The sequence below is a fragment of the Talpa europaea genome (genome assembly GCF_964194135.1).
Source record: "Talpa europaea genome assembly, chromosome: 1".
In the NCBI taxonomy this organism is placed as follows: domain Eukaryota; kingdom Metazoa; phylum Chordata; class Mammalia; order Eulipotyphla; family Talpidae; genus Talpa; species Talpa europaea.
The window spans coordinates 48,173,352-48,317,530 of NC_140073.1; the positions used below are offsets into that span (position 1 = coordinate 48,173,352).

Genomic DNA, 144,179 nt, shown 5'->3' on the forward strand with positions numbered 1-144,179 from the left:
AAGTTGCATCACCTCTACTGATTGAATTTTTAAATTCTTTTTCATTTCTAACTCAGGATTTCTCTCTGTATTTTTGATATTTGGCATTAAAAATAATCTTACAGTTCATCTAGCATCTCTACGTATCTATAGCAGAGGGTGGATGAGAAACCCATCTACATTAGTCTACTTTGTCATGTTTCTGGAAGTTGCCAGATGAGAAGCAATAATTCCTTTAGGAAGATATTCATTATCTCCATTTTATAGATAAGAAAACTGAAACTCAGAATGAGTCTCTAAATTGCCAAAGTCATAATCTTTCTTTCTTTCTTTTTGAGGTAACCTTGGTTTACAATACTATATAATTTAGAGGAATAGATTCATACCTCCTCAGATGTATGTCACCACTCCACAGCCACCACCAAAGCACTCATAGTCTTTTACCATAGACCATTGGGCCCCCACCCCATTTTGTTTCTACCCCCAACTCACCAACCCCTCAAGTAGCCTTAATTCTGCAGTCATATATCTAAACTTTGTTTAATTTAGCTTTGTTACGTCCATTGTTTATTTTCTCTATATGCCACATGAATTCCACATCTAACTTACTTCATTTAACATAATCTCCTCCAATTTCATCCATGTTGTTACAAGTGACAAGGTTCATTTTCTTTTATAGTTAAGTAGTATTCCATCATGTATATATACAACACGTCTTCTTAATTGGGCACTTAGGTTGTTTCCACACCTTGACTATTGTACATGCTGCTGCAATGAAATAGTAGTACGTATATCCCTATGAATTAGAGTTTTCACATTCTTTAGGTAGATACTGAGAGTCATAATGTTTTAAATGTGAAAATAGGTTTTGTGTTCAGTCTTTTTCTTTATAAATTGTCATGCAAGATTTCTAGGCACTTTAAAAGTAGCTCAGAGCCCCTGGTTTCTCTCCAGAAAAGCTAAATTCAGTTGGATGTCAGATATGTTGGGGCTTGGATTGTAGGGTGAATGGATCAACCTACCTGTGTTATAGAGCAAAGCAAAGAAGACTGAGGCTGGGTCTGAAACAACAAACAAACAAACCAAAAGCCAGGCTCAGAATTGGCATGGAAGGAAAGACGGAATGGAGAAAATGAAGAAGATTGGGTGGGAGGGTGCCTATATTAACATAAGAACATTCTGAAATACTTCCTACATATCCTTTTTCAAAGTCATCGGGATGAAAAGTTGCTGTGTTTGCAGAGTTAGAAGGATCAAATGACAAAATGGTAATGAAAATATCTTTTAGAAAATGCCAAATGATGCATAAATATTAGATAAAAATCTTAAATATCATCAGTTCTTTGGATGAAAGAATTATATGTGAATGTGAATGTAAATAAAAACCCTTTATTGAGCATCTATTATGTGTAGCCCTTCTTTATACATATGTATTAGAGTCTTTTTAGCTGCAAATAGTGATAATTAACTATGCGTTAAACAAATAGGTAGCTGTTTTCTGACATACTAAGAATTCCAGAGGTGTTCCTTTGGCCTTTTCACCTTGTTACTGAAAGGGAACTGCTAAGAAAAAGAAATCTTTCCCTGTTAAAGAGTCATAGACCTGGAAATGTAAAGTAAATAATAAGTTTGCTTCCTTAATAAGCATATCTAAATAAGGTCTGGCAGCCTGCTAGGCTGATTGATCTCCCAGGCCATCCTGGAAGATCTGTATCCTTTCCCTTTTCCTGTGTCAAGAATTTGTAAGCTAACTAACCAAGTTTATCAATGTAAAGTGGTTGTGTATAAAAGAAACTCTTTGTCTCTAGACCAGTGCTCAGAACTTATGGGACTACCCAGGTCTGAGACCTCATGCATGAGTAATAAAGCTTTCCTGACCTCACCATTCCTAAAGTACCGCTTGTTCTTCCCCTGCCTGGGTAAAAGGCTAGAATTTATTTCTGCAACATTACAAGATGATTGCAAAACCCAGCTTTCACCTTCAAGTTCAAGGCAGTGTGGGATAGGAGTGGGAGGACAGTTCAGATTCAGTAATCTTATTTCATCAGGAAAGCAAAAGCTCTTTCAGGAACTGCCAGCAGAGTTCTACCTAAATCTCCTTGGCCAGAATTGAGTCACAAGATTACTTCTAGTGACAAAGGAGCTGGGGTGGGAGATAGCAAGAGGAAATAGTTTCTTGGTGGCCAACTTATGGGGTCTGCCACATATATATAAAACACAGCACTTGGCACACAGTGAGTGCTTGATACACATTAGCTATTTTGTGTGTTTGTGTGTGTGTGTGTCTGGGTGTGTGTATGAAGGTACAGTTGAATGTATGCTCCACTTCTTTTAAGTCTTTGAAGTAGGATCTTTTATAGCCAAGACTTAATATACATTTAGTAAAAAGCACAGCCAGGACTCAGACCCAGTGCTTTCTGACTGTTGTAGAGTTCTCTTTCCCTTGCCATGCCATGTTCTACATTTTCCCTAAACTGATCCTGTAAGGTCTTGGTCTTGGAATCACAGCAGACCCAGTGGGGCTGATGAAGAGAGAAAGTAGAAAGGGATTCCCTCTGAAATAAGTTGACACCTGTCCCTGGGGATCTACATGGAGCAATGATGAAGTCAGAAGGAGAGGCTCTGAGGGCCTCCCTGGTGGCCAAGGGGTTAAGATGCTACCTATGAAGCTGTCCGCAGCCACTGCAGCACAAGTGTGATCCCCAGCCAGCCAGGGAGCTACCCACATGGTGCAGCAGACCTCTCCTGTCTCGCCTGCTGCTCCCCTCAGCAGTATATTCTAGTCAATCTGCCTGTTCTGTTCCCACTCTGTCTCTGATGAATCCTCTCACCACCACCCTTACACCTCTGGCCTGTACCCCAGTTCTTGTAATCATAAATAAATAAATCTTTAAAAAAAAAAGGAGAGGCTCTGAGTTCCCAGGGACTAGACTCTGCCTCCACTGAGCACAATCACTGTGGAGTGGTCAATTTGTTCTGATGATATACTCACTACTGCCCAGAACTCCTGGGGGACTCCCTTTTACAAGTCACAAAAAGACCTCACTTTCATTATTGTAAAATGACACCTGATTTTTGACCCCAAATCATCTGTAGCTTCTCATCTCATTTTCCATGAGTTCCAAATGGCTTTTGACTCTTGCTAAAAAATAAAATATCATTCCCCAAAGACAGAATTGCATTACAATTTAGATGCCTGCTCTGCAGGCAATTTTCAAATCAAAATAATAGAAGTGTTTAAAGCAGCAGAAGCACTGTTCACGTATATATACACTCCCAGGTTGATATCATGGAGGAAAATAAATCTGTGTTGGTTGTATCATTTTTGCTGTATTTAAGAAAAATGACTCACCTTGAGGGGCATTATGAAAAGAGCACTGACTTTGGTAATGATACCAGTGGGATAGCACATGATGCAAGGGAGGGCACTGTGGGATGGGCACAGACATGCACTGGTGGAATTTTAAATTAGTTATCACTTTCTCAGAGTAATTAAGCAGTGAGCATCAAGAACCTTGAAAGAGCTTAAGCCAGTTGACCTCAAAATTCCATTTCTAGGAATCTTTCTTAGGGAAATAGTCAAAGATACAAAGATTTATGAATATAGTTGTTTTATTTTTTTAAAGATTTATCTATTTATACAAGAGCTGGGGGTACAGGGCAGAGGCGCAGGAGGGTGAGAGGATTCACCAGAGACAGAACAGGGAGCAGCACAGGCAGATAGACCAAAAGCACTACTGAGGGGAGCAGCAGGCGAGATAGGAGAGGTCTGCCACACCATATGGGTATCTCCCCGGCGCCGGGAATTGAACCTGCGCTGCAGAGGCTGCAAACAGCTTCACAGCGCTGCACTCAACCTGCTGCGCCACCGGGGAGGCCCCTGAATATATCTATTTTATTTGTGAGAGGGTAAAAAAAGTAAATAACCTATATATAATATAATATAATATAATATGATATGATATGATATAATATAATATAATATAATATAATATAATATAATATAATATAATATAATATAATATAATATAATATAATATAATATAAATACATGTATATATTATAAAAGTTACTTTTTAAGAAAGAAAGAACAAAAAGGAAGGAAGGAAGGAAGGAAGGAAGGAAGGAAGGAAGGAAGGAAGGAAGGAAGGAAGGAAGGAAGGAAGGAAGGAAGGAAGGAAGGAAAAAAGTTTCCCTGGGAGAGAAGAGATATGCCCCAAGAAGCTGGTGATTTAATGGATGAAAGGATGAAAGGAGACATGTACACAAATTATTGCAAGGTACAGGATTATGATAGAGATTTTTAAAAGTTTGGAGAAAAGGATTATCTCTGCCTTGGACAGATGAAGGTTGTGAAAAGAGATTCACGTTTGTGCAGGGTCTTGAAGGATGATTAGGAGTTTGCCAGAGTTTTGTAAATTGTTAAGCATATGTAAGTTAGTTTTGTGACTTTAGTATTACTGTCAAAGCCTCCTTTACATAAAGCTCTCTTTCTTTTCTCCTTCCCATTTTCCCTGAAGTCCAGAATCCCTGGGAGAGGAAGCAGCAGCAGTTAAACAGTCACACATCAGTGCTCCAGCAAGTGAAGTGAGGTGCATCCAACTAAGGAGCAGATCCAGGACCAGAGGATATAAAATTATCTGGGAGCAGGGCCAGGAGGGTGCTGGTGGGTAAACAAGTTCCCCTTAATTTGCCACCCTGTGGAAAAGCTGGCTTTGCTTGGGGTCTCCACCCTGAGTTATAGGTCCATCCCCCCCGGGGGATGGTAAAAAAGGAGACCGAGCATCACACATCAGTCCATGATTTACATTGGCAGGAAATAGTGTGTCAGATGTCCTTACAGCCTCCAGACAGGGTGGAGTGGAAAGCAGTGGTGTGAATGAAGGGACCAGGAATGGTGGCAAGAGATGATTTGTTCAGAGAAATCCTTAGAAGCCCAAGGTTTGAAGGATATATTATCTGACTTCAAAAATTATCTGACTTACTCTTTTGATTCCCTCGTCAACATCCCCACCACATTGTCATTCTTCTGTCTTCAGGGTGCAGCTCTGAGTCCACCTCTTCTCTTACTCCCTCCTCAATTCCTCTGATCTATGCTTCAGGCATTCCTAATTGTTCAATGTTACGAGGAAGAAAAACTCAATGCCCGCTGTGCTCCAGGCAGTGTGCTCGGAGTTCCTGACTGCAGGATTCCCTTTCATGCCTCTGTTGTTTATCTATTCATGCAACAGACCCGTATTGAACACCTCACCTACAGTATTCTAGATGTTGTAATAGAGAAAAAGACTCCCAGATCTCGGATTCTCATGGACCCATCGTTCTAATGGAAGAGACACACAATAAACCAAAGAACAAATAAGAAAGACTTAGGTTATAAATGATAAGAAGGAGTCTGCTTTGTGAAAATCAAGGGGAGGAATTTTCCATTCATAGAGTGCAGCTGCTACCAAGACCCCAAGGGATAACCTTTGCTCGAGGAACAGAAAGAAGGAAATTGGCATTGTGCAAGGATATCTTTTCCTGCTTTATCTGAAAATGAACATCTTCTCATCTTTTATAACTTGGCTCAATCATTATCCTGATTTCCCAAGCAGAAGGCCTGTCTCCATCCTCCCCACAGGTTCAGTGGGCTTTGGCCGTCACACCTGTACCAGTTTGCCTTTCTTACCGTACTACCGATCACTTTGTTACTTCCAGTGGACCTCGGTGTCACCAAGGGCAGAGCTTCCTGTCTAAATGCCTCATGCCTGGCACAGAGCCTGGCACAGTCTGTGATGCAAACATTTGCTCCTTGAATATATAAACTCACAGAGTGCTCTACCAGAGTCTCCCCGGTGACTCTTTTCAGAATTAGCAACCATTTATTAACCAGTGTTGAGCCCTGGCTGGATATTTCCAATTCTGCTAATTCTCACAACCCTCATGACCAATATGTGCAGTAAGTGTTAACATCCCATTCTATAATGAAAACAGGGAATTGGAGAATGCAATTTCGAAGGAGCCTCAGTAATAAGAATCAGCTGAAATTTGAACCCAAGTCCTCTGATGCCAAATCCCTGTGATTCATCTTCTAGTTGAAACACCCACCATGGTTTAGTTCATCTGGGGACCTGCCCTCTTTTCCCCTAGGTAGCATCTCCCTGAGGTAAGTGTCTATACTTGACTCTCTCTGTATCTTCCTTGCTGTGGTGACAGTGCTTTGTATTTGGTAGGAATTTAATGTATGTGCCTTAAATCCCCACAGGGTGGAAAAGAAAGCATGAACGTGGAATGAGTCTCACCCAAAGTGATACCAGCTCATAGGCTGGTGAAGGGGAGAAGGGAGAGCTGTTTCTGAGGGGAGGGGTCTTCCCAGTTACCTCTGCTCATCTGGGGAAAGCTAAGAGTGTCGTCTATGTGCGAAAGCCCTGGTTTCTTAGAAATCACACCTTTTGCTCGGTTGTACATCTCAGCAGGCAGGCAGGGGCACCGAGGGGAATATGTATGGCTTCCAATGGGTTGGGAAAATGAGGTTAGGTTCTATTCAGATAGTTATTTGTGTTTTCTGGGTCTGCACAGTCGATAAATTTTCAACGAGCAGTGATTCTGTTCCTCATCTTTCATTGCTTTATGGGACTTCGGGGAATGAAAGCATAACATCCTGCTTTCCCATAAGTTCTCTGGCCGCTACCCTGGCACCAATTAAAGACATGTCTATGCAATTAATCAAAACCAATTTGGAAGCACTCTGGCGCTGCTCCTCTGATGTACTGCCTGCTCTACATACAGTAGTTCCTCAACTGCAGTGATGGAGCCAGGCACATAGGAGCTTTTGATGAACTGACTGTGCCGGCCCCAAGTGTTAACTATGTCATCTGACATGACTAATGAGGCCCCCAACTTGATCCGCGCGATCGGAGCAGCCCTGCCGTCTGGAGGAGGCTGGGTTTCCGCAGCCAGCCTGGGAAGAGGCTGCAACGTGCGGGGTACACACTCCATCATGTCAGCTGGAGTCCTGGAGGCCTCTAGTGTTGAAGCTGGGAGTTGTCCACAAGGGAGGGTGATGGAAACTGTGGACCAGGCTCTGTGCTGGGCGCTGGGGGGAATGTGACCCAATTTAAACCTCTAGCGCAGGCTCCTCATTTTACAGGCACAGAAACCAAAACCAGGCCAAAGCGTGGGGCTTGCCAAGACCCTAGCTTTGGGAGACAGATGAATGTGCAAAAGGCCAGACACTAGTTCACCTTGCAAGGGTTAACCAGGGTTTCTTTCTTTCATTCTCTAACCCTTTCTCAGTGGGCAAGAAATCCTGTGCTCATCACCTCAGCAGTTCCAAGAGCAAAGGATCTAGAGTCAACAGATTTGGATTTCAGTGCCAACTCTACTGTGAGTTGATATAATTTTGAGCAAAAAACTTGCATTTTTCTGAACCTTGGTTTCCTTAGCTGTAATATTGGGACAAGCTAACCTATTTGCTAGAGTTCTTGTGAGACCCAACAGAGTTCATGGGTGTGAAAGTATAAGTCTCAGACATGTTGGTTATCGCTCATATTACTACCCCTCTAAGGATTGCTGACTGAAATCTCTGGAATATGGATCCACAGATAGCTTTAGCTTTCTTCCTCTTCCTGCCCCTTTCAAAATGCATAGGAAAGGAAGATATAAAACTAGTTGGTCATCTGCCTACAATCTCTACAGTTTTCCCAGAGAGACTATGCTGCAGAAGAACAAAGAACTTAGTCATTGTAATTTAATGTCATTCCACACGTTGCTGGAACACCCACCATATGCCGGAGGTCGGCCATGCTGTGTGGGGAATCAGAAATGCGAAAGTCATGTCCCTTGGCCCCTTTGAGAGGCTTACCACTTAGTGGGAGGAACAGACGTGGATTAAATAACTATACTGTACTGCAGGAAAATACAAACTATATCAGAAAGACACAAATCAAGTGTTGCAGGACTCAGAGAAGGGAATGATTGATTTCCTAAAAGCAGATTGGGGAAGTTTCACAAAGGAAGTGGTATTAAGGATGGACAGGGTTTAGCTCTGTCAGGAAGCACCAAGACAGGATACTCCAGACTGAGGGAGCAGGACTAATGCATGGAATCCTGAAAAGAACGGTCATCTGGAGAGCAGAATAAAATTGAGTGAGGTATGAAGTGTGAGTATGACTGGAAGGAAAATCACTGGGCCCCAGCTCTGAACCCCAGTCATGGTTATTGTGGTTTTGTTGTTCTTTTTGCAGGCTGAGGTCACTTTGGCCTCTGTTGCTCCATACTGGCTCTTCCTCCAGCAAGGCCAACCCCCACTGTGACCGTTCCCTATCCTGCCAGCACCTCTCTCCACACACCAGGATTGCTAGCGCCAAATGAACAGGGACAATAGTCATCAGATGCAAGGCATCTGGGCTGGGAAGCGCTATCACACCCCCCCAGTCCACATGGACCTTCACATGGATGTAACAATGACACCAACATCTGGAGCATAATGGCAAACAACTGAAGCCTCTTGGTCGGGGTCACACTCCACATTTTTTTCTTTTCCTCCTTGTCCAGAAGAAGTCAGTTTTCCCTTAACGAGTATTGCCTTCAAAATGGTTTTGGAAGGTCCTAAGCTGCAGCTGGAATCAAAGCAGGACCATGGGCTACCCTGGGGGCTCATATTTACTCAGTTTTTCCATTTTTCATTGTAAATTTTTTTATTGTGCAAATAATACGGTGATAAGACAGGAAACCCCAAAAATAAGAGAAAGAGGAAAATGAGCACCCACTCACACATCATCTGTTTCCATTTCTCCTTACCTCTTCCTCTTGTTGTCTGTGTCCATGTTTTTGGTTTTTTTTTTTTTTTTTTTTTTTGGCTGCTTTCATCATGGATACTATTACATTTCTATTTTTATTCCTCAGCTTTATATTATAGCTTTCTCCATTCTGCTACTTACTGCCAGCCCCTAGTGTCCCACAGGCTTGGTCTTGTATCCCCAAGTCTGGAGAAAGATGCCAGGATCATCACCACCATGATCATCATTAACAGTGGGCACCACAGTGCTGAGGAAAAAGCACTGGCTGCTCTGTATTACCTAGACTGAGTTGGAATTTTAGCTCCTGCCCTTTGAAGGTAGAGGGCCCTGGACAGATCACTCCATCTCCTTGAGCCTCAGGTACTTGACTGTCAAACGGGGATGGTATGAGAACTACCCTCATGGGATTGCTGTGAGGATTAAATGAGGCACCAAAAGGGAAACACCCAATAAATGGTACTCTCGCTGGGCTGACCAAGGGTTCATGCTGCTTCGTCTTTTGTCCACAATGAACCTTCTCCCCTCCCCTGGGCCCAGCAGGCCTCCTGGGTGGGTCCAGCTGAATACATAGGCATACTAGTCCACAGTAATGTAAATGGATGTACCATCTTTTACTTACTATTTTCTCTGATGGAAAAGTTGTGCAATGTTTCACTCTTTTCAGTAATGCTACAATAAATATCTTGTTGTATATTGCTCACTCATCCTTTAAGAAATCAGTTTTTCTTAACAATTTCCTGGAATATTATCACTGGGACAGAGGTTAAAACTTTTTAATGGCATCTGATGTGTATTTCCAAGTGGTTATTCAGAAAGTTTCTTCCTGTTATTCTGCCACTAATTCAGAGAGGGGACCACTGGACTACATTGTAGGATCTTGGGCTCTCACCACAATCTCCTGTCGCTGCTTTGTTTCATACTGTTTTCTTCCCGCAACAGCCTCCCACACTGTAGTCACAGGGGACGGCCCAAAACAGAAACCATACTCCCATGCTTTTGTGCCTTTTCCTATTATTTTCCATGATCTTTGCCCGAGAAGCAACCCTTAACATATCTTTTCACTTTAGACTTGACCTTTTGTAGACCTCGGAACTTCTAGACTCTGTTCAAGACCCAGCTCGAATGTGCCTTTCTCTGTGAACTAGTTCCAACTCTCCTAACAAGGATTAGTTACTCTTGCTATCTGTGGTGGCTGGAGGGATCCTTGGCATCCAAGTGCTCACCAGGAATCAGCTAAACACCCAAATCTGTAATTCTCCTCCCTCTCCCCTTACTCACCGCACCAGGCAAAAAGCAAGTTAAGCCAATTCATATCCTAAATATTCTTGGACTCACTTATTCTTCATTTATTCCATCACTGACCATTGCCTCTCTGTAGGATTCCTACAGTGATCTCCTAAAAGAAAAGAAAGAGTGGGCCCCCCTGGTGGCACAGGGGTTAAAGACAGAGCACTGTCAAGCTATTGCCAGCCAGTATAGCACGAGTAGGACCCCTGGCCGGCCAGGGAGCTCTCCTGTCTCGCCCACTGCTCCCCTTAGCAGTGTATTTCAGTAGATCTGCCTGTTCTGCTCCCCACTCTGTCTCTGGTGAATCCTCTCACTCCATACCTCTGGCCTACACCCCACTTCTTGTATGTATAAATAAATAAATAAACCTTAAAAAAAAAAGAAAAGAAAGAGTGATGTATATGGTTCAAATGGCACACTTTTCACTTTCTCGCCTTTTGTCCACCATCTGATTGTGTGCACTTGACTCTGGTCCTCACCATGTCTTCTCATGAGACTCTTGGGATTAAAAGAGTCCCTGCCAAAAACAACAGCTCAAGGGTCCCATTCCCCACTGGACTTGGATGAAACCTGGTCATAAAAATCAGGCACAACTCCAAGAGGAGACACTGGAGAAGAACCAAGGCAGTCTCTAAGGAGAATCTCACACGAGCCGGCACACATCTTCCCGCTGCCTCAAATCTCTAGCTTCTTAGCATATCACACCAAAGACATCACAACTCAGACATGTTTAAGACATTATCTTTCTCTTTGTTTATATGCTTCCAAACCTAGCTTGTTGGCTCAGCAATAAATATGTGCGATCTTTGAGGGGAAAAAAGTCAATTTTTTCTCTAAGGCTTATAATAAAAAATAGTAGATTCCTGTCTCATCCCGTCTCACCCCAAACTTTGCATCTCAGAGACAACTAGCTGCTTTCAACTCATTCAGCAGGTACTTTGGTATCTGCTTTTGTTTTTGAAATAATATACCTCTACTGTTGCCTCTTGATTTTTAAATTCAGACATTATCTACTGACATTGAACAACAGAAGTTCTTTCTAACACCCTTTCCCTGCCCTACCCTCCAATATGATTATGTTGCAATTTCTGGTTAAATTATGATATGGTATTTACATATTGTGGCCAGAAGCCCCATGAAATATATTCGCCCTCTGAACTGCCGACCGACCGCGGGACTGCTGTCTCTCCTGGTGAGGTCTGAGGGCAGGGCTGATGGGGGTGGGGGGAGCAGGCCAGCCATTGGCTGGTAGCCTGGTGGGCACCAGAAAGTCTCTGGATACAGGTTCCCTGGATGCAGTAGGTGTTGCAAGCAGAGCTGAGGTAAGCCTTCTGGAGGAAACAAAGGCAGTGTCCAGGAGGGCTGGAGGCTGCTGATTGGCACAGGCACCAACTGATCGAAACAGATACTGGCTTTTCCAGTGGAGTTTCGGAGCCCCTGCTGTGTCAGGCATTGTCTCATTAGCTGCTGGATCTTGGGAAAGTTCCGGAAGTTCTAAGACTGAGGGTTGGCTGGTGGAGGCAGCTGGAGCAATGATAGTGGGGTATTCAGGAAGCTAGGGGTAGGTACTATTTACTAACCAGTATAGAAAACTTTCAATATTTTAACTACTATACAATTAATCTAATAAATACAGTCTTGTGGCCCTGATTATGACTCTGTAAATGTTATTCATGATCAAGCTGTATAGATCTTTGTGACCACATTTCCATTCTCTGGAAGAGATTTTGTTTTTCCCTAGAGTTGCAATTATCTGGTTGTTTCTTTTTTTTCTTTTTTAAAGATTATTTATTTATACAAGAGCTGGGGTACAGGTCAGAGGCACGGGAGGGTGAGAGGATTCACCAGAGACAGAGTGGGGTACAGAACAGGCAGACTGACTGAAATACACTGCTGAGGGGAGCAGCAGGCAAGTCAGGAGAGGTCTGCTGCGCCACTTGGGAAGCTCCCTGGAGGCCGGCCAGGATAGAACTCGTGCTGTGCTGTAGTGGCTAGCAGCAGCTTGATAGTGCAGTGTCTTTAACCCCTGCCCCACCAGGGAGGCCTAGTAATATTATTATTGAAAAAATCCCTACTTCGTGGTAACTTGTCTGTTTGTTGTATGATACATCCCCACTTTTTGCTCTCTTTGGTATTACAAGAATTGTGTAAACTTGCAAAAGTTTTTTTAAAATTACATTTTTAAGACCAGGTAGAAGCTGAAAGGCATTTGGAGGGAAGAAGACATTGTTTTGTCTTGCCTTTTGGTAATACCTTCAACAGCAGCAGTGGCACCGAGTGCAGACCCTGGGTTTCCTCAGCACAGCACCCCAAGAAGATGAGTACCTACTGTGGAATGACTTCACCCAGGGGGTCAGCACTTTCCTGAGCTACCACTTCTCTTCTAGCCTTCTGAGACCTTTCTTCTTGAGGCCACTCCCATGTACCCAACTCCTCTGTAAATAATTTCTTGCATTAAATCCTTTCCTGCTTGAAATGAGCTAGAGTAGTGTTATCCAACAGAGTGTTCTGTGATCATAGACATACCCCAACTGTGCTGACCGATACAGTATTTTTTAGCTGTATGTGACTTCTGAGCCCTTGAATTGAACTGAATTTTAAATTTAATTTAACAATTTAAGTGTAAATAGCCACATGTGTCTAGCGGCTACTAAATTGGACGGCACAGATCCAGAATGATTTATTCTTCAGACAGGACACTAGCTGATGTAGTAGTTGATAAAATGAAAGTGGGTGGGAGAAACTGACTCTCAAGGAAGGGAATCTGGGATTGTTATATAACCCGATTGGGCTTGAAATCAGTAATGACCTCATTGCCAGTGGAAAATGGGATATTGTGTCAGGGAAGAACTCTCACCCTCCTGGAAGATGGCAAGGAGAAACAGGACTCCAAGTAGATTTGCCACACTCCTTAAGTGCTGAAAGTATACAGGACTCAGGGGTACAGAAAATGATAGTTTCACAGCACAGCAACAGCAGGAGCAATGCATGGTGGAGCTGGTTTCTTTGCCTTCAAGTTCCAAGGGGAATGCAATGGACCCAGAGGATAGCTACATATGCAGTAGGTCATACATTGCTTAGGCACCCAGGGCCAAGGGCTCAGTACCTTTTACAGCAAGCAGCCAACAAGCCAGTCTCTTTTCCTTAAGGAGTAAAGAGTTGTACAGTAGTCACATGTGGTCACCATGACTTACTGATTGTCTCTATGACGAGTTACAGAAATGACTCAGAAAGGGTTAGAGTAGGGTTAGGCCTCAGCTGTTTTACACATTTGACAAAGATGCAGAGGAAGACTTGGGGTCCCTGGGGGACTGTCTGTTCCAATAGCTAGTTGTCCATGGCATGCAACAGCAAAAGACACTGAAACTATCACCTGGAATACCTGGAATGAAATGCCTATTAAAGACAAGTCTTTGGGAGACCAAATCTCTGCTAGAATGGACTGTTATGGTTAAGGATTGTGATTACTAAGATTTTTGAAATGGGTAGGCTGCTTCTGACTATACTAGAAGACTCATGAAGTTAATAAGCTCAGAGTTCTAAGTTCTCAGTTATAGGCACATGCACAGAGCCTTCTTCTATGGCTCAAAAATAATGATTTTTCCTATGATAGCTGCAGGACTAACAGCATTGAGAATCAGCCCCAAACTCTGACTGCAGAATTTAATGTTATTAGAATTCATAGGTTTCCCAGGCTTCTTAGATTAAAGTTAGGGCACAAATGGGAAGGAATAAAATAGACAGAGACTTGAATTAGAGACATTTTCTTTGGCTCAGACAAACAGGAGAACCTAGAATACCTAAATTCCCCTGAACCCCAGGAAAAAAAATTTTCTACATCTCTTCTGTATCTATCTAATTTCTTGGGGAAGCATGGGAATGCAGTCAAATTCTTGAAAAATCAATTCTTGCAAGCAGAGGTGATTGTGTGTGTGTGTGCTGAGATAGAGAAAGAATGAGAGAATATATGTGTGCATAAAGGTACCTGTACTCCCCTAAGGCCATTTAGGAACCCTTTGTTTGAAGGCAAAATATAAAAATTCAAAGCTCTTTCCAAGTCAAATGAATCTAGGTCACCTATCTCCTCCAAATCACATTGACTCTGAGTCCAGCCCTGTCTGTTAGTGTATTCGAGACAAGCCAGGTCCATGTGGAAACACAAAATTCCCTATCATAAATCCATCAGCTTTAAAGCATTCACAGCCTCTTGCCAAGTCCGATGCAATCCTCCTCTTGAGGGCCTACATTTCCCTCTCCCATTTGTTCCACACTTTTATTGTTTGTTTATTGAAATACTCCACTTGCTGGAAGTCTCCCAAGGCAGTAAGTCATCATGCTATTATATTGTGGTTGAGATTTTGTGGGTGAAGAGGGAAGGAAGGAGGGAGGGAGAATGATTCTGTGGTGCTGCTCAGCGCTCCACACAACAACCATGGCCCTTCTTTAGAAATCACAGCACTCCCTTCACCGCTAAGATTTCATGGTAGTAATGACACTTCAACAATCTACTCATCTGAGGGTGGGGCAATGGATAAGTTGGGGGACCCTCCCCTTGACTCATGGCTTTATAATCTAGTGGTAAAAACAGAAAAGAAAAATACAGTTACAATTCAGGGAGATCAATGCAATGATAGAAATAATTGCAAGGTGCTTTAGGATCACTTGAGCTGTAGGTATGAGGTGGAAAAAGAGGAGTTGTTTTATGAACCTCATCTTTCAGGATAAGGATGGGTTTTCCAGGGTTGGCAAACCAATAAGTTGTCATTGATCCTGGCAGAGGAAGTAGCAAAGGCTTGGAGGGGAGACATGGTGTGGGCTGTTCCAAATAACCAGCAACCAGAATTTGAGAGGTAGGTGACAGAAAACAGGCTGCCCAGCTGAGCAGGGCCACATGTTCTGAAAGAGTTTTAAATTCAGAGCAACGTGGTCAGCTTTCTTTGTCTAAAATGTCATTCTGGAGGATGAGGTGGAGGCAGAGAGCTCAGTTAAGAAGCTGCTGCATTACTCTGGGAAGAGATGTTGGAGGCCTGAAACAGGTTGATGATAATGGGAAGAGAAAAGAATGTAGTGATTTGAGGGTTATTTAAAAAGTATAAAGATGGTGTTGGGGGAAAAAGTGACAGGGTGGGGAGCAGAACAGGCAAATTGACCAAAATACACTGCTGAGGGGAGCAGCAGGCAAGACAGGAGAGGTCTGCTGCGCCATGTGGGTAGCTCCCTGGCTGGGGATTGTTCTGCAGTGGCTGTGGATAACTTCATAGATTGCGTCTTAACCCCTTGCACCACCAGGGAGGCCCCCTGATTTCTACCTTTACAGAGAAAACTTAATTTGTTAAAATCTAAGCATTGGATCCATATTAACTATCACTATCTTCAAGTCATATGTGCAGATTCACCTTCTATAATCAATCAGCAAATCATTATTGAGTGCTTCCAAGAATACAACCACTGTTCTTGAGCTTCACTCAGTTTGACAATCATTACATACAGCCATCACCTAATTTAGTCTTTACCCTAATTCTATGACAAGGATAGATCCATTTGGATATATATTATCACCCCCATTTTATAGGTGAGGGAAATAGCCAAAGACAGGCAGAGAGCTTCCCCCAACGCCACATTGCTACTTGTCACTCTAAGTGGTATTGTAGGGTGGGAACAGGGAGTTGACACAGGATAGTCATAGGGGCTGAGGAGAGCAAAGGAGACAGAAGATGGTTCCTGCCTTTAAGCTCCCATCCTGAGTTGATGGCTCAAGGGCCAAAAATAAGGTTTTCTTTTGCTGGTACATGGGCTGTTTGTCTCTGGCCATCAGGTCATGGAACTCTCCAGATCCCAGGTGGGATAGCCACCAGTGGTCTCTAGAGGCAAGAACACCAGGGCAATGGACCACCTAGTTGGAATTATTGTCTTGTTGGGAGTACTGATGCAAGGGAGACATATTGGGCATGGCACATATTCCTGAAGGATTTGGGTCCTGCAAATTAATATGCACTTTTGTAGCTAGAGAACATTAAGTGTTGTGGGTTCCTATGAGCTGGCCACTCATGGGCAACTGTGACCTATTTGCTATCTACACATCACAGCAGAACATTCCTTGACTCCCTACAGAGTATAGCTCCTATCACGAGGCAGCCCCAGGGACGGCTAGGCCACTGTTGACCTGACTACGTGACTATCTCCATGGCGGGCCCGGGATAACTCTGCCTGTGATAACATCAAATACTTTGCTGACGCAAATGTCTCTTGACACATGGCCATGATGTTCCCTTCCCTGTCCCTCGTAAAACTTTGTCCCCCATTCCTATCCCACCCTCTGGACCCTATTCCTCATACCATTGTAACATGATCAGCTTTTACTAGCCTGGATGTTTTCAATGAATGGCACAAGAACTTCTGCACAAGTAGCAGAGTCTTGCCTTGCAAACCTGCTCCACCACCATTGTGTCCCTAATTAAGTTCCTGTTGCCACAAGTATGAACTGTTTCTAGTGCTCATAGTTTTGTGCTTTTCAGACTGAGGTCAATCCCAGCACCCTTTGTTGGAGATCTCAGCCTGTTGCCCAAGTTCCCAGGCAATTTTTACATAACACTCTAATAGTTATTATTTACTAAGCACTAAAGACTATACATAAGTCATCTCATTTAATTGCATAACCGTCCAACAAATCAAATAATCCTATTCCCACTTTACAGATGAGAAAATGGGATGCTGGGAGAGATGTGATTTGAATAAGTCCAGGAAGATAGTGAAAGTTAATAAGAATAATAATTAACATATATTTAATGCTTACCATGTGCCACATTCCATGTTGTAACAGCCACTGTTAGTTGCCCACCTAACAACCATCCTACCCCTTCTCTGTTCACAGAATGTTCAGAGATCCATCCCTCAGGAAAAGGAACTTGATCTCCTGTTTGGCAGCCAAGCCAATCATGGTGAATCCAATCCCCTTTGTCAATGATTGTATTAAAGTGAGGGGCTGGGGTGTCAGAGAGGAAGTAGCATATGTGAGGACTTTGAGTGAAGAGGGTGTGTGTTCTGTGAGAATAGCAGGCAGAGGTTTTCTCACTCTTAAAAACAAATACAGAGGAAAGAGATGACCCTCTTTGGCTGTAGTGACTGAATGTGATTCCTGGAACTGTGGCAGCCATCTTATGATAAGCCAGCCTTGGAAAACCTCCAACCTGAGGTTGGAAGAGCATAAGATGGAAGGGATCTAGGTCCTTCATCAGGTAGCCAATCTTAAACTTCCCCATTTCTGGGCATCTTGTTATATGGGAAATTAATTTTCAGGTCTCCCTGGTGGTGCGGGGATTAAGTCTCGTGCTGTCAGGTTATTACCAGCAACTGAGGCATGAGTTCAATCCCCAGCCAGAAAGCTAACCCACATGCACAGCAGACCTCTCCTGTCTTGCCTGCTGCTCCCCTCAGCAGTACATTTCAGTCAATCCACCTGTTCTGCTCTCCACTCTGTCTCTGGTAAATCCTCTCACCCCCCACAGCTCTGGCCTTCACCCCAGTTCCTGTATGCATAAATACATAAAAATAAATCTTAAAAAGGCACAAAGTTTAAGAAAACAAAATAAAAATAAATTTTCCTTATTGCTTCAGCCATTATGGATTTTTGTTTCTTATTTGCAACTGAAGACATTTTAGTTGATACACATATGCTTTTTCATTTAATTATCACCAAAAATCAGTGTCACTATTTTACATATAAGAAAATGAAGGCTCAGAGAATTATATAATTTGCCCAAAGTCATGGACACAGGAAATGCAGAAAAGAATTAGAACTAAGTTGTGCCCAGTTACAGAGCCAGAATTCTCAAACACATCACACTGAGCATGCCAATGAAAACTGAATCTATTCTGACTGACTCCGAAGACCGTGCTCTTTCTTCCACATTCATTGCCTCCTATTCTCAGAAATGAATCCATGATGTGTGGTACTTAAGCAAAGACAGCCTCTGTTAGGATGAGGAAGGGCAAGATGGTTGCAGTTAAAAGGACCCCAGACACAAGAGTTGACTTGACCTGGGTACCCCACTACTGTGGCAGGATCTTTCCTGCTACAAGGGTTTGAGAATGTCTTCTGAAAGAGACAGCCTGGCTTCTAATGACACAGAAGGACTATCTCTGGTGCTTTGTATATAAATTTCCTCTCTTGCTCCAGGTATTTTTTCCTAACTGGAGGCACTGATCCGCTTGTTCAGCTGCCCAGTGAGAAATTACTTGGCATCATCCTCTGGCAGAGATGTCAAGAAGAAATTCCTATCTCAAATGCAAAATTGGACAAAATGACAGTTAAAATGCACTCCTTTGCTAAAGAGTCTAGGATTATAAAAGAGGTGCCAAGAGCGCTTCCTCCTTAACCCCAAAATCTACAGTATATAGGAGGAACTCAACTGATTCAAATAAATGTTTCTGAATAACTGCATTCATAACACTCTGTATAGGACATGGTGATAAAAACAAACACATATGATCCCTATCGTCTAAGCTCAGCCAAGCAAGAAGAGATGACATGGAGCCATTATGGATATTGAGATGAGGTTTGTGGCATGGGTGGGCTCTATACAGGTGGAAATGGGCCAGGAAGAAGGAAGAGAAGAACCAGTGCTGACAGAGATGTCTACAGAGAATGCTGTTCTCTGGTTGGAGTGTTTGGTGGGAGATAAGTCTAGAAAAAGCTTTGGGGCCATTCCAGGAAAGCTTCAACATACAATGGTAGATATCTTGAACTTGATAGGAGATGAGGAACTAAATAAAGGCTTCAATTGGAAAAATAAATTTAGCATTATATTTTAATGTATGTGAATTCAGCAGAATTGATGTGGAAAGAGATGGGGAGCCAAGAGATTAATTTGAAGACTTAGGGCATCACCTTTCCCTGACTACCAAGTGAAAGCACTGCTTTCCCACCAAGTGTTTGGCATTCCATGGCCTGGGAGGAAACACACACCTCACTCAGAGGTTTCCACCCGCTGGAGGCTCGCACATGTCATGGTGTACACAGCAGAGTGCTGACAGAGCCAAAGGACTGGGATCAGTTACACATGGGGAAGAGGTAAGACCGCCAGAGCAAGCTGCAGAGAATCATCACTGAAGACAGGAGGCCCCAGAGGAGCCCCAGGCAGCCTCTTCTCAGGCAGCTGTGAGCAGTCCAGAGTAGGAGTTCCCAGCTCTGGGAGCGGAGAGGTCTTGGATACCCAGAAGTGAGTGCAGTCCCCGGATATGAGGACCAGGAAGTTTCTGAAGCATCCAGTAACCCTCTTTCTGAGAAACTGGGCCAGTTCTGCATGACTACGGAAACAGCTGGGTCTTGTGGTACTAGATCTAGAGATGGGGATCACCACATTTCCCTCATGTAATTGCTATCTATAGAGAACCATCAGTAGCTGCCTTCGCGCCTCAGGCAAGCGCTTTTCCGAATCCTCTCAATTTCTTTCTACTTGATTCATCACTTATTTGCAACTTTGAGAATCAGTGTTCGGCCTCTTCGATAAGCTCTGGCCGAGCATGGACATGTCTCTTACTCCTTCCTTAGGACTAGCAGTCCTGGCACATTCCTTCCTGATGATCTGTGAACATTGTAGAGCTTCTGGAAAAGCAAGGTGCCCTGTGAAGTCATCCATCTTGATAGAGCAAACCCTGCCGGTTACCTAAATGAGTGAAGGTGACCGGTTTAAGAGAAAGTTGCAGTCCCCTGACAAATGCAACCGTTTTTTGTTGTTGTTGTTTTTTCACTTCCACCAAGAAACATGCTGTTCCCATTTTTTGGAACGCCTGGCTCTTGTGGTCCAACCTCCATGCCCCTACTTTCCACAGAGACATGGATTCCAAGAAATAGTTTCCTCTTAAAGAACAAGAGAACAAGTGTGATGACAAAAGCATGTGACAGAGATGAGTGAGTTACAAAACACATTGGCATCTAAGGACAAATAATGCTCCACTCTTGTGGAAGCAGGAAACTACTGTGGCCAGAGCTTCTGATATTTCAGGAGAAGGTGGAGTTCCAGATTTTATGTCCAGACTCCCAGTTTTAAAATGCTGGTTCATTTCCCTCCACTTCCCAACTATGCTTCCATTCTCTTCCACACCAACCCTCACCGCCCCCCAGGCCCTGATTCCCCTATTTTTATACCAGTGTCTGCAATATAAGACTCAGATCAAACTACACTTCCTTCTGACAGCTACTCCATAAGATAAGGTGCTTTTCTTTCTTTCTTTGTGCCCACAGTAGCCTGGACATGCTTCAATCACACCTCTTACCACACTGTTCTGGAATTGTTGGATTCCTAGTCTATTATTCACCTGCCCAAGCTCTCCCTAAGGGGACATTCATAGTTTCTGATCAGAGAATCCAGGCAGGAGGGTGAGATATATGCCAAGAAAGTAAAACAGCTGAATGAGAGGAGAGGGTGAATTAAAAAATTCAAGCCAGACAGAGCACCAAAGACCTGAACATTTTAAGTAATAGGTCCAAGAGGTGGTAGCTGGTGATCAATAAAAGACAGGACCAGCATTTGGGGATCGGGGTGATTAAAACAGGCTGGGAAATGAATGTTTTAAAGTAGATGCTATGGATGAGGTTAGGGTGTCTGAAGCCTATGTTTTCAGAGTGCTGAGAGGGTGTTAGGGATGGAGACTGGTCTCAGCACTTGAGCTCCATGGTGAGCTTGACAGTCTGATGAGTTTCTGTTCTTCTTTTCAAGGATTCATTTTCTCAGCAAGCATCTATTACACATCTATTCAGTAACAAGGCATCAGATATGCTCCCTGTGCTTGAGCTTGTGGTCTAGGAGGAAATGGATACATAAGTAGAAAATGACAAGAAAATGTAACAAATGCTATAAGGGGTAGGAGGTTGTGGGGGAATGGGTAGGAGCAGAAGAGCTCCTGATCCATTAAGGCCCAGGAATCTCCCTGATACCATGTAACTGAGCAGAACCTGGATTAGAACCAGGCCTGTCTGACTAAAAGTTCACTTTTTTTTTTTCCATTGTAGAAAATTGGGAGAAGACAGAAATGACTTTATGATGGAGATGGGGGATATTTCTGTGTGTCAGCTTGACTAAGTTGCAACTGTATGAGTTTAGATTAAAGTTGGTTAAAAAAGAGAGTTGTTTGCGATTTAGGAAGTGGAAATCAGCAGTTGATTCTCCAAAAAATTGTGCGGCTGCCAGCAGGATGCAGCTTGTCCACCTAACTCCAATGCCCCTGCACTTAATAGTTTGGTAAATATTTGTTGAACTGCATTGAATGTTTTAGGTTAATTCCAGTTCTTTGTTGGTATAGTTACTGGTGCAATGAATACTTCTGGGGAATGTCTCTGGGTTTGCGGGGGTTTACTTTTGTCTCTGTTTAATTCTTTTTCTAGGATCAGTGCAAGGTTATGACATCCTTTATAGCTCAGGCTTTGCAGTGCTGATATCTGTTGTGTTAGTTACATGTGTTCTTCATCTTCTGGGCTAGGATTTTCCTTTAGCTACAATTTCCTCTCTCTTCCTCACCTTCTGTCCCTTGTAAAAACAAGAGAAAACTCTCATGCCTATGTATTTTCTCCAAAGAAAGTATTTCACACTATAGTCAGATCAGCCAAAATATATATATATATATATGTATATATATGTATATACATACGTGCATCTCCTTATGGGAATGCTCCTCTGGCCAAGCTGCGTTGGAAGTGGGAGAATAAGCACATCTGGAAATGGAGGCTGTGCTTTATTTGGGCTGGACAGACAGCAATCAACCCCGAACCACTTAATTGCAGGGGAATTTCCTCCTTGCTACTTAGGCCATTCAGCACTTGTTGGGAGAAGACATGTTACATGCTCCCTTTGCCTCCTGGAAAGCTGGATTAAATGTTGTTTCAATTAGACAAGCATTTATGGAATGTTTGTCCTAAACCTGTTCCTTTGCTAGTTGCTGGAGATGCGAACCTTGAAACATTTTCAGTCAAAAGAGAAGGGAAACACAATGAATTACAGCCAAAGACAGCCTATAATAAGTGCTAGAAAAGAAGCATAAACATAGCATTTTTTTTATGCATACAAGAGCTGGGGTGCAGGCCAGAAATGCAGGGTGTGAGAGGATTCACCAGAGACAGAGTGATGAGCAGAACAGGCAGATGTACTGAAATACACTGCTGAGGGGAGCAGTGGGTGAGACAGGAGAGGTCTGCTGTGCCATGTGGGTCACTTCCCTGCCCGGGGATTGAACTTGTGTACAGTGGCTGCAGAGAGCTTCATAGTGTGTCTTAACCCCTTTGCGCCACCAGGGAGGCCCATAAACATAGCATTTTGGAGGAGAAGAAGGGGTAGCTACAGCTGATAAGGCAGTGATGGGGAGGGGGAAAGAAATCTAAGGGACACGTTAAAGAATGTTTAGGCAGAGGGACCTACCATCTGTGAAACTGGGATTCACAGAGGAAGGTGAACCGGGGAAAGAGCGAACAGTTACTTACTGATCATCCATCCTGCACAGGTCACTGAACTAAGTACTTTACGTTGTGTTATATTAACTCTTCCCAAAAACCCATTTGGAGGAAATAGGCACAGACACAAAGAGGTGAGGTAATTTGTTCAACAACTTGAAAATGGTAGAACTGGGATACAAACCTAGATCCCTGACTTCCAAAAACCTGTTCCCCTCTGTGCATGGTGAATTATTTTCAAGACAATTGAGAAAAACTGAAAAAGAACAAGGATTTTGACAGACTTCAAAAGGCTGGGGGGTGAAAGGAGGAATGAGTAAAAGGATTCCAGGCTGAGGAAAGATGGGAAAACTGCCCCAGGGCATAGAGTGAAGGTGCAAGGGCTGTCTAGAGAAACTTTAGACAGTCTGGTGACTGTGGGAAGACATTACCACATACTCTCACCAGTGTCTTCTTGGATTCAACACACCAGTTAGCAATTCACTCAACAGCGCTGGGATTCAGAGCTCAAAATGTCTCAGTCCTTGCTCTCAAGGAGTCTTAATCTAATTAGTCTGGTGAGAGAGTTGCTCTCATTACCGACTGTCCTGTATACTTGTGTGTGCAGCATGCACTTGGGAGCGCATATGTACACACGCACACACACATCCATGCACACATATGCATACTCAAATATTATTTGGGCCATTTACTTTCTACAATCATTTCTCAACACATGTATTCCCTGGGCTCACCATAAGTGTGTCTCTTTATTAGCTCTGCCTTTAGCAAGGCTTGGATTTGAACTGCTGGCCAAGTCATGGTAAGTTTAAAGCCCATCGCATCTCAACAAGTACCCTTTCAACCCAAGGGAGACCTGACCTGTTCTTGTACTAGCTTACTTAGAAAATGCCACTCCATCCTAGGATTGCAAGGAAAAGATCTTCTTTGGAACTGACAAGAAAGTGGACACCTTCTACCATTTCTCCGTAGACATCACAAATGCTCAACACTTCTTGAAAGAGAATATGGCTCCAAACTTTCATTCAGCTGGCTGGGGCTGAGTCTTAAAAATGCATTTCATCTCTGGCAAATCACAGCAAAACGTCATAAACAGCTGGAAACTCTCTGAGGTGAAGACAAGTTGGATATTATGTTTGGATTTATAACCCCCTCCCGTATGATAGCTGATTTCCATTTCTGACAGGGTTATTATTTCCATCTTTATGAAATATCTTGGATCTCACCTTGGATGATTACTGATTATCATCAGTTCCTCACCTGAGGCGTCTTAGCACTTGGATGAACCTAAATTTTTTTTTTCCAAACATAAACTAGGGATAATTCAGTATGTGAGAGTATGCCTTTATTTTTATTTTCTTTTGTAATTCCCTTTGGTTTTTCAATGATCAAGCCATTAATCAGTGTTAAATCACCATAAGAACACAGATAGTATTTCTGCCATTTGGATTCCAGTGTGGATTGAGTGGCAATAACTTGCATTATTGCTCTGGTGCTCTCTCACGAGGTACTGTGGCAGTCACAGAAACTTTTAGGATAGAGACAAGATCTCAGCAGCCTTTTAAGATTTTTAGCCAAGAGTGTACATTACAATCTTCTGAAATTTGACAGAACTCTCCAAGGCATTCTGAGAAGCACTCCCATTTGAGGACTACTAAGAAGCCAACAGCCCTCATCTTGCTTCATGAGGTTGCTATTCTGTGTCTTTTCATGCGTCCACACTTTTTCTCCTCCCTATTTCCCCTACTGTGGTAGGCTCGATGCCTTTGCCTCCCTTCCCTGCCTGGTAAAGTCCTATTCACACTTTGAGGCCCAGACCAAATGCCACCTCTGCAGTGAAGCTATGAGGGAAATGATCCTCTTCTTCTTGATCCAAAGGCATTTAAATTTTTTTGTCATTGAAGGCACATTTTTTTTTTTATTTAAAGATTTTTATTTATTTATGCATACAAGAGCTGGGGTACAGGCCAGAGAAGCAGGGGGTTAGAGGATTCACCAGAGACAGAGTGGGGAACAGAAAGGCAGATTGACAGAAGTACACTGCTGAGGGGAGCAGCAGGCAGGTCAGGAGAGGTCTGCTGCACCATGTGGGTTGCTCTCTGGCCTGCCGCGGATTGAGCAGTGCTGCAGAGGCTTCGGATTGCTTCATAGTGCGGTGCTTAACCCCTTGCACCACCAGGGAGGCCCTGAAGGCACTTCTTAAACACCTTTATGAATACCTGTGTTATCACCTTCTCTTACTGTATACAGAGCTATTTGGAGGTGTCTAACTTCCCTATTCAACTGTGAGCTCTAGGATGACTACAGCAGTGCCTTATTCATCTTACTATCTCTAGCTCCTGCCTTGGGGCTTGACACTCATTCATTCAATGAATGAAGCAGTTGATGCCCAAAGAAATAAAATACTTTGCATTGGTCTGTTTGGTCAGATAAGGGCTTTCTCTGCATTTATTCACTACACTGCTTACAAAGAAAGATGTGCAAAGATGTGAAAGGGAAGGACCTAAAAGATCACATTAGTTTTTGTCATTTTTAAAAACATCACTTTCCCAAGAAAAGCAATATTTGCATTAATCTGAACTAGTAATGGAGGACTGGATATCAACTTGAACTTGGAGGATGTCTTTTTCAGGAGAGCAGATAATCTTACAAAAATCCAATTCTTAATTGATTGGTCACAGTAGAGAATTTAGCCTGAAAATCAGACAACCTGACTTCTGGTTCCTGTGTAACTTTTTTTTTTTTCCAAAGATTTATTTAATTGTGCATACAAGATCTGGGGTGGAGGCCAGAGGTGTGGGGGGTGAGAGGACTCACCAGACACAGAGTGGGGAGCAGAACAGGCAGATTGCCTGAAATGCACTGCTGAGGGGAGCAGCAGGGAGACGGAGAGGTCTGCTGCACCATGTGGGTTGCTCCCTGGCTGATGGGGGAGGAACTCATGCAGCAGTGACTAGTGAGAGCTTCACAGTGCTGTCTTTAGCCCCTGCGCTGCCAGGGAGACCTTGGTTCCTGTGTGACTTTCTACAAATTATTTCACCTCACTGGGTCTCACACTTTCAAAGTGAGAAGAAGCCGAAGTTTCTTCTAACGCTTAAGTTCTATGACTTTAACTAGTTGACCTTTAAATGATGTGTCAAATTTGGCACCACTCCATACTTAGAATGAAGGATTCTTAATAAAATACTAAGGAGTTTTATAAAATACCTTATTAAATTATAACAATATCTGTGATTTTGCTGTGCAACATTCTTTCACCTTCTTCTGATAATAGTACTTTAATTTTCTCAAGGGAAAACAACTCCACCCTCATAGCCACTCACTTGCTCTGGGTGTTTTGGGAATAACTGACTTTATTCAAACCCCATCTTCCTTTTCCAGAGAGTTAACAAGTGGCTCAGGTCTGGCAAAACAGGAATGTGCATGTGACCCAAATGGAGCCAACAGCAACAGAGAAGGAAGACTTTTGATAAGACTGTTGGAAGAGATTACGTTTGCTCTTTCCTGCCGAGGCTATAAGCAGGGAGGATGACATAAGCTTGGAACTGCTGGGAGCCAATACTTGGAACCCAAGAATGAAACCAACACAGTATAAGACTGAGGATAGAGAGGGACAAAGACTGACTTTGTTAGAATCCTTGGATTCAGTGAAAGCCTAAAGCCAAAACTATCCCAGGACTTACTGTTAAGTAAAGTGATACCAAAATTTTCCATTGCTCTTTAAACCATGTCATTCATCTGCCATTTGTCACCACCAAAAACGCAGAAAACAAAAAACTTTAACTGGTACAATAAGGTTGTTTGTTTTAATCCTTTTTACTTGTTTTTTAATTAGTAAACCTTATTTTTTTAGATCAGTTTTAATTTCAGAATAAACACTCATAAAACACTGCAAGATTCAATTTATAGTCAATACATTTATCAAGCATCTACCATTTGCCTAACTATATATTAAGTGCTGGAGAAAAGTAATTTCTTCTTTCAAGGAGTTCATTCTTAATATAGGCAGTTACCATGTAAATATGTAGCTACAATCTACATTATTAAGGAAACAAATTAAGCTCTTTACACTGGGAAAGTGAAGGCATGGATATAAGAAATACAGTCATTTATCGATTTTTTTTTTAAGATTTATTTTATTTATGCATACAAGAGCTGTGATGTAGGCCAGAGGTGTGGGGGTGAGAGAATTCACCAGAGACAGGGTGGGGAGCAGAACAGGCAGATCTACTGAAATATACTGCTGAGGGGAGCAACGGGTGAGATAGGAGAGATCTATTGCACCCTTTGTGGGTTAGCTCTGTGGCTGGGGATCGAACTCGCGCTGCAGTGGCTGTGGACAGCTTCCTAGTGCTGAGACTTAACCCCATGCGCCACCAGGGAGGACCTATTGATACTTCTTTTGTCTGTTTAGGTGCTTGGCCTCTACCCTCAAGAAGCTCACCACCTATCAGTAGTAAAGATTATTTCGAGAGTCTGTGTGGCATGAAACAGATGTCTTAGGAACTGATATGAGGAAGACGTGGCTGTGGCCGGTGTGGGATGAGGGAAGACGTTTAAAAGGGTGAAATTTGGGTGAAGTCCCTTGAATGAAGAGCAGAGTGCTATGTGGGCTTTCCAAAGCTGAGTCCCCGCAACCCTACTCCTCTTTTACATAAACCTCTTCATTCTTACAGCTTCAAATACTGTATTTAAAATTTGAAAATGGTCTGGCCATTATCTCCTAAGTTAACATTCACATATCCTATGGCCTAACAGGGTGACTCCGTTCTTCCTTTTTGAACAAGAGGGCCTATAATGGTCATTCTATGCCTGTCCCACCATTGTTGTGTTGGTTGTAGAGGGAAAGGATAACTTGTTTCTTCAGTTGCCAAGTCTTCCCATTGGAAGAACTGCAGCTAAGGAAACTCACCCACAGATGGACCTGATTTGACAAGATCCTGTACCTCAAGCCCAAGTCTGCTGTCATAATGGGAAAAGACTCTGGGGATTTGGTAAGTAATGAATGTGTTTTGCATGTGAGAGGGATGTGGATTGTTGTAGACAGAAGAATGACTGTAGCAGATGTTTTTGAAAAAAGGCCACAGCAATACATCTGGTCCCAAACATTCTTTCAGAGCTCTGCTGCTCTTCTATCAAGAAATAGAATTTATTTCCCCTCCCCTTGAACTTGGGTGGGCTTACCTGTCCAACCAAGACTACAGCAGGATGCTGTCTTCCAGAGTCTGATAATGATAGTTTCCTCTTCTCTCTCTTTCTCTCATGATTTACCTGTAGGATCTGGCCACATAGAAGTCCTGGCCACATACAGATGTTCCAGCTGTCAACCCAGCAATGATTCCAGCAACAGTCAACATTGACTGCTGGTCATATGAACGAGCACTCAGATGATTCCAGATCTTAGCCTTTAAGTCGTCCCAGCTGATAACCAGAGAAATAGAGATGAGCTGTCTCCACTAAGTCCTCCACAAATTGGAGAACTGTGAATGAAATAAATCAAAGGTCTGTGGAGCAGAGTAGAAAGAGCATCAGCCTGTAAGTCAAAAGGGCTTGTTTCCAATCCCAGTCCTGCCATGAAATTCCCTTATGACTTTGGTTAAAAACTCATTTGATTTTCCTGGACTTGTTTTTGTTTTTTTCCCCATTTACAAAATGAATCTCTAAGGTCTTATCCATTTCAATCTGCCGACCTGTACAATAGCATAGAATCGTAAAAGATATTTCTATGATAATGGTAAAATTCATCTTCTCCAAATATAGCACAAAATCAGAATGGTGGATGATAGGCATCTTATAGTTTGTCTCAAGAAACTTGCTTAGTCAATAGATGAATAGTTTCAGACAGGTACTATATACCAAAACATTTTCCTGATCTACAGGTAGTTACATTCATGTCTAGTAGGATAAGAGTGTGTGTGTGTGTGTGTGTTTTTCTTTGAAAGTAAGTGGAATGTGGCTCTCATGTTATTTACCACACATTTCCTGGAGGCATAGTGCCTTCTTTTGAAACCAAGGCTATGCAACTTAGTAGCTTGTTACCTTGGGCAAATTACTAACCTTTCTGTGCCTTAGATTTTTCATCAGTAATACGGTGATAACTGTATTTTAAGGGCCATTTGTGGAGAATAAATAGGTTAATGTATATAATAGCATCTGAAACAGAGAAAGCCCTGGATAAGCATTAGCTATATATATATATATATATATATATATATATATATATATATATATATATATTTTTTTTAATGTGCAAGCCACTGGGCACATAGATCTGGTCCCTCTCCTTACAGAACTATCTTGTCAGGAATATTTTAAGCAAAAGACCATAATTCAATGTCCCGAGTTCTGTAACAAGATGCGTAGCAAGTAGTGTAGGAGCAGAAGTAGGAATGCCTGTCTTATCCTAGAGGGAAAGGTAGGGGCAGGATGAACTTCTGGAGGGTAGACTTTGATCCTTAAGGAAGAGAATTTAATGTCGGGGACACCTGAGAATATGGCAGCAGTCATAGGCAGCATGGGGAAGGCAGTTTCTGACTTCAAAAGACAAATATTGTTAGGAGGGAAGGAAGGATGTGTGGCAGATTATAGATTATGTGGCAAAGCTCTCACTTGAGAGCTTGTGGAAAACATATCTCAGGCCCTACCCAGACCTATCAATCAAAATGCACATTTTAACAAGATCCATTGTTCCTACTGAACATAAAAATTTGAGAACCACTAGTCTCGGAAAGACTCAGGATTCAAGCTGCTTAAGTTTAAATTTTGGCTTTCCTGTTTATTTATAAGTGTGACTCCAGACAAGCTATTTAACTGCCTTCCTATCCCTGTTTCCTCATTTGTGATTAAGGGGTAATATTTTCTGCCTCACAGGGTAATATTTTCTGCCTCACAGGGGTAATATTTTCTGCCTCACATAATGAATTAGTATGTGAAGTATTTAGAACAGTACTTGACACCCAGTAAGTACAAGGATATTATAATTTTTGACTCATACGCTACTATGGTCAGGGTTGTGCTATAAGCAGCCTGCCTTTTCATTTCTATTCAAGTGCATGTCATTTTGACATTTGTTCTAGATGAAAGGGCACCTGGAAATCAGAAGACTTGGCATTATAATGCCTCCAACTCCTAGTTTTGTGAAATTGGGTGAGTTCTTGAATATGTCTTTCTCACTCATAGTATGTGGGCATTTTAACTATACCTGTTTCACTGACGCAGTGAGGCTCAAATAAAGAATATACATTAAACGAAAAACATTCTATTAAAGTGGCATCTACCATCTTTCCAAGGGTAACTGACATTAAGTAACATTTGCAAACAGATGTTACCTCAATTTAGTGGGAAATAGATGGAAGAGAATATATTGGAAGATAAGGGAGATTATTTGTCCCACTTCACCACTTTCTGAAGGGGCAAGCTTGGTTTCAACAATGACTTCCTTGAACCTCGGAGAGTATTTATAACTAAAGGGAAAACTAAAGTTGGAAACTTTAATGCTGTTATTTATTTTCTCTTTCTAATCTAGAGCTTCATTCAACACGAACAATCTCCGTCTGTATAGTGGCTCACAATTTACAAACAACATTTTCCTACGCTGTCTAACACATCCCCCAAACTTTAATATCAGAAAGAATATTAAAACCCCCATATTTTGACTTGAGCAGTTTTATCAGATCCGATGTTTTCAAAAGTACAAAACTTGAATGAATCTTCAAGACCACCTGGCACTGGCTTCCTTCCATGGCTGCCAAAAGAACACTGGGCCCTTTCCTCATGTGTAACAGGAGCAACCCTCTATACCTCCTTCACAAAATTGTTCTGTGATTAAGCAAGAACAAAGGCTCAGGGGTGAACCTACCACGTCGTTGGACCTCAAATCAATCCTCTCTTCTTGCCTTTGACAACACAGCACGAGAAAGAGTTCATTCCCACTTCACACCAGGAGAAACCCAAAGTCGAAGGTTCGGGTCCCCCGTCTCTACTTGCAACTCCGCAAGCCCCAGACCATCAGGGCAACTGCAAAGTCCACGGGGTCGGTTCTCGGAGCGCGGATTCTCTCTCCTCCAGCTGACTTTGGGGTGCCGCAGGCCGCTGATAACCGCTCCCCTGACCCTCAGGAAGGCGCTCCTGAGCCTCCACCGCGCTGCAAGGACCAAGCGGCTTTCTCACCGCCCGTCACCTCGCCTACAGCAAATGCAGCATCAAAGCCTCGGCTCCATCTTGGCCGCTACGTGTGACGCCACACGCACGGCGGGCGCTGTCCATTGGCCGAGCTCGCCGCGGAGAGAGGCGCGCGAAGCCCGAGAGGAGGGTGTGCAGAGCGAGGGAACTACCGTCCCGGCCTGCCTCGCGCGCGCTGCCTCCCGAGGGCGAGCGAGGAGGGCGCTCGGTGGGGACCACAACTCCCAGCAAACCTCGCGATGCCGCTCCTGGCTTTTCAAAACGCGGAGGAAAAGGACGGAGAGCACGGAGGCCTTCTGGTGTCCGCTCTCCGAAAGGCGGGAAAGGCAAACTACACCTCCCGACGGCCCGCGCGCGCTCGCGCCTGCGCCCTGAAGCCTGTCGCCATCTTGCCCCTTCTGAGGCACAGCAAACAAACCCAATTCCTGGTGTCCCCTAGTCTTGGCGGAGGAGCCTTTTAGATGAGCCCCGAAAGGCCGGGCAGGTGGGTGACTCTCAGACAGGGTGCCGGAGCGGGCTGGCAGGTTAGCCAGGTTGGAGGGGGCGCTGCGCTAAGCATTCGGAGCCCGGCTCGGGGCGCCCAGCCCCATCCTCCGTTGTCTCCTAGCGGGATCACGGGGCTCCCCGGGTGGGCTGCGGGGGGACCCTGGCAGACCTGGTGCTGGATCCCTGGGATCCAGCCCCGGGGACCTCCCGGTGAGTCGGGGCCGCCTGCCTGGCTGTCCGCGCGCCTGCTCCCTCTCCGTTGTCCTCTCCGCCGGGCGCGGGGCGCTGCTGCCGGCCGGGGCCCCCGCCGCCGGCTCGGGGTCCCGCCGCGCCCGGGTCGCGGGCTTGACATTGGGCTCGGCGCCGGGCGGCCGGGGAGCGGGGCGGGCGCGCTGCTCCTGTTGTGGCGCTGCGAGCGAGTGCGTGTTTGGGGAGGGGGCGGGGCGGGTGAGCCTCCTGACACTTGAGGGGGGGGCAGGATTGTGCGAGGTCCCGGTCCCCGGAGCGGGCTCCCCGCGGCTGTGCCCGGGCTCCCGGCGCGCTGCGGCCCCGCGGCGGGTCGGCTGGCGGGGACGCGTGGGGATGCAGTGACGTGGTGCTGGATTCGGGCGGTCGCCGGCCGCCTCCAAGATCCTGTGGAGAGGCGGGGACTGGCTGGTGGAGGGAGAGGATTCCTTTGGCTCTGCCCCTTCTTCCTCCTCCCCACCCCTTTTCTTTATGTCATCCTGCCGGTTGGGGCGCGCAGTCCGGTTCTCCTTGCTCGGGGTTGGCTCCTAGCTGAGAGGACGATGGGAAGTAGGGGGAGGGGTCTCAACTCTGGCCGTAGAGTTGGAGTTCGAAGCTTCGGTGCCTGGAATGGGATGCAGCAGTTACAATGAGTCAGTGCCCGCCTCCTGGACTACACCGTGAGCTCGCTCCTTCACTCACGCACTCACTCCATGTTCATCCATCCATTCATTTTATTCTCTTCAGTCACACCTTTATGCATTTAACAAATATTTGCAGCAGATCTGCAGTGTGTAAGCAGGTAATGTGCAAGTGCCCAGTGCTATTGTCTTTTAATCCCTTAGTCCAGAGAATTTCCAGTACGAAGTAAGTTCCTGACATCTAGCCTTTAGATAAATGTTTGTTTAAAGACCACAGGTGTAAATTCATCTTCAATTGTTAAGACTTGAGCAGAATTTTTTTTTTTATTATGTCCCACTAACCCACATACTGTGCCAGGAGTGTTACATATTTTAATTTGCGTACATTCAGGGAGAAAGCGGATAGATATCAAATAACTTGCCCAAGGTTACACCGGTTATAGCAGCTATTTACCGAACAACATACCTGCCACAATGCTAATAACTTCACATTATCATGCTCATTAATCCTTATAACAAACTGGGTGATTATTACCTCTGTTTTACAGATGTGTAAAACTTATACTCAAATAGACCAATATACACAGACTCACACAGCCAGTAAGTTGAAAGCTGGAACTAGAACCTGGAGCATCTGATTCTAAAACCTGTGCTCTTTCTACTGTCATCGACTAGAATAATAACTTCCCAAATGGTGGTTTAATTCTTCATTTGTCAGAAGCTGAAAATGTGCTGGTGGAGTAAGATTGGAGTATCTAATTGTTTTTACTTACGTGGCTCTTCAAGTGAGTGGCCTTTTGAATGTACTTCGGTAATTTGGTTTTTTGTTTTGATAGGGAAGACAAGCTCTTTGGGGCTACCAAAAAGAAGCAGCAATGCCTGTTGTGTGGCCAACCCTTTTGGATCTCAGCAGGGATGAATGCAAAAGGATTCTTCGAAAATTGGGTATGAGTTTATTTGGATGTCTTAATGCCTCACTGTGATACTTTCCCTTTCTGTTAGAGGCATGGCTTTTTTCCATGGATGTCATATCTCATGTTGCATTATAGATTCTTTACAGGTATAGTCCCTTTAGCATCTTACTCATTGTTTTTTCCCCAGAGCCTAGCATCGTCCTTTTTGTGCACAGTAGATGCATGAATCACGATACTAATAGCAGCTAACTATTAGCTAACTTCATCTCATTTACTCCTCAAACTGAAAAAGTGGGTTTTTTTTTTTTTTTCTGGTGCCCGTTTTGCAGATGACAAAACTGAAACTTACAACTTGAGAGGTAATGCCAATAATAAGTTAGGATTTCAGCCTAGGGAATATGATTTCAGTCTCACTTTGGCATACTTTTAACCTTCATGAATGTGTATGTGAATTACTATTTCTTAACTCTAAGTTAAAGAAAATTATGCTTACTTTCCCAAATTTTATTTTTCTATCAGTAATAAAACACCCTGTATGCTTGTAATGAATTATTTAGTAGTTCTTTTCCTTTAGTAATTCTTTTCCTTTCTCAGCTAACATGTAGGGAGAGAATTAAGCCATAATGCCTGGGCATACATTGTATGTAATGAACTAACTTCTTGTGCATCTGGAATGGTATTAGTGTTCATATTCCTTGGGGAAATTGAGAAAAATGCTACTTTATACTGTAAATTCCAAGAAGAACCTTGTCTTATTTACCACTGTAGTCTCAGGCTAACACATAGTAAGTACTCGGTGAATGAAATTGAAAAAGAATACTAAATATTTTGGCAGTAGATAGGAATTACTAAGATACCTATGATTTTTAAGGGGAAAGTGTGGACCTTGAGTTCAGACAGACCTGGGATCCCAGGTTACCAATGACCTACATAATCAAGGACATGCAATTTAATCTTACTAAATTGCTTGACATTTTTATAAAAGAAGGATAATATCTGCATAGTAAGTTTGATGTAAGGATAATTGTATATAAAAAGGGCCTATCACAATGCTTGACATTTGAGTGTATAGTGTGTTAAAGCAAGCAGTTGCTTTTAAACGTAATTTATCTTTTTTTCCAAAGGAAGTCTGTGTTGGGAATTCCTGTGTAATTCAGAATCTTAGCTGTGTTGGCCCTGCCTACTAATAACCTTTGCCCCTTTAATTTCCCCTCAGGCTGCTTTGAAGATTTCTTTATTTTAAACTACTTAGTATTGTATCTTTGCATGTCCTGAGAGGTTTTTTTTTAAATTTTCAGTCATTCTCTTGTTATTTTTTAAAAATCCTTTAGCCTTTTACCCATGTTTTTAGTCCTAAATTACAAATGGTTTTCTATGTGTTTTGTACAATTGCTATCACTTGCTAGCTGCCAGTGATAAAGTTTGACTCATATTTCACAGCTGAAGTGGTTATGGAGCAACACATCACAACTACTGTAGATTGGTTTGGACTTCTGGGCATGGGGGCCTTGAATCAAGAGATTCTGTTTAATATAAAAATGGTAGCCTTTAAATTTAAACTAAGCCCTAATTTTAGTCCCAGCTCTATGTGTAATGCTCATGGAGAGCTGCATCTATACAAAAGAAAACAGCCTTTCTACAGGGTAATGTCATCTTCAGTGACTCTTCAGTTTGGGAGGTGAGCCTTGATAGTGATTTTGCAGAAATACTTCCTCCCCACCCATTGAATCATTATCATAACAATGGAAGCTTTGAATTGCCTTCAAACACTAGCTGTAGGTGTAAAGTTTAAAGAAGGTACTGTATTTAAGAATTAGCTTAAAATATTTTAAGAATTAGCATTGTCCTTTTGAAGATATACATCATTTTAATGTAAGATGCTAAATACTTAGATTTTACTAAAACTGGGATAATTTTTTTAACTGAACATATCAGTGTAAGAGTGCTGTAAAATATAAAAACTTTCCTATGTTTTTCCTGCCTTATTTTTCTTTTTTTTTAAATTGTTTATCTTTTTTTTTTTTTGTGTGTGTGTGGGACCCTCGCCCGTGGCCAGGGAACGAACCGGCGCTGCAGGGGCTGCAGGCAGCCTTGCAGTCCAGCGCTCAACCGCTGCGCCACCAGGGGAGGTCCCCTGCCTTATTTTTCTATCATCATCCTGAATTGAAACCCTAACGTGTAACTTTATGGACTGGTATATTTGAATGACTGATTTGTTTAAATGGAACAGATTGAGAACTTTATAAAATGATTCGGCAAATCTTTTGTTTTTCTGGGGTATTTGCTTGTGTTTGTTTCATTATACTTTTGTGTCATTAGAATTAATACTATAATAGAATGACGCCAGATGTAATACCAGAAATTCAAGTGTGATATTGTCAGGATATCTGAGGATACCCATCAAAATGGAAATCAACTAACATGAAGGAAGTTGGGAAACTAGTAAAGGCTCTTAACCCTGAGTTAATTTCTGGAGAAGGGGAGGAAGTATTTTGGATTGTATAGCTGTGATAACAATGTTCTGAGTCCCAGTTTTGTGTGAAATAGCGACTTCTTTTGTGCATGACTCTTTAGTTAAGACTTGGGATGGGAATTGAATGTCAAAAATTTTTATCACATTTCTTTAGTTAATTTTGCCCTTTTTAAAACAATAGTGTCCTAATCTCCATAAATTCCACAGGCCAAAACTTATCTTCCTTTTCTTTTTCCTCAAACCGCTTCTCACTGACCTCTCCATTTCTTTTTTATGGTATTGCCATGCTCTTAAACATCTTGTAAACTGCAAAACCTGATTCCTTCTGCCATTCCTTTTATGTTCAATTACTGAGTCCTATCAAATAAAAACTTTTTAGAATGGAATTAGAGATTTTTCTTAGGCTGTCCCCAAACCAATTTTCTGTTTTTATCTTTTGTTCCTTACAGGTTTCCCTTGTTGGATTTTAATCACCCAGAGGATAGAGACATTGTTTTGTTCATATAAATATTTTCCATGGCACCTTATAGAAGTAATATTCAATTAATAATTTGCTTTGAATGAGTGACTGTCCAAGAAAAAACATATTTTTACTTCTCCAAGGGTAAAATTCTTAAAACAGTCACTGACCTTTACTGAAAGTTTGATGTCTATATGAAACATCTGCTCTTTCTCTATGTTCCTTTTGCACATTTGTATCCCCCAGCCCCCTCTCCCCCCTCCCAGCATTGTTCTCTTTCTGTTAAAGCTTATGCTTCTACACTAAATGATGTGTTTTTCTCTGTCTTTGCACTGTATTGTAAACTGTATCATAATTGTCTGATGATTTGCTTCACTGTAGCCGTATTCTAGAGTTAACTTCTTAAGGACAGGATTTAGTATACTGAATATATATATACATTCAATATTTGTTGGTTAAAATATTCCATAAATGGGACACCGACATTAAGAATACAGTAAATTCTTAGTTGATCATCCCTTGTTCTTTCTGAACTTTACTTTAGGTCCTGTTAAAAGCTGAAATGTTTCTCTTAGAACTAAATATTTACTTCACTATTGCAGAGCAGCAGAACTTTCTCCTTCCAGAGAGACACCATAAGACATCTGTATAGAATCCAGCACAGATTGAACATGCATAATGTTTGCACATGGGATAATTCAGTTGAACCAGATATTTATATAATTTAGTCAGCTCACTCTTCTATATAAACATGTTTTGTTGACAGTCAGAAATGTAAATAATATGACCTGCATGAGGCTACTAGTTTTTTATTGGTATAGTACCTAATATGGAGGGGTACATGCCTTCATTATTTGGCTAACACTGATTGTTGTCTGTCAGGCCTTGGCAAATAGCAAATACTATTAGCAATTTAAATTGAGTAAGGAGATAACTAGTCTGGACAATTACTTCCTTTAATTTTGCTTAGATATACTTGTTTCATAGTGTTAATGGTTAAAAAAAAACTATTATTTCTCATGGCTCCTTGGTTTCTTGGTCTTGCCTGAACCCTTTCATGAGCCTATATTCAACTGCTAGCGTGGCTGGTAGACTGTTCTCTACCGAGAGAGCCGTTCATCCTGGCCTTACTCGCAGCTTGGTGATCTCTAGGTTCCAGGAGGACAAGAGCATACATGTATCATGTATGCTGACGTTCCACTGACTAAAGCAAATAATGCCAAGCCAAAGTCAGGTAGGAGGGGACTATACAAAGGTAGTACACAGGAGTACACTAGGAAGCTGTGTTTGTTGAGTGCCATTGAGGACTTTGTGGTTCTGTATTTTAACTAGACCTATGGTCTGACAGTTTCAGTAAGCAAATTTCATAATGGTTGTTGCTGTGGAAAGACAGTGACACGAGACTGTTTGGCATTAGGATTCAGGATTTTATGTCCTAGTTGCTGTAAGAGCATTTCATGTTCTTTAATTGATCTTAGTCATTTTGATGGTGGTTTTTGTAAGACGCAGATCTTGGATCTGGAAGGTACCTTCAAAGTCTCTTGTAGATAAAGAAATTGAAGCTCAGGGATGAAAAAGAATTTGCCCAAGGTCACACAACTAGTAAGTGGCAATCCAGAAACAGATTTGGAACTAGAATCTGGCCATTTGACTCTTGTTCCAGTAGTGTTCCATTTGCCCAGTTCTCATAGGACTCAAATTTACCTAGGATAGAGGTGAAATATAGTTTGAATTCTTTTTTTTAATTTAATTTAATTTATTTATTTAGATTTATTTATTTATTTATACAAGCACTGGGTACAGTCAGAAGCGCGGGAGGGTGAGAGAATTCACCAGAGCCAGAGCGGGGAGCAGAGCAGGCAGAAGGACCGAAGTACACTGCTGAGGGGAGCAGCGGGCCGCAGGAGAGGTCTGCGCACCATGTGGGCCCCTCCTGCGGTGGCCGGGGATCAGCCGGGGATTGAACCGGTGCTGCAGAGGCTGCAGGCAGCTTTGCAACCCAGCGCTCAACCGCTGTGCCACCGGGGAGGCCCTAGTTTGAATTCTTAAGCAAGCCTAAGGGAATTTTTTTATTTCAAGGATTGGTTAGTGAAGGTATCTTTCAGTGATGCTAAAAATGTCTCTTAACAGCCTTATTCTATCATTTTATTTTATTCTATGATACAGATTTAGCTTAAGCACTAAAGATTTCAATTTGAAGACTGGTATTCATTTTACTAAGTATTTATGACTGGGATGGGTGTAGTCTTATTTTGTTTGGTATGTTTAGTTGTTAGTGGTAGCAATTGAGTTAAATTTTCTTCAGTGATACTTTGTGAGATAAAATAAGGTATTTCTACCTAAGTATATGACTTCTGCAAAGCAATAAAAAGTAAAATTATAAAATCCATATTTTAATCTATGCTAGTAGATACAATATTTGAAAGGAACTAAAAAATATTTGCTTACTGATTTTTCTCCAAGTGATTTTTAGATTTGTTGCCCTGCACCTTCAATATATGTAGCTATTGTATTACTATATTAAAGATATATGTTGACAAAATAATTTTCTTCTTCTAGAATTGGAGGCGTATGCTGGAGTTATCAGTGCACTTCGGGCACAGGGAGATCTCACCAAGGAAAAGAAAGATCTTCTTGGAGAACTCTCGAAAGTTCTTAGGTAAATTATCATAAAGTTTGTGAGATACAACTCTAGAAATTAAATTTTGAGGAGTTTCAGTATATTTCACTTTGAAGTTGAAGGACAGAGGTTTTCAAGTGCTTGGTGCTCAGTGATCCCATCCCAGCTGTGTGTTTTGTTATAGAAAATCATGTAACTTACCACTTATACTATAATCTTACAAGAAAGGATTTAAGGCAGGTTATTTTAGATTTAGGCCATCTGGGAAAGGGAGGTATTTTTGACATTGGGAAAGGAAAGGAGAGCTGAGAGCATTTTGATGTGAAGATACAGAGTGACATTTATTGGGAGAAAGAAGGAATACTAGGAAATTGTCTTAATTTGTAGAAATAGGTAGTGTTTGTATAGTCAGAGCCTTAATTATAATTTACCCTTTAACTTCCCACTAGAGTGGCACTTGAGTCCATTAAGAAATTTTAGTGACCTAGGTTCTTTGATACTTTGTCTTAATCCATTCTAATATATTGAGCTTTCTCAGAAAATTTTCTGTTTAAACTGGTTTTCTTTAAATATTTAAAACCATTTTCCTATTTTTAAGTAAAGATAGGGAAGAGACTCTTCCTATATTTAATTAGCATTAATATAGGGTCATTGTTATTAAACCAAATCTTCAGTCTTATTGCCTTGATATTTAACAATTTCTCTTTTTTGTTTATTTTCTTATAAATTCTGCTTTCTAATCTTTTAAATATTTTATCGCACGGTATAGATATAGCTTAAGCATTAAAAATTATAATTTGAAGAGTGGTATTTATTTTATTAAGTATTCATGAATGGGAATGGGATGGGTGCAGTCTTTTTTCAGTTCAGTATTAACTTTACATGAATTGAATCAAGAACAGTATAAGTACATTTTTACCATAGCTGTAACATGATACAGTGTAGAAGACACACAGCTGAAGTGTTGAGTAACAAAGGAGTAATATCCTGGTGTCAAGTTTCATAGCTTATAGCCACAGGAAACAGATTATCTCCCCACTTTCATTTCTTACATTCACTAAACAATGTATCCTCTTAAGCTTTAGGAAGGACTTTAGAAGACTTTGTTCTGAGTGCCTAATTCCACTTCTCAGTAACCATGGTTGGAGGTCATTCAGTGGCTGATACACAGAGACCTCTTACAATCTTGAACATAGTCTGATGTTTCTGAGTTTTGGAAGTAATGGCTTTATATAAAGGTGAATTTGTCTTCCTGTGATTTCTAATTTGCAACTAGGTCTCCCTGCATTTACACAGAGTCAGTGTGATTCCTTTTCTATGCCCTTAATTAAAGCCTTTGAGGATATATATTAGGTCCCTGTCTATATCTTTACAAGTCAATCTTATTTTCATTCCCCCCATCAGAATGTTCACTTAAACATTAATGAAAGTATAGAAAAGAGCTGCCTGCTTGGCAGAGTTCTATAATGGCTATTTTTTTTCATAGCATCTCAACAGAACGCCACCGTGCTGAAGTTCGGAGAGCAGTAAACGATGAACGGTTAACAACAATTGCACATAAGTAAGCCATTAGTCATACCACCCCTGATTTTTTTTATGACTTAGTGTAATAAAGTTTTGAAAACAGTCTTACTATTGTGTAGCAGATTCCTGAGTTTTAATTTTAATAGTAATATCTCTATACTCAGGAATCCTGACCATAGAGATCTTAATTGTTAATTCAGTTGGTAATGTTTTTGCATTTGGTTAGGCAAGCTTTAAGGACTTAGGTCAAATCTTGTTACAATGTAATCTCTGTATAACTAAAGGCCATCACAGCTTAGCAGATGATTCACTTACTTGAAGCAAAGTTCAGTAAAAAAATAGTGTGCTCCTGGAATTTGCCAGCCCCTCAGAGGTTCTTTGTAATGTTATTTGACACGTGCATTGCTTTATAAATAGGCATTATTAATTTTTCGATAACTGACTCAAATATTTCGTGTATTTTGAGATTCAGGAAAAAGATTGTAAACTGTATATTTTGCTTTTAAGACATGGATAGGCAGCATTTTAATTCATTTTTAAAAAGCCAGTAGTAAATTATAGTGTATTCTTATCAAATTGTTTTCAAATCATTATAACTATTTCACAGATGAGGTGGAGGGTGGTGGAGGATTCAGGGCAGGGATCAAGCCTTAATAGAATGTGTATGGAGACAGTGCCTCCTAAAGAATAGACAGGCATTGAAATTACTCTTTAAATGTTAATGCAAAAATGGTAGGAATATTTCATAAAATAAGGTTTGTTATAGTATAATTCATTTGATATTTTTATATTTTAATGTGAAATAAAACTAAAGGAAAAATTCAGTGCATTTGTATAATATAATAAATAGTATATTTAAACCAGTTGGCAGTATTCGAATTGACCCCAAAGATCTATTCGCTTCATGTTTGATTCACTGTTCCTCATTTTACTTAACTTATAAAATGGGGAGCTATCGTTTTAACTATGTAGTTTAAAAGTTTAGCTATTTGAATTGTGAGATTTTTCAGGGGCAGGTATGTATGCATTATAAACATTTTTGCAATTTTCCATCAGAGACAGTATTTAGTTGTCAGGCCAGCAATGGTTGAAATATTCAAATATTGTGTTCCTGCTTTAATTTGCTCCAAACATTTGAAATGAGATGCTCTAAAAATAACAGTCTTATTTACTGGCGAACTGGTAATAGTCAACGTAAATGCCAGATAATAAAGTAGTAAAAGATAACTGACATTCAGAGGCACTTTAGGGACAAAATTAGTACTTTAAAAGCATTGGAACAATATTGTGGGGCAATTAGTTTTAAGTTGATGCATCAGTCATACTTAAAGGATAACATTTATTTAGTTTCCTTTTCCTTTTTTCCCCTTTAAAGAATGAATTTATCCTTATATTTGGGTGAAAGACCAAGTTACAGGTATGCAAATAGGTTATTATTATTTCAGGCTTTTTCTTGTATTTATTTCAAAATTGAAGCTCTCAATTATTCAAGGGCACATACTCCATTTACAAATAAATTGTGCCTCTGCTTTTCCTTTTCTTCCCCTCCTCCCCCTCCTAATACTGCCCACCCTTTAGTCATGTTGCTGCTTTGAGTACCTCTTGTCAGAGGGTGGGAAGGGAGAGGAGGTGAAAATTTTAATTAGTCGTTTTGCTGCTTAGTAGTTGTCTTGGAAGAGGTCTGGTGTCAGAATTTACAAGTATTTGCCAAAGTATATTTCGGTGATATGTGGGGTCTTTAATCTGTTTGACCTCTCCCTTGCCCTCCTCCCTCTATTAGCATGGATAATTGAGAGTTGGCTTTTATCTACCTGTGTTTCCTCTTTTTATCTCTTTCTGATTTCTTTAATACACGAATTTAATTTTTTGAAAAAACTTTACTTCAATATATAATTTTAAACTTATTAGATCTATTCATGCTCCTGTTTTAATATTTTATATTGTGGTTTTAATTTGACCAGATGTAGTTACTTATTGAGGCTTGGGGCCAGAAAGTGGGGAACGGTGAGGAAGGCTTAGATTCCGCATTTTCTCCATCTCCACCGCCCTCTTTCCCTCAAACTTAGCCACAGAACCTAGTTCCAAAGTGTATAGAAGGGTTTCACACTTTGAGCCTGTAAAATAACTCCAGAGGGAAGGAGGAATGCATAGGAACTGAATGCATTCCCCTTCTCCTCCTCCTTCCCTCCCCCACTCAAACCTGCCCCTTAGGCCTGAAGGAATGTGGTTGAAAGGTGAAGAGAAAGCCAAGAAGATTGAGCACAATGAGGTAGAAGAACAAAAGGAGTGTGGAGAGTCTGGGATCACAGAAAAGCCTTGCTTTTTGTGGCTTGAAGCATCACACATTTATTATTTGGCACCAGGCCATTTATTAAGTTTCATACTCCAGTTTTGAACCATGTCAGAATATTATAGTATTAAAGCCTAGAATGTCAATAGACTTCCAAGTTTTTATTGGGCCACTCTTGTCAATATTGTCACTAGAGTTTGAAAGTAACTATCTGGAATGACTGTTTTCTTAATCCCTTCCCCATCAGCCATACATTCATAGGATACTGTGTATTTCTTTGTGAGGCGAGAATTTTTTGCTGCTGCCTGAACACCAAAGGATGTGAGGGCTACAGTAGTTTTGTTATTGTCATGTTAGATTTCTCAGAAAAGAAATTGGATGGAGCAAGGTTTCTACCCTCCCTTGCCAAACTTCATATAAACAGAGAGGTGTTCTTACACTGAAATTTAGGTGTTCCAGGAAAGCCCTGGAGTAAGATCTTTACAAAATTTTGTAAAATTCACTTTAGATGATTTGGGTGACTAATGCATATCTATACTCTTAATACTAAGCAAATAGTAATTTTTGATCAAGTTCTAACATACAATCTTTCACTCGAAGAATCTGAGCGTGTTTCAATGAGTAGAAATTTGGAAGACTTAAAGATCTTCTGAAAAGTTGCAGCTATGTCTTTTTTCTGTTTTGTCAATAGCATATATTCATGTGTTTTAAGTATTACTCTTCCATAATTTCTGCCATTACTTAAACAATTAACCAGATAAGTGTAGGACTTTGTTTAGTAAACTCTCACCAAACATGTTTATTAGTGATATTCTAATAAATAATAGCAAAATAGGAGTAAGCCAAGAAAATACTAACCAGCTTTTACAGTTTTCCCTGACATTTAGCCCTTTTCTATCTCTCTCTCTCATTTATACCATTCTCTGTTTTAGAACAAGCATCAATGTGGAAATTATGTAGTAATAAATTTGTGACGGTTATTGGGGTCTCAGAAACTCATCTTTCCCTTGTTTTATGCAGGGATTTATTAAAGCTTGAAGAAAGATGCAGTATTTCCCCCAGTAACTCAGTTAAATTAATTAACCCCTACAAATTCTTTTCTGAACTGACTGTAAATCCTCTAGTTGTAATCTATTCATTCCATCTAGTAAAAGTGGGTAGCTATTAGATAGTAGTGTCCAGTTAGTACAAATCTAAAACTAAAGCTCAACATGGAATATTTTTATACTTTCCACTTATGATGTGGTGAGTAATTTCAGTATGTTGTTAAAGGAAGCATAAATTGTAGTAAGTGTGTGACCACAGGCAAGCCTTAGTTAACCTTTTAGTGACTCCAGTGACTTTCCCTAACTATGAAATGGCAATAATGATATTACCAATTTCATAGGATTATTGAGAGAATTATAAGAGTTAATACATGAACAATGTTTAAAACAATGCCTGGCATATAGTAAGTGCTTAACTGGTGTTAATTGTCGTTATCATCACCATCATCATCATTATTCCACTATTCACTGACAAGGGCTTTTATGTACTTTACCTAAATCTGAAAAATCAGTGGACATACAGAGTCTTAAATTCTAGGTTAGGTTGTAAATGTTTGATTTTAAAAAGGGTGCAGGAATATATCCATTTAGTGAAGAGATTGATGAGTTCTGGGTGAATTTTAAACCTCAACATTAATCATTAGAAGTGACACAATTACTTTTTCTGGAGCCAACTCAAGAGAAGTGATACAGCTGTCTTTTCATATTTCAACTTCTGTTTGGATTCCTGCAATAAAATTTGCTTAAGGAGTTTAGAGTATAGAGAGTGAAGAGAGTGAGAATAGTGTCTGTTTAGGAATAGAGTTTATTAGCAGAAATGCATTCTATTAGAGTGAAGGGTGGTATAAATAAAGTAGTGGCAGGTTTCTTCCAGTGTCCTCAGATGCAGTCTATTTATTTTATATTAATAGGAAGGATAACAATTTATAACACATTGTCAGTGAAAAATGAAGTTATTGTGAACACACACACACACACATATATCACACACACACAGCCTTTTTATCTCTCAGTACCTAGTTTCCCTCGTTTACTGCCTCATTTTCCCTTATTTGAAAGCCTTAGAACCTCTGGCCATGCAGGCAATTAGAAATTTTGGAAAGGATCAGTGATTTATCTCATCCTTAATTATTACAGAAAACCTGATTGTAAAGGTTATGAATACCTTTTGCATTTTTGATCTGATCGCAAAATTAACTTCTAAATGTTAGTAGAAAGATCAGTTTTCGTTAGCCATAACACTGGATTTAAACTAATAAGATGGATGTTGATTTTTATTTAGAAGGCATGAAAACATTTTTCAGAGTTTCAATTACATTTATTAAGATTCAGATTATAGAATAAAATGTGTAAGAACCTAAGTGTATGTGAAATTCCTTGAATTCTAATTATTCATAATTTTGATCTTGCTTGCTTATAATAAAGCTTCTCCTATTCACTCAGGGTGCTTTTAATGGTTTAAAAGTTGTATTTGAGAAAATGTATTGATTCATTTTCATGATTGAGAGCCTTTGTAGCAGCATTTTCTTTTTTGTTTAGTATGTCTGGACCTAATAGTTCTTCAGAATGGTCCATTGAAGGTCGTCGATTGGTACCACTGATGCCCCGGCTGGTTCCCCAGACCGCCTTCACTGTAACAGCTAATGCTGTTGCCAATGCAGCTATCCAGCACAATGCATCCCTTCCAGTGCCCGCGGAAACAGGAAGCAAGGAAGGTGAGTAGAAAAATATTTCTGTATGAAGAGATGACTTTTCTCATATTCTTCAAGAAAAGTCTTATTTTTCATGTTTTTATTCAAATGTGTGAAGGCTGCAAATTATAGTGAGCAGCTCTTATTCTGAAACTGGAGATTACCAAGTCTCAGCCAAATTTAAATCTCTGTTTTGTTCAAAGTATGAATTATATTAATCACAAAATTGCAAAAGCCCTTCTTGGAATGAATTTTTGACATCAGTGTATCTGATAGGAGTGCATAGAAGGCCTTAATAGGTGACATGGAAAATAAATAAGGTGACTGAAGTCATATAACAACTGGAAAAAGATGCTGAACTGGTACTTCAGAAAATAAAGCTCTTTTATTGTCTTCTGGTATCAGTGTTACATGCTGCCTCTGTGTTTTAATTAATGAGCTAAATCCATCAGGGATTAACTAGCAGATGGAGAGGCTTTCTTACTGTTACATAATTAGTAAAATTGACACAAGCTTTAAAAATCCTTAAATTCTCCTGAGGTTACCAACAGTAATATTAAATTAGAGCGCACGGATTTGGATTGACTTTAGTAGTAGTTTAGTTGGTGTTGGATGAAAATGACTGAAAATACAGCTGTCAGATTACTTTTATTTGTCCTAATATTCTTGCCTATTAGTGGGCGGTGGAGCAGAGTGAGACACACTTGTCATACATGTCAAACTCTTTTAATACGATCGAAGCTTATGTTTAGAGAGGGCCAATTATTAGTGTACAAACTTGGCCATTTTTGTTTGTTGTAGGAGATGTATCTTTCTTCGCTTCCACTTTTATCTTTTCAACCCACCAACTCTGGAGAGAGTGGAAAGAATAAAGAATTTTCAATAGTCAAATCTGTTTGAACCTTAGTTTGCCACTTCCTAGCTATGTGACCTTCAGCTAGTCTTTCAGCTTCTGTTAGACTTGAGTTCCTCATCTTTGAAATGAGGATGTGATGTGCTGAGAATTAGTGATACATGGAAAAGATTTAGCATAGACATGGTACTCAGTAAATGGTGCTTATGACCTATTATTGCTATTGCTTTTATTCAAGAAATTGGACTATAATGTTGTCGGTCTTTAATTGAGTTATTGTTACATTGTTTGGATGGCAAATGACTTAATAAGTTGATTTATACAGTAATTAAGGAACCTTGCCCCTAGTGGCCAACTTGGAAATTGCTATGGTTAGGGGAAAATGATCCATCACTTCATCACTGGTGCTGCTCTTAGTAGTAAAATGGAATCCAACTATGACTTTTATTTTCCTCACTATAGTTTTAATTGATTTCTTTGTAACTGTGCTCTTATCCATTGGCAATGCCACCTGTAGACAGCTGCTAACTACTTGGGGAGAACCCAGTTGATGATTTTCAGGGAAGTACTAGGTGTTAGGTCCACAGGTGTTAGGTATTAATAACCTTTAAACCTGTGACCCTAACACCTAGGACTGGTCTCTAACTTGATCACGTGAAAATGTTAAATTTGGCCTGCAATAAAAAATAATTTTTCTGTATGCGTGGACAGTTTTGGTGAAAGTTAACAGCACACTTTTTTATCGTTCCTTCAGTAGTGGTTTGCTATTCCTACACAAGTACCACGTCAACCCCAACCTCTACCCCTGTTCCAAGTGGCAGCATAGCAACGGTTAAGTCTCCAAGACCTGCCAGTCCTGCCTCCAATGTAGTTGTCTTGCCAAGTGGAAGTACTGTTTATGTCAAAAGTAAGTGATATTCTCAGTGTTATCAGGTCCATCATGGCTAAATGCTGCAGCATTGGCTCTGAGTAGATCTACCTTTCTGGATTAAATCACTGGTCCACTGGCTATTGGCAGTGGTTAGTTTTGAATTGAAGGTTCTAAAGAATTCGTTTCTTTCCATGTACGAGGTATATATTACCTTTTCATCAGTTCTGGGGGTTGAGAAATTACTTCTTTTTTGTTCTTTGTGAGGAATCTGCCTTGAGCAGTGTTATCCTTCTTTCCAAGTATTCACTTGTTTTGTCATGGAATAGAAATGTGAACAGAAACGGAAGGAATTATGCTTACATTGACTTATACAGTAATTATAATCTTGAGGTGTTTTCTTAAGTTCTAGATCATCCAACTGTTAGGTTCAGTGAGGCATTCTAGAGTCCATCTTTATTTTTTAGTTGACTGTAATTTTTTGAAGTTATATATGCAGTTTTTAATCCCTTAATTTTATCCTGTTGAAAGTTTGATGTCTAGTTCATTTTTTTGTTTTTAATGTCTGTTATGTCATTATTGTTTTACTTTTGATGTCAACTGGACATCATTAATGTTTGATTTTCATTTTTCTCGATGTACTTATAAACTTGATTTCTTTGAACTATAGCAGTGGACTTTGTTGTTTCAGACAGGAATGATTCAGGCCATCATCAACCTCGTTTTAAATTAGAAACTAAAAACTCAAGGTGTAAGGAGTTAATTTTATTATCAATTCCATGAGTCATGCTGTATACTTTTTAAATAGCTGCTCTGTAGGCATTTCCTATGTATGCTGCTAGGTTTTATGTTTTTCACTTTGTTTTTTAAAAGTCTACGAAAACATTTGAGACTTTGGTGCACAAGGAAAAAAGAATCTGGGATTGTTAATCTTATATCTGATTTCCTTGGATTTAGCAGCGTAGTCTTCTAAATTATTTGTGGAGATCCATTTTTGGATCTTTTTTTAAAAACATTGATAATTTTTTTAAGACATTGAAAGTGACCCCTAAATTTGAAGAAGCTGTTTCATATAATAGGTAGTTTGAAGTAACAGGTAGTTTATTACTTTGTTCCTAGAAGGTGCACAGGCAACATTACTTTGATCATTTATTCACCTAACTTCATAAATTAAGGTACTGTGCTAGTGAAGCAAACCAATATGACATAGTCACTGCCCTCTGGGAGCTCCTTAATGGGAGATGTGCAGACTGACAAGCACATTGTCAAGGGGTAAGTGATAATGAAGAGACTGTACAGAGTGTTTTATAAGCTCAGAGGAGATATAGATTAGCTTTGCTTAGAGGACTAAGGGAAAGCTTCATTGAAGAGATGTCTTGCGGGGTAATGATTTTGGATGATGAAGAGATCATTGATGAGAAGTGGTGTTCCTCAAAGAACAATAGTATATGGAGAGTCCAGATGGATAGGCTCCAGTAAGGTGGCTTTGGAAAATGGAGAGCATTTCAGTCTGTCAGGAGTATAGGGGTTTTGGTGGAACAGGGTATTGTGGTTTTGGAGAGATAAGGAACCTTGAGTGATAGAGTAATGATTTGTGCCTCATCTTGGAGTGAGATAAAAACTACTAAAGGGTTTGAGGTAGAGTATAGGCATGATTACATGTGAAATGTTTTAACTGGTAGTAGGTTGGAGGATAAAATAAAAGTGGAGGAATTGGAAGTATACCTTTTTAGAAGTTGTTAACAGAAATAACAGGCAGGAGGCCTGATATAGATATAGGGTCAAAGATAGGGGAGAAGACATTTCAAAGACTATTTCTTTGAAATAGTAGAAGGTAGATAGGACTTATTGTCTGATGGGTACCATGCAAAATGAGATGACACAAATTTTAAAATAAAGTATACAATGCACCGTTAGATTTGTGTAAACATTATGATATTGTCATTGCTTTCAGGTGTTAGTTGTTCAGATGAAGATGAAAAACCCAGAAAACGAAGGCGAACAAACTCTTCTAGCTCCTCCCCTGTTGTCCTGAAGGAAGTTCCAAAGGCTGTTGTTCCAGTCTCAAAGACCATCACTGTGCCTGTGAGTGGCAGTCCCAAGATGAGCAACATCATGCAGAGCATTGCCAACTCCTTACCACCTCATATGTCTCCTGTGAAAATAACATTTACCAAACCATCAACACAAACAACAAACACAACAACACAGAAGGTATGTGGTATAGAGGGACTCCTGCCTGCCAATTGCTGTTTCCATTTCTTTCAGTCAACATAATTCAGGTTTAACAAAAACTCACTGAGTGCTTACTATGTGCTTGGCATTATGCTGGGAATGTTCACATCTCTTTAATTCTGCACATGAAGCTTTGAAATAGGTATTCTTTCACTTTTGTAGGTGGGGCTTAGAGGTGTCAAATGATTTTACCCAAAAGGACAAAACTGCCAGATCTACTTTTCAGACTTCCATTCTATTTTATAGTTGTGGTGTTGTTTGGAAGAAAATTAAAATATAAATATTTTTATCCTGTATTTGAATAACTTTAGGAACTCCATTTTTACTTGGCCAGGTAACAAAGTTGTCATTTAGGTGTTTCATAGAAGAAAGGAAGTGTATGATGGAATAATTATTGTTACCATCTTTTGTTCTTCTTTGTATGCTATCATTAATTTATTCCTAAACTCTTTTCTCAGCATGTTCAAATCATTATTATTCTGTCAATTTTATGTTATTAGAATCCTGTAATTTCCCACACTAATCTGGATGCCTATGGCTCTCTATAAACTTGCTATATACCTGGGATGTCCCTTAGTTGTCATTCTGATCTTCCTCTTCCTTAGTTTATTTATTCTTTTGCTGCAGCAGTTTCTAGTAGTTTCTTGGTGAAAGGGTGGATGCAAAGTAAATATTTTGAGACCTTGCATGGTAGAGACTGAAAAGTTTTTTATTCTATTGTCTCACTTTTTTAATGGTTTAGTTAGATAAATTATTAGAGGTTGGAAGTTATTTTCTTTTAGAAGATATTGCTTCATTGGCTTCTGACTTCCAGTAGTTCTTTTGAGAAGCCCAGTGTCATTCTAACTTCTGATCCTGTTCTTCATTTTGAAAACTCTTAGTAGCTTTCAGAGTTCTGGAATTTCAAGTTAATTTTCTTTGGTGTGATTCTTGATTTGTACACTCAGGGGCCTTTCATTCTAGATACTCAAGTTCTTCAAATTTGGAAAATTTCCTGGATTATTTGATTTTTTTCTGTTCTCTCATTTTGAACCAAGCGATATTCAGGTTGTTGAACTTCCTGGATTGATCCTTTAATTTTCATATATTTTCTGCTATTTTCCATCTGTTCCCAATTTCTTTCTAGCAGATAATCGTGGTTAAAAGCCCTACATTTTTGCATTACAATTCAAATCCTACCTTTTGTCAATTACCAGTTATGTGACTATGGGAAAACTAAATGTTAGACCTAAGTTTTCTCATTTGTAAATAGGGGAAATAGTATATCTGTTTTGTTAGAGGTTTGGGGCTTAGAGAAACAAGATATAAATATAAAACTGTTAGACTAGAGCCTAGCACATAGTACATGTTATCAGAGTATTATTTCTTTATCCTTTAACTTTATTCTTTTAATTTCTACTAGCTCTTTTGTTCTCTGAAAGTTCCTTTTCTTAAAAAATAGCATCCTGCTCTTTCATAAATTCATGATATTCTCATGATAATCAGTTTTTAATGATTTCTTTCATGTTTTCTCCTTTACTTGTGATTTCCTTTAATCTATTTGTTTTGATCTCTGCCTTTCAATTTCATAGTTTCCTTAAATGCTGGCTGTCTGCTTATATACAAAAGTGGGCACTAAATGGCACTAAAAAGCTGACAGAAAAAGATCTTTCCGTTTAGTGAAACATGTTGGTTGGCACTAGCTGGATTTTCTGTTGAGAAAACAGCCACTACTCCTACAATTCTACCTGTTGTCATTCTCATGTAACTTTTTCGTGGGCTGGTCAGATTCCTCAAAGAATTGTATAGTCTCCTGTCTAGAGTAGTAAGTCTGTCTACTAGTATTTTTGGAGTAAATGGAGACAGAGGGCTAATTATACCATTCAGTGTATACGCTTTTCTTAACTTTTGTTTTCAGCATAGCACCCACACCCCTCATCCTGGTGTCACATCAGATTCCCTTGAATTCAGTCTTTTCCTCAGAAAACAAATTCCTGGTTTGTTTACATGGGAGAAAATAGTGGAGGATCTAAATATTTCTTAGATTTTTAACTAATTTTCCTCTCTATTTCTAATTTTCCTCTCTATACTTCAGAAATATATTACCTTTCAATTCCTAAGTCTTTCTGGGGTTCTCTGATGCAAGTTGTCTTGCTTGTCCTTCTGTATTGGCATCTTAGGTTTCCAACTTCTTGAGTATGCTTGGTCATTTACTACTAACTAGTCTGTCTGTTTTCTGATTTCCAAAATTTATGGCTTTCATCTTTCCATTTTGATCTTATGGGCTTATGTATTGCTTCCTTTAAAAAAAGAATTCCTTATACTGTTTAAGAGGGATTTGGGGGATGTTCCATGTATGGTCTTTTCTACCTTTGAATCCTCAGGTTCATTATAACTTTAAAAACCTGCTAGGGCCTCCCTGGTGGTGTAGGGGGTTGAGACGCAGCACTGTGGGGCTGTCCGCAGCCACTGCAGCGTGAGTTTGATCCCCGGCCAGGGAGCTGCCCATATGGCGCTGCGGACCTCTCCTGGCTCGCCCGCTGCTCCCCTCAGCAGTGTGTTTCAGTTGGTCTGCTTGTTCTATTCTCCACTCTGTCTCTGGTGAGTTCTCTCACCCCCCCCCCAACACTTCTGGCTTGTGCCCCAATTCTTATGTGCGTGAATAGATAAATCTTAAAAAACAAACAAACAAACAAACAAACAAACAAAAAAACCCTTCTAGATTTTCCTGGAAAGATATTATTATATAATATATAAAAAAATAACATTTTAATCAACAAACCAGTAATGGTAATGGGCTGATCTGTGGTATATATTTCTATTTTCAGTGTTATGGTGAGGGAGTATGGTTAGTGTTAAAATTGAGCAAGAATTTTTGTGGTCAGAGAGTCCTGGATTGGAACCCCAACTCTTCTAGTATGACCTAAGATACAATCTTTCTAAATATGTTCACTGATTGTGATATGAGAATAATGTCAGTCTTATATATGGTTATTGGGAGGATTAAGTAAGGTTGGGTATTTTAGAGTGCGGCATAAGATAGGTACTCAAAAAATGGTAGCTCCTTTCCTTTCCAGGTATTTTATGGAAAGCAGTGTTTTATTTATTTACATTGTGAATTCATTGTTAACTGAAGCTTATCCCTTAATATACAGAAATAGACTATGTTGTATGTTATAAATTGTAGAAATAGATTATAGGGCTGGGCCTGCCCTGTATTGGGTGCCATCAGCCTGATATACTTTGCAAGTTTTTAAGTCTATTTACGTTAGTTTTTTTATTACCTTTGCTGGCTCTTATTTTATAGTAATTCTCTTTTGCCTGCGCCTCATCTATTCTTCTAATTTGGTATTTGAGGAATAGTGGAGAGAAGTTTTAGTTAAAAGAGCACCCACCTCCTATCCATGTCCTTCTATTTCCTTACTTTGTTTTATTTTTATTCATTATACTTAACTACTAGTTGACATATTACCTATTTATTTTCTATTTCTTCCATAGACTAAGTTGTCAAGAATACTTTGTCATATTCATCACTAGATTCTTCTTGTGTTTGGAACAGTGCCTGGCATGTAGTAGGTGCTAATTAATATTTGTTGAATGAATGAATGAATGAATGAATGAAATTATAAATGAATAAAATAGGTCTGGTTTCAGTACTGACTTCGGTCATCTTTCTTCAGCCTCAGCTTCCTTATGAAACGCATTATAATAGTACTTACTTCCCAGAGTTATCAGGGTAATTAAATGTGATGATTCATGGAAAGTGTTTAACCTAGTGCACGCGATGAATGCTTGGGAAATATCACCTAACATTATTAATTTTCCAGTCATCTTTGGTAGACTTACATGAAAATACTTCGATAGCTGGGAATTCACTTGTAAGCTATGTTGGTGAACTTTTTTGTTTTTTGATTCATCGACTTTACTGTATCTTTATTTTTGTTTTTTCTTTTGAACTTATCAATTGAGTATGGATCATTGACTCATCAGACTTGTGATGGTTTTTGTAAAAGGACTTATCTCCAAAGTTGTGTAGGTACCATGTGGTGGAATTTTAGGTTCAGCACCTTAGATTTGTCCTACTGTGTTTTAAAAAAATGAGCATTTAAAACAAATTAAGCAGAACTCATTCATTCCACAAATATTGATTCAGTATCTACTGTGTTCTAGATGCAAAACTATATTCTTATTTAATGTGTACCCAGTGCCATTAGTTTTATTGTTTCTTGGACAAGCTAAGTGTGGGTAGGACTAATAGATATTCTTTGGGATTTTTCTGTTTTTTTTTTTTCCCTTTTGATGGGTAATTGGGTTTTTTTTAGATTGCTATACCGTTACCATTATTGTATTTACTTTAGATTTTTCCAGATCCTATGTAATTTAATTTAGGAATTATTTTAGGTAAAGTAACTTTTACATTATAAATAATTATGAGTTTGTGAACTTGATGCAAATTAAGATAGGTCGTATATTTTCAGGGTAGACAAATTTCCACCTATGTTAATGTGGTGCCTTCATTTTAAGTATAACATTGGTACAGCACTTATATAAACAAAACAACAGAATATAGCTTTATGCTTTCACGTGCTTGATTGATATTTTTCATTTTATCCTTAGGGTGCAAGTCCCAGCACTCTTAAGGAGTTTTTGTGAGTGCTAGAAGGTCAGTAATTTGAATTATGGCCTGAATAAACACTGTTTGATTCACTTGGTTTCAAAATTACTTCACTTGCCCTGTCATAATAAGTAACTTTAAAGTACAAGTAAATTTTCTTCAAGGTGGATCTCTATTTTGGATAACCCCTTTTCAGATCAGAGAAGTCATTTTGCAGCCTGAATTTTCAAAATATATTTTATCATTTGTATCTATAACCTAAAACTGCTCTGAAAGACTATAGATTTATTTTACTGAAATTTTGTTGTCTTAATGTTAGAAACCTATGTGCATAATCTAGTTCTGAAATTGCAGATATTTGACACAAGTGTGAATGCCTCCCCTTCCCTTGCCCATGATAGACATTGCTAATTAACTGCGGCATACTTTACTGCCAAACCTTGGTGAATCCTCATCTGTGCCACAGAGTCCTTAAAAACACGGTGCTCCAGGAAGCTACTGCTATTAATTTGGAGTTGGCAAATGAGAACCCGAATTGCAATTGCTACTCTTACTGGTTTGACTGTGGTATTAGCTATGAGTTCTTTGGATTCTCAGAATTTGGGGAAAAGATATATGCTTTTTTAAATGAAACAAATAGAGGAGTATAGTAAAATATATTTCTAGGTTGGTTTAATCTATAATGACCTTATTCATAATCTTTTAAATATTCATTAAGTAGTAATTATAAGTTACTGTTAAGTACCATTTGTTGACTATGAATTAATTATTGACCACCTGCTATGTGCCTAGCACTATGTTAGATGCTTCCCATCATTATCCCATTTAATCCTTGTAATGAGTTTGTGAGGTAGGTATTATTATCCCCATTTTATAGATGATAATTGGAGCATAGCCTGCCGTCATTAGGCAGTAACAGGATCTGAGCTCTCAGGTTCATTTGACTCAAACTTCTAGTCTTTTCTTTTTAAACCATATTGGTCTGTTTCTCAGTTGACACGGTGGTTATTCTTGCAATAATGCTAATAGGTATTTGCTGATCAAGTCCTAATGGAAGTATGCTACTTATCTCTATATGGATGTTTGCTGGTCAAGATTTGTATGTCTCTCTTGACTTCTCAAATAATTAACAAACTCCCTAAAGTCATGAGCATGTATTTATATCTTATAATTCTCTGTAACACTGACACTATATAATAGCAATGATACAGTTAAAACCTCTTGATATATAGTACTGAGTACATATATTTTTAGTAAATTTTGACTAATATAACTTAAGAACTTCTTTAGGATTGTATAAAAGTGGAAAAGAATTTCTCCTTTATTCTTTGCATTTTTCAAAACCAATTTTCTGTGCTGGCTAAAAGTAAAAGTAATTTCAGTGAGAGGAGTATCATGTTTTGGGTATCATTATACTCACCATTGATTGAAACTGATGCTGCAGATTTATAAATGATTTTTGTGTTCTCACCTATAAAATGGGGATGATAATAATAGTGTCTGTATCATAGAATTGCTCAGAGATGGAAATAATCCAATGCATATTATTTCTAGGAGCTAATCTTGTTTTTGTTCTTTTCCTTAACCCTGTCATTTCATACATCAACAAATCCTTTTGTCTCAAGCTCTCAAAATCTGAATCTGATCTTTTGTCTTTATTTCCACTACTAACCCATCCAGTCTAGGTAGCCTCTATAATTTCTTGTCTGGTCTACTGCAGTAGCTTCTTTTCTAGTCTCACTGCTTTTAATCTTGCACCACATAGCAGCAAGAATTTTTTTTTTTAATATAACTCGGATGTTATTGTTTTTCTGCTTAAAATCCTCCCATAGCTTCCTATAATACTTAGTATAAAATCTGAATTATATTTTCTGGCCTCAGATCTGATCTAGCTCTGCTTACTTTTTCAACCCCTCCTTACTCTGTATACTTTTTGCTATGCTGGCTTATTTTTGTTTTTTAAAAATGTCAAGCTAATTCTCACCTTAGTTCTTTGCTCCACCTTGCTCTCTGAAATGCTTTGTTTCTAAATAGTCTACAGGTTTTTTAATCATAGTGACTAATTTTGAAATCTCTTTCCTGCCTCTTTTTTCCTCTGTTCTCTGTATCAACCTATGAGAGCAAGTCCTGTTGATTTTGTCTTTAAATATGTTCAGTCTGTTCATTTTTGCCACTTTGTCACAAACACTTTGGTCACTGTCATCTCTGCTTGGTTTTTTGCAGGAGCTACCTGATTTGTCTCTGTGTTTTTGTTGTCTCTACTGTACTTCTTAACTAGCAAATAGAGTAATGGGTTTTAAAAATTTTGCTTTTAAAAGTTTTATATTTACAGGAAAATTGAGAAGATTACAGTTTTCCTATTTCTTCCTTCAGTTTCCCCATTCTTAACATTTTATATTGGTATGGTACATTTGTTTACTTAAATATAATATTAACTAAAGTCTATGGTTTATTGATAGTTCTTTAGTTTTACCTATTTCTGTCCTAGGATACCACATTACTTATACTTGTCATGTCTCCTTGGGCTCCTTATGGCTGTGAAAACTTCTCAGACTTTCCTTGTGTTTGATGACCTTGAAAGTTTTGAGGAATACTGGTCACATGTTTTGTAGGATGCCCCACCATTGGAATTTGCCTGATGTTTTTCTCATCGTTAGACTTTGGTTATGGGTTTTCAGAAGGAAGACCACAGAGAATAAATGCCATTTTTATCACATCATATCAAGGGTCTATAATGTCAACATGATCTAACATCATTTTAGCTCCCCATTAGTTCTCTGAATCTATTCTCTGAACCAGTCTTATAAATTCCAGTGTCATTCATTAGGCCCTTGAAGCTTGCTTCTGCCTTAGGGTTTTTGTCCTTGCTGCTGTGCCATTGAATGCTCTTCCTCTAGGCAACGACAGGGTTCACACCCTTCCTTCCTTCTGGTTTCTGCCTTAATGTCACTTTATCAGAAAGCTCTTTATTGAATACTTTATTAAAAACATTGTACAGAAATCCCATTACCCTTTATTTCCTGCTTTATTATCTCTTCCATATATCATTTTATGATTTATTTTTGTTTATTGTTTCTCACTATTAGAATGTAGCTCTATATAAAAGTATGAAGTATTGTTCATTCCACTATCCCCAGCATCTAGAACCATGCCTGGCACATAGTAGATGCTCAACAAATATTTATAATGAATGATTATCTAAATTACTTTCTGAGAAGATCATGCCAATATAGTCCCTAAGCAGTATTTTTGAAATATTTACTTTGCTGTATATTGCACACCATTGAGTGTTGTCTTTTAAGGTATTTGGTTGGCGAAAATTGTTTCTCTTAAATATATTTTGATGATTACCACTAAAGAAAGGCTTTAAAACATAATTTTAGTTGTATATTCCTCTTTGTTAAATTGTTTCTTCATGTTTCATAAGCTATTTTTGAATTGTATATGAGCTAGCTGTGAGTTTAGATACATTAGTAGTATAGAGGGTACATGAAAATAACTTATTTTTCCTTCCTTAGGTTATTATAGTGACCACATCACCAAGTTCAACCTTCGTGCCCAACATTCTCTCCAAATCCCATAACTATGCAGCAGTCACTAAGCTTGTACCAACATCAGTCATTGCTTCCACAACTCAGAAGCCACCAGTGGTTATAACTGCTTCACAGTCCTCCTTGGTCAGTAGTAGCAGCAGTGGCAGCAGCAGTTCTACACCATCACCTATTCCCAATACAGTTGCAGTAACAGCTGTGGTATCTTCCACGCCATCTGTGGTCATGTCAACAGTAGCACAAGGTGAGTGGTGATTCACAATGTCATTTTGTCCCTGTGGCATATGGGAATTTTGGAGAAAACTCTTCAAAACATGTGTTTTTCTGTTTTGGATGTGTAGGTCCCTACTGATGTATCAGAGATGATTATTCCCGCTGCCATGAGAATGTCATGGTCGTGGGTTACTTTGTTTTCTTATATTAATTTTAAAATATATTTTCCCCAAATGCCTGGTACCTAGTTTCTTAGGCAATTAATATTCAAAAAATGTAAGTTAAATCTTTCACAACAAATTTCAAATGGAGCATACAAATCTCTTTAATATAATGAAATTTGTGAATGAAGAACTTGTAATTATCTTACTATAGGTTCTTCAGAAGAAACATTAAGTATATAAATTTTCATAGTAAGTCACCTAATGATAAGAAGTGGTGGTAAGAGTATGATTTCAAGGACACACCATACGTCTTTTTTGTCAGTCTTCTCAGTTTTTCTATAGGGCAGATGATAAAGATAACGAGAGGAACTGAGATTGAACTGAAGAACAGTTGCTGCTTAATAAGAGGAAATGAAGCAAGGAGTCCTCACTTCATTGTTGTCTTAAAGCAGCTTAGCTTTCTTCCATATCTTTGCTTTCCTCCTATATGAGAGGCAAATAGCACACTGTCAAACTTTGTTTTTACAACATTGGTACGTCTTAAGTTGGGGATCAGAGGGAAGCATTTATTATGTGGATTTCATACCTAGGTTTGTAGTCTTTTAAAGGAACATGGACACAGACTTGTACTTAATATTACTTTTCATAGACTTATGCTTATACTTATGAGTTATATAGCAAGTCCTGGGACTTGGAAATATCTTAATTTGTGAATTAGCAGTGGATGCAAGCATTCAATTAGGAAAAAAGTGATTTTCATAACTGCTTTGTAATAGTGTGTTTTATATACTTTTGTAACAACGAAGAGCTGTGGATGCAGTGTCCCTTCACTCTACAGCCCTGATATATGAGTATAGGATTAGAGGATCTGTCATTATTTCCTGACTCAAATACCCATTTAATATCTCAATCAATAACAGGCTTAAAATTATGTTACCTTGGGCCTTCCCAGTGGCACAGTGGTTGAGCGCTGGGTTGCGAAGCTGCCCGCAGCCTCTGCAGCGCCAGTTCGATTCCCGGCTGCTCCCCGGCCACGGGAGGAGGGTCCCACATGGCGCGCAGACCTCTCCTGCCTCACCCGCTGCTCCTCTCAGCAGTGTGCTTCAGTCCTTCTGCCTGTTCTGCTCCCTGCTCTGGCTCTGGTGAATTCTCTCACCCTCCCGCGCTTCTGACTGTACCCAGTGCTTGTATAAATAAATAAATAAAATAAATAAAAAAAAAATTTTTTGTTACCTTAAGTAATTTTTAAAAACCATTTCAACCTTTCTACTTGCATAGCAGTAAACTATGATATAGTATTGTTACTAAAAATAGAAATAATTTTTATACAGAAAGTCAATTTAAAATGATGATTAGTTTTACTAAATAAATTCCTGATTGCAAATATGATCCAAATTTACCATTTCAAAATTTGAAGATGAACAAAGGAAAGGCTGTCTCTTCATTTGACTGATCCCTGCATTAAAACTATCATCAATTGATAGTTCTTTTTTTACTTCTCATACTAAGCACACAGTTTGCTAAAGTTTTACTATATTAGAAAGATTACTGTCCTTTCAAGGAAGTTGTTATTTGAAATAAAAAGGATGTTTTTCTTGGTTACTAATGAAATACCTATGTAAAATAAATATTCCATATTTATGTTTTTGTTTCTTGATTTTCTCAGATATTTTCTGAATTTTGAGGGAACTTATAACTTCCTATTTTATCCTTTACTTCTTTTTTTTAAGATTTATTTATTTTTTATTTTTTATTTTTTTTTTTATTTTTTTATTTTTTATAGAGGCATGTTTTTTCTTTCTTTCTTTCTTTATTTGTTTGTTTTTGTTTATACATGCACTGGGTACAGTCAGAAGCGCGGGAGGGTGAGAGAATTCACCAGAGCCAGAGCGGAGAGCAGAGCAGGCAGAAGGACCGAAGTACACTGCTGAGGGGAGCAGCGGGCGGCAGGAGAGGTCTGCGCGCCATGTGGGACCCTCCTCCGGTGGCTGGGGAGCAGCCGGGGATCGAACCGGCGCCGCAGAGGCCGCGGGCAGCTTCGCAACCCAGCACTCAACCGCTGCGCCACCAGGGAGGCCCTATTTTTTATTTATTTATACAAGCACTGGGTATAGTCAGAAGTGCAGGAGGGTGAGAGAATTCACCAGAACCAGAGCCGGGAGCAGAGCAGGCAGAAGGACCGAAGTACACTGCTGAGGGGAGCAGCGGGCGGCAGGAGAGGTCTGCGTGCCATGTGGGACCCTCCCCCGGTGGCCGGGAGCAGCCGGGGATCTAACCTGTGCTGCAGAGGCTGCGGGCAGCTTTGCAACCCAGTGCTCAACCGCTGCGCCACCTGGGAGGCCTTTATCCTTTACTTCTTAATACCGTGTGTCCTTTGAAGCTTGAGTAGGCACGGAGGAGCTGACATGACAATGCAGAAATTTTTCACACAGTCACTGAAGTCAACAGATCATGAGGGATATAAGAGTAAACTATCTGAATATAGATATTCAGGAAACTATGGTTATTTTGAGTTTCCATTTGAGATCTTGAATTCAGATATTAATGCTGAGGCATTAAGCATTTGCTTTATTTATTTTTTTATTTTTATTTTTTTTATTTTAGAGGCATTTTTTTATTTATTTATTTGTTTGTTTTGTTTGTTTGCTTGTTTTCGTTTTTTATACATGCACTGGGTACAGTCAGAAGTGCGGGAGGGTGAGAGAATTCACCAGAGCCAGAGCGGGGAGCAGAACAGGCAGAAGGACCGAAGTACACTGCTGAGGGGAGCAGCGGGCGGCAGGAGAGCTCTGTGCGCCATGTGGGACCCTCCTCTGGTGGCCGGGGAGTAGCCGGGGATCGAACCGGCGCCGCAGAGGCCGCGGGCAGTTTCGCAACCCAGCGCTCAACCGCTGCGCCACCGGGGAGGCCCATAAGCATTTGCTTTAAATAAAAGTAAATGTTAGTGGAAGAAACACTATCTAGACTGCAGTGGTGCTTCTGACTGCAGGGCTTCTGTAGCAGCTCCTGTAGTGTGAGTACTTGGTGGACAAGGGCATTCGGTGTTTGCTTCTATTAGGCAGTAGAGAAAGGCTCTTTTAGAACGAGGTATCTGTAGTTATTTTTGCAGTTTTTTGCAGTTGGTGGTAGAAGGGGAAGAGTCATAGCACAGTACCTTTGTGGGTGACACCAAGTTTGTAAGTGTAGAGATGATTCCACAGGTAGGAAGTAGAAAGATTGTGTATGGGTTGGCTCATGCTGTGGGAAGGGGAAAGAATTCCTTAATATTTGCAATGTGGGAATTCTTAAATTCTACTCCTGAGAATGGTTATTCTGAGATGGTCTTCTAGAGGAAAGGATAATTAATTTTTTTATTATGAAAAATTCCAAATATACATAAGTAGAGAGAATAATGTAATGAACCTTCATGTGCCCATTACCCAGCTTCAAGGTTGATCAACACATGGTCAGTTTTGTTTCACTTGTACCTGCTGTTTTCTTCCACAAATCCCTGATCTGAAATGTTTTGAAACAAATTCCAGATTTGTAATTTCATCTATAAATACTTCTCTTAAAAAAAATTAAGAATACCACTATGACACCAAGAATTTTTTTAAAATTTTTTTTAAAGATTTATTTATTTATTTGTTTGTTTGTTTGTTTGTTTATTTATTTATACAAGCACTGGGTACAGTCAGAAGCGCGGGAGGGTGAGAGAATTCACCAGAGCCAGAGCAGGGAGCAGAGCAGGCAGAAGGACCGAAGTACACTGCTGAGGGGAGCAGCGGGCGGCAGGAGAGGTCTGCATGCCATGTGGGACCCTTCTCCGGTGGCCGGGGAGTAGCCGGGGATTGAACCGGCGCTGCAGAGGCTGCGGGCAGCTTTGCAACCCAGCGCTCAACTGCTGTACCACCGGGGAGGCCCGACACCAAGAATTTTTAACAATAATTTCTTGAGGTAATAAAATATCTAGTTAGTAGTATCCAAATTTCCTTGCTCATGCCATTAAAAAAATTATTTTTTTTAATTAGGGCCCAAACAAGGTCCATAAGTTGTATTGGTAACTGTTATGTCTTTTTACTTGTGTGTCTCATCACTTTTTTCTCTCTTCTTTGTAATTTGTTGAAGAAAGCATGATCCAATTTAAGTCTGATTATTTTTGGAGACAAGGGGAATGAACATTTTTCCTCTTGCATCACTTTAGGAGGCACGTCACATCTGTTTTATCTCTTTTAATGATATTAACATTGATCAATGGGTGTATTCTTTTTTTTTTTTTTTAAGATTTTTATTATTTACACAAGAACTGGGATACACGCCAGAGATGCAGGGGGTGAGAGGATTCACCAGAGACAGAGCAGGGAGCAGAACAGCAGATGGACTGAAAGCACTGCTGAGGGGAGCAGCGGGTGAGACAGGAGAGGTCTGCCCCGCCATGTGGGAATCTCCCTGGCTGGCTGGGAATCCTACAGACAGCTTCATAACGCAGCGCTCAACCTGTTGTGCCACCGGGGAGCCCAATGGCATATTCTTAACAAATTCTTAAAAAGCTATCAGCAATTTGCAAGGCTATTGATAGTTGCAAAAATGAATTGTCTTTATTTTGTTTATGAGCTGGAGTAACTTTTCCTTATTACCATTGGTTATCCTGAGATATAATTCATATAGGAAAAGCAGGGTAAATACCTGACTATTTTCCTTAGTATGTTCTCAGATAATGAGTTGGTTCAGTGACCAATGATATTTTTATTCCCCATATCATTAAGATTTTTGATGTCCTATCAAACCATTGCAGATATTCTTTTGGTGGTCAAGCTGTCCATTCCTTTCCAGTGAGGGCCTGTTCAAATTGGCTCCCTAGGTTCTTTTGACACATCTGCATTAGTCCTTAACTTCCTTGTTTTGTGGTAGATGATGTCCAGGTTTACATTGCATATATTTTACCCCAGATTTGGAAGTAGACATTTCTTCAAGGAGCCCTGATTTCTTATGAGATCTACTATTTAGATAACACAATCTGGGCACTGTGGAGATAGTGATTGCTGCTGGGTTGGTGGTTGTTTTTAGATTTTTTCCCCCTGAACTGAGCTAGAGTCCTTTTTTTTTTAAAGGAGGAAATATATCATTGTTCATATTTATATTACCAATTCCAGTTTTAGAATTATGGGGTTTTAAGTTTTTTGTTTTTCTGTGTGTATAATTATATATATTTTTTATACTGAAAACCTGGTTCCTAATGATGAATAAAATCATGTATTTGATTAACATACTAGTTTCAGAATAGTAAAACCAATATGATTAATAATATGATTGCTAAACAATTTTAAATTTTATTTTGGTTCTTTTTTAAAAGATTTATTTATTTGTTTATACAAGAACCGGGGTACAGGCCAGATTCGCGGGAGGGCAAGAGGATTCACCAGAGACAGAGCAGGGAACAGAACAGGCAGACTGATGAAATACACTGCTGAGGGGAGCAGCTGGCGAGACAGGAGAGGTCTGCTGCGCCATGTGGGACCCTTGCCTGCTGGCTGCGATCGAACCAGTGCTGCAGAGGTTGCGGACAGCTTCACCATGCTGCACTCAACTGCCTGTGCCACCAAGGGAGGCCTTATTTTTGGTTCTTTTGACTCTTGTGGTATTTTTACTAAGAATAGATAATCAAATTAACTGTTTTTTAAAGTCACGTGATATAATTTTGTCCTCAGATTAAGTTCTTATTTGGTGTGTACAATTAGGTTAATTTATTTTGTGTTTTTGGGGTGGTAATTTAAATTTTTTGCCTTAATTTTTTTATAATGTTGTAAAATATTTAAATTTTTCCAAAGTCAAATCTACAAAATAGTGTATGTTCTGAGTACTCTGCTTTAGCTCTGCTACGGTCCTTCTATCCTTTTCTATGGTTCCCTGATAGATAACCTTTTCCCCTCTAATTAGTTTTTAGTTTATCCTTCTGTATTTTAATATACATACTCTTGTGCATTTTAGTGTTTGGAAAGCATAGTTTTTGATTTCTTGATTATAACTGTGTGGTAATACAGAAAAAGGGGATGTGCTTGGTGTGTATCAAAAGAAATTGTTTCCTTTAGATGGCTCCTTCATATTTGATTTCTCCCTATTTTGCCCCCTCTGGATTACATACTTATCAGACTTGAGTCTGTAAATAACTTTTTTGTTTATATCTAAACCCTTCTGACTCTTCTTGTTCCTTATCAACCAAAGAATGGGCTAGTGTTTCTTATTCAGGTTAATTACTATGACCTTTCTACTTTTTTTTTTTTTAAGATTTATTTATTTATTTATTTATTTATTTATTTATTTATTTATACAAGATTGATTGATTGATTGATACAAGCACTGGGTACAGTCAGAAGCGCGGGAGGGTGAGAGAATTCACCAAAGCCAGAGCGGGGAGCAGAGCAGGTAGAAGGACCGAAGGACACTGCTGAGGGGAGCAGTGGGGCGGCAGGAGAGAGCTGCTCACCATGTGGGACCCTCCTCCGGTGGCCGGGGAGCAGCCCGGGATTGAACCGGCGCTGCAGAGGCTGCGGGCAGCTTTGCAACCCAGCGCTCAACTGCTGCGCCACCGGGGAGGCCTGACCTTTCTACTTTTTACTCTACCTATTTCTCAGATACATTCTGTTGCCATTGTCTTTTCTGTTACTTTGGTAAAAGACTTGTTTTTCTCTTACTTTCATCTCATTTTTTTCCTCATATTCTTTTATTTATCCAATATTGTGACAGTGTTCGCTGATCTTTTACTTCCTTTCTTGATCCCACCTCACCCCAAGTAACATTTTGTCTAGCTACATTGTATTCACTAATACTCCAGCTTTCTATAATGTTTTTATTTGCTTTAAGCTGGTCCTGAATATGGTTCCTGTTTTACAGTTTTGTTTCATGAAATCCTGTCCTTATGAAACCCCAAACTCTACCCATTCAAATGTGTCCTCACTTAGCATGCATAGATTTTAGAACCTGCAAGTATTAGTAAATTAAATAATTTTAGAGAGAAATGGAGAGCAAAAATTAGTTATCTTACCACTCTTACGATAGCACTTTTCATTTTTAAGTTACTGCCTTTTCACCCTGCTGAATTTTAAAAATTTATTTGGAATAAGAAGTCTACATTCCATTTGGGATGATACGTCTTTCGGGTAACATTTTTGTTAAAAAAATTAAATTGAGTAAATTTTAAATATCTTACTAACTTTATTCAGTAATTCACAAGACAGGCAACATTCTGTCTAGGAAATAGAAAGAATCTGAAGAGTTGTACAAAATTAAAGACTTACAGGCAGAAGAGAGAAGTGTGAAATATCCTAAGTATTTGTAATTAGGTTATTGTCAGTTTCTTTGCATTGTTTCAGTGGTGCTCATAAAGTTGACATGTAAGTTATATTCCAGGTTCTCTCTGCTAGGAATATTAATTCATTTCTAGAAAATCTTCCTGTTGGGTTGTTGATGAATTGTAAGATTACAAAAATCCAGCAAAGAGGAATTTCTCTCAGGCTCATTCATGTTTAATGGAAATAATTTGTATTCCTTACCTTTGTATGCTTATATTAATATTGTGCAATAAAGGGATAAAATCTTAAATCAGAACATTTTTGCTGTGAATATATTGAGTATGTCCACTTGTAAATTTTTACATGATTATTTAATGACTTAGTGCTCTCAAGAAATGACTTTATAGTTACTAGAAATGGGCTATAAAGCTAACTTTACCATATTAAATATAGTTCTTTGTTTTAATGTGAATTATTTTATCTAGTGCCATGTTTAAATTTCATTGTGAATTATTTTAACAGATGGTATGTTTAAATTGATTAGTTTTAAGTCTCCCTTGCAAAGTTTGAAGACTAGACATCAGCTATGTAAACCACCACACTGAGTGCTTAATAAATTGCTTTTATTGGTTTGCCAAGTCTTTAAACTATTATACATTGGAATATCTAGAAGCTAGTTTAATTATGCTTTACTGTTCTTTTTTCCTTTACTCTTTCACAGGTGTATCTACATCAGCAATCAAAATGACATCAACCAGACTTCCTTCCCCCAAAAGCTTAGTGGGTACTCCAACTCAGATTCTTGCACAGTTTCCTAAGCAGCATCAACAGTCTCCTAAGCAGCAGTTACATCAAGTACAGCAACAGACACAACAACAGGTGGCCCAGCCTTCTACAGTATCTCATCAGCAACAGCCTCAGCAGTCTCCATTGCCACCTGGTATTAAGCCTACCATTCAAATCAAACAAGAGTCAGGTAACTGGAATATGTTTACAAGATTTTTTTTCCCCCAATCACTGGTTATGCAAAGACTGTAGATAGATACTTAATAAATTTCTGTATATGATTTCCTCAGGCACCAGAGTTTTAATCTGTTGGAAATACTTACATAGAGAGAATTAGAGCTTGGAAATAGAAAAGTGATGAAAAGCAGCTTTGATAGCAGTAACTTTCAGTGAACTCAGGAGAGATAAAGGAAACTGAGGAAATAAACTCAGCTTTTAGAATTATACTCTAGGACCTTGGGGTTATGGGAAGTGAATAGTGGAGAGGTTAGTCTGGGAAGTCTTGTGTTAGGTGACTGTATTATAAACTTCTTTTTTTTTAAGATTTATTTTATTTATACAATAGCTGGGGTACAGGCCAGAGGTGCGGGAGGGTGAGAGGATTCACCAGAGACAGAGCGGGGAACAGAACAGGCGGATTGACTGAAATACGCTGCTGAGGGGAGCAGCAGCCGAGTCAGGAGAGGTCTGCCGCGCCATGTGGGTTGCTCCCTGGCTGGCCGGGAATCGAACACGTGCTGCAGAGGCTTCGGATTGCTTCATAGTGTGGTGCTTAACCCCATGTGCCACCAGGGAGGCCCCAGGATTTCCTTCTTTTTTATAATATTCCTCCGTTGTGTGTATTTATATCACCTTTTTTTTTATCCATTCATCTGTCATTGACACTTAGGCTGTTTCCATGTGTTGGCTGTTGTAAATACTGCTACAACAAACATGGGGGCACAGATACCTTTTAAAGTTAGTGTTTTTGTTTTCTTCAGGTAAATATCCAGAAATGGAATTGTTGGATCATATGATAGTTAAATTTTAAAATTTTTGAGCGACCTCATAGTTGTTTAATCCATTTACATTCCCACAACAATGCACAAGGGTTTCCTTTTCTCCACATCCTTGCCAAAACTTGTTATTTCTTGTCATTTTGTTAATAGCTATTCTGAAAGATTTGAGGTGATACTGCATCATGGTTTCCTGTTGAACTAAACTTATTTGTCTGAAAGAAATAACACTTGGTCATGGTATATAATTCTTTGTCTAAATTACTAGACTTGATTTGCTTACATTCTGTTGAGAACTTTTGTGATCATGAAAGATATTTGTCTATAGTTTTCCCTTTTTTCTGTACTGTCTGTCTGCTTTTGGTATCAGGGTAATACTGGTCTCATAAAATGAGTTAAGAGGTATTTTTTCCTTTCCTATTTTCTGGAAGAGAGTGTGTAAAATTGATGTTAGTTCTTGTTAAACAGTTGATAAAATTTGCTAGTGAAATCACCTGACTTGGAGATATCTTTTTTGGGGAGTTTTTAATTATGGATTTACTTTATTTAATGATTATAGGACTGTCCAGATTATCTGTTTTATCTTGGTTGAGTTTTGGTAATTTGTTACTTTCAAGAAATTGAGTTCTAAATTGAATTTATGTAAGTCTAGTTGTTGGTTGTAATCACTTACTATCCATTTAGTGGCTAGAGCATCTATATTAATGTCCCTTGTTCCCACCTTATATTGGTGGTTTGTATCTTTTCTGTCTTTGTCAGACATGATGGAAGTTTATCAGGTTTTTGAAGAACCAGATTTTTTTTAAAAAAAAGATTTATTTATTTATACAAGAACCAGGGTACAGGCCAGATGTGCGGGAGGATGAGAGGATGGCTGCACTCAATCGCCTGCGCCACCAGGGGAGGCCCAAGAACTAGATTTTTACCTCATTGGTCTTTTTAATAACTTTTCTGTTTTTCATTTTATTGTTTCCTTCTGCTTGCTTTGTGTTTACTTTGCTCACTGATTTCTTAGGGTAGAAACTTAGATTACCAAGTTAATGCATTTTCTCTCTTCGAAACATTTATCAGTTTTGTCTGTATGCACATAAATAGATAAGTGATAAATTTCTCCTAGCCTACTTTAGTTACATCCGAATTTTGTGTGTTTTAAATTTACTTTCAGTCTTCCTCTTTGATGATTACGACTATGTAATTAATTTCAAAATGTTGAAGATTTCTCTGTGATCTTTCTACTATTGATTTCTAATTTGATTCCGCTATAGTCAGAGAACATACCTTTGCATCATTTCAGTTAAAAATTTTTTTTTTTTTTTTCTGGGACCCTTGATGGCGGCTGGGGAACGAACTGGTGCTGCAGAGGCTGCGGGCAGCCTCGCAGCCCAGCACTCAACCTCTGTGCCACCAGGGGAGGTCCTAAAAAAATTTTTTTTTTAAAGTATAATATCCCCAGAGTTTTTCTTCAGACTTGAGGACTTAGCTCCTTTACATGGTGTTTGGATGAGGTGGTGGGGCAACATTCACAGTTCTATATCAGGGTTGGAATGTTGGGTCCTTCTGGGTTGTATGAGAGTGAGTCCCTGACTACCTTGACATGAATGCCAAAATTCATGCAGTAGTATAATTTCACATACAGCTTGGGAAGCACATAGGTGTCAAAGACACTTGCATGGGATAAGTCTGACAGCTGTGGCCTCCACTGTTTTGACTTCTTCCTCAGTTGACAAAGCAAATGGGCTGTACGTGACTGTGGCCCTTTCGGCCATGACCATTATTCCTCCTGTTGGGTTTGTTTGTTTGTTTGTTTGTTTTTTGGTCATCTTGGAAGCAAGGACCAAAAAGAGACAGTTCTTAAATATTTTTTGTAGTTTCTTAAATTTCTTAAATATTTTTTGTAGTTTTGGCTCAGAATATGCCCTACTTTGGTGAATATTCCATTGTACATGGGGAAAAAAATGTCTATTGTTTGGAGAGTGTTTTATTATAGAGAGATTAGATCCCACTGGTTGATTGTGTTGTTCAGTTCTCCTATGTCCTTGTTGAATTTTCTGTCTAGTAGTTCTATCAGTTGTTTAGAGTGGGATATTGAAGTCATTCATTATAAATACTCTGAAAATATCTTACTTTTTGCTTTTACTTTTACTTTTTTCATATATTTTGATGCACCAAACAAAGAAGACACAGTGTCTTCCTGGTAGTTTGTTCCTTTTTATATTGTGTGGCATCCTTTTTTCCCCCTCTAATAATTTTCTTTGCTCTAAAGTCTACTTTACCTTCATTCCGACATAGGAATGATTAATCTTTTGATTAATGTTTGCTTAGTGTATCTTTCCTCCTCTTACTTTGCACCTGTATCTGTTGTATTGGAAATGAGTTTTCTGTAGGTAGCATAAAGTCTGGTTGTATACTTACTCTTTGTTTCTTCAATGCTATATTTATATCATTTACATTTAAAGCAATTGACATGTAAAGCTTAAGTTGTCCGTTTGCTATTCGTTTTCTGATTTCTTTTTTTCTTGCCTTATGGCTTTACGAAAAATTTGGAGTTTGTTATTTTTTTCTGTTTTCTTAGTGTTTGTTCATGATTATAATTTATATGTGTAATTTCTACTACATAGTGCTTTATAAATGGAATACTTTTCTATTGCAGAAGGGAAATTCAAAATTTCTAATGTTGTCCTGTTGTACCCTTGTTGGGAAAATATGGAGCTATCTGTTTTATGATCTTTTTCCAACCACAAGAAGCTCTGGAACTTTGGGGACTGGGCAGGGATCAATGACAAACTTCTCTCTGAATGACATTCCTGTTCTGGGAGCTGAGCACTTAGTGAAAGAAGGGGGTGCTGGGGTGGGTAGCAGCCTGAGAGCCTCTTGATTAACTCCCCCTGAGCACACAAGCCAGAACAATGTTGATCAGGACCCAGTATTCTCACTGGTGCTGGGTGCAAGGGTGGAGTCTTTGTTCACAAATTTGGGGTTTGGTAGAACAAGGGAGCGCTTGCCTCTTCACTGCATTTGCCCAGGTCTTGGCCATATCAGCAGGTTCCTGGGGGCAAGATGAGCTAAGCTGATGTCCTCTTTCCCCTCAGAAGAAAACCCTCCAATTGGGAACTGGAGAAAGCAGAATCCATGTGTTTTTTGCTGTAGTGCTCTGGAGAAGAATCTGCCTCACTGGAAGGGGAGAAGAAGGAACTGTTCTTTTTTTAAATACCACAGATCTTGCCTTTTAAATCACATTTTTCTACACTTTCTGAGTTTCCTTCACCACTGCACCCGTGTACCATCTTGAGTAGACATTTTTCATTTGGAGAGTCAGTGTGACAATTACAACATTCAAATAGAAATTCTGAACATGTGAAAACAAAATCATAACATCACCACCCTAACATTTTAACTTTATTTTTACATATTGCAGTCAAGTTTTGGCCCATAGGCTTATTTAATGTAGGGGGCAATAGCTATATATCCTTCATTTTGTATTTTGTGTTTGATAGTGAGCTACTAGAAATACTTCTAGAAAGAAGTTATTTTAAAAATAAAGGCTCAAAATGAGCCTTTCGTTTATCAAATATTTCTTTATAGTTTCCAGTGACCTCTATGTTTAAGGCATTATGAGAAGTCTTTGGGGTACTGGGAATATATAAAAACATTAACTTTTATTTTCAGGTCTTTTTTCATCTCAGGTATTTGCATGGAACATATTATTTAGTTGTCTGTAAAAGTTTAGGTCAATGACTAATTTGATTTGAAAGCTCTTATATGTCACGATCCTAGACAAAGAAAAAATGTTTTTTTTAAAAACCTTTTAGTAACTTCTGTAATGTTTTAATTGTATTCTTAGATGAGAGAAATTAGCAAAGATAGGAATTTGAGGAATAAAAGTGTAAAGGGTTTCATCACCATGAAAAACTTCTCTTTAGACAAGACTTAATAAAGAGTATGTAACTATTGCCTTCTTGGGTAGCACATTTTTTTTAAAAATTTGTGCTGAGATATGTCTTTCTTCTTTTAAAGGTGTTAAAATCATCACACAACAAGTTCAACCAAGTAAAATCTTACCCAAACCAGTCACAGCAACTCTGCCTACCAGTAGCAATTCCCCTATTATGGTGGTTAGCAGTAATGGTGCAATTATGACAACTAAACTGGTAACCACTCCTACTGGTAAGTTTTCTTGACCATCAGTCCATTCGTTTCTCATCTATTCATCCAGTAATTTATTTGTATCAGCAACGTGCTTGACACTGGGAATATAGAGATCAATCAGACCATTCTTCAAAAAGATCTTTCTTACCTCCCTCCCCCAAGCTGAAATTAGCTTTCTTACTATTGTCACCATTCTTTGTTCTTTTCCTATATAACATGCACTACAACTTCCAGTTTCTTAGCCATGTGTTAATTGATTTACCCAATTAGAATGTAAACTCTATGAGGCTAAGGGAGCATGTCTGTTTTATTCCCCATGTATATGTAGAGCTGGTCTTATACGTAGGAGTTTAGTCAGAATTTGCTGATTGAATGAAATCACAATCCTAGCCTACAAGGATCTCATTCTGGTGATGTTAAAAATCTATATTACATTACAGTGTAGTAGACAGAGGGAAGCACAGTCTAGATTTTTCCCAGATAGGAGAGCAACTAGCAACTATACCCAAGGAAGTGACAGTGCAGAACATTTTAAACAGTACTCTTTGTGCCCTTGAATAGGTTATTTAATCTCTAAATCTTTCTCCTTGTCTATTTTGATAGGGTCATAAGGTCTTTGTAAGTATTAATGAAATTAGCTATGTAAAGTACTCAGAAGAGTGCTCAATAACTATTACTATTAATACTAGAATTAGCCATTGCTGTTACTTTAAATTTCTATAAGCTGTAACAAATTTTTTGAGGAGGGCCAGTATTTAGGAGATAGAATTAAAGTAATATAAATTGATATGTCTCAAATTTGTACACTATCATTTATTGGCCAGTATATAAAAGTCTGCACAATCATGGCACTTACTCTCCCTTAGGTTTTATTTTATTTTAAGATTGATTTATTTATGCATACAAGAGCTGGGGTACAGGGCAGAGATGCGGGGGGGTGGGGTGGGAGTGAGTGAGACGATTCACCAGAGACAGAGTGGGGAGCAGAACAGGCAGACTGACTGAAATACACTGCTGAGGGAAGCAGCGGGCAAGACAGGAGAGGTCTGCTGTGCCATGTGGGCCAGCTCCCTGGCTGGCCGGGGATTGAACTCATGCTGCAGAGGCTGCGGATTGCTTCATAGTGCAGTTCTTAACCCCTTGCGCCACCAGGGAGGCCCTTCCTTAGGTTTTAATATCTCCATTTTCAGCAACAATCCACAGACTTAGATTAAAGTTTGCCCAGTGTCATACAGTTAAGAAATGGTAGAAATGGTATTTGAACCAAGATCTGTTTGACTCTGAAAGCCCGTACTTCTTCCCTTTGTGTTATGGGAAAGTATAATTAACCTGAAATTTACCACTTTCATAATTTTTAAGTTACAGTTCTTGGCATTAAATACATTCACATTGTTTTGTAGGCATCAGAACTTTTTCATTTTCCCATACTGAAACTCTGTTCCCATTAAACAATAAAATGGGAGCCCATTTTTACCTTCCCGCGGTCTCTGGCAACTACCATTCTACTTTATTTCATTTTTGCAAATCCTGTGCTTTAAGGATACTTATTCCTGTATTAGATCTGTCATACTTCCCCCTCTCCCCAATTTTTTCCATTTGGTAGAAAGCTAAGAGTGTATATATATATATATATATATATATATACACACACACACACACACATAATTGCTCAGGTAAGGAAAGGTAGTGTAAAACAATGTGTCCGCACTTCATGTGTCTATATTAGAAAAAGTGCTTCTCTTTTTAAACAAAAACTTAAGTTGAAAAAATCTTCAGCTACAATTCAGTTGATTCGAACTGTGTATCTTTATTGGCATGTTTACTTTGCATAAACATTCAGCTGTATAGTTGTGACCAATTTAAACTAATTCTACTTAATGTTCTTATTGCCCCCTTTTTTAAGTTTTGAGTGTGTTTTTAAAAAGGTGAATTACTTGGAAAATCATTTGGGGGAGTGGACTTGTTTAAAGTGGTTATCTTGTCAGTTGAAGGTGTTATTGTAGTTGTCCTCATTCTTTCCAAAACTAATACTTAGCTATTTAGTATAGTATTTATGAGCTGACCAGATTAATAAGAAGCTATAACAGGATCATCTGATAGTTTTTAACTACTGTTTTGGGGAAGAAGGGCTAGAAATATTGGGAAAAATATAAAATCTATTGAGGAACATGGAGAAAAATATTCTAATAGGTCAGTTAAAGTTGAGGAAATAAGTAAATAGTGAAGTTTTTAGGCTAAAATGAAATATTTCTGGCAAGTCTTGGCAACCTTAGCTTTCATCTCTAGTAAGGTGATGGAATGACTTTAAAATATGGAAATATATTTAGAGGGTAGCAGAATACAAAACAGTAAAGGTTTATAAAATTCTAGGCAAACAATACTTCCTTATATGCTAAGTGCTGACATTGGGTTTGGCAGTGAGACAGCATAAAACAGATGTAGAGACCTTAAAATATGTAACAGAAATAGCTAAAATGCTCTGGCAGGAAAGATGATTAAATTTAAGTTTCTTTTGGCATAAAAGTAGTGGAAGAAGGGTAGTGAAAGAAGGGAGCAGAGTTAGTTATACTTTTTTCTGGGGCTAGTAATTTGATGTAACACGTCACAAAATTTTCTGTATAAAATTAATTAATGGAATTGTGCATTGGAAGTTGGTTGTAAATTGTTATTTTATTGTCTTGACATCTTGAAATTCCATTTTCAAGTTTAAGCAAAGTAGGTTACATTAAATTATTGTTGAGCAGTATAAATTGTCATTCTTTTATAAGTACTAACAAGTTTTTCCTTTGGCATATCCATTTTTACAGGTACACAGGCGACGTATACCCGGCCAACAGTGAGCCCGTCCATAGGTCGGATGGCTGCAACCCCTGGAGCGGCAACTTATGTGAAAACTACCAGTGGCAGCATCATTACAGTAGTGCCCAAATCATTGGCTACCTTGGGGGGCAAGATAATTAGCAGTAACATAGTTTCTGGTAGGTATATCTGAAATATGTTAAAGGTATAGTTCACCTTCAATAAGAGAAAACCACATTTCATTTTTGAAGGATTCTTTTTTGGATCTCACTTTTCTGCTTAGAAATCTAAAACTTTGTTTTTAGTCCTGATGTTTCGTGATCTAAGTATAATTTTTCACTTCTGGTATTAAATATTCATGTGTTAAGCTTTTGATAGTTCTAAAATCCAAAGAACCTTTAGTTTTTAATCAGAATGGAGAGATTATTGCTTAGATTTACGTAGAAAATTTTCATTTATGAAGTATTCTGTGAGTTGTCTGTGCATTCAGACCTCAGAACTTTGAGATAGTTGATATCATCATCAATTTTCAGTTGCAAACAAATTTGACTTAAGGGAGGTGAAATCAACCTGCTCAAGATCACATAGTGAAATAGTGGGAGAGCTAGTATCTGTTACTCCAAATATGTTTGAGGGCCATATCTCATCCTTCCAATTACTAATGTCACTTTAGCTTATTAAAAGTAAAAGCACTTGAATATCTTTATTTACTTTTTACCATTTATATTGGTTGTTTACTTTTTAAAAATAATTTACTCAAATAGTGAAATCTAATAATATTTACTGGTATTTTGGAACTTACCTGACTTTAATTGGTTCATTAATTCCTGAAGTGTTTGGGTTGTGAACTCTGGACGTGGTATGTTAACACGGCATCCATTTTCATTGATTATTATTTTTTAATTAAAATGATGTAAATAATCTCTGATTAAGCAATCCTTGTGGACTTTACTGTCTACTCTTTTTGTAGACTAGCCATATTTTGTATGCCCCAGGTGAGTTTTTTAAAGTTAAGGGGTTGAATTTCCTGGCAGCAATATTTTGTTGCTGATAACTTAAAGTGGAAAAAAAAAAAAAAAGCAAAATAGGGCATGGTATTGGTATAAAACTATATTTAAAACTGTTAAATTTGGCTCTACTTTTAAGTGTAAGTGAGAAAATCCAGCATTTGCCAAACTGAGAAGGGGGTGGAAACTGTTAGGGAAAGATTCTTCATACTCCAATTTTAAGAGGATATTTTAAATAACAGTTAAAACTAAAATCATAACTTAATACTTGATGATATCTTTAAATAGTATAGAGCACTTACTCAAACATTTTTCAAAAAGTGATCACTTTTTTTAATTGGTGTATACCTTTCAGTGATCAAAAGGGTTTCTTTTACTTACATATGAATTCATAGCATCATATACTTGAAGTAATGTCTAGGTGTCGGGAGACCTCTATTTTCAAACTTATTTGATTTAACGGCTTTGTACTAGGGTAGAGCAATACAAGTAAACACATTTTCTAGAAAGTAGTGAGATTTATTCCCTACACATACATACATTTTATCAATCTTTGTATTCAGGTTTAAATTAATTAATGGTTAGTTGCTATTTCTATGTATGGGTACACACTGGAAGAGTTCTTAAACTTTCCCAGCATTGCAGGGTAAGTTGACACAAGGTTGAAACAGCTTTATTCATTGCAGGGAACCTATTTTATCTCTACCTTTGCTTCACTGATACTGCTCTCATTTCTAATTACTCTAAGTTGATCCTTACATTACCTATCAACATTTTTTATTAAGACAATTTCTTATTTTGTAATCTTGTTCCATGGTACTGGGATAGTTTGTTACTAGTTTTTATGTCCTCATTGTCTATTCATAGTAAATTGGTAAGCCTTGGTTGAATGAACTTAGATAGTTTTTGCCTTTATCCATGAACAGATGCTGCATCCTAGAATCTGTAAAACCCAAAAAACAAAGAAATTTCCTTAAAATACATGTCAATATCTAGCTGAAGGAATAGAAAGCAAGCTGAAAAAAAGAAAACACACTTTCTTTCGATGTGTCTATCGCTTCCCTCTGTCTAAACTTCCAGAACAAATTTTTTTTTTAAAGATTTATTTATGTATTTATACAAGCACTGGATACAGTCAGAAGCGCAGGAGGTTGAGAGGATTCACCAGAGCCAGAGCATCGAACCGGCGCTGCAGAGGCTGCGGGCAGCTTCGCAGCCCAGTGGTCAACTGCTGCGCCACCGGGGGAGGCCCCAAAATTTTTTAATTAAAGAAAAAAGGTCCCTCATTGTAAGGACTTCAGAAAATATAATTAGGTACAGAGAAAACTAAGAACCTATAATTTTCACCACACAGAGAAAAGTGTTAAAATTTAAGTATGTTTCTTTTTCTATTTTTTTAATAGAAATGTGTTGTATATGTGTTTTTGCATTTTAAAATTAGAGTTGTGATACAACGAATTCTATCCTTTTACTATATATTCCCCCATGCCATTAAATACATTTGGCTCCTCTCATATAATGTACCATATTTTAGCCATTTTCTTATTTTTGAATGCTTTAGCTTGCTTACAATTTTTTGTCATTATAAATAATCCTGTGATGAACATCTTTATATAGGTTTATATATTGATATAATTGACATGCAGTTCTCACTTCCTTTGTAAAATATCCCAGAAGGCATGTTTATGCTTCCAAAGTACTTTTAGAAAGGTTACATTTTTCTTTTTATTAGAATAATCCATTAAATGGAAGGCTCCACTACTTTTACAGTTATTGAACATATATCTTACAAAATATTTACTTTGTATAGAGAAAATGGCAGAGATGCAATTTTTAAATGTGTTTTGTTGAGGGATTGGATCTTTTGTTGAGAAGATTGGATCTTTTAGAGATAAATTGTTATTCAGAGAAGTTATTCATTGTTATGAGAATCTGTAAAAATGACAGCACTTAAATTTGATTCTCTTACTCTTTGGTACAATGTCCAAACAAGGGGTTAGTGTTTATATGCTTTTTTATTTGTACCTTCACTTGCTCATTTTTTTACCGAAGCCACATAAAACAAAACTACACAGAAGTCAAGATTGTCGGGGTGATTTAAGAATCTGTGACTAGTAAAATCTGGGCCAATGTATGTTCTTTCAGGCTACCTACGATAAGGCTGAAACTTTTACAAATAATCTTTTAATGTAAAGACTATATATAGAAATGGTTTCTCTGATATTCTGTGAGCTAAATATTGCATTGAGTTCTTTGATGCATAGTGATATATATTAGGCACATCTTCTGTCCTAAAAAATGTTAAACAAATGAACTTGTGTACATCCTGTTTTAAAATGAGAATTGCAGACTGAATACTGTCAAAGCCTTGTGGAAGATCTTTTTAAAAAAATGAGTGATACTTCTTTCTTCAACATGTAGATAGCAGCTGAGATACAGAAATATGTTTGCTGGAATTTTACACTTTTGTAAAATTTGGTAATAGATATATTCTATTTTTATATAATGCTGTACTTATACTATGTCTTTTTCTTCTGTTTTCTAACACCATTTTGTTAAGCTGGAAGACTTGGTTTACAAACTGTCTCATAAATCGTCACCTCTGTAATGGAAAGATTAGACATTTTCCTATATATAAATATAATTTACATGTTAATAAATTTTACATATTAATGTTTTGTCTAAAAAGTGGTCCTTGTACTTTAGTGTAGAGTTAAAGCATGTTTTGCATTTCCATTTTTTTTTTTATGCTTACTGTCTAAAAGATCCTTTGTTGATCATATTTGGTGAGACTGGGGTATGAAGGACCCATACCTGATCAATCACATATGAAGAATGGAATTAAGAGCTACAGTTTATATAAGTATATAATGGCAGCTGTTATTTTGGTGGCTCTTAATAACTCACTATTCAGAGGCTACAGATAAAGGGCAGGTAGGAGGGAGCATTTGTAAAGCTGGTCCTTGGATAGAAGTTATTTTTTTTTTTATGTAACCTGAGTGTATTACCTTAGACTAATGAAATATTAGGTGATGGCAAGTATATTACCAAAATATTATAATATGATTGCCAAAAATTAATATATAACTAGAACATCCTTATTCTTAGTGCAGTCTTATTTCTGAAACTCTAGTGAGGATGCTAAGGTTTTCCAATAGGAAAGAATAAGATATTGTTTAATTTTTCTTCTTGAGAACATATTAATAAGCTTTTTATTGAGTACCTGTTCTGTGCTTAGTCATTTGACAAATGATAATACAAGCCTATAGAAGAAAAATAAGACTTGCCTGTTTTCACAGGCAGAGGAAATTACAGGAGCAACAAACAGTAGCATTGGGACTGGTATGCTCAAGGAGATCAATGTGGAAACCAGCACACTGAAAGAGAGGTATATATTGGATAATCCTGAAAATTAAAGTCAGTGGAACCTAGAAAGTTAGAGGAATTTGGGCTTTCTGTGGTAGTAGTAGGAAGTTATTGCTTGTTAGAAGTTACTTATTAAACTAGAATTTATACTGTGAAGTAGGAACAAAGAAGATCAAATTGGTAGCTAAGGGCCAAATCATAACGGATTTTGAAAACTAAGAGGGGAAGTTAGAACTAGATGCAATAGGAATTAGAAAGGCTTTTGATCAATTTCACAAGTTCTGATGACATCATGTTCTGATAACATGATGAAATCAGTTTTTTTAAGGATGTTTGTTATGATGGACCAACAGAGCTGTTTGTTTGGTAGGGATACCTAAAGTAGGGAGACAATATGAGAAACCAAGAGATGAGGGGCTGTCCATTGAACTGACATTAACATTTTGGAAGAAGTCATATGTTGGTGACAAGTTGAGTTCATTCACATACTCACTGAATAAATATTACTGAGTAAATGCCATATAGTGTGTGCAAGCACTGAGGAATCAATGACATGAAAAGATATAGTGGGGGACTTATTAGGCTTTCATTGTGTTAGGGAGATACAGGGACAGAAGACAAATATGAATCAAAGATTTGTACCAGGATTTTCAACTTAGTCAATTAGAAAACTGTAAGGTATAAATTGAATAGATAGAAGAGAAAATTTGTAGGAAGGTGTAGAGGGGGAGGACAATATAATGTGTTTGGGTCAGTAGCTATGGTCTGCTAAGTAGATCTAATGGTTGAAAATACAAATTTATATATGTAAATATATGGGTTTTATCCTCAGGCTCTTCAGACTGCTGCATAAGAGTGTATGTTTAATCTGTGACTTGGTCTGTATGTCAGTTTTATCTTTTTGATCACGCAAGAATACATGAATTTTGACAAGTATTTATTCGTTTTTTTAATGTTCTCTTGAAGAAATTTTTTCCCTCACACTATTCACATAACTGTAATACTGGGTTTGGGAAAAATATTTGTCATTGAATTGAGATTCTTATTTGTTGCAATTAACTAGTCGGAAAAGGAATATAGATGGAGAACCTGATAGTGATTTTTTTTCTGTTTTGTATTTGATGTGTAGGTCATCAGATTCCAAAAATATGAGTCAGTGTTTAATATTCTCTCATTCTAGGATAATTTGTAACTTAACCATTCCAATCTTTCATTTTCATCCTCATTGTCTGGTTCTCATGACATGTCATCTTAAACTGTGAAGTGTAAACAAAATGCCAGATACCTCTAGTCTTTAACTCAGACCTCCTTTTCTCCCTCCTTCTCTAAGGAACGACTACCAAAATCACTACAATCCCAATGACTTCCAAGCCCAATGTGATTGTTGTGCAAAAGACTACAGGAAAAGGAACCACCATTCAAGGACTCCCAGGCAAAAACGTTGTCACAACATTGCTAAATGCTGGAGTAAGTAAGAGTTTGAACTGCAAATTCAGCAATTCACTGAGGATTTTATAGGTCAACTATATAAGTATTTGCCTAAGGACATTAAGAATCCCACAATGGCTTGATTTACCACCACTGCGATGTAATAATTGTTAAAACACCACCTACTTATGCTGTTTTTCACAGTAATTTCTAAAACTTGTAGCTTGTAATCAAGTTGTTTGTGGTGAGTTTTGATGCTTAGCTTGGTCCAGATGGAGGATTCCCCTGGCTTAACTACAGGAATACCGCTACTGGAGGATAATTTTATTCCTGCATATGGCCTAGTATTTGCTTCATCTGGGCAAAGGAAAATATTTGTGATTAAGACTAAATTAATTGATAGGGATTTGTTACTTTCATTTTTACTTATTTAAGCTAGTAAGAAAAGATTATGGTTCTGAAAGCAGTTGCTAAAAGATTTGAAGTTGGACAAACCTGGATTTTGTCTCTAAATGTCATAGTTGTTTGGCCTTGGCTAATTTACTCAAAGTCTCTCTTTATTTCCTCATTGTATGTTGGGGATGATAATCTCTATCACAGATTTGTTCAAAACTAGTAGCTGTTTTGAAAGTGCTCAGAACAGTGCCTAGTACATAAAGTCCTCAATGAATGTTTTTTTTCCAATTGTTATTACTCTTGGTACATAATTGTTTAGGCTTGGTAGTGTTCCCTCTGCTAGAAAATAGAATGTTATACATCTTTGTAGTAGAGCTCATGAAAATATGCTCAGCATCACAATCTACAATGTTGATAGGAGTCCAGCATTACATTTTTCACTATATGGACAAACAGATTATTAGCCTGAATTCATATAAATAAAGTAAGCCAAAGTTAAAGTCAAGATTAGAATTCAGATTTTCAGAACCCAGTAAAGTCTGGTTTGCACTGTCATAGAAGTTGATTTATAAGAGAGGATGCTATGTACCTTCGATTTTTTTAGTCACATAGACCTATGAGTCATGTGTGAATCTTAGCTGCTAAATATATTTAATAGCTACAATTTGACACAGGAAATAATAGTGAAACAAGCAGATCAGAAGGTGGTGAAGACCATTCTTCACCATATGTGAACGTGCACCTGTATTCACCTCTTGCATACCTGGGCATACAATATCATATATCAGAAGAGCTTTTTCAAAAACAGCTTGCTGGTTAGTTTTGATCTAGTTTGAGTGGAGTGTTATACTTGAATAGGATTCATTGAGTCTATTTAATAAGCATGCCCACTTACAAATGAGCAGCTCTTGGCAAATGAACTCTAGAGCTCTTTCCAGAGACGCTGTTGTGAAAGTGTGTGTATGTATTAAAATAAGTAATCACATAGTTGACAGACACATCATGTTTCCCTTATATAATTACAGGCAAATAGTTAAATTTGTGATTTTTTTATAATCATATTTAGTTATAAGTTCACAGTGATTATCTTTAACCAGCTCACCTAGGTGTACTTTGTTTTTAATGGTTGCTAAGTTTAGATGGTCACACATTTAGGTGATGATGATGACTAAAACTTCAGAAAAGTTGGTAAGGTAAAACACTTCAGATCCTTTTTAGTTTTATGAATTTCAATTTTATTTTTAAGATGTATTTTTATTTATATAAGAGCTGGGGTACAGGCCAGAGTCATGGGAGGGTGAGAGGATTCACCAGAGACAGAGCAGGGAGCAGAACAAGCAGACAGACTGAAAGCACTGCTGAGGGGAGCAGCGGTAGAGGCAGGAGAGGTCTGCCTCGTCATGTGGGATTCTCCCTGGCCGGACGAGAATCGAACGGGTGCTGCATAGGCTGTGGACAGCTTCACAGCACTGCACTCAAACCGCTGCGCCACCGGGGAGGCCCTGAATTTCAATTTTTAAAATGTTAATAATATGGTAAAATCACTCTTTGAATTTAATTTAGTTCAAGTATTGACTCCATGAATGAAAATGGCACTTAAGAAGAAAGCAGTTAAAAATAGTGGAAAGTTGGGCCTCCCCAGTGGCGCAGCGGTTGAGCGCTGGGTTGCAAAGCTGCCTGCAGCCTCTTCAGCGCCGGTTCGATCCCCTGCTGCTCCTCGGCCACCGGAGGAGGGTCCCGCATGGCGCGCAGACCTCTCCTGCTACCCACTGCTCCCCTCAGCAGTGTACTTCGGTCCTTCTGTCTGTTCTGCTCCCTGCTCTGGCTCTGGTGAATTCTCTCACACTCCCGCAGCACTTCCGATTGTACCCAGTGCTTGTATAAATAATAAATAAATAAATAAATCGTTAAAAAAAATAGTGGAAAGTTAATGGGCTTAAGCAATGTACTTAATAAATTAAGGTGATATTAGTAATATACTAATAGTAAAACATGGGAAATGCACCAAGTTTTCCCATGTAACCATAGAAGTCATGTTAATATCACTGCTAATTCCATCTCTTATACTTTTTCACGAAGACAATCTGCTGTACATCCTTATAATTTCATATATGGGAAATTTAGGCAGTTTATTATATAAATATTCATTCCAGATAAATTAGAATATAAAAATGGATGTGAGAGGGCAAGACCTATAATCCAAACTTTTAGAGAGAAATATTATTAACATTTTAATTTATATTCTTCTAGAATTTTCTGACCCTAATATGTATTCTGTGAATGGGTTAATCTAATAAATATTCTTACATGAGGAATTCATTTTTAAAGTCACTCATCAGGAAATAATGCCTCCTTTGGATAGAAAGTTGGTCAGATGACTTCTTAAATATTAAATAAGTCCAGGGCTTTTGTCATCTGGAAATGTACTTTGTTGCGCAATTTACAGTCCTTTTCCCATCATCCTGATAAAACCTTTCTGTGATTTTTCAGTAAATGGCAATTTCTATCATTTAAATGCATATAAATCTTTTATATACTCACTGACTTCAATTTAGGGAGAAAAGACTATTCAGACAGTGCCAACAGGAGCAAAACCAGCTATCATCACTGCTACAAGACCCATCACCAAAATGATTGTAACGCAGCCAAAGGGAATAGGTTCCACAGTTCAACCAGCAGCTAAGATCATCCCAACAAAAATTGTTTATGGCCAGCAAGGGAAAACACAGGTAGGCTATGAATACAGTGGTTTTTCTTGATGCTGGGATATTTTAAATTCCTAAAATTCCAAAGTAGAAATTTCAATGAAAAGATCAGTGATCTTTAAAAAATCAGATTGTTAAATGTTCTGATCTAGCATGTACAATTAGCTATTTTCAAAACCTGCGTTTCTCTCTTCAGTACTTTTTATATCTAATATGTCTAAGTATTTGTGTTACATCATGAACAAAGACTGGGGAAAAGAGTCCCTTTAGAATGAAAAATTGCTGAAGGCATATTTTGTTATTTGAAATGTAAAAGGTTGAGGGTAATAGTAGTCATTTAGAAACTCTCAAGGGATAGTAATTTCTTTTTATAAGCTAATAAGGACTTTGAAAGCATTATTTACTTACAAGATATGCTTTACTTGCAGCCTAAATAATGGAGAAACTAGAGATCTGTTCATTTTTCAACCAATAGAAGATAAAGGAACTTTACTGGAAATTTGTCTTGGAATTTCAGACTCATGATTTAATCTTATGTTACTAGGTTACTGTTTTTTGCAGGTATTACTGCTTTTCTGAAAGTAAGAAGGGAAGCAATGTCAGCTTTGGTTGAGAAATGCTATCCTAGAATTTTTATAATAAGTGTTAATTTACCCATAAATGAGCAATTTGTCATTATAATTGATTCCCTCATAGTCATAGCCAAGTAAATTATACATCTGAACAAATAGGTTTTGTGATTAGAAGTTAAGTACAAATTGCCTTTTCATTTCAATTGTAATGATTTTATTTGCTTCATCATCTAAGTCAAAATATAACTCATGTTTTCATTCTTGAATTCTTGAAATGGTTGACTTAATAGAGTCTAAAATAGTTTGGAATCTTATGTGCGAGATAAATAAAAAATAAATGTGGTGAGTTAATATTTTTATGCCATTTCCAATTGAAGTCAACTCCTGGAGTCCTAAATTTTGAAGTCAAATCGTTTAATTTGAAATTTTTGTATTTCATTTGCTAGTTAGTGTTTTTGATTTTTTTTTTACCTTTGCTAGGAGTTTGTCGATCACATGTTCCATGTTGCTTCTAATACTATCTAAATCATTGTTCCTTTGGGGAGTTCTTTAAAGATTACTTAGGTCCCAGGCAAGTCAACTTTGTTCAGGTATCTCAGTTAGAAATTTCATTTGGTTACTAATGAAAAGAAACCTGAAGAACAGTGGCTTAAAAAAATGGGTTTTATTTTTATTATGGTAATATAAGTTCTGAAGGAGGATTTCTAAACTGTTATTGTGGCTCAGAATTCCTCCTTGTGTCTTTCTGTTCTGTCATCCTTCGCTTATGACTGCCGTTCTATTATATAGTGTACTGATTTTAAAATGACTCCTTAAGGCACTCTAGACAAGAAAAAACAGGGGTGAAGACTCTTGTCAGAGTCATGGTTTTAGCACTTAGAACATTGTATTTGCCTTGATTATAATTTGTTCATAGCTTGACTTTGATGAACAATGCTGTGCCCAAAGCACAATAAATGTACAGAATGCTGTTTCCCATGTCAGAAAAATACCCGTTTATAACCTAAAAGTTTAGCTTTTTAAATGGTGCTTCTTATAAATGGGGATAATTCTGCTTTTCCTCCAGGTTCTTATAAAACCCAAACCAGTGACATTTCAAGCCACAGTTGTTAGTGAACAAACAAGGCAGCTTGTCACAGAAACATTACAACAAGCATCCAGGGTGGCGGAGGCTGGTAATTCATCAATTCAGGAGGGAAAAGAAGAACCACAGAATTATACAGATAGTAGTTCCTCTTCCGCAGAGTCTTCCCAAAGTTCCCAAGGTAAGATTCATTTTCTTCTGATTTATTTAATTAATGCTGACATAGTAGAAGTTGCATCTAGGGAATTCAGACAAACATGTATGCTTTGATTTGTCGATTCTTTTTATTTTCTTGTGTTTGAAGAAAGCTTTAGTGAACTAACATTTTATTTTTGGTAATGCTTACCATTCTTTTCTGCATGCTATATATGGTCCTCACTTAATAGGTAAACTTTAGAGGATGGTTTTGACAGGTAGGTATTATAAAATTGTTTAGAGCTGTGATCCCTCCTGTTTCTTTTTGGGTAAGTAGGTGAATTATGCAAGAAAGTAAACATACCTTTTGAAATGGTTGTTGCTGAATCTTGAGAAAGACTCAGGTAGCCAGGGGTAGGCTGTAAGTGGGCTATAAATAGAATGACCAAGGGTCTCCCTGGTGTCTAAGGGTTGAGTCTCAGCATGCCATCATCGCTACAGCCTGAGTTTAATTCCTGGCTAGGGCACTAACTCACATTTGGCACAGCACACCTCGCCTGCCTCTCTCACTGCTCCCCTTAGCAGTGTATTTTAGTAAGTCCACCTGTTCTTTTCCCCACTGTCTCTGGAGAATCCTCTCACCCCAACCCCCACACCTCTGGCCTACACCCCAGTTCTTCTATGTAAAAAAAAAAAAAAAAAAAAGTGTGACCATACGTTGCAGTTTGCACAGAACAAGTCCTAGTTTATGTCTGCGTATGTCAAGCATAATCATTAATAGTGCCCTCTTTCACTCTCAGTGGCATCCCAGTTAGATGTTAATTGTATGGTTGAGCTAATTACAAAGCAGGACTTATGAAGCTAGTGTTTTGTTAATTGTGCTGTTCCAAAAGAAGTCTCTTAAAATAAAGCTTTGAGACTTAACATATTTAATGCTAATGTCTATTAGTTACCTTACCCACCCTTATTGTTAGGTGATATATCTATGCCTTTGCTTATATACTCTGTGCATCTAGACAAAGCATTTTGTCTACCCTTAGTCATTTCCCCTTGATTCCATTCTCTCCTACCCTCCTCATTATTCTGTCTGGAGGGCTTTCTTAGCACCTTAACTTTTCTAATACAGATTTTTTATATTTTACAAATACTTGATTATTTCAACTTTTCAGTGGAGTCACCCCAGGTTAGTCTTAACATGGTTCAAATTACTGATTTTTCCATTAATTCAATTTGACAATACTCTATACTAAGTATTGTGTTAGAAACTATAAAGTTTGCATACATAAAGTACAGTTCTTGTCCTCTAGCAGCTTAAAATCTAGAATAGGGGGTTTAAAAAATAACAGATACAACTACAGTATAAGAATTTTTTAGCAACAAACCAAAAGAAAAAAAAAAAAAAAAGCCAAAGGCTGAAAGTTTATATTCCAGGGAGAGTAGATGAAAAAGCTTCATGAGGAGGTAGCATTTGAAATGGTCTTGAAAACTTATCACTTAAAAATAAATTGAATATTGATTTTAATACTCAGTTTAGAAAGTAGTGTTTTTTAGTATATTATAGTAATTTTTTTAGTTAATATACTGAGATTTACTTTAGCATTTTATATTGATTATGAATGAGTTTATCTGCAAGTTATAGTGGAGTGGTGCTTATTATCTAATCATTTCTTTTGGACATATTGAATATTTATAGATTCCATTTGTATTTCAGCACATCAGCTGCTTTTTCCTCCTTTGTTTTTAAGTCTACAGTTCCTTAAGTATGCTAGCCTTGTATTCCCCCTTGAGAATTATTTTCATAGAGCGCAGGTAAATGTTTAGCCTAAGATCACACTGGTTTTCCAAGTACGTGAGGGTCATATCTACTGGGAATGTAAACACTACCTAACAGTCCTTAGCCCTTAATTACTTAACATCTTGTAGGTCTATATTTCTTAAGGACTATGCTCTTTATAACTAAAATACTATTATGAAACCAAGAGATTTACTATTACAGTATTATAATTTATAGGCTTTTCAAATGTCATAAACTGTTACTGTCCTTATAATCCTTTCTCTCCCACCCCATATATCGTCTAATTCAGGATCATGCATTGATTGCATTTAATTGTCACGGGTCTTTAATTTTAACTTGGATTTGTCCCTTAGCCTTTCTTTATATTTCCTGACTGACATTTTTGAAGACTGTAAATAATTTAGTTTGCATAATATACTTCATTTTGGTTTTATCTGATGTATTCTCATGATTGGATTTAGCAGGAATTCCACAGATGTGATTTTGTGTCCTTAGTTTTAGCAGGGAGCACATGATGTCAGTTTGTCCCAGTATTGATGGTATTAATGTTAACCACTTGATTAAGGTGATATCCTCCCATTTTTAAAAAAATTTTGAAGTTAGCATATTTTGCTTTTAGACAAATAGTAGTATGTAGGGAGACTTTGAGACTATATAAATATCATGTTTCTCATAAAACATTCATCTACTAGTTTTAGTATCCATTGATGATTTTCTAACATCTTTATGTATATTTAATATTAGACATTCTACTATAAGAAAGAATCAGCCTTTTCTTGCCTTCATATTCATTTTCTGGCAATTTTCCTTTTACACAAGTCATGGAATAAAGTATCTTTTATACCAACAGGATTTCTTGATTCTATTTGTTACTTCTAAACTTTTCCCTGCCATACCTGATCCCTAAAGTGAAGCAGTTTAGGTCTTATACTTAATTCTGGAATTGTCTCCTCACAGGTTAGAATTGAGACTTCTGCCTTCACTTCGTTGTAACACCCTGGGAGAGTTCATCATTCCTTTTACACTCTGCTTTCAGAATTGTATTACTAGCTTATTTTATTACTGATCATTTTATTTTGTAGTTTTTGTTAGTTTATTATAATTGTCTTCTACTAGGCTACTAGCTTCTCAAGGGCAAAGATCATATTCATCTCTATATAAGCACTAAGTAGGCAGTTAGTAAAAATTTCCCTGAACAAAGAGTAAAATAACCATTAATAACTGTGGTTGGTTAAGCTATTATGCTTAAGCATAAGCTTTATAAGGTCTTTTTTTGTTTTTGTTTTTGTTTTTTTTTTTTGCCTAAGTCCAAAATACCGTTTCCTTTTTGGAATTCCCCCTAACCTTGTGGGTAGGCCTTTTAAGTATTAATAGACAACTAGGTGACCAAACCTAATGGATCGAAACCTACTTGCCTAGTCACTTACTGAAAACTGGGCCATATACCTTTCACAACTTCTGAGCTTTCCTTCTTAATTGGCTCTTCTTTTTTCCTTTATTACTTTGGAGTATATAGCCTTTTGGGTTCCAGATTTATTTTAAAAAGTAAAACATCGGGCTTTACTTATGTTCTGTTTATTTCCAAAACACTGTAAGGTGGATTAGATAGAATACAGTATTATGTGAGTAAAATGGAAGAGAACAAGGAGACAAAACCTAGGGTAAGGAATTAAGTTGGAGGATGGCATGAAGTGAATAAAAAAATGCACCCTGAAAAGACATTGCTGTAGGTAGACCGCATACAGTTTCTAGGACAATTTTCTTGAAGCTTCATTGTCTTAGTAGGTCATGGTGCAGGTGGAGAATAAATTCAAGTTAGGCAAAACATAATTTTTGCAGAACTTTGCAGAATCATTTAGGCTAATATATTGTGAAAAATGAAGATAGAGAATAGGCTCCCTGTCTCTTTTGACCTGTAACCCTTCTTTTGCAAAACATCTTAAACTAGTGCTATAGAATGTTTTTGAACGATGCTGTCTAGGTAGTTAAATATAGTAAAGACTTGGGGATTTGTGATAGTACTTCAGAGGGAGGGTATAGAAAAGATACAGATATCTTGAATTTATTCAGAAGAGATGATTTAGAAGGGTAAGGTGTCTGGAAATCATTTTATATGAGAAATGGTTGGTGGAGACAAGAGAAGAGAAGATGAAGCTTGGATTGAGGGAACATCGAAGCTTTTGTCACTTAGCTTGACTATGGAGTAGAAGAGGGAAAAGAATTAGTCTTTATGAATGCTTGGATAGAAACTAGAATCATTAGATAGAAGTCACAGAAAGACCTGACTCTACTCCATATAAAACAATTTTATAATTGTCATAATAATGCAGCGATGAAAGGGAGGAAATAGTGAGTTCTCTGGTATTGGCATTTCTGGATTGGCAGGGATAGTGTGAAGATTTTAGCATAGAATTGACGATAGCGTTAAACAAACACCCTCTCTAGTGGAGAGAGATCTTAAGATTTTATGGAATTGTGCCATAGACCATTTATAGTAAACACATAGGAGTCATTCTTCTATGGTGATACCTGATTCTGCCTTTGGATATGTTAGAGTATGTATCTCTAGTAGGTGTCTAATAAATATGTGGGGAAAGCTGTCCTAGGGTTAGCAGGCTACCATCCTTGAAGAGAAAGGAAAGCCTACATACATACTGTATGCACACTACATAATTAAATTGTGTTTGTGAGATCATTCTCCTGGAGTATTAGTCATTGTACTATTTCACTCTCCATCAGACTTGATAGGCAGTAGATTTATCTAGTCTAAGCGTAAGCCAGCAGTACAGGGGAAGATCACTTAAAGAATGGTTTTTCACCTAAGTTCATGCTCTCATTCTGTGTCATGGCTTTCAGGACTGCTGCTTGCTATAACACTCTGATGGTCAGTTATTCTTTCTGAACATGGATAGAGTGAGCAGTCTCCCCAGTTCCTACTGAGGATGTTATTTGGAGTGATGTCTCTGTTAGGTGCTTCTCCCATATGGAAATTTGTTTTCCTCTTCTAGTCTCTTTCTGCCTTCTCTCTCTACGGTGCAATCCCTGTTTTCTTCAGGATATTCAATGTATCTTAACACAGTTAGGTTGCAGAGTCACTAAACAGAGACTACTTATACTATCATGAGAATTTCTTAAATTTGATAACCTAGGGTATATAAAAATAATGATTCTTTATATAGTCAGTTCTCTTAAGTTTAAATTCTATATAGCTACTTAGAATGAACAAAGAATAACTTATTTATTTCCCGTGGCATTTCACAGACATTGCAAGATAATGTCTGTCGATATTCTAGTTTTGGGGAATGTTTAATGGAAATTATACATACCTAATACGGCATTTATCCATTGGTTTTTTGGAGCGGGGGTAGAAATACAGTTTGTTAATGATAATTGAAAATTCTCAATCTATTGTGTTTTCACATTGTTTTACTTGGGAAAGACTGGTTTTGTTTTTTCATTTAAGAATTGTTCCTCCTACCCCAGCCTGTTTGGGCTTTTCAAAAATAGAGGGTTCATATGTTTATTTGTTCTGATTTTGTGGGCTGCATGAATTCTTTTCATTCTTCTATAATGCTTTCACTTACCATTCCAATTCAAAGCAGAATTTTACTTTCTACTTATTTGTTTTATTTGTCCTAAACATTTTATTTTGCCCCCAAATACAAAGCCTTATGTATATCTTTGTGTCCTTTCCACTATAACCTAAATTTGGGGATAGTGATCTTGCTTTTATAGCCCACAAAATTTCCTGTAGTATCTTAAAAAAGGAGTTTAGGAACTTAACAATAGATTAGTCCAACTTGTTTATTTTTAAATGGAAAACTCAGTAAATATTTTGTTGCTTGTTTTGATGTGCATTTTAGTATTCACGTGTATATGTGTATAGCATAAATATAATAAGCTTTAAATTAGGACTGTAATTTATTTTGAAATTAACAAAAAATCTCAAAATTGAAACTGTAATTCCATGACATTTTATTGTAATTCATAGATTATAAAGCTCTTTTACATATATTACTTCATTATATCCTCAGAAATCTTATAAGGTAGAAAGGTAATTTTATCATTGCCATTTTAGAAATAATGAAATCAAAACTCTAGGAATTAATTGATAATAATTGAAAGAGCTGGGACTGTAATCTAAGGTGTTGAACTGCAAATTATACATATCCTATTAATATCATTCCTCCTAGATCACTTATGTATTCTTGGTGGTGGTGGGCAGGATTTCCTTTATGTAATTTAACCATCCAATAAGTGTTGAATGCTCAGCTTGTAATCCACATTAGGTGCTTTGGGAAATATAAGACTCCTACAGCATTTTATTCTTATACACAAACATGCACCCACCTATAGAAATGCACATCTATTTGTTATGACAGTTATCACATGAATTGTAATTTGTCTTTTTACATGTCTGTCTCCCTGACCAGATTGTGTGCTTTCTGAGCATCCTGTGATTATTCTCTGAGCTCCTGTGTGTCGTCAATGCCAAATATATATTCTGGCAGTTTGTTGAATGAATGAATAAGTAAATATAAAACTGAAAGTCATTATGCCCTCTGGGGGCTTACAATCTTCTTGGGGAGATAAAGCATGGAGTTTACAATAAATATATAAAAAAACATTGCCTTTTTTTTTTTTAAAAGAGAAACTTTGTTTATAGGGTTTTTTTTTTTTTTTTTAACTGATATAAAACAGATTCCCAGCCTGTAGTTCATGTAATTGCTTCCCGGCGTCAGGATTGGTCAGAACATGAGATTGCAATGGAGACTAGCCCCACCATAATTTATCAGGATGTATCCAGTGAATCACAATCAGCTACTTCAACAATCAAAGCTCTGTTAGAACTCCAACAGACAACAGGTATGAATTCACATGCTCACCTGAATGAAGCATGTTTTCTCTAGAGATGGATTGTGCTAAAATACTACCACTGTTATGTTTTCTTTGTTATTATTTGAGCACATTTCCCCCCTCTGGAACTGTTTATAGTCTTTGGTGTAGTCTGTCTACTTGTCATTTGACTAGGTTGTGCATAGGATTATTGAAGGATCCATAAACTAGAATCAGTAGAAAGGAGAAAAGAAACAGAGTTCTTTTTTCTCTGTCTTCCTTTCTAAAATGAATAATCCTGTTGCCTTTTGTCATCAGGAAGGAGTAGTCTATCACTTCTGGGCACAAGGATAGATGCAGTACTGCCGTCCGTTCTGTTCAAGAATAGGAGACCAATTGAAGGGGCCCTGCCATCCTCCTTTATATTAGTGGGGCAGTTTTGAGATCAGAAAACACTATTAGTGGTCCTTGCTAGCATTCTTAATTTGTTTTAATTTTATCTTCGTTTTTTCTTTGTTTAATTTAACCACTTGAGCTTCCATGTAAAACTGTATTCATTTAACAAGAGTCTATAAGTATTTCTATTACTAAATATCTTCAGTAAATTCTAGGCAAAATCTATGTTCGTTGTAATGACTTTTCTATTACTATAGGTCAAAGATTGCCAGATATTTAAGGACCTTAGTGATGATGTCCTCCAACCCTTTCATTTTATGGCCAAGTAAACTAAAATGTAGAGAGGTAATCTGTTGATAATTGGCTAGTGGCAGAGAGAGAATCCATATCTTTTGGTTCAGTGTCTTTTACTTGTAGGGTAAATTTTATATATTTTATGGACTTGTTTTGCTTTCTTTGTGTAAATGCTTATTTTGATTTTGTCATACTTGATGGGAATAATCTGAATGATCATTCATTGAACTTAATTACTTGTTACTGTTTGTTGTAATTTCTACTCTGTACCACCCAAAGGATACTAGTATTTAATGTAATCCTTCAGTTAATCTTTCTATTGGTTTTATTTTTTGCCTTAGGCATTTCCTCAATTCCTTATCTTTGGCATGCAATGCCACTTCCATTAATACTTATAGAGGGTGGGGACCAAATGAATGGAATTTGTAGAAAAAATGATAGAAAGTAAATCTATTCAGGGAAACCATTCTTGATTCCAGACCACTCCATAAGACATTTTTACAGGAACAGAGAGGACTTTTTCTCCTGACCCTAGATGTTTTATTTTTTAGAATCATGTAAGACATTAGAATGTTTCTTTGGAAATTAATTTGATTTTTTTAGTAGAGCAAATTTAACAGGTTACAGTGTTGTGCTGGTCTGGATAAATGTGCCCTAGAACAGATCATGCTGTATACTACTTATTCACCCTTTGTTTTCAGGTTGAACTTGAGAAAACCAGGGACAACCTTAAGGAAGGGAAAAAAAATGGCCTGAAGGGAGTGTGTACAAAAGAAACAGACGCAGTTGTTTGGCCTAGTAGTAATAGGATTTTATTATGACTGCGTATGAGTCCTTCTTGCTAGGCTGTTGGGTATGGCTGCACAAATTGTGTACTCTGTTGCCATACATAGTAGTCTGCTTTTTTCTTTTCAACTCACTGTCTCCTTAGACACTGCCAGTGTGTTACCCCAGAGTCTGGTTCATTATTCCCATGGACAACTCTGGTCTTGGTACTTGTTTGTAATAAAAGTTAACTTTTCCCCTGACTTTTTTATGCAGTAAAGGAAAAATTGGAATCTAAACCAAGACAACCCACTATTGACTTGAGTCAAATGGCAGTGCCTATTCAGATGACCCAGGAAAAGAGACATTCTCCTGAGAGTCCATCCATTGCTGTGGTAGAGTCAGAACTAGTTGCTGAATACATCACTACTGGTAGGTGTCCTCTTAAAATGTAGTTTTAAGGTAGGATAACTACCTTTCCGGATTTTGTGGGATGGTCTTTTGGGAAGGATATATTGCTTATATTTCTAGACCTTTTCCAGTTTGCTCTGAGAGTAAATTCATACTGTCCTTGAGATTTATCCTGCCTTTAACATATAGGGGGAAAAATAGGTTGTTACAAAGTTTGCAACTAACTTAAAACTGCAAATTGGCCATAACATGTTTATATAGGACAACAGTTGTAGAGAGAAAATAAAATATCCTACCTAAGAATAAAATTATTTTTATGCATCTGAATTTTTGTGTGTGTTTGTGGGAAAGAGAAGGTGGGTCAAAAGAGAAAGAAGGTATAAAATCCAGCCCTTTTTTAATGTAAAGAGAAAAATGTAGAAAGCATTAAATCCCTGTTAATACTTAGAAGTTTTGATGGAAAGCAAATTAGGTATTTAAAATGTGGTCTGGCAGCAAAACACTGATGAGATTTTTGGATGGCATATATAGAGAAGTAGAGTGGGAGTGGGAAGATAATATAGATTCTTTTTTTTATATTATATTATGACCACACCTGGAATATTGCTTTTGATTTTGGACACTTCATTACCTTGATATTTTAAATAGATCAGAGAGTAGTAATACGAATAATTACGGGTTAGGAGAGCTGACTTATGCAGTATGTAAGTTTTCTTTGGTAGGAATTAAAAGAAAACATAATGTTTCAAATGTTTGAAGGATATAAATACCAAAGCAGAAAAGTATTTCTTTGGTATCATTTTAAGAAATATTATTTAGACTGCTGGGTTAAAATTGCCAAAAGAGAAAAATCCATTTGAAGATTATGGAAGCCCTCTAGTGTCTGTCGTTAGAGATACTTAGCACAAAGCTAAATAAAGCACAGGACAGTAATTTGGGGAAGTCAGTATTAACCTCTAGGGCTATACTAGATTATCATTTGGTAAATAGATGGAAAGATCTATGATTTCTTCCCTTACTTATCCTTTTCAGAACGCACTGATGAGGGGACAGAGGTTGCTTTTCCCCTTCTAGGTAAGTGGTGTGCATCCATTTGTAGTATAATTGAAGGTAAAAGATAATTGTTTTGGTGGGGGGGAACCACTTAAATGGATGCGCTCTACTCTGATCTGGTAGAGGAAAGGTAAGCTCCACTCTGATAGGGAGCCAGATTTTCCTTTGCAGAACAGTAAAATTCTTCCTAGTAATGAGCAGTTGAAACTGGAAAAAAATGAGTTAAGAAATGTGACTGTTTTATGGTGTTAATAGTTAAGGTCACTTCAACTGTTTTCCAAAGGTTCACTCGGGAACTCCTTTCCTAATCTCCTCTCCTATTAGACTGAGCTGCAGTGAGCATTGTCTTTAACTTCAAAGCCCATTTATTGGCCCTGGCTTCTTGATTCATCCTGTAGAGATTCCTAACTCTCCTGCTCTCTAGGGAATTACTATGAAGAGAAGATTACTTTTAAATGGTTTACATTGATCTTCTATTAAACCCATTTCATTTCTAATAAAAAACTTAATGTAATAATAATGAAGATTACTATGGGCAGAAGTGTTCCATATAATATGATTACTTCATCAGAAATTATTTTTATTTCTTTTTACTTTTCAGATGTCATTTATTTCTGATAATGTGTCCATCAATAAGAACCTTCGTTAATCTGCTTAATTTTAGTATTAGTATCATATGTTTTTTTCCTCATGCATTTGTAAATGATTTCAGTAGTTGTTGTTCAGTTTGGTTGTGCATGTGTGGAAGATTTTATTAACACAGAATTTTAAATGTACATATAAAACATGCTAGAACATACAGTAATACACTGCAGAATATTTATGAAAGTACTGGCTGTAGTGCCTACAACTTTTATATCACATGTAGGCAAATATATGTCAACAATAGAAAAATTGTGTTTGGCTAGAATTTGTTATAAAAATCAATAAAGCTAGCCCTCCCTGGTGGAACAGGGGTTAAAGTCTCAGCACTATCACACTATTGCCAGCCACTGCGCATTAGTTTGATTCCCAGCCAGGGAGCTGACCCACATGGTGCAGCAGGCGTCTCCTGTCTTGCCCACTGCTCCCTTCAGCAGTGTATTTCCATCAGTCTGCCTGTTCTGCTCCCCACTCTGTCTCTGGTGAATCCTCTCACCCCTCTGCACCTCCTTAGCTAATTTTACAGGTTTTACTGTCTGCTTTAAAAAAGTTAAAGCTCTGTGGAAGAGGAAGTGGTGACTGTTTATACTGTTGAAAAAGTTGAAATTGAGAGTGGTACACGATAACAGATTGGCACCGATGTAGATGTGTAGTTTGCATCTTTGTATTTGTCACTACAAGTGTAGTTTACTCCATGGGACCTTTGTAGCAAGAAAATAAAAAGTGGAGTTGTTTCCGACAGTCTACTCCCATCTATTTGTGTCAGATGAGCTAAATTTAAGAAGATAAAGAACACTGATTTTTCTATTCTTTTTTGCCCTTATATTTTAGCACTTTACAATTTAAGATTGAAGTAATCAATCTAGATTGATTACCTCATTTTGTCCTCTTTTAGGTAGAAACAAATGTTTATTATCCCATTTAAAAAAAAAATCAAACAAAATTAAACCTCTGAGTGGTTAAATGACCTCTTCAAATTTACACAGCTGGTTGATGGCAGAGTGGGACAGAATCCAGGTGTGACTCTCGGCCCAGTTCTCTTTCTGCAGTTTTATGTAGGCCTCTGGACATTTTTAGATTTAGGAATTAAGGTTGTGAGACCATGTCACTTCATATAAAGGAACAAGTGCTTCAGGTTTTGAATTATTGCATTTGGAACTGGAATCGTTAGAATAAAGAATTTGTATTGTCTCACTATCCTTAAAATTATTAGTCTGGGATTTGATTATAGAAACTGATTATTGTTTTATTACCTTAGTAGGGAAAATGAGTCTGACTCACCGGAGCATTTAACTTGGCAGATTTTGTTCCTCCTTTGTGATAATAGTTTTCACAGTGCTTCCACATACATTTCTCATCTCATATTTATAATAGCCTATTATTCCCATTTTACAGATGAGGACACAGAGTCTCAAAGAAGATAAGTAACTTTCTCAAAGTCACACAGCTCATAGATGGACAGACTCTGGTCTTCTACCTCCTAGTTTATATTACCATACTTTCTCTCTGTGATGCAATCTCATAGACATTTGTTTAAAATAACTACTGGTTACAGATGCTGTGGTGATTTCTGGAGAAATATCATCACCTCCTCTATTTTCAGTCAGCCATCGCTCCCAGCCCCAACAGCCCTCCCAGCCCCAGAGGACCCTCCTCCAGCATGTGGCTCAGTCACAGACTGCGACACAGACTTCTGTGGTGGTGAAGTCCATCCCTGCGTCTTCCCCTGGAGCCATCACCCACATTATGCAGCAGGTTGTATCTCTTCTCTTCCTATTCCCTGTTACTGCTTTCTTCCTGAAGAAGGATCAGTTTCGTGTCTTATTATAAAAGGGCAAATAACTGAACTGAAGAATTTGTAGTTCCTTTGCAAGGATTGAGTAGAGGAAATTAATTGAGAGTCTTAACACTAGGAAATAACTAAGCAATGCTATTCTTAGCTCTTACCATTTCAAAAGGTAGGGCCATCTAGATGAATCTGTGACACTGAATTGGTTACTGTTTCTATGTTACTATTATGGAAGAATTTATCACTGAAGTAAGATTTTTCAGATGAAATAGAAGTTAGTTTGTTTAGCTGTTGATGGATTTTTTTTTTTTTTGGCTTGCTTTACTTTTTGCTTTTATAATGAATTCTCATGAGATAAATATATATAAATAAATATATATAAATATATATTTGACTCATTTTACTATATGTGACCAATTAAGGAGGAAGAGACTCAACAGAAAGGAGAATGAACTAATATAAAACAAGATCTGGTACAAAGAGTAATGAGGAAAAGAAAAAATATGTTGATAAGTTGATTTTTTTGACAGACACTTTGCTTTGAGCTTTAAGTACATTAACTTGTTTAATTCTCACTATGACCCTGAAGGTGAGTGTATTATAGCTCTCACAAATGAGGAAACGCATACTTACAAAAGTTAAGTAGCTTACCGCTGGCTGGCAGAACCAGGATTTAAACCTAGAGCATCCTGCCTCTGTTATAAAATGATATCATAGATACCATATTCAAGCATGACTTATAATTAGTAGTCACATAAATCACCACCATTCAAGTGGTAGCTGTTGACCCTAATTCTAGGGAAACTACCTGAAAGACAATGAATATATTGTAGAATTAAAAACCTGTATGTGTAAGGTCATTATGAGATAGGGGAAGGTTTCAACCAAATCTCAACCTTCTACATTTAGAGTAGAGATGCAGCATATGACAAGGCAGGTAAGGATGGGTTTGGAGTGACTCTTGTGTCACTAAGGGAAGCCAGATGGCCAGAAGTTTTGCTGGTTGTCAGAGCTAGTCCTGGAGTCTTGGCCTCACCTGATGGTCCTGACATTGACCTTCTCAACTCACCTAGAGAGGTCAGACAGGCTGGCCCCGACCATGTCACCCGAGGCTGCTGCCTCCTCCCTGCACTGTTCTATCTGACACTGGCGAGGCAGTCTCTCTGTCCGCTCACGTGTGCGCTCTTGTTCCCTCCTCAGTCTCCTGCCCTCCTGTGAGCCGGATCTCTGGGAAGGTGTTGCCTGGTGGGCCTGGAATCTGAACAAGGGGGCGAGGAGGGCTAGTGTAGAGGGTTGTCCACAGCCCTTGGTGAATTCTGCCGAACCCTCCCCATCCAAGCAGAGAGGCCCTTTGCGGGGACGGGGATGGGCACATCCCTCGGGCAACCACTCGCACCTTCCGGAGCACGCTGGATGTGCACATGGCCCAAGTGGGCTTGTCTGGCTTTCCTCTGAGTCCCTCACTCCACGGGTGCTGTATCCTTTCTCTCGCTGGGTTAACATCTCTTCCAGGCTGGAAAGGTGACCAAAGGTGTTTCCTGAGCCAGAGGGCCTTTTCTTCTCTCTCATGTTGGGTAGTGCTTGCAGGGTAATCTTAATCACTCTTTCCTGTAAGTTCTGGGTTACCTAAGAATTTTCTTTTAGAAAGCAGCTAGACCAGTTTTGGTAGCCATTTAATGTCTAAGAGTTAAAATTGCTCAGTTTTAATCTGATGCCCCCTTTAGATTGGCAACCTTAAGATTTCTTGTGTTTTTTTAGTTTATTCCTTCTGAAAGTTTTTGAAAGAATCTCATAATCAAGTCTTCTGTGGTTTGAGGAATATGTAGCAATGTAGGCATTTTTCTTATTTCATTCTTACTTTGTGCCTTTTTTACTTAGGCTTTAAGCAGTCACACTGCTTTTACCAAACACAGCGAGGAACTTGGAACTGAGGAGGGCGAGGTTGAAGAGATGGACACTTTAGACCCTCAGACAGGTCTGTTTTACCGATCTGCCCTGACTCAGTCACAGTCAGCTAAACAGCAGAAACTTAGCCAGCCCCAGCTGGAACAGACTCAGCTGCAAGTGAAAACTCTGCAGTGCTTCCAGACTAAACAGAAGCAGACCATCCACCTGCAGGCAGACCAGCTCCAGCACAAACTCCCGCAAATGCCCCAGCTTTCCATCAGGCATCAAAAACTCACCCCTCTCCAGCAAGAACAAGCACAGCCCAAGCCAGATGTACAGCACACACAGCATCCCATGGTGGCCAAAGACAGGCAGCTTCCTACCTTAATGGCACAGCCCCCACAAACTGTAGTACAGGTGCTTGCAGTGAAAACCACGCAGCAGCTCCCTAAACTGCAGCAGGCTCCGAACCAACCAAAAATCTACGTGCAACCCCAAACCCCCCAAAGCCAAATGCCGCTGCCAGCCTCGTCAGAGAAACAGCCGGTGAGCCAGGTAACGGAATATTGATAGCATGCAAAGTTAAACTCTGTTCACGGAAAATATGAGAACATCACGGCCCTATTGTGATTAGCAGTGCTTTCTCCTGGCAAGAGGATACTCAAAAACCTTATTACGCTGATATTACTTTGCCCCATCAGAAGGTTGACATTAGGGAAGAAATGCACGCATTATATATAGGAAGAAAAAAAAAGCATAGCACTCAGAACTTGATTTTCCAGATAGTTTTTAATGAAATCACTTCAGCATTGACCAACAGTGCATAGAGGCTGTATTCCTAAATTATTTTTATTTTTTAGATAAAAATATTTCCATGCTTGTAGACTCTTTTCTGTTGCAATAATGCTAAGTAAACTACAGTCTTTTAAGGAACTTCATTGAACATTTTCCTTTGTAGTTTACATCATTACCACCTAGTTAATAACTTTATCTTTTAGATTTATCTTATAGATTACAGAGGAATTATCTGTGGATATTCAAAAGAAATTATATTAAGGAAAATCAGTGGCTTTGGAGTGATATATATGTGTGTATGTGTATATTATAAATCCATATAGAATACGTTTGTGTAAATGTAATTTGAAGCAAAAGATCGGAAAAAAATCCTGCTTCTTTTTATTTTCAAAAGCCGAAGATTATATGAAATAATTGAGACAGCTTGGAAGTGTACTGTGTGGGGATATAAACCCCAAAGGAAAAACAAGGCTGCTGTGACTTTTTTTTTTCTTTACTGCTATGAACCTTGGCTGAACAAGGGTTCTTTCAACCCCTCCTCTTTCCCTAGATTCCTTAGAAGTAGCCAGATACTTTCCCATCCAGCCTCCTTATTAAACACCAAGCTTCAAAATGTCTTCCTAGTATACCGCACGAATGTTTCTTTTGCCATATTGTCTGGGGTGTTTGATAGGTTTTTTTTCAAAGAGATGTAGCTGTAACACACACAACCCCAATTTGTTTTCAGGTGGAGCAACCAATTATAACCCAAGGATCCTCTGTTACAAAGATAACTTTTGAGGGGCGCCAGCCTCCCACAGTTACAAAGATAACTGGTGGCAGTTCTGTGCCTAAGCTGACATCACCAGTTACAAGCATATCTCCCATTCAGGCCTCTGAGAAGACAGCAGTGTCAGACATTTTGAAAATGTCTTTGATGGAAGCTCAGATTGATACAAATGTAGAGCATATGGTAGTGGATCCCCCAAAGAAGGCTCTTGCCACTAGTATGCTCACTGGTGAAGCAGGATCAGTATCTTCCACTCACGTGGTGGTGACAGGGATGGCGAATTCCACTCCCCAGCAACAGAAATGTAGAGAGTCCTGTGCAAGTCCATCTGCTGTTGGTCCTCCCCTAACGACAAGGAAAATCGATGCTACAGGAGTGTCTACAGCAGGCCAGTTCATGCGTATTCAGAATGTAGGCCAAAAGAAAGCAGAAGAGAGCCCAGCAGAAATTATCATCCAGGTAAGAATTAGAAGGGAAATGAGAAATCTTGGGCATCTGGGGGGTTTGATATATCTTGGGGTGTCATAGGAAGAGTTAAGCCAACAGGGCAAAAAGACAGAGATTCTATCTTTGAGCTGCATTTGACAAATTTGCTTTAGGACCTAATACAAATATATGAATTTATGTTTTTTTCCTGCAAGAGAGTTCTAGAAATTGATGTTATATGTTGACATATAGCATACTTTAGAGGCAATCAGGTATCCCAAGTCCATTTGTCAACTTGATTTATAGATTCAAGTCATACTTGTCAGTGTTAATGTAGTAAGTCAACCCAAAAGATTGGTAAATTCCTGGAGGCAAACTATGGGCTCCCCAGTCTGTGTTCAGAAACTCTTGGGATATAACTGGATTGCACGTCTATGTCAATTTCAGGGACCCTTTCCTTGGAAAAACATACTTCTTGATCTTGATCCAGATTTATGGTTTTCAGCACAATAAAACCTTAATTAACTGAAATGTCAGGAGAAACATGTTGTAAAAGAATGTTTCTAAGTAATTTACTTTTATATCTAACTTGGGATTAACCATAAAGCTTTTGCTTTTTATTTCAATCATGGTTACTGAAAAATCCTGTTATGATTACTGTCCTGCCTAGGTGATACAGGCTAGTGAACATAAGGACTATTCATTGAGAGTGGTTCTACCTCTGCTTCACATTCCCTTCATTCTAAAACTCATCTGTTGTCATGGATAATAGATCCAGAACATTGAATCACTGAGTCTAGACTAGCCCTTAGAAGTTGTGTTTTATTTCCCTCTCTCCTTGCAGGGTATCAGGATGTTTTCGTGACATTTATCATTTTTTTGTTAAATTTATATATGACTTAGAAGGTATCAGAACAGCACATTTTAGTTAATTGAGAATGTAGATTTATTGAAATGTGGATAGTTTAGAATTTATCACAGATTCTCATATTGTGTGACTTAGAAGTATCTGTGATAAATCCCTTTCCCATGATGCCAAATTATAAGAGAATGCAAATTGACTAATTTTAATCAAATAACATAAGTTGGGGGGAATGCTTGAAGCCAAGTAGAAATGACCATTGAATTATTTAAATAATGTATATCTCCCTGTAAAAACAAGTGTTAGTGAATGAAAAAATCCTTGACAAAGGGATTTGTTATGTTGTTCTCCCTGCTAAAGACGGTAGGATATGGGAGAAAAGGCTTCCTGGCTTTGACATGCACAGTGCAACCTTGGACAAGTCTACTTAACCTCAGTGTTGCCTTAGTTTCCTCATCAGTAAAATGAGAATAAGGAATGCCTGCTTTACATGATTGATGTAGGATTAGAAAAAATTGAGATGAAGCACCTAGCACAGTACCTGGCTCAGAGTGATTGCTGAATGAATACATGGTAGTTAGTACTGTTTTTACTATAATTACTGTAACTCCTGGGGGTTACATTGGTATGCTCACTGAATTGAAAATCATTTTGGTTGACTTGGGTTATTGGAAAAGTCATGATGCATTTTTGCATAGAAAACAAAAAAAATATGCTATGACTTTTCTGGCAACCCAATATTTTCTGTAGTTTATGAACAGGGTTGAAAATATAATTTGTTTCATGTATCAAGCATGATAACTGGTGAGTAGGTTTCATCATGGACCTTGTGCTAGGTTGTTGCTATGTCAGGGATGGGTAACACACTAGTGAAGAACCAAGCTTTTGGAGTCAGAAATACCTACATTTGAATATTGCCTGTACTCCTTGCCAACATTGTGGCTTTGAGCAAGAGAGTAACTCTGTGGCCCAGTTTCATTGCCTATGAAGTGGAAATGGTAACATGTACTTCCCAAGGTGGTTTTAAAAATTAAGTAAGAAAATGTATATAAACCAGCTGGTCAGGTATTTGGTTCAAAGTACTACTCAGAGATAGCTTATGTTGTTACAATCATCATTAATATATTGTTAGAACATTTTCAGATCTCATTTGTTATGCTTAGCTTTGACCTAAAGTAAATTTTACTGATTGAGTAGAATATGTATGGGAATGTGTTGAGAAGTGTCCAGAGTGCTTGGATTCCTTGAAAGATGTCTAAAAAGTCAGAATGTTGATACTTAATGCTCTGAATGAAAAGCATTGTTCTTTGTAGACAAGTATCTGTTTCGTTTATTCATTCATTCATTCCACATAAATTATTTAACCTCTGTGTTCTAGGCACTGTGCTGGGAGCTGCAGGTAGAGGAGTAAATAAGATGAATATATATTCTTTGCCGAAGGTGGGATTCATAGACTTTAAGAAACACGGGGATCTTTAGAACTTGTCTTCTCCAACGAACTTACTTTACACAAAATTAAATTAAGACTCCAGGAAGTGAAGTGACTTACAGTGGTCCATAGCAAGTCAGACCCAGAGGTGAACTAAAATCTAGGTCTCCACACATCCCACCCGAGACTTTCTCATAGTGATCAGCTATGGGGGATGGGGAGAAGCACACAAACAAAAAACTCCACTGCCCCAGAATCAATGCCTTAAACATCTTGCTGTATTTTCTTGAAAGTGTTAAATTTACATCTTTCCCCTCCCAGTAGAAGGTTGTCCCGGTAGAAGGTACATTTACAAAATGCTGATATTCAGCTTTGCTCTGGAGTTTTTAACGTTAAAGATACTCATTTGACAAATGTTTATGGAGCATCTGTTCATGCTCTGGACATCTAGTAATAAAATAAAAAATAGTCTAGAGTTCTGCGGTAGTCCATGTTCTTATGGAGCCTACATTCTAAGGATGAGAAACAATTTAATAAGGAGATGGTAAAAGCAGCGACGAACATGTAAGTGAACGTAACAGCGGTGGAGGGATGGGCTCCGCCCAGTCATCTGGTTTCTTGACGATGACACTCTAAGCATTTGGACTAAAACACAAATGATGGGATGGAACCAGCTATGCGAAGGTTTGTTTTCTAGGAAGAAGGGAGGAACTAGTGCAAAGACCCTCAAGTAGAAGTTTGACATAAAGCTGAAGCCATGGTAAGAGTTGGGTTTTATATATAGCAAGTAGAGTAGGAAATAATTGCAGCTTTAAATAGGGGTATGATATGAACTGATGTACTTTTTAAAAAGATAAAGATGAGAAAAAAGAATCGGACAAGGCAGTATGGTTACCATATCTATTTATTTACTGGTATTATTTCATTTAAAAAACAGTCTTTTCTACTCTTATTTTCATTATAGATTGTTTCTTTGTGACCCAAACAAATAATTTCCCCTTTGACAACCAGAGGCTTACCAAAATGCTGAAAATACACTGTGGTGTATTTTACACTATGGTGCAAATTAATCATTCATCTTCAGATAATAATGAACAAAATTTGACAACATTTACATTTAAATTGGCTTAATGATCAATCAAAAATATCTTCCAAAGTCTGTCTCTTGAATTAGGCATGGACTTCACATAACCTCCTTTGTTAGTAGTGGTGCCATCTAGGAGTAGAACCGTGAGTTTTAGTTGTGTAAGACTTAAATTTGAGTCCTGCTATTAATCCTGACTGTCCATGCGACCTTCATAAGTCACTTACTCAGTTTCCTCATTTTAAAATGAAAGTAATGTTTTCCTTTAATGTTATGGGGATTTAGTAGAACATTACGTGAAAGTACCTAGCACAGTGCCTGGTGTATAGTAGCTCTCAGTGTTCTTTTTCCTTCCTTAGCGCGTTTGGGGACACCCTTCTGTTGCCTTTCCTTACCATAAAGTGTCTCTCCTGTGTCTTATCTTCCAGGCCATTCCCCAGTATGCTATTCCTTGTCACTCCAGCTCCAATGTGGTAGTAGAGCCCAGCGGGCTTCTTGAGCTAAACAACTTCACCAGTCAGCAGTTGGATGATGATGAGACAACAATGGAGCAGGACATAGACAGTAGCACAGAGGATGGAACTGAGCCCAGCCCTTCTCAGAGTTCTGCTGAACGGTCCTAGTATTTTGGACGCAGGAGTGCACTTTAAAACCTACTTGATTACCAAGTGTCCAGGGAAGCCCTTGTATTTTGATGTATAAAGAGAGCACTTTGCCCATGCTAAGGCTGTGGACCCCAAAACAGCAGTGTTTCAGCAAGATTTGCTGCAGGAGCAGCATTTTAAAACAAGAAAACTCACAGGGGAATGTACTTTTATAAAAAAAGAAGAAAAAGACAAAAAAAAAAAGATGCACCTCTACAGTGACGTAAGACCTGATATTCTTTCTCTGTTGGACCATGACCAGTGGAAAAGTTTGTCTTGCAGTAGAAAGAGACTTTTCCTGTGAATGTTCCTCAACTGGTTTCTACTAAGCAAAATACCATCCAAAAAAAAAGAAGAATGTGAATAGTTTGTATTTTGAAATGGTGTGTTGGGAACAGTTTTTTCAAGATCTTGTATGGTTTTGTAAATCCCTGAAGTGTTGAATTGGTAATCATATTACATTTGCTCAGTTCATCGTTTATAAAATAGCTAGAAAAATACTGGCATTAAAGAATCCTTGTTGGATGGTGGGAATTAGATGCCTAACCAGTGGGAAGTGCTTTGTGGGTGGCTTGTACATTTTCACCAATTGTATGCTTATTTATTGTGTTGTTGTTCCTTTGTGCTGTGGGCAGCATACTTGCCTTCTATTTATTTAAATGTAAACATTTCAAAGCAGGCCATAATCCTTCTGACAAATTTCCTGTAAACCAGGATTGCCTACCCTTTTCTACCTTCTGCTTCCCCCTCCCCTCCTTTAAGAATACTTACAAGAAAATGTTTCGTTGTGAAGCAGAGGAAAAGAAACATTTTCTAGCCCAAAGGAAATACCCAGTTACGTTCAGGACAACAATATTCATATGATGCTATCTTAACATTGAAATTGCACATTCATGTTGGACTGAGACTTTAAAAATAACTTTTATGTACTTTTGTTAACCCCCTTTGAGATGTATGAAAAGTTCATTTACAGTTCTAAATGTAATGTTTTTTAAGCATCCTATCTTTTTAGGACACAGTTTGTTTAAGCAATATGTTTGGGTCTTGTGATCACTGTCACAGGTAGAGTGAAGGATCAGTGGGTGGGAGGGTAAGAGTCAGTTTTGACAAGTTGTGGCAAAGGAAACTACTTTTCATTTTTTTAAAAATGTAAATAGAAAAGTTTTTAACGGTTTTATATAGATTTCACTATAAATAAGCATTTTAAGACTGACAAATGTTGAAATGTATATACATATATCAGCATAACTGCCCAATTTTTTTGGTGCTGAAGTACTGTAAGTAGAATTCATCAACAGTCTCCTAATTTTTGCAACTATATCTGGAAAAAAAAAACTGTGATATTATAGTTAATAAATCCCCACTAGAGTGACACTGAAGATTTAAACGCAAGCATTCATAAGATGCACTGGTCTCTGGTAGTTGTCATTAACTCTGCTAGGTGATAATGACTTGCCCATAGATGGAGCTGTTGGATATTATTTTATTGTACCAATTCATGTTTAAAAGACTTTGTGACTCTGTTTCTAGTTAAGTAATTTTTTAACCTCTTGGGTCATAGACTTCTTTGAGTATCTGATTACACTATGAACTCTCTCACCAAAAAGATACACTTGCCAATATACATGTTAGATTTTACATACAATTTTAGGGGTTCATGGACCTCTAAGCCTATCCATGTATTCCAGATTAAGCCCTCTGTTATGGTCAATTCATTACTTACAGATGTAAGTTTTTATAAAATAAAATACCTTTTAAACCTTCGTGGATCAGGTAACAAGAGCCAACTTGAATAAAGTTATTGTGTTTTACTTATACCCATTCTGGCAGCATAGCATACCTATGTCCCTTCTGAAATTTTGCCTTTGTGTTTTACATTTGGAATGGTGCATGAAACTTGCATAATCTATATTTTTAAAAATGAGTATATAAAGAAACTATCAAGTGAGGAATTAATTCTTTTTTCTTTTAAAGGTGTTAATTTTAAGGAGAACATGAATTCTTTTATTTGTTCAACATTAATTAAGCCAGGTACTATTCTAAGTACCACAGATATCCTACTGAATAAATACAAAGATCTAACCCTCATGGCATTTACAAAAAGAACTTTTGCTAATAAAAGGAAGTGTGAGGGCTAAAAGGTGGAGGAAACAAGAAAGACAAGGGCTTTTTGATTAAGTGGATGGAAGGTGATACCATCTATGGCTCTCCAAGCATCCTTTTAGTGCAAGTCTTAGCGTTAGCTATGTATTTCATGTGTTTAAGCCCATAAATGTAATTTTAACTCATCTGGGGAAAAATATTCAGAGATTACATTGCAAATACTACAAAAAATTATTAGAACCCTACTAGCTGTTACAGAAAAATCCATTTGGTTTAAAATAAGCTGGTAACTACTTAGTATTGCAGGTGCAGCTGTGGTCAACTTAAAGAACTTTAAAAAATAAATAGCTTTATTGAGATTAATTCACATACCATACAATTCACTCACTAAAACTGTTACACAGTTCAGTGGTTTTGTGCATATTTACAGGGTTGGGCAGCCATCACTACAATCAAGTTTAGAACATTTACATAACTCCATAACTCTGTAGCCATCACCCCTGAAACTGTACCGCCACCACCCAACCTTCTCTAAGGATTTGCTTATTCTGGGCATTTTATATAAATGGAATCATATAATATGTGGCCTTTTGTGACTGGCTTCTTTTGGTTGGCATAGAATTTTCAAAGTTTATCCATGTTGTATCATGTATTCCTTTTTATGGCTCAGTAGTATTCCATTGTGTGCATATACCAGATTTTAGTTACCCATCCATCAATTGATGGATATTTGAGTGTTTCCACTTCTTGATTTTTATGAATACTATGGATATTTGTTACAAGTAGTACATATGTTTTCAGTCTTGGGTATATATCTAGGAGTGCAGTTGTTGGTTCATGCAGCGACTATGTTTAACTGATGCTGTTTTCCAGTGACTGCACATTTCTTAACAGCAGTGTAGGAGAGTTCCAGTTTCTTTACATCTTTGTCAACACACTTTTGCTTAGCATAGTATTTTTAAGGTTCATCCATGTGAATCTAGTGTGTGAAGTGCTCCTTCATTGTGACTGATTTCCATTTCACTGATACCTAATGATGAGCAACTTCTCACATTACATAGGCTAGTCATATACCTTTGGAAAAGTGTCTATTCAGGTCCCCTGTCCATTTTTCAATTTTTTTGATTTATCTAAATTGAGAAATTTTGAAGTACAGGAATGATTACTATTAAGAGAAAAGTAAGCTGTGATCCAGTAATTCATCATCCTTAAAATTGTAGGGCAGTTTCCTTTAATGTAACAAATTGCTTAACATTCTTTAAACTGCATAGAGCTTTATAGTTGAAAATGCTTTTAAATGCCTTTCTTTGTGAGGTTCTCAGCAGTGTGCTGGGATAGAACATGGTACCAAGGAAAGGGTAGGTAGGCGGTCTGGATTAGAGCCCCAGGCTCCCCTGTGTATGATCACTTGAACTTGAGCAAGCCACAGTCCCTATAATACAAAGTATTTCTGATGCCTTGGGGTTATATGAAAACTAGATGAATTAGGGCCTCCCCTGGTGGCACAGCGGTTGAGCTCTGGGCTGCAAGGTTGCCCGCAGCCTCTGCAGCGCTGGTTCGTTCCCCGGCCCCCGGCGAGGGTCCCACAAAAAAACAAACAAACAAACAAAAAATAGATGAATTAGTGCAGCTAATAATTCCGGGCACAGAGTTAATAGGTACTTTTTTTTTTTTTAAATAAAGTCTAGTGTTTAAAACACCTACTTTATAACTAGAAATGAGGGCTCATTGATGAGTGAAGTACCAAAACTTGATGCTACCAGTTCCTGCTTTTGTAGAGGAGTGTGTGTCACCAAACACAACCAGCCTTTGAGGAGACAGTAACTTGGGTTTGTCTAGAACACGGCTTCTTTGCCAACCTTAGCGCCTGCATGCAGGTGCTCCCTTCAGGTTTGTTTTTTGAGTTCAATTATGTGTCACAAATCCGAGATAAGAGGAAGTGGAATGAAAAAGTACCATAGAAGCAAGGCTTTCCCAGAAAAGACAGTGAAAAAGCAGTTTACTGCCTCTGCTTGCAGGTTTATAAGCCTTTAAGTAAGGAAGGCTTGATGACTTACAGATTGAAAAATGAATTTAAACACAGTGGGATGAGATTTGTACTATGGGAAGGCCTGCTCTGCCTGTTTTCCTTGCTTAAACCAGGGGCACTAACTGAAAACAGATACTGATTTTTTTTTTGAAAACAGGCAGGCCTGAGTTTGAATCCTGGCAAGCCGTGTGAGCTTGGCCAAGCTAAGAGATTTAAAGCAGAAGATGGAATGAATTACAATGCTGTAATATCTAATTCCCATTTTTTTAGAAAGACTGAAAGATAAGTAATCTCCTTCCCCCCTACTCCGTAGCCTGGCATAATGGTTCTTTCAGCCTTTCTAATCTTTCTCTCTTCCCACAAATGGCTATTAGATACTTCCTAAGTGCAGACATCAGAGATACAGTTGTCAGGCATGGGGTGGGAATCCCTACCAACCTGGAGCTTCTGCCTAGTAAAGGAAAGTTAATCAAAGATCACAACCAAATGTGTTCAGTGATAAGTGCTGTGATGGCATAGTATTTAAAGATGGGGAGGTTGCCTCAGGAGCTGAAGGTTCCTGACTGGAGTTCCACATGTCCACTGTCACACAATGTGAGGTTTCCTATGTTAAAAAAAATCCCCCACAATGCACCCCTTAGACAAGCCCTTGAAATTCTAGAGAATTAAGAAAATTCAGCCTAAAGTGAAAGATGTTGCGCTTTCCTGATTTTTTTTTCTCTTATGCCCTTGAATTGAAGCTTAAGACTTACTGTTTAAGATTGTTAGAGTTCAGTGAGAGCATTGCTGATAAAATTCACTCTTGCGTTCCAGTCAGCTGCATTCTATTTGGATCTCCAAACAACCAACTGTTATTTCCTTGCCACAGTTTATTCGTTAGGGTCTGTGCTCAACCCACATCCTTTTTCACCCTACACGGTCTTCCTGGGACTTTCGTCTGTGCGATGACTCCAACCTCTATCAATAAATGGATTAATTGATTAACTGAGCATTTATTATGGCTGAGGCACTGTTTAGTAATATGGAGTGAACAGAATAATTAAAAGAAAATCAACCCTATGTAGCTTACCTTCTGAATTAGCAATAAAATTGAACTTTAAAAAGATATGTATGGTAGTAATAAGGGGGGAAAATCAAGTAGGAAAATTGAATATGAAATTCCTGGGGCTGTGAAATTTCAGAGAGAAGAGAGAAGGAAGGTCTCGCTGAGAAAGGTGACTTGAAAAAAAACTTAAGGGAAGTGAGAAAGTCAGACTGATGGCTGCAGGAGCAGTGTCCTCAATGGAGAAAAGAGCAGGTGCAAAGGCTCGGAGAGATGTGTCTGCATGTTGAAAGAACAGTAAGGAAAATAAGGAGCTAGGGTGGGAGTGAACGGAGTAGGAAGGAGTGGTATACGAGGTCAAAGAACTGCATACCATTCTAGTTTTCAAAGTTTTTATGATGAAAAGTGTTGGATTTTGTGAAATGCCATGGAGATTATTGTGTGATGTTTCCCCTATTATTGAAGTACACATTGACTGAACCACTCATGTGTTTTTGTAATGTATTCCACTTAGTTATGGCATGTAATCCTTTTAATAGGCTGTTAGGTTGATTTGATAGTGTTTTATTGAGTATTCTTGTGTCTATACACATAAGGGATGTTGGTCTATAATTTCCTTGTGATGTCTTCATTATCAGGATAGTGCTGACCTCATAGAATGAGATAGGAAGTGTTCTCGTATTTTTTGAAGAGTTTGGGAAGGATTGATATTTGCTATATTTTGGTAGAATTTACCTGTGAAACCATTTAATCCTAGACTTTGCTTTGTTGGAGATTTTTAGTTGGTATAGGTCTTTTGGTATAGGTCTCGATATTTTCTAACTTTCCTTAAGTCAATTTAGGTCATTTGTGTGTTTCTAGAAATTTTTTCTGTTTCACCTAGGTAATCTGATTTGTTAATTGTTCATAATTTGTTCATAATATTCTTATAATCCTTTCGTTTCTGTTATGATAGTGGTAATGTCCCCACTTTTATATTTCTGATTTTAGTTATTTGTGTCTTCTTTTTTTGGTTAGTCTAGCTAACGTGTTGTCAATTTTCTTGATCTTTTCCAAGAACTGACTTTTAGTTTCAAAGATTCTCATTTTTCTATTCTCTCTTTCATTCATCTCTATTCTATTCTTTATAATTTTCATGCTTTTGTTAGCTTTCGGTTTAGATTTTATTTTTTTCTAGTTCCTTAGGGTGTAAAGTTAACTTATTGATTTGATGTCTTTTTTCTTCTTTAATGTAGGCATTTATTGCTATAAATTTCTCTCCAAGCATTGTTTTTGCTCCATTCCCTAAGTTTTAGTATGTTGCATTTTTTTAATTCATTTCCAAGTATTTTCTAATTTATTTTTTTAATTTCTTGTTCTTCGATCCATTGATTAAGAGTATGTTGTGTAACTTTCATGTTTGTGAATTTTCCATTTTTCCCTATCATTGATTCCTATCTCCATTCTATTGTTAATGTTCCGTATGATTTTTAAAAATATTTATTTATGCATACAAGAACTAGGGTACAGGCCAGAGGTGTGGGGGGTGAGAGGATTCACCAGAGACAGAGTGGGGAACAGAGCAGGCAGACTGACGAAATACACTGCTGATGGGAGCAGCAGGCAAGTCAGGAGAGGTCTGCTGTGCCATGTGGATTAGCTCCCTGGCCAGGGATAGAACTTGTGCTACAGAGGCTGCAGATACATAGGTTGCGTCTCAACCCCTTGCGCCACCAGCGAGGCCCCGATGTTCTGTATGGTTAATAGTGGTGTACTGAAGCCTCTACAAGTCACATTTATCGAGGAATTATTTCTCCTTTTAATTCCATTAATTTTTGCCTTATGTATTTGAATTCTCTGTTGTTTTGGTACATATGTTTATAATTCTACATCTTCTTGATGAGTTAACTGCTTTAATCAATATATATTGTCCTTCCTTTGTCTCTTTTAACAGTTTTTGACAAAATCTGTTTTGTCTGATGTTATGTAGTTCCCTCAGCACAATTTTGGTTACTATTTACATGGACTATATTTTTCTATCCCTTCACTTACAATCTGCTTGTGTCTTTAGGTGTGGAGTGATTCTCTTATGGATGACATTGGATTGCAGCTTTTTAGCCAATCTGACAGTCTCCTTATTGATGAGCTTAATCCATTTACATCTAATGTAATTTCTAATAATAAGGATTTATTTCTGCCACTTGATAGGTGTTTTCTATATGGTCTATCTTTTTAACCCCTCCCCCCACTTTCTCCATTAGTGCCTTCTTTTGTGTTTAGTTGCTTTTTTTGTAATGAAATGTTTTCATTCTCTTGTCACTTCCCTTGTGTATATTTTAAATATATCTGGGTATTTATTTAACCTGGGAATTACATTTATATACTCTAAATTTATAGCAATACTTTAACAGTATATTAAAAGCTCTACTATATAGTTTTGTCCCCCCATTATATTGTCATTACAAATTATATTTTTTTAAGATTTATTTATTTATGCATACAAGAGCTGGGGTTCAGGCCAGAGGTATGGGGGGGTGAGAGGATTCACCAGAGACTGAGTGGGAAACAGAACAGGCAGATTGATCAAAGTACACTGCTGAGGGGAGCAGCAGGCAAGACTGGAGAGGTCTGCTGCGCCATGTGGGTAGCTCCCTGGCCGGCAGTGGGGATGGAACTCGTGCTGCAGTGCCTGTGGACAGCTTCATAGGTTGTGTCCTAACCCCTTGTGCCACCAGGGAGGCCCTACAAATTATTTCTTTACACGGTATGTACCAAATAACATAGATTTATAATTAATTTTATGTATTTGTTTTTTAAGTCATGTAGTGAAAAAAGTGGAGTTACAAATCAAAAATACAGTAATACCAACTTTTATATTTGCCCATATAGTTGCCTTTACTTTTTCATATGGCTTCAAATTACTGTTGAGTAGCCTTTTGTTTCAACCTGAAAGACTCCCTTTAGCATTTCTTTTAGGTAAGGTCTAATGATAATGAACTTCCTGATCTTTCGTTTATCTGAAAACATCCTAATTTCTCCTCATTTTTTAGGGCAATTTTGTCAGATATTGAAGTCTTGGCAGTTTCTTTTCCCCTCTTTTTATCCAGCACTTTACATGTGTCATCCCACTGTCTCTGACCTTCATGGTTTTGTTGGGGTTTTTGGGGGTCCACCTCCTGTGTGAGTCAGGTTTTAGTCTCGTGATGCCTCTTTTAGGTTTACTACTCTTTCCTCCATCAGTTTCATGGGTGTTAATCTTATTGAGGCTCCCTTACATGTGACAAGTGTTGCCCACTTGATTCTTTTCAAGATTCTCTCTTTGTCTTTGTCTTTTGACAATTTGACTATATAGTTGACCCTTGAATAATATGGGGTTATGGATGCTGACCCCCACCCCCAAAAACAGTTGAAAATGTGTGTGTAACTTATAGCTAGCCCTCTGTATTAACAAAATATTCATTTGTGCATTCAACCAACTGACATCCATGATGGTTGAATTTGTGAATAAGGAACCTGTGGGGGAAAATTCATGTATAACCGGGCCTGCACATTTCAAACTTGTGTCAAGAGTCAACCGTAATGTATCCTACTGCGGATCTCTTTGAATTTAGCCTACTGAGACTCACTGTGCTTCTTGAATCTTTAGATTCATGACTTTCATAAAATTTGAGAAATTTTTAGTTATTATTTCATCAAATACTCTTTCTGCCCAATCATTCTCTCTTCTTTTTCTGGGACTCCCACAATGCATTTATCGATCCTTTTGATGGATAAATAGTAGACTCTGTTCACTTCAGTCTTTTTTTTTCCCCTCTTCCTTAGTCTAGATAATTTAAGTTGTTTTATCTTCAAGTTCATTGATTCTGTCTTTTGCATGATCAAATTTACTGTTGAACCACTCTAGTGAATTGTTTCAATTTTTATTTAGTGACCTGTCCCTGTCCCCCCACCCTAAGCTCCCTGCAATCACAAGTCTGCTCTTTGTTTCTATGAGCTTGATTTTTTTCAGATTCTGCTTGTAGATCATGCATTATTTGTCTTTACATCTGGTTTATTTCACTTAGCAGAATGTCTTCCTCGTTTATCCATGTTGTCGCAAATGATAGGCTTTCCTTTTTTAAGGCTGAATATTATTATTGCTCTGTGTATTGGTGCTTGTGTACATACATTCTCTTTATTCTTTCACCTGTCTTGACTTTTATGACTTATGCTGCAGTGAACCTGGAAGTGCAAAATATCTCTTCAAGATAATGATTTCATGTTTTGGACATATGCTCACAAGTGGGATTGCTGAATCCGGATAGTTCTATTTTTAATTTTTTGAGGAATCTACACTGGTTTCCATGAAGTTTTCTTTTCATTAATTATACATTTCATCTCCAGAATTTCTGTTTGGCTCCTTTTTTGTAATTTCTGTCTTTTTATTGGTAGTCTTATTTTGTTCAGACGTCACATTCCTTACTTCCATTCTTTGTTGCTGTTACCCTTTATTTCTTCCTGCATGTTTAAGACAATTATTTTAAAGTTTTTTTTTGGCAAATCTAATGTGTGGTTTTCCTTGGGGACTGGTTTTAGTCCATTAATTTTGTTTCTTTGAATGGGTCATATTTTCCTTGTATACCTTGTGATTTTTTGTTGAAAATTGACTATTTGAATATTATGATGTATTAATTCTGGAAACCAGATTCTCCCTTTTTTTCTCAGGGTTTGCTGGTTGAAGTTGTTTTTTGTTTCTTTGTTTCGTTACAGGCTGATTTGGTTCATTTGACTAGTGACTTTTCCTAATGTATTTTTTCTTTTAAACACTATATTCCTTTTCGTGTGTGGCCACTGTGGTCTCTGTTCCTTAGCTTGTGTTCAACTAGTATTTTGACATATTTCCTTGGATGCCAGGAGCTAAACAATCACACACAGCTCTCTCTGTCCTCGTGGGTTGGCTCTGTATTGGGGCCCTTCTTCGGCCCTCACCCAGGCTTCCCCTGAGCCTACGGACCAGCCTAAGGTGAAAGCTTGAGTCTTCTCAGTTCTTTTCTGGGTATATGCTTATATGTTGATGCCTTTGAATGCCCTACTTTCTCAGGGGAAGTCTCCCCTGCTTTCCTCCCAGGCCTATTATACATTTCCTAATCTGCACGGTATTTCAGGTCAGGTATCTGGAGGTTGTTGCCAGCCTTACCTTGCTCTCAAGTAATGTCTGCCACTTTCCTAACCTGGGTGAGTTTGGATTTAGGTGGAACAGAAGCCTTGCATCTGTCCTTCAAAGAGCTCTGAGACAGGTGAGATCAAGCATACACAATAATTTGCAAATCAGATCAACTGTGCTCCTTCCAGAACTAGGTACTCTGACCCCACATGGTAATATGAACTGCTATCTTTAAGACTGCTGCTGAGCTGGAGGGAAGGCAGGGTGAAGGTTAGTGAACATGCCACAAAGTTTTCCTACAGTTTTTTTTTTTTTCTGTCCCATTTCTTTTATTGTAAAATGTATATAACAAAATTAACTATTTTCATCATTTTTAAGTGTATAGTTCAGTGGCATTAAGCACATTGTTGTGCAACCACTACAACTATCTCTTCTTGTGTTCTTTCTGTAACAAATTGGAACTCTAGCCATTAAACACTAGCTCCCTACTCTTACTCTCCCAACCCCTGTTAATCACTCCATACTTTTGAAGTTGCCTATTTTCCTGAGTGAGCATTCAGTGGTTGCTATAAACCATTGGCTATTTTCCAGGGTCCTGACAAAGTTGGATCTGCTTGCTTTTAGTATTTCTGGGAAGATGGGCCATTGGAGCGGCCTACTCTATTATTTTACTAAAGTCCCTCTCAACACCAAAGTTTTGTCCTGAGTATCTTGGAGGAATAGAATGACCATCAAGTGAGGTGGGAAAGACTTTGGGAAGGTCTCATTTGGGGGGAGAATGTCAAGGATTCAGTTTGGTAAATGTTAGACTCAAGGTGACAATTGCACATGAAGTGGAGAGAGCGCACAGGTTAGAGAAGAGAAGCGGTGCCAAGAACTGACCTCTAGGCAGTCCAGCACAGAGGGGCACGGGAGGCTCGACAGGACCAGAAAAGGAACTAAGAAAGGATGCCCAGAGGATGTGAGTTAAAGCTGGAGATTGAGATTATAGAGTCTGGGAAACAAAATATTTCTCTTGCAAAGTCAAATAAAACGAGAACTCATGTAGTCAGTTAATGGAAGTTCCCGGTGGCCTTGGGAAGGGCAGTTTTGGTGGAATTGGGGGCAAAAGCGAGAGGAGAATGTGAGGAAGGAATTGGAGACTGAGCGTGCAGATACTTTGAAGATCTACTGTAAGGAAGGGTGAAGAAATGGAGCCATTGCTGGAAAGGTAAGTGGGGGTCAAAGGTCGTTTTTTGGTGGTGGTTTATTTTCTTACATTGTTGTTCACTTTTATACACTTTTTGATATCTCCCCTCAAGTGTGGTGCCCACGATTCTCCCACCACCACGTCATCTGTGAGCCATCGTCACAGTCTCTTCTCTTTCCCATTTTGACCACTGCCCCCCTTTTTTTCGGTTTTAATTCAAGGAATTGGGACACCAGGTGGGACTGATTCAAGGGAGTGAAGAAAGTTTCTACTATAAGAGAGAGAATTGCTTGGGCACTACTCTTGAATAGTGGAAGGGGGTGAGATTTATGGAAACTGAGTTCATTCATTGCAACAGAGAAGAAAGAAGATATGTGGGGACCGACTAAGGTAAGTGAGTAAATGCATTTGTTTCCATTTCTGATGAGTCTAGATTTTTTATTTTTTTTATTTTTTATTTTTTATTTTTTTTTAATTTTCTAGAGGCATGTCTTATTTATTTATCTATTTGTTTGTTTGTTTGTTTGGTTTATACATGCACTGGGTACAGTCAGAAGCCGGGAGGGTGAGAGAATTCACCAGAGCCAGAGCAGGGAGCAGAACAGGCAGAAGGACCAAAGTACACTGCTGAGGGGAGCAGCGGGCGGCAGGAGAGGTCTGCGCGCCATGTGGGACCCTCCTCTGGTGGCCGGGGAGCAGCCGGGGATCGAACCGGCGCCGCAGAGGCCGCGGGCAGCTTCGCAACCCAGCGCTCAACTGCTGCGCCACCGGGGAGGCCCTGATGAGTCTAGATTTATAATCATCTCTTCTCTGAGGCGAAACTTACTGCTTTGAGCCATCCCTAGCTGGACTGGCAAATATTTCAGCCTCAGTTTGTCCAAATCAAGGTCATTCATTTTCCTTCTAATCCATTCTTTCTGCTGCATTACTACCTATCCATGGCATTCCTATCTGTGCTGAGGAAAGGGAGGGTCAAGTTTGGGGTTAGGGTAGAGACCACAATGAAATGAAATAGGTTGAGAACTCAAAGTTGAATTGGGAAACTGGGCTTGGGTGTGGAGTGACTGGGGAGCATGAGCTGAGAGCAGACACCCAGGGACGAACAGAACATTCTGCCAGTGTCTGTGGCGTTACCTGCAGTTTGTCCCATGGCCCAAAGGGACACTTACCTCGAATATTTCTTCCATAGCATCAGATTGTTGTCTTGCTGGGAAAAGAGCCCTGACAAGCCTTTACCTCTCTGGGCCTCATGCAGACTGTTCTCTCCTCATACGCAAATATTGACTAAGCCCCTTCCCACCCTGCACCTGCAAGGCCACCTCCTGTGATGCTGTCCTACACTCTTAGCCTCCTTATCTGCATCTCCCTGTGGCTCTTCTGTATTTCCTCTTGGATCTCATGGCTGCATGCAAGCTGCACTCTGAGACTTGGAGTCATCTTTAGAACAGGATCTGGAATGGAGGAGGTATCAATGAGTTTTTTGATTGCCCCCCCCCCCACCCTCCCTCCACCCCCAAGCATCCTAGTCCTGGGGCTCTGCCTGCAGGTGCACAGATGCTTAACTCAAATGCAGGAGCAAACTACAGAAAAAAAAACATCCTATTGCAGGTTGCTTTTGGATGAGGATGTTATTGTTGGGATATGTTTGTGGATCAGCCACTCTGGACTCAAGGACAGTGCCCATCTCTGCTGTCATTTGTTCTGTCACTTCAAAGTTCAGGAAAACCATGGGTGGTGATTTTAGAATCATGCAGAACCCTCAGGGAATGAGTCACTTTGCACTGACGACTTTTCCGGATTGCCGCAGTTCAAATAAATCAAGCAACAGGACGTTGTTGTTGTTACTCTCAACCATTTTGGATAGTAAACTTCATAAAAGAATTGCTTTTCTGAACATTGTCCCTCTTCTGTGTCTTCAGAATCATTATTGTGAGCACAGTTACAATAATTTTACAGCTCCGCAGTGAGAATACAGCCTGGATAAAAGAGTAAGAGTCTCCGTTTCTGTGGGAGCAGATCCAGACTTCAGCCTGAAATCTAAGGTGGAACTTGTGACTTACCCCACACTTCAGAGGGGTGAGTGAGGGAAAAGAGGCAGGCCTGGGCCCCCATGCTGGGCCAGAGAGGCTTTGGCTTCAGTGTGCATTCAGATCACCTGGGGATCTTGTTAAAATGCAGATTCTGATTCAGCAGAAATCCCAGATCATAACTACACTGCTTGGCCACAGACCTTCAACATCAACCTTGGCCCTCCTGGAGGTTTTCTTCTATCCTGTAAGATAATGGGGATGCTCCTCTTAGGGACTCTTTCAGTGGCATCTTTCAAGTCCCAGGTGGCCTCTGGCAGTAATAATTCCTCCTGTGCCCTAAAGTTCCCTGTTTCTCTCATTCTCACAATAGTCCTCGGAGGCAAGTTAGCACCACTTCACCCACTGAGAAGCCAATTCCTGACATTACACTGTTCACAGAGGGGGTGAACTAGAGCTCATGACTCCACACTCTGCGCTCTTTACACTGCCCCTTGCTGCTCCCCCCACATCTGTGCTGTGCTCTCGCAACACAGTGGGGACGCGTGGGGAAAGTGGTTGCTTGCAGCACAGGTGTGTGCTTGTGTAAAATGAAAGACTGATCAGGGGCCTCCCTCGTGGCACAAGGGTTAAGACAGTGCTATCAAGCTATTCCCAGCCACTGCCTGTTCTGCTCCCCACTGTGTCTCTGGTGAATCCTCTCATCCCCCAACCCTGGCACCGCCCCCCCACCCCTGCCCCCGCACACCTCTGACTCACACTCCACTTCTTATATGCATAAATAAATAAATCTTTAGGGGGAAAAAAAAAGATGAAAGACTAATCAACAGCCGCAACACATGCCCCCCCCCCCCCCTGCAGTCTCACTGAGAACGCCTGAGTAAGAATAACATTCCCCTTCCCTCAAATTGTCACCTTCAGATGGCGACCTTGTCACAGACCATACTGGAGTCACAGGCAGCAATGGCTCTTGTAGCTTATGCCCAGATGTTCTTAGTGCCATTGTCATCACTTTAAGCTTTTCCATTCAGGACAGCCTGACCACCGGGGCCTGCTCTACCCCATGTAGACTCTGAAGTGCTGGAAAATGTACGTCCCTCAGTCAACCAAGGACTGATGGGAGTTGATGTAAAATAATCCAATTCTTCACTCCTTCATTTGGGATAATTCTGAAGCATTTTCCCCCACATTAAGGTGCTCTAGTAACTTGCCTGATAATGTTGTCATAAATAATACAAAGAGGGCCTCCCCGGTGGCGCAGCGGTTGAGCGCTGGCTTGCGAAGCTGCCCGCAGCCTCTGCAGCACCGGTTCGATCCCCGGTTGCTCCCGGCCACCGGAGGAGGGTCCCACATGGCGCGCAGACCTCTCCTGCCGCCCGCTGCTCCCCTCAGCAGTGTACTTCGGTCCTTCTGCCTGCTGTGCTCCCCGCTCTGGCTCTGGTGAATTCTCTCACCCTCCCGCGCTTCTGACTGTACCCAGTGCTTGTATAAACAAAACATACAAACAAACAAATAAATAAAACATGCCTCTATTAAAAAAATGAATAAAAAATAAATAATACAAAGAAAGTTGAAGTAACTGTATTAGAGCAAAGAATATTATAAGGGATAAAGAACATATTTCCCAATGAACAGGATCAATTCATCACGAGGAGAGCTGAAAAACCTATGCGCCTAACAGAATTTCCAACTATATTAGAGAAAAACGGATAGAACCGCAAGGAGAAAGACATTCAGAATTGTGTCCAACTAGTGCAACATTCCTTTTGACTAATAGAACAGAAAATAAGTAAAGCTACAAAAGCTTGAATAATGCTATCAATGAACTTGACTTAATTGACATTTATATAACACTCTACTCAATAATAGCAGAATTGTTTTCAAGTACATGTGGAAAATTAACCATGATAGACCATATTCTGGGCCATAAAATAATTCTTGACAATTTAAAAGGATTCAAGTCTACTAAGCATCTTTTCTTGCAATAATGGAATTACATTAGAAATCAGTAGCAAAAAGATCTCTGAAAAATTCCCCAATATTTAGAAACTAACACACTTCTAAAACCCCCAAATGTAAGATAACCCCAAATATAAAAGATAAGTTAGATAAGTTGTAAAGATTGATTAGAAAGTATTTTCATCTGAATGAGAAGAAAAATAGAACATACCAGAATTAATTTGGAATGCCACTAAGGCAATGTTCAGGGAAATTTGTGACATTAAAGACCTATATTGAGGCAGGAAGGAGTCTCCAAAATTAAGGTCCATTTTAAGAAACTAGAAAAATGAACAAATTAAGCCCAGAGTAAGCAGAAGAAATAAAATGACAAAGATCAGAGCAGAAACCAATGAAATGGAAAACAAAAAATCATGGATAAAATAAGTGAGACATAAATTCAATAAAACTAAGTCAAAATTGATAAATTACTGATCAAACTATTCAGGAAAAATGGGGAAAGATGCAAATTACCAATGTTAGGAATTGGAGTTGACATTACATATCCTACAGATATTAATTATAGACTATTATGAATGAATTTATATCAATCAATTCACCAACTGAGATTAAATACATGAGTTTCTTAAAAGACACAAACTGCCAAATCTCATTCAAAAAGAGAAATAACCTGAATAGCTTTATGTCTATTAAACAAATTGAATGTGTAACTCAAAACCTTCCTACATAGATTACCCCATGTCCAGATAGATTCACTGATGAATCCTACCAAATATTTGTGAAAGAAATATAGCAAATCTGGGCTTCCCTGGTGGCGCAAGGGGTTAAACACCGCACTGTGAAGCAATCCACAGCTTCTGTAGCCCACTGGCCAGGGAGAATCCCACATGGTGCATCTCTCCTGTCTCGCCCGCTGCTCCCCTCAGCAGTGTATTTCATCAGTCTGCCTGTTCTGTCCCCACTCTGTCTCTGGTGGATCCTCTCACCAGCCCCCACCCCCTACCCCCGCACCTCTGGCCTGTGCCCCAGCTCTTGTATGCATAAATAAAATTTTTTTTAAAAAAAGAAATATAGCAGGGCCTCCCCGGTGGCGCAGCGGTAGAGCGCTGGCTTGCGAAGCTGCCCGCGGCCTCTGCGGCACCGGTTCGATCCCCGGCTGCTCCCCGGCCACCGGAGGAGGGTCCCACATGGCGCGCAGACCTCTCCTGCCGCCCGCTGCTCCCCTCAGCAGTGTACTTCGGTCCTTCTGCCTGCTCTGCTCCCCGCTCTGACTCTGGTGAATTCTCTCACCCTCCCGCGCTTCTGACTGTACCCAGTGCATGTATAAACAAACAAACAAAACAAACAAACAAACAAATAAAACATGCCTCTATAAAAAAAAAAACTTAAAAAAAAAAAAAGAAATATAGCAAATCCTCTTCAAATTCGTGCATGAAATGGGAGAGAAGGAAATAATTCCTGGTTCATTGTATGAAGACAGCATTTCTTTGATACCAAAAAACAGACAAAAAACATGAAAAGAAAACTAAGCTAAAATCATTTGTAAAGATAGATCTTCAAAAATTCTAAACAAAATTTTAGCAAACAAAATCTAACTTGAAAGGAATTATACACCATGATTAAGAGAGTTTATCCCAATAATGAAAAGTTGATTAACATTTGAAAGCCAATCAATGCAATTTCACCAGATTAAGACTGAAAAGGAAAAGGCATGATTATCTGAATAGATGCAGAAAAAAAAAAATTGGTAAAATTCAATATGCATTCCCAAGAAGATCTGAGCAGATTATAAATAGAAGGGGTATTTCTATTCTTGAAAGGCAAGTCAAGCCAAGAATGTTTGCTCCTTTTACTTCTGTTCAATATTGTGCTGGGGGTTCTAACCCGTGCAATGACAAAGCAGCAGAAAGAAATAAAAGGCATTCAGATAAAAAGGGAAGAAGTAAAACTGTCTTTTTCTGCAGATGATATAACCATTTTTCAAAATAATTCAATGGAAACAACAACCAAAATTAACTGACATAAGAATGTATCGATCTTGCAAGATCAACAAATTAGTTGTTCTTTTCAACAAATGGTGCTGGGACAACTGGTTATCCACATATAAATGAACAAATTTGGACTTCTACCTGACGCCATATAAAAAAATTTACTCAGAACGGATCAACAATATATATGTAAGAGCTAACAATACAGAACTTTTTCAAGAAAACATAGGTGTAAATCTTTGTGACTTTGGATTTGACTTCTTAGATATGAAATAAAAGATCCAATAAAATAAAAAAATCCCTCCAAAAAATTTCATAAATTGGACTTCATCAAAATTAAGAAACTTGTGCATCAAAGGACACTAGGCAAGAAAGCAGACCCACAAAAAGGGAGGAAATATTTTCAAGTTACAGATCTGATAAGGGTACAGTGTCCAGAGCCCAATATAAAAAAAAAATGAGCAAAAAAGCCTGAATAGACATTCTCCAAAGACAATCTACATGAAAAGATGCTTAACATCACTAGGCATCAGGGAAGTTCAGCTGAATGTCTGTCACAATGACATATCATTTCACACCCACTGGGGTGACTATAATAAAAAGAAAAGTGTTGACATGGATGTGGAAACATTGCTTAAGGGCATGTGAAATGGTATAGCCACTGTGGAGGGCAGTTTGGCGACTCCTCAGGTGGTCAAACAGAGTTACCCTATGACCTAGTAGTTTCACTCCTGGGTATATAACCAAGACATGAAAAATATTTATACAAAAACTTGTACATGTATACTCATAGCATTATTTACAATAACCAAAAAATAAAGCCTCCCTGGTGGCCTAGGGGTTAAGTCTCAGCACTATGACTGCGGCAGCTTGAGTTTGATCTGCAGCCAGGGAGCTACTCACATGGCGCAGCAGACCTCTCCTGTCTCACCGGCTGCTCCCCTCAGCAGTGTATTTTAGTAGATCCGCCTGTTCTGCTCCCACTCTGTCTTTGGTGAATCCTCTTACCCCCTGCAGCTTCAAAAACGAAAAACAAGAGGCAAAAAAGAGATGATCCAAATGTTCATCAGCTGATAAATGGATAAAAAAAAATGTGGGGTATCCATAACATGAAATATTATTGATTAGAAAAAGAAATACCGATAGATGCTACAACATGGATGAAGCTTGAAAATATTATGTGTGATGCCCAATGGTACAGCCACTGTGGAAGACAGTTTGGCAATTTCTTACAAAGCTAAACATACTCTTACCATATGATCTAGCAACTGTACTCCTTGGCATTTATCTACTTAGCTAAAGGAGTGGAGAATTGACATCCACACAAAAACCTGCACTGTATGCTGAAGAATTCCATTTCTTGAAATGTTCATCCAAAAAGCTGGCAGGTGGTTGCCTGGGACTTGGGGTTTTGGATGGGAAGGGATGATGGGTAATGGATCTGGAGTTTTTTGTCTCCTTTTCCCCAGTGTTCTAAAGTTGATTGTAGAGATGATTGCTCAACTCTGAATTTTATATTTTAGGTGAATTTTGTGGACTATATAGCAAACTGTTATCGAAAAGCAGTTCTAAATTTTGTAAAGAACTCTTGGATTAAGTATGAGCCAAACAGATACCTGATGGCTTCTCATTGCACTTAACATAACCCCTCAACCCCCGCCTCTGGTGCAACTGACCCATGCCTACCTCCCCAGGCTCATTTTCCTCCATTCTCAGGGCTCGCCATGCTCCAGCTAACTGATATTTTTTCTGTTGCTATCTCAGGACATTTGCACTTGCTGTTACTTTTACTTAGAAGTTTTTCTCTACCAACTCTTCAAACAGAACAGCTTCTATATTCTGTATGATTTTTTAAAATTTTAGAATATATAACACATACAAAAGAGTGTGTAAGGCATGTGTGTGCAGTTTAAAGAATAATTATAGGGACTCCCTGGTGGTGCAAGAGGTTAAGGATTGCACTATGAAGCAATTCACAGACTCTGCAGCATGAGTTCAATCCCCGGCCAGACAGGGAGCTACCCACATGGCGCAGCAGACCTCTCCTGACTCGCCTACTGCTCCCCACAGCAGTGTATTTCGTCAGTCTGCTGTTCTGTTCCCCATTCTGTCTCTAGTGAATCCTCTCACCCCCCACACCTCTGGCCTGTACCCCAGCTCTTGTATGCATAAATAAATAAATCTTAAAAAAATTATAAATCAAATAATTTGATTTATAATTATAAATTATACCCTACAATTCTTTTTTTTTTAAAGATTTATTTATTTATTTGTTTGTTTGTTTGTTTGTTTGTTTATTTATTTATTTATACAAGCACTGGGCATAGTCAGAAGCGCGGGAGGGTGAGAGAATTCACCAGAGTCAGAGCGGGGAGCAGAACAGTCAGACTGAGGAAGCACACTGCTGAGGGGAGCAGCGGGCAGCAGGAGAGGTCTGCGCACCATGTGGGACCCTCCCCTGGTGGCCGGGGATCTAACTGGCGCTGCAGAGGCTGTGGGCAGCCTCGCAACCCAGCGTTCAAACGCTGTACCACCGGGGAGCTCCCCTACAGTTCTGTGCGACCCTTCTTGGTCACATTCCTTCTTTCTTCTCAAGACAAAATTACTCTTCTGATTTTTGTTATGGTCATGCCCTTGCTTAAAAAGAAAAGTTTGCCATCTATTTGTGCATGACTGAATGATATATTTTTCAGTTTTGAACTTTATATAAATGGAGGGTAATTGCTGGGTTGTCTGGTAAATTTATGTTTGACTTTATAATAAACAGCCAAACTATCTTCCAAAGTGGTTACCACATTGCAAACCCACCAGCCATGAATGTGGGTTCCTAGTGCTCCACGTTCTTTCAACATTCAATATTGTCAGGTTTGGGATTTAGTAATTCTAACAGATGAGTAATGAAATCTCATTGCTTTAATTGGCATTTCTTTAATGACACATGAGTTTGAGTATTATATATTCTTAATATGAGTTTGTTTCATACACTTATTGGCCATTTGACTTCATTTTATGAAGTGCCTATTCAATTGTTTGGCCCATATTTCTATTTGATTTCTATCTTTTTCTTATCATTTCCTGCTACTTCTTTATATATTCTGATATAAGTTCTTTTCTGGCCATATGTACTGCACATGTCTGTGCTTACTTTCTGTTCTTTCTTACTTTTTCACTCTTTATAATGCCTTTGATAGATAGAAAACCTCTGGATTTGAAATGGACCATTTATTCCATATTTAATTAAAATACAGATATATTAAATTTGTATCTAATATTTATGTGTGCTTTCTATTTATTCCATTCTTTTTATTTCTTTTTCACTCCTCTTTCACTTTCATTTGGATTGATTATTACCATCCCTTTTTTGAATCTACTAATCTGAAAGATACATGCTCTGTACTTATCTCTTCAGCACTTTCTTTAGAAATTAAAAGATCATCCTGAATTTACCAAAATCCAATGTGGTTAATATTTTTACCCTCCTTTTGAACAATAAAAAACCCTCAAAATGTGTACTTTTCCACTCCTGACTTATATACTACTTGCCTTTTAATGCTATCTTTAAAAAAAAAAAACCTGCAGTTAAATAAATATAATACAGAAAACTGCACATAGCAAAACATGTTGACTCAATGAATTTTCACAAAACGAACACCTGCGTTGGAGTAGCACTCAAATCAAGAAAGAGATCAGTACCCAGAAAGTCTCCTTTCTGTCATTACTATCCCCTGCCAGAGGGTAAACACTATCTTGACAATAGCAACATAATTTTGCCTGCTTTTGTACCTTATAAAAATGGAACCATATAGTATGTACTTGCTTGTTGTGCCTGGCTTCTCTTGCTCAACACTGTGCTCCTGAGATTCATGCAGATTATCGCTGCCAGTGCAGTTTTGGTTATGGCCTTGATCGGAGCCTGCGGTCTGCTGTTAACATGGCCACTCGGTCTCTCTGCTCATTGTCGCTTTCATGGCCCACCCTGTGCTCTTTCACTCTTTGCCTGTGTATATCAACCTGCATTTGCCGTGGGTTTCTTGTAGATGACATCTTGTTAAGTCTTGCCTTTTATGCAATCTGCTAATATCTGCTTTTAATAGGTGCATTTAGGGTCATCTATGTTTAATGTGCTTATTAATCTAGTTGGATTTAAATCTACCATCTTGCTAATTGTTTTCTGTTTCTTCTGTGTTTTCTTTCTTTCACTTTTCCTTATTCTGTCTTCCTTTGCTGTATTAGTTAAAATTCAATGTTAACTCCACTTTTGGGTTATTACTCCTGATTCTAAATTTCCTTTGGTGGTTTCCCTACGGTTTAAAATATGCATACTTAATTTGTCACAGTCGATGATCAAATAATACTATGCAGTTTCAAATAAGGTGTAAGAACTTTACAACAGCAGGACTTTCAATTCCTCCTCCCCACTTTGTGCTATTGTTGTCATGCATTTTTGCCTTTATTATATTACAAACCCCACACCCCATCATTATTATTTTTGTTTCTGATAGTCAACTATCTTTTAATACTTTCTTTTTTTCCAAAAGAAAAGTCTTCATATCGACCTTCATTTAAAAAATATTTCCAGAGCTAGTCATTTCTTTGTGTATACCCAATTTTTGTCTGGTATGATAATCTTTCAGCCTGAACGTCTTTTAACATTTCTTCTAACTCGATCCTTCTGGAGTGAGGACTCTGATTTTTTTGGTCTCGGAAAGCCCTTATTTTACCTTCATTTTTGAAAGACGTTTTTACTGGGAAGACTTCTGGACAACAGTTCTTATTGTTTTCTCCCTTAGTACTTTAATGTTATCACCTAACTGCCTTCTGTTTTGTATAATTATGCAAAGGAAGTTGGCTACTGTTCTTGTCTTTGTGCTTCTAAGTAATTTGTATTTTTTCCCCTTAACTGGCCTTCAAAACTTTCTCTTTATGTTGGATATTTGAATATGATGTAGCTAGGGTTACTGTTTATTTTTTTCATAATTATTTTTGGGGTTCTCTTAATATTTTAGATCTGTGGGTATGTGTGTGGGTTTTTTTGTTTTTGTTTTTTGGGAAATTCTCAGCTATGATCTCTTTAATATTTTTTGTGCCCTATTTTCTCCCTCTTCTCTCCCATTTTTGGGTCTCCTGTTACACTTACATTAAACTGCTTAATCGAGTCTCACAGTTCTTGAATTCTCGCTTTTTGTTTGTTGTTGTTGTTATTATTGGATATTCTTCTTTGTGTTTTAATCTGGGTAATTGTTTTACTGCCCTATCTTCACTAATACCTTTCTCAGCCATTTTCAGTCTATAGATGAGCCAGTGAAGGAATTTTTCACCTTGGGTACTGTGGTTTTTATCTCTACGATGCTCATCAAACTCAATCTGATAGCTTTCATCTCTTTGCTGAAACTCCTCCATCTGTTTTTGTGTATTGTCTGCCTTTCCTACTAGATTTGATAACCTGTTATTTTGGTTATTTTAAAGTCCTTTCCTGATAGCGCCACCGTCTGGATCATCTCTGAGTCAGGTTTTATTGATTGCTTTGTCTCAGGATGATGGATCATTTGTTTCTTGCTTTTCTGATGTGTCTTGTTTTTCCTTTTGAATGTCAGACATTGTAGAACAGTAGAGGCTGAGCTCAACAGCATTTTCACCTGGGAATTGTTCTGTCAGACTATTAGTATGTGGGGTTGAAGCAATCTCATTGGGAGTTGACCTAGATTTGAGTTTTTGTTATTGCTATGGTTATCTTCAGAGCGTCACAGGTTTCAAATTCCTCTAGAGTTGCCTCATGTTTAGGATTAGGAATGGGATGGTGAGGGATTTCTCAGTGACCCCGCCTTCTACTTCAGCCATCTCTGCATTCCTTCACCACACAAGGGCTCTTTCTCCACGTTCGTTCTGGCTCCTCCTCCTGCAGTAGGCTACTGGGCACAGATGGGTAGTCTCTCCGTTCTGTGCCAGCCTGTGTGCTGAGCCTCAGAGGTAGTCTCCTCTCAGCATTCCTAATGCTTTTCCCCATAGAAGACAATTTGCCTTCTATCTTGCTCTTGATAGGATTTCCTGCTCTCCTCCAGTCGTAAGAGCTCTCTAGTGGTATGTTTAGGATCATTCTGGGATTCTAGGACAGCTTCCTGCCTTCTACCAAGATTGGATTTTTTTTTCTTTTATCCTTCATCAGTGAGAGATATCCTTGTTCCTTGTGAGAGAAGGATCTCGGCAGGGGATGGCACTTTATGTCTTTCCCCTAGTAGTTACTGAACCTCTCCTGCACAACTACGTCACCCGCAAAGAGTTCCCTATGAGCACCTGGTAGAGGTCCATGGAAAAGAGGCTGAAATTCTGAAAACTCTCCTTGAGTCTGGGGCTCTACACTGTTATGCTAGTCTACACTCAGCCATTGGCAGTTCATTAAATGTGTGGCTGTTTTCTTTTTATTTGTTCATAAGTTGGCCTTTTCCTTCTGTGCTGTCCCAGGCAAGCCAGCCCTGGTGTCCTCTCTCCTCGGGGGTGCCTGTCTCGTGGGGATCCAGGGGGCTTGGCTGTCCTCTGACCTGAGATCTTTGATGGGTTCAAGAAAAGTTTTGATCTGCAGTTATATGGTTTTTTCTTGCGAGGGTGGGAACAATGATCTTTCCAGTTCTCTCTCTCTTGGGCAGCAGTGAAACATCCCTTCTGCGTTCTGAAATAAAGTAAACAGGATTAATCTATTTTGCCAAATCCTCCCCCCTTCTTACTGCCCACTGATAGGATTTACCTCTACACAGCCTCCAACTTCATTCTCCAGTCCCAAAGTGAAGGCTGCTATTGCTAGTGTATGGCCCGGGCGGGAAGAAACTACAGGGAAAAGGAGTTGGGTAGGAGTTAGAAGTAAGTTCTTGAATATTCATATGCTCATAATGTGTGTCCCGCCACAGCTTTAAGTAAGAGCAGGAACTGGGATGGGACACAGGGCATGATGCAGGATATTATTCTGCCAGGGAGAATTCTACAGGGACTCTGCTCTTTCACCCCTTTCTTCCCCCTATCATTGGATGAGAGGCCAAGTTGATCATATGATAAAGCATTGAGGGTGAGAGGAGATGAGAAGAAGCTAATTAGCTTGGGGTTGGAGAGGTTTTTAGGGAGTTTGAGGAGAGGAGTGAAACCAGGTACAGGATAGAAATGGCCAGGAGAAGAAAGTTCTGAGAACATCACGTGGGTTCACTTTTCTCTTCAAGAGGGCCAAGTAAGAAATGGATTCTTCTATGACTTTCATCTGCTTAGAGGTGAGGTGCTTCTAAAATGCAATGACAGTCTGGGACTGAACAGTGGGTGTCTGTGGCTTCACAAGGGTTACCCTGCCAACTTACTGTGTATGAACTAGGCTGTGTTATTACTTTATAGGTGAAGAAACTGAGGGTCAGGGATTTGGGGACAACTTGTCCCTGTCACCCAGCTATGAAATGTCAGAGCTCAGGCAAAGACCCAGATTTCTCTGACTTTCTAGCTTAAGGTTTTTCAGATGTGCTGCTCTAACAGCTCTTCTGGGCAGCCACTGGCCCCAAGTACATTCCTGCCCCACTCACAGATCCTGGTCCCAGTTCTCAGAGCTAGGCCTTCCTCAGGCCTGGCTGAGCCTGCACCCTATCCAACTCCGCCATATCAGCCTCCAGAGACATCTCCCTCTCCCCCCTTCAGGGAGAAGGAGAGAAGGTTTTTTGCTTCCTGACACTCCCCAGACAGTCAGGCCCCAGAGCTTGCAGCCAAGCGGAACCCCTCTGAACGCCCCCAGCCTGGGCTTCGTGTGTGCTTCCCGTCATGGCCCAGGAATGTGGGCACCAAGCATCAGCAGCAGACACGTTGGCTGTCAGCCGAGCTGGGGCCTCTGATAACTGACAGGAGCTGAAAGGACCGTTAGAAAAGAAGGCTGGGTCCAGGGGGCACATTCAGAGTCACCTGGGCCGCCAGCCCTGACTTCCTTGCACGGCCTAGGTGACTCTGAATGTGCCCCCTGGGCTCAGCCTTCTGAAACCCCAGCCCATGAAACTGCTGCCTGGCAGGCCTTGAGCCCATCGTAGAATAAGGACGGTATTTCTTGGTGACCTACCTCCCCAGCAGCTATGGGAGAATGAATGTGGTCGATTGTACTGCCTGATTATGCTGCTGACCCCAGCCCATCTCAGAGAACCACAGGGAAAACAGAGGCCCCTAGAGCACCCGCCCTTGAGTAGGCGACAGTGCCAGGCCCCCTGCCTGCCCAACTGGGGCTCTTCTAACAAGTTTCAGTCCTTTCTGTTCTGGAAACACCCAAGGAGGGTGGGTGGCTTCCTGTGTCACTGAAGAGAATGAGGTAGAGATTAGTCCCAGGCCCCTGGGCAGCTCAGAACGGCAGGATCCAGGCTCAGTGGTGGGGAAAGTGGACTTCTCCTCTTAGGACCCTGGCCTCTGCATTGTGAGATGGGAACTTCAGCAGGAACAGTGCTTCCCAAACTTTCATGTGCTCATGGATCACTGAAGTCTTGTTAACAGATTCGGATCCAGCCATTCTGGGGCATTTCTAACAAGCTTCCGGAATCTGCTGGCATTGGAGGCCCTTAGACCACATTTTAAGAGCAAGGGCCTGGAGGAGAAACTTTGTCAGGATCTGGAATTTGAAATGCCTCCTTCCCCTCATCCCAGCCCCCCAGGCTGTCCAGAGGTTCCTGAAACAACCCCCTGGGAGCCCCTCCTCCCCATCAGTTCCGGCTTCACCTTCAGAATCCAGAAATCTCAAGTTGCCCCTTGTCCCCGCTAGGTTTTGACTAAGGGAGGACCTTCCTCTAACTTCTTGTGGAAAACACAGCCCCATTTCCACTGACCATGTGGGGAGCACGTTAACACAGCTTGCCAGCTCCTGGGGCAGGCCCAGGAGGGATTAGAGAGCAGGGCTGTTAGGAGCCCTTCCCCCTCCCCACCCCCAGGCCTGGCTTGCACCACTGGGGTGGAGCCAGTTGGGCTTTCCTGCCTCCCTCCCACCCCCAAGCCAACATAGTAGCTGCTGGACTGAGATTTATGTGATGCCATTGGTGTTTTGTAAAGAAAAGAGGGTGTGTGTTCATAAGGAAGGAAGAAAAACCAACATTTATTAAGGTTCCATTGTGTGGTGGCACATTTGCAAACATCACTTCCACCCACCCTTTGGCCCTGGAAGGTGCACTTGCCTGTGAGGGTCACTGTGAGGATGAAATAACATGAAGCTGTGAAACTGCTGGGTGATGTGTCAGCTGCTGGAGGAGCGGACAGTGGGCCCCTGGCTTCAGAAAAGAAAGCAAGCCCTGGCTGAGGCAGCCAGAGGTCTGACCTGCAAACCCTGGAGTCAACAGGGTTTCTTCCTGGGAGCAGTGGGAGGCTGGTAAAAATTAGGCAAATTGGGGCCAACTCAGATTGGCTTTTCAGAAGTTCAGTGTGGCTTCCAAGTGGCGATGGCTGAGAGGGGCGTGGCTAGATGTATGGAGAATGTTGGGGTTCTCAGGAGCCTCCAGTGAGGTCCCTTGTACCTCTGGGTTCTTGAGCTGGACAGGCTGTGGGGTAAGCCTGCTATTTGTCCACACTCTACATGTCTCCACATCATGCTCCATATCCATATCTACAGCCACGGCCACATCTGTATCTTCATCCATGCCCTGTCTGGATGTCTCTGGCACAATCTCCAGGAGGGGGCAGCACAAGTCTCAGTCTCCCTTTTGGGAAATGAGGCCCAACAAGCCCCAAAGGCTTCCCCAAGACCAAGAGCACCGCAGCATGAGTCACAGGGCTGGGACTGGAAGCCAGGCTTCAATAGACCGAGCTGCTGCCAGGACTGTGGGGTCTGGGAGAGAGGCCGGAAGGCCTGGGCCCAGCCCGGGTCAGCCAGCGTCCATCACCAGGAGCATCACCCGGCTGGCCTGGCTGAAAATAGCTCTGCAGACGCAAGGAAATATTTTATCCTACTCTGTTTTCCCACCAAAAAATAAATAAATAAATAAATAAACATTCCCAAATCTCAATGGGGCCAGACTCCAAACAGGGGCAAAGGGAACAAGAACATGCCTGGCCGCCCACTGAGATGCACTTTCTGCTCTTTGAGTTCCTTTCTTGAGGGTCAGCTCTGCTTCATGGCGTGAGTGTGGAGATTCCCACAGTCTTCCCAGCGGTGACTGGCTTTTTCTTGGGGTCAGGCTGCCCTTTCAAAGGGGTCACTCATCTTAGACGCGGTCAGCTGATGGGGCAGCTACAAGGCCCTCGCGTGGGGGAATGGCACAGCTCTGGGCTTCCCCGGCTCATGAAGAACGCTGGAAACCAAGGAGATAACATCACCAACATTTATTGAGAGTCAATTATTTGCCTGGGACCAGGCACTTCCACAAGCGTCATCCTATGGACCCTCACAGCCAGTCTGTGAGGAATGTATACATTGAATTCTACTGAAGAAACAAAGGCCCGGAGTGGGCATGGCCTATTTGGGGTTTCATAGCTAGGAAGTGGCAGACCCAGGTCTCACCTGTGGGATCATATTTTGCATCAGGAAGATGCAAGTAAGGCCCACTTGGAGGCTGCTGTGTGGATTGAATGAACCCCACACTCGCTTGTGCACAGAACTTCCCTTCCAGCCTCAGGTTATGGTAGCCTGGGCCCTGGATCACCAGGACTGGATCAAGACGGCAGAATGAAGCTGGTGTTATGGGTAGAATTATGTCCCCCCCGCCCCCGCCCCACAAAAATATGATGAAATCTTAACCCTTCCCCATACCTGTGAATATGGCCTTATTTGGAGATAAGGTCTTCACAGATGCCATCAAGTTAAGAAAAAGTCTTTAGGGTGACCCTAACCCAACATGACTGGTGTCCTTATAAGAAAAGGGAAGATAGCTAGTGAAGACAAAGGCAGAGATTGGAGCTATGGTGCCTGGGGCTACCAAAAGTTGGAAGAGGCAGGAAGGATCCTTCCCGAAAGGCTCTGGAGCAGTGTGACTCTGCCAATACCCTGATCTTGGATTTCTAGCCTCCAGAACTGTGAGACAATAAAGTTCTGTTGTCTTAAGCCGCTCAGTTTGTTGGGGCAGTCTGAGGAAACTCATGCAGCTGAAGTCAACCTGGTTGCCTCCGGATGCTGCAGGCAAGGCACAGAAAGCAGAGCCCAGTTCTCAGCTCCCCTAGGGAAAGAACTACCTCCCAGTCAGAGCTGGTTCTCAGAGGAGGGGCCTGCTTCCAGGGAGGTAGGATCACACAATGCGGTACATATAAGGATCACACCGTACAGTACATATAAGGATCACACCGTGCACTACATGTCAGGAGTGCAGAGCCATTTGATGGAGAGGCTGAGTTGTCTTCTTCCTGTTGATTTTTAGGAATTCACAAATGTATTTAGAGATCTCGAAAGGTAGATTAGCCTACTGACTAATAAATTTGTTATATATTTTGCAAATATGTCTACTAGTTTGGGGTTTGTCTTTTCATATTTTTTATGATGTCTTTTAATGAGCAGAGATTCTTAATTTTAATGTTAAACGTATCCATTTTTTTTAATGCTTTGTGCTTTTTTTGTGTGTGCCTTTAAGAATCTTTTTTTAATCCCATGCTCCATGTTCTTCTAACAATCCAAATAGTAGCTTTTACATACCACTTCAATTTCATCTGGAATTGACTTTTGTGTAAGCTGCGAGGTAGGGCTCTAGTTTTCAAAATGTAGATAAGCAGTGGTCTTGGCATCATTTATTGATTGGGAATGCTGCCACTGCCTGCCTCAATAACTCAGTTTCAATTTCTAGAATTTTATAGTGTGCCTTATTACCTGGTAGAGTAAAACTCCTCTGTCTACTTCTTGGTTTTCTTCCAGATACTCTTTGTTATATTTTTTTGTATCTTCTAATGGATATTTAAAATTCTCACCCTGATGCATTTATATAAAGTGTTTCTAAAAACAATGCTAGCATTACTATTAATTTGAACAACTTACTTTCCAATTTGTATAACAGAAAAAGTGGGAATTTGACTACTGGGTTTGGTATATATTCTTACAGAGTTTTCAGATGGCTACCAACATATGCATGCAATGTATTTATGTAAACATTATGACGGAGTCGTGTTTCATACACTGTATTGCTGTCTCACATTTTCACTTAGAAATATGTCAGTTTCAGGTTGGAAAAAGAGAACTGCCTCACTGAAAAAAAGTATCTGTGGAGCATCCCATTTTAGAGAACTATTCTAATATAGTTAATCAATTTCTTATTGAGGTGTGTTGTGTTTCTAAGAGTTCATTTAAAAAGAATCAATTCTGCTTCACTAAACAAATTACCATCCAAAATGATCCTGGCCATTTTATTCCCACCAGCCCTGCCTCACACTGCCTGTTGGGTCACATCGTCACCAACACCCGGTGCTTTTAAGGCAATAGTTAAACAGAGACAGTGAAGACAGAGCACAGAACCTACAAGCACCATGTATCTATCACCCATCTTTGCTACACACTTACCACATTAGCTTTTTATTACATTTTGGAATTTTTTTTAAATTGGGGAAAAATTCACACATATGCAAAAGTGGAGTGAATGGTACAATGGACCTCATCACCCAACTTCAACCAGCAAACTGCTCCATCTGGACCCTCAACCCCAAATTATTTGAAGCAGATGCTAGACATATAATTTCATCTCTAAGTGCTTCAACCAGTCTCCAAAAGGTAAAGACTTTCAAATCCCATGAATCAATGATTTTTTAATATAATAAAAAAATCAAATGGTTGTCTTTATATATGGCACATAGCACACATAATGTATAAATGTATACACACACACACACACCACACAATGTGTTTGCTGGTGTAAGGATCCAAATTAAGATCCAGACATTGCCTTTGTTATGAAATTAAAGAAAATTTTGGAAACAATCACAAACTTACAGAAAAGCTGCAAGTATGTTAGGATACCTGTTCTTTCCTTGAAGCTTTTGGGCAGAGCACTTTCACCTCCGCTGGCATTGGCCAGTGGTTTCTCATGGCATGGCAGCTGAGTTCCAAGAACAACAGTCCCCCCAAAAAATCAGGCAGACACTGTGTGGCCTTTGGTGACCCAGTAGCAGAAGCACATAGCATCGTTTCTGCTGTTGTCATAACTGCCCAGATTGGGGGGCGGGGGGTGCTGATGCCACCTCTCCATGAACAGGAGTGTAAGAAAGTATAGGGACTGAGGTATATTGTGGGGCCCTCCTTTGTGATACACACTGCACCATAGAAGGGGAGCCAGAAACAGTGGGGCCTCCATATATATTCCTGTCCCAGACCTGCAAATGATGGGTTGAACCTTTTGGGAGAGAGTCGTAGATTCCCACCATCTCCCAAATTTGAAATGTTTCCTACAAATGGAACTGTCTTTCCCTGAAATACAACCATCAGAATCAGGAGATTAACATGGAATCCTTGTCATCATCTCCCGGGATCCCAATCGCCACTGGCCCCATAATGTCTTATAGCCAAAGTCCAGTTCAGACACACCCACTATATTTAGTTGTCCTGCCTATTTTGACTCCTTCAGTTTAGAAAATTTCCTCAACTTTAACTGACTTTTAAGACCGTGACACTTTGGAAGTGGTTTTTTTAGATCTTCAGTTTGAGCTTGCCTGATGTTTTCTCCTGACTCTGCGACTTCGGCAGGAACATCACAAAGCAGCCCTGTATTTTTCTCAGCACATCTTCAGGTGGCGTGTGATTCTGATGGGTCCTATTACTGATGATTATGGTGATGTCTGCTGGTCTTCTCCATGATGAAGTTACTCTTTTCTCCTTTGTGACTTTATAGAGATATTTTGAAACTGTGCAAGTATCTCATTCCTTATCAAAAACGTTCAATTTATTCAACTGTTTATGTCAGCATGGACTTAGGGCTTTCTTTCATTCAATGAGTTGTAATCTCTTACTACCATTATTATTATTATTTTTTTTGATATTCAACAAGTGTCAGCAGTTTACAGCCAGTGGAGGGAGTCTCTTCAAGCTGCTCCTGTGTCCCTCTGAAAAATCCCCCATCATGATTTGAATACTTCCTTACTTTCTGGCATAACAAGATGTTCCAGACGCATCTTGTACTTTTCCTGTCCCTATCCTATAATCACGCATTCTCTAGGGAATTGCAAAATGGTGATATTCTTTCTATAATTCTATTATTCTTTCTTTGTTTATTAGTTCGAATTCCTTTTTTCAAAAATACAAACAAAAACTTCCTTTTCATCAACAGCACTAATTCATTTCCTTGAATTTCAGTTTAAATAGCAAGTCATGATAAATGTTTGTCTTTTCCTTTATTTGCCAGTTGTCAAAAAAAAAAATGAGTTCGTTTTACAGCCTTCTCCAAAGGTTTTTTTAGATTATTAGGAATTTATTGATTTTTATGCATTTCAACCTACTTATCATTATTCTTATTGATGTTTAAATGATTCCGTCTTTGGTCAATGAGAGCCTAACTTGGAACTTTATTCTTCCACATGGATTTAATCAGGAGGGAACAAACCCAAACTGAGTTTTGGATTTTGACTGAAAAAAGCCCCTGGGAGTTTTGCTTGGAATTACATTAATTCTACACGTGAATTTGAGGAGAATGGACAGCTTTAAGATAGTGAGCCTTCCTATCTATGAATGTGGTATATATCTCTGTTTATTTAGGTCTCTTTTAATGTCTTTCCATGGAATTTTATTAAAGATCTTGCACATCTTTTGTTAGATTTATTCCAACATACTGCATATTTTTATTGCTAGTACGAATCATAACATTTAAAAATTGCATTTTCTAGCTTAAAAATGGGGAAATGGTAATATTTAGAGGTATATTGTTTTGCATCAAATTGTCAAACTCTTTTATAGTCTAGTAATTTGACTATAGATTAGTTTGCTTTTCTATGTTGACAATCATATCAAGTCATAAGGCAGTTTTGTTTTTTCCTTTTTAATACTTATAATTTTATTTCTTTTTTGTCTAATTGTGTTTTCTGAAGAGTCTAAAAAGCACAATATTGAATAGAAATGGAAATTGTAGGTAGGCATCCCTTTTACCCTGGTTTTTTAAAAACACTTTCAATGTTTTGGGATTTAGTGAGTTTTTTTGGTAGATATCAGGTTTAGAAAGTTTGTCTATATTACTAATTTGCTAAGAGATGTATTTTCAACTATGGAGATTTAATTTTATGTTTTCTAAACATTTATTGAAATCATCCTTACTTTTTTCCTTTAATCTGTTGATAAGCAATTCATGTATATATTTTTCCAATGTTCAACCCAATGTGCTAAGAGACCATGGTCTGTAAGAGACTGATTCTTTGGAATTTGTTGATACTTGCTATGTGGTGTAATCAGTATAGATGAGTATAAATAAGCCAAGGTTGTCTATGTGTGTTTAAAATTGGGTTTATTCTCCAGTCCTTAGTTACAAGGTTCAGTATACGTATGCATTAGAGTTGCTTTCTAGTGGGGTGCTTTTCAAGTTTTATTTTGTTTACGTGATCTAGCGAATCTTGATAGACCTTCCACTACATTCGCTTTATATTTAACATAATATATACAATGTTATATAAAACTATATTTTTGTGTATATATGAATGAAAGAGTTTTATATCTTCCTACTTCATTGAATCTTTAGTCGTTTTTGCAGTGGCCCAGTTTATCTGTTGTAGTGTTCCTGTCTATTTTGCCTGATGTCAATATGGCCATCAATATGATAAATGTTTATCTCTTCTATTCTTTGACTTTCAACTTCTCTGTTTTCTTAGAGTGAACTGCTAAAAATTTACCTTGATGATCTTCATCGTGTTACTATTGCCGATTGATGTGTTCTATTTATTTCTATCATATGGCACACAGTAGGTGCTCAGGAAGTGTCACTGTTGACCTGGGTCTCTTTGAGACCTGCTGGAGGTAGGAGGCTGGGAAGGGAAGTGAGGCCTCTTCTCACTATTACCCCTTACTACCCCTTGGGGGAGGAAGGGGGACATGGTTTTTCCTGAGAAAAGCATGGCGTTTCCAGAAAGACTTGGCTGAGAAAACCCCAACCTAATCTGAGGCCACATAACTGTTTCCTAGAAACTAGATGTTAGTGAAACTCGGCCGGTGCCCGAGACACAGCATACATTTCCTGTTTTTCATCCACGAGCTAATAAAGTTATTTCCTTCGTATGCTGCACTGCTGAGCAGGAAGGCCCCACTGCCACAGGCCTGAGGCCTGCCATTATCTTCCACAGGCTCCAGGCAGAGAGAGGAAGTGGCCGGGCTTCCTCTCAGTCAGGTTGTCCACTCTTCTGTACCCCCCACCTACTCCCCCACCAACACGTGCTCTGGCCCTGAAGTCCTTTTCTATAGAATGGACATGATTCTGTTAGAATCATTTCTAACCTGACTGTCTGCCTGGCCCTGTCGCTGCAGATAGCCTGATCCAACTCTCTGGCCCTTCTATAGGTCCCCCAGGATACCTGACCACTCCTCAACCCCACAAGTCTCCATCCGTCTTCTCTTGCCTTCCCTGTGTTCTCCGGGATGTTCTTTGTGTTTCCATCACTGTGGTGCTATCACTGTCCATCCAGATGCTCAATCAGAATTAAGGGTCTCAGTGTGGTCCTGCCCAGTCATTCAGCCAAACATCATAGTCTGGTCCCTCTGCCCTAGTCCATACTCAGCTCAGAGTAGTGTGAGGAGGAGGGCTCTTGTCTGGCCCCATGCTCTCTCCTACTCACCGAGCGTTCTCCAAGGCAGGGAGAGCACGATGATCATGGCTCAGTCTCAGCGTCCAGCTCAGGGTATGGCATAGGAAGACAGCTCAGCAAAGTTTGTGAATAAATAAATGAATGAATGAGTGAATCAATCAGAAGTCCCTCTGGAGTCTTCTCCAGGATAAAACCCAGACACCCACTTTCCATAATCACCCAGTTTCCAGAACCTTCTGCCTCTTGCCCTTTCTTTTGAACCAGCTCCAGGTGTCTACTTTCTCCACCACATATTCACTGTCCTAGTCACCCCTCTGAAGTAGGACCCCGGCTCCAACTCTGGCAGTGGCATGGTCCTAAACAAATGATTTTGGCTCTAGGTGCCAGGGATATTTCAGTGGGTTGTTCATTCTTCATTCATGTGGCATTTATGGAGCCTCCTGCCTAGGGATACAGCATGACAAATAGGGACAAGACCCTTCACCCCTCAAGACTTACTCACCTGGGGAGTAGAGGCCCCAGCAGCATTCAGTCCCCAGCAGTGTCCAGGTAAGCCGGGGCATATGCAGGTGTACGTATGGTGTGCATAGCCACAGGGAGTCAGGACGGGACAGGGCTGTGGGGACCTTGGACAGGTAACAGCCCAGACAGCAGGCAGCTGCAGGGTTGTGCCCAATTCCCAAAATGAAATGCAGCAGGTGGAGGAGAATGGCCCTTGGTGGCCTCTGTCCACTGCCGATGACCTGAGAAGATGGTGGAATGGGGAGATCATGATCTTGATGTCAAGCACACTGGGGAAGTTGCTCTCTGAGCTTCCTTTTCTGTAGACTGGATGACAATAGTCCCCACCTCATTAGAGATGAAATAAATGCACACTAGGGAAGGCATTTTTGAACCTGGCACATATGGAGGCCCAAGTTGGGGTACATGGGACAGGGAACCCACAGTCAGTCCTGGAGTTTGGGACTGGAACTTCTCAAAGCCCTCCTGCCTGCTGCAGCTCAGGGCTGTCTATGCAACAATGGTGAGGGGCAGGCGATGGAGCGGGTAGGGGACAGGGTGAGGGGCAGGCAGGGAGGAGAGAGTCAGCTTTGAGCTGGGCATTATGTGCATGAATAAAATCATCACAGGCCCAAAGTAGAGTGGGTCTCACCCAGAGGACGTGGAGACTGGGAGAAGGTGACCTGCGCAGGTCAGGGCGGAGCTGGGCTAAAGGCCAGGTGTGCAGGATTCCTGCACACTGGTGTTTTGTCTGGGATTGGAGTGGGGGGCTTTATCCCAGCCCTCACTTCCTATCTCCCTGATCTATGGCCTGGGGTTTTTGGCCTAGTCAGGAGATGTGTGCAGATGGGTGGGGGGTCCTGTTCTGCCTCTGGCTGGGATCCATAGGCAGAAAGCACCTGGAGCAATCTCTGTGGGGTTCCCGGGGCTGGGGAGGGGCTCATGGGGTGGGGGGAGGCTGGGCCAGCACACCCCTCCCTGTGTGGCCAGCACACAGCCAGGCCAGATGGAGTGGGGACCCAAGAAAGGTTTGCTGAAGGAGGAAGAGGGGAGGGTGGTGTGGGTTCCCAGAAAGCCCTGAGCATGTGAATAGCTCCCCACCCCAGGTAGAGGAAGGGAAAGAATACCGAGTGCGGAGCCTCGTGGTCTCAGGTGGGGGGAATCCACCTTGGCCATTTTTTTAAAATTGTAAAATATATATAATTATATATATATAGTTAATTCAGTATATTTAGTAATTATAAAAAGTATATAATTATATATATAAAAATTTAAATGTACCATTTAAATCCTTTTTGAATGTACAATTCAGCTGCATTAAGTACATTTACACTGTTGTGCAACCATCACCACTTTCAACTCCAGAACATTTTTTTCATCGCATGTTCTTGGCCTTATTTTTTGCCCTGTGTCTCACACACGTGAGCTCCCTGCCGCTGCATCTCTGTGTGCTCATTTTCACACAGGGAGAACACCAGGAGCCTCAAGGCTTGTTGCAAGACTACAGGAGGTAGGTGTGGACCAGGCCTCCCAGGTCAATTCGGGCACACCCAGGAGAGGCTGGTATTGTTCCCACATTGTCACAAGTCAGCACCTCAATGACACTTCACAAAGGGCCAGACTGTGTGTGACGTTAACAATAATGATAGTGTAATGGTAATAATGAGATGTTCAGGAGAGGCTTGAGGTCTGAGGACCTAGGCCCACAAACCTATTGCAGCTAACTATTGGGTTGTTGGAAAAGTCATAACGTATTTTTTCTGTTTTTCAAGCAAAAACACATTATGACTTTTCTGATAACCTAATAGTTGTGTGATCTGTCTCTCCTGGCACACAGCGGCAAAGTCCCTTGTCTCCCATTTATCAGTCTCAGCCATCGCCTCTCCTGGGCCAGGAGGCTGAGTGGCCTGTTCCCTGTGTGTGCAGATGGAGAAGTCGGTATTTTCCAAGGCCCTCTGCTCCCTGAGCATTTCAGGTGCTTGTCCACCAGATCATGACATGCTTGAAGATAGGGCTCCGGACTTCTCATTCATTCATTCATTCATTCACTCATATACTTAATGAACCCTGGTATGGGCCAGGCCCTCAGTGAGTCATGTGGCCAGGCCTACCTTGCAGGGACTTCCAGGCTGGTGGGAGTTCGGAACCAGGCACAGACATGGAGGTACAGCACTGGGCCTGCAGGGACCAGATGATACTCCTGCGCAGGGCAGAGGGGTGAGGTGGGGAATGTTCTGTGGTGCAGACATGCCGCAAGGGCTTCCAGTCTCCTTTATGCTCTGTCTCCTCACCTGCAAAGCAGGGCTGAACCAGCATCTGCCCCCTGAGTTTGCTGTGAGAAGAAAATGAGGAGTGACTATGAAGAACCAAGCTTAGCTGCTCAGCAGACACTTGTTCTCTGTGAGACTCCATGGGGCTGGGACTGTGAACCCCAGAAGGAAAGGGTGCATTTGGAGATCCGTCTATTGCTTACCAGACACTTCCTAACACCTGTCGAAACAAAGCACACTGCAGGTGTGGCTCAGTGCTGGAGGGAGTTCTTGAGAACCCGTGGAGATGTTTATCTCACAGGGTTGTGGTTCTCAGAAGGGGCTTTTGGTGGAGTGTAAACTTGGGTCCAGGACACAGAGATATAGCTCCTCCGTCTGGTGGGGAGAAGGTGTGGGGACCCCAACAGAGGTGGGTGGGGAGAGTCGTACAAGGAATCGACTCAATGTCATGTCACATGAGAAAGAAGATAGGACTGAAATGGGAGGAAAGGACTGTTTGGCCTGCCCTGATGTTTATTCTCACAACACTACCACCACACACGCATGCGTAAGTGCGCATGTGCTCTCTCTCTCTCTCTCTCTCTCTCTCTCTCTGTCTCTTTCTCTCTCTCTCCCCCCACCACCTCTCTCTTGGTTTATATCTATGATTCCCATTTTACGGAAGCCAAAGCTTAGAAAACATATCTACCTGCTTGCAACCTCACTGCAGGTAGGCAGCGAGGTGGGGCTCCAATGCCTGCGACACAGGAGGTGAACCCACCACACTCCATTGCTTCACCCAGTTTTTCTCTCTCCCTTTCTGAGTCGTTTCCTCGCCTCCTTTCCTTTCACCATGCTCTTCTCTGACACCAGGGAGTACCTGCCTCATCACCTGCAACAGGGAAGCAGATAGAAACTTCTGACCCTGTGGTTTTAATATATAACCTGGAGAGCAGAGAAATTGGAAATGACTTTCCCAAGGCTACCTGGGCACAGGGGACCTCATCGATGGTGCTTATTTCTCTACCATGTCTTCACTGTTGACATCCACCTACCCACCCCCATCCAGCCATGCATCTTTGGGGCAGACAATGTTCTAACCCCTGTAAATACAAGGACACACAGCCCCCCTCCCTGCATGGGGTGCAGACAATGAGCAAGGTAAGTGAAAGGCACGTTACAGTATGACGGGTGGGTGAGGGTTGTCGAGGATAATGAGGCAGGGAAGGGGCCGGTTTTGAACAGGGCATTTGGGAAGGCTCACAAGGACAGTGACACCCCCAGAACCACTGCATCCCCCTCCATAGAGATGCCTCCCAGTTCCTTCCCAGCTCAAGCTTCCTTGGGATACAGACTACCCCCTCCCCTACCCATGTGCTCCTCCCAGCCAAATGCCACCATCTGCAAGGGCTGCCTCTCACCCTCACAAGCCCCTTGAGAGGATGGGGATTCCTTGGAGCTGATTCAAGCCTGGGGTAAGGAAGCCACATCCCTGGGGCCTGTGGGAGGGAAAGTGGGGCTGGGAAGTTCCCACACAGCTCTGAGGCTCTAGACAGCTGGGCAGCTGGGGATTGGAGGGCTTGAATGATGGGATGTTGCGAGGATTATACGTGTGACCAGACCTGGAGTCCCGGGTTACCTGCGGGTCTTTGGCATGGGGGCACAGGGCCCTGTGGCTCACTCCTCAGTCCGGCTTGGAAAGCATCTCCGGGCCGCGTGGAGCCTCTCCGCTGAGTAGCCAGCAGCCACAGACAGCTCTGGGCATTTGAAATGGTGCCTTGTCTGGGCCCAGCTGTGCTGTAAGTACGAAATACACACCGGGTTTCAGAGCTTCCTACAAAAAGAGAACGTAAAATACATCATTAATAACTTTCAATATTGATTACATGCCGAAATGATAATATTTTTGATATATTAGGTTAAAGGAAAGATGCTATTGAAATTAAGCTCACCTGTTTTTACTTTCATAATTGGGCTCCTAGGAAAATTTTATTACCTGTGTGGCTGGCATTTTTATTTTATTCGATAACACTGCTTTAAAACTTGGACAGGCCATTGCCAGGGTATCTTCCTGGTGGCTCCCAGGAAAAGCAGGCTTTGGAATTTCCATTGAATTCCACTCAACCTCAGCCACTGACGCATGTCTGCTTCCCAGACGGCCCTGGGCTCCAGAGGCCACCCAGCGTGGCCTCACTCCCTTCTCCCCAGCTCCCCACACGTCATGCAGTCTCCCAGGAGGCTTAGACTGAGTCAAGGGGCCCAGGCCCCCCCAGGACCAGTGTGGCCAACAGAGCTTGCAGTCCCCCTGCATCAAGCCCCAGCAGCCCAGCTGGTTAGAGCCTCAAAGCCTTGTGGGAATTTCCCAGAGTCACTTTCTCTCTCCCCACAGACCCCAGTGATGTGGCTTCCTTGCCCCAGGCCCTGAGTCAGCTCCAAGGAATCCCCTGACCTCTCAAGGGGGTTGTGAGGGTGAGAGAGCCCTCATGACGGGCCCGGACCTGGATGTGATCGGGCCCCGGCTTGCCCCAGTTGTGTGGCAGGGGTGAGCCCCCTCTTCTCTACACCTCTAGTTTCTTCACTTATGAAATGGGCATCGCCAGTGTATCTGCTCCATGGGGGTGCTGGGAGTTGAATGATGTCAGTCAACAGCTCCCAGCACTGTGCCTGGCTTACAGTGAGCGGTGGTTGTTGAAGGGCAGGAAGGAGTTAGGGATGTGGCTTTGGCCACAGCTCACTCAGTCAGCCACAGAGAAGAGGCGGGTGCCGAGGGTTTCTGGGGAAAGTGGACTAAGATTGAGAAGAAACTTGCTAATCTGACCCCTTTCTCACAGGTAGTGCTGAGTCTCTGAAGGAAAGTTCTCACAGCTTCTGTCCTAACCTGCACCGGACAGTATTAGAGGACCTGGAAGCAAAGACTCCAGAGCAGGTAGTTTGTTCCAGAGGTGAGCACAGTGAGCTATGGAGAAGCAAGATGGGTGAGGGAGAGAGCCCATGAACTGTGCTTGAATAAGTCAAGGGTGCGGGTACCCTCTGAACTTGGGGTACAGAAAACACACCAGAACCTTCCAAATGGGGAGCAGGAGCTGAGGTGCTTGTCCAGACTCCCTTCAGAATTGAGGGCTGCCCCTGGAGGTGTAGAGTATCTGTACTTCCCCTCACACACACACACACACACACACACACACACACGAGGGGGAGAGAAAGAGAGGGAGAGACAAGAT

At 39.5% G+C, this 144,179-nt stretch overlaps 1 protein-coding gene across 9 annotated transcripts; it reads left to right on the forward strand.

Annotated features, from left to right (window-relative positions):
- Positions 1-32,863: 32,863 nt before the first annotated feature.
- On the forward strand, positions 32,864-104,060 carry EMSY (EMSY transcriptional repressor, BRCA2 interacting; the record flags this gene model as incomplete). Of its 9 annotated transcripts, XM_084236738.1 has the most annotated exons (21): positions 32,897-32,966; positions 38,428-38,527; positions 39,975-40,049; positions 41,388-41,429; positions 44,888-45,063; positions 46,647-46,799; positions 48,715-48,974; positions 57,108-57,384; positions 65,507-65,761; positions 70,581-70,730; positions 73,520-73,690; positions 79,215-79,351; positions 82,264-82,437; positions 84,052-84,250; positions 90,701-90,865; positions 92,567-92,722; positions 93,734-93,775; positions 96,000-96,151; positions 98,064-98,627; positions 99,595-100,095; positions 103,866-104,060. In XM_084236738.1, the coding sequence occupies 21 exons, from the start codon at positions 32,897-32,899 to the stop codon at positions 104,058-104,060; spliced, it is 4,014 nt and encodes a 1,337-aa protein (XP_084092864.1). The 9 variants fall into 9 exon arrangements, with proteins under 9 accessions (XP_084092871.1, XP_084092864.1, XP_084092865.1 ...); XM_084236745.1 differs by lacking the exon at positions 41,388-41,429 and having other exon boundaries at positions 32,864-32,966; XM_084236739.1 differs by lacking the exon at positions 93,734-93,775.
- Between the last annotated feature and the right edge of the window lie 40,119 nt (positions 104,061-144,179).